This window comes from Hevea brasiliensis, chromosome 8 (genome assembly GCF_030052815.1).
Source record: "Hevea brasiliensis isolate MT/VB/25A 57/8 chromosome 8, ASM3005281v1, whole genome shotgun sequence".
NCBI classification, from domain to species: domain Eukaryota; kingdom Viridiplantae; phylum Streptophyta; class Magnoliopsida; order Malpighiales; family Euphorbiaceae; genus Hevea; species Hevea brasiliensis.
In genome coordinates this window covers 96,299,563-96,443,185 of record NC_079500.1, presented here as the reverse complement: position 1 = coordinate 96,443,185, position 143,623 = coordinate 96,299,563, and the positions used below count along the sequence as shown (strand labels likewise).

General features: G+C 32.0%; 14 protein-coding genes and 4 non-coding genes across 23 annotated transcripts; 7 read left to right on the top strand and 11 right to left on the bottom strand.

Annotated features, from left to right (window-relative positions):
* Window positions 1-3,053: 3,053 nt before the first annotated feature.
* LOC110649025 (dof zinc finger protein DOF3.6) lies at window positions 3,054-4,952 on the bottom strand. 3 transcript variants are annotated; one of them, XM_021803422.2, is made up of 3 exons: window positions 4,628-4,952; window positions 4,096-4,426; window positions 3,054-4,011 (listed from the first exon to the last, which is right to left on the bottom strand). In XM_021803422.2, the coding sequence occupies exons 1-3, from the start codon at window positions 4,676-4,678 to the stop codon at window positions 3,503-3,505; spliced, it is 891 nt and encodes a 296-aa protein (XP_021659114.2). In that variant the 5' UTR covers window positions 4,679-4,952; the 3' UTR covers window positions 3,054-3,502. The 3 variants fall into 3 exon arrangements, with proteins under 3 accessions (XP_021659114.2, XP_021659112.2, XP_021659113.2); XM_021803420.2 differs by having other exon boundaries at window positions 3,054-4,426; window positions 4,628-4,951; XM_021803421.2 differs by having other exon boundaries at window positions 3,054-4,423; window positions 4,628-4,951.
* A 14,362-nt stretch (window positions 4,953-19,314) lies between these two features.
* LOC110649033 (B3 domain-containing transcription factor VRN1) lies at window positions 19,315-22,667 on the top strand. The gene is made up of 7 exons (XM_058150834.1): window positions 19,315-19,738; window positions 19,910-20,396; window positions 20,474-20,652; window positions 20,766-21,045; window positions 21,158-21,333; window positions 21,479-21,718; window positions 22,596-22,667. The coding sequence occupies exons 1-7, from the start codon at window positions 19,634-19,636 to the stop codon at window positions 22,665-22,667; spliced, it is 1,539 nt and encodes a 512-aa protein (XP_058006817.1). The 5' UTR covers window positions 19,315-19,633.
* A 4,782-nt stretch (window positions 22,668-27,449) lies between these two features.
* On the top strand, window positions 27,450-29,744 carry LOC110649029 (B3 domain-containing transcription factor VRN1-like). Its single transcript, XM_058152085.1, has 6 exons — window positions 27,450-27,581; window positions 27,763-28,246; window positions 28,352-28,530; window positions 28,641-28,905; window positions 28,975-29,105; window positions 29,259-29,744. Exons 1-6 carry the CDS (start codon window positions 27,489-27,491, stop codon window positions 29,502-29,504), a joined length of 1,398 nt encoding a protein of 465 aa, XP_058008068.1. The 5' UTR covers window positions 27,450-27,488; the 3' UTR covers window positions 29,505-29,744.
* A 3,872-nt stretch (window positions 29,745-33,616) lies between these two features.
* Window positions 33,617-41,028, bottom strand: LOC110649028 (uncharacterized). The gene is made up of 9 exons (XM_058151752.1): window positions 40,824-41,028; window positions 40,690-40,751; window positions 40,285-40,375; window positions 39,609-39,695; window positions 39,359-39,412; window positions 38,619-38,803; window positions 37,916-37,998; window positions 37,661-37,761; window positions 33,617-34,153 (listed from the first exon to the last, which is right to left on the bottom strand). Exons 1-9 carry the CDS (start codon window positions 40,869-40,871, stop codon window positions 33,938-33,940), a joined length of 927 nt encoding a protein of 308 aa, XP_058007735.1. The 5' UTR covers window positions 40,872-41,028; the 3' UTR covers window positions 33,617-33,937.
* A 150-nt stretch (window positions 41,029-41,178) lies between these two features.
* On the top strand, window positions 41,179-44,152 carry LOC110649027 (heat shock cognate 70 kDa protein 2). Its single transcript, XM_058151751.1, has 2 exons — window positions 41,179-41,509; window positions 42,183-44,152. The coding sequence occupies exons 1-2, from the start codon at window positions 41,296-41,298 to the stop codon at window positions 43,913-43,915; spliced, it is 1,947 nt and encodes a 648-aa protein (XP_058007734.1). The 5' UTR covers window positions 41,179-41,295; the 3' UTR covers window positions 43,916-44,152.
* A 21,430-nt stretch (window positions 44,153-65,582) lies between these two features.
* LOC110649026 (uncharacterized) lies at window positions 65,583-68,134 on the bottom strand. 2 transcript variants are annotated; one of them, XM_058151750.1, is made up of 2 exons: window positions 66,574-68,134; window positions 65,583-65,966 (listed from the first exon to the last, which is right to left on the bottom strand). In XM_058151750.1, the coding sequence occupies exons 1-2, from the start codon at window positions 67,432-67,434 to the stop codon at window positions 65,946-65,948; spliced, it is 882 nt and encodes a 293-aa protein (XP_058007733.1). In that variant the 5' UTR covers window positions 67,435-68,134; the 3' UTR covers window positions 65,583-65,945. The 2 variants fall into 2 exon arrangements, with proteins under 2 accessions (XP_058007733.1, XP_021659115.2); XM_021803423.2 differs by having other exon boundaries at window positions 65,583-65,924; window positions 66,574-68,132.
* Window positions 68,135-70,537: 2,403 nt separating this feature from the next.
* TRNAN-GUU (transfer RNA asparagine (anticodon GUU)) lies at window positions 70,538-70,611 on the top strand. The gene has a single exon. It is a non-coding gene; the product is annotated as a tRNA-Asn (tRNA).
* A 2,008-nt stretch (window positions 70,612-72,619) lies between these two features.
* LOC110649024 (ethylene-responsive transcription factor 3) lies at window positions 72,620-73,931 on the bottom strand. Its single transcript, XM_021803418.2, has one exon. It carries the CDS (start codon window positions 73,558-73,560, stop codon window positions 72,853-72,855), a length of 708 nt encoding a protein of 235 aa, XP_021659110.2. The 5' UTR covers window positions 73,561-73,931; the 3' UTR covers window positions 72,620-72,852.
* Window positions 73,932-86,497: 12,566 nt separating this feature from the next.
* LOC110649347 (uncharacterized) lies at window positions 86,498-89,123 on the top strand. Its single transcript, XM_021803879.2, has 2 exons — window positions 86,498-86,680; window positions 87,222-89,123. The coding sequence occupies exon 2, from the start codon at window positions 87,501-87,503 to the stop codon at window positions 89,001-89,003; it is 1,503 nt and encodes a 500-aa protein (XP_021659571.2). The 5' UTR covers window positions 86,498-86,680; window positions 87,222-87,500; the 3' UTR covers window positions 89,004-89,123.
* Window positions 89,124-91,656: 2,533 nt separating this feature from the next.
* Window positions 91,657-94,681, bottom strand: LOC110649355 (heat shock cognate 70 kDa protein 2). The gene is made up of 2 exons (XM_021803893.2): window positions 94,288-94,681; window positions 91,657-93,648 (listed from the first exon to the last, which is right to left on the bottom strand). Exons 1-2 carry the CDS (start codon window positions 94,499-94,501, stop codon window positions 91,913-91,915), a joined length of 1,950 nt encoding a protein of 649 aa, XP_021659585.1. The 5' UTR covers window positions 94,502-94,681; the 3' UTR covers window positions 91,657-91,912.
* A 6,945-nt stretch (window positions 94,682-101,626) lies between these two features.
* Window positions 101,627-106,154, top strand: LOC110649348 (ubiquitin-conjugating enzyme E2 14). The gene is made up of 6 exons (XM_021803880.2): window positions 101,627-102,431; window positions 102,558-102,660; window positions 103,393-103,490; window positions 103,615-103,715; window positions 104,973-105,050; window positions 105,817-106,154. Exons 1-6 carry the CDS (start codon window positions 102,386-102,388, stop codon window positions 105,892-105,894), a joined length of 504 nt encoding a protein of 167 aa, XP_021659572.2. The 5' UTR covers window positions 101,627-102,385; the 3' UTR covers window positions 105,895-106,154.
* Window positions 106,155-109,037: 2,883 nt separating this feature from the next.
* LOC110649350 (CASP-like protein 4C1) lies at window positions 109,038-110,591 on the top strand. Its single transcript, XM_021803881.2, has 3 exons — window positions 109,038-109,517; window positions 109,831-109,966; window positions 110,064-110,591. The coding sequence occupies exons 1-3, from the start codon at window positions 109,288-109,290 to the stop codon at window positions 110,283-110,285; spliced, it is 588 nt and encodes a 195-aa protein (XP_021659573.2). The 5' UTR covers window positions 109,038-109,287; the 3' UTR covers window positions 110,286-110,591.
* A 2,777-nt stretch (window positions 110,592-113,368) lies between these two features.
* On the bottom strand, window positions 113,369-118,415 carry LOC110649353 (uncharacterized). The gene is made up of 2 exons (XM_058151748.1): window positions 115,454-118,415; window positions 113,369-113,864 (listed from the first exon to the last, which is right to left on the bottom strand). Exons 1-2 carry the CDS (start codon window positions 115,688-115,690, stop codon window positions 113,751-113,753), a joined length of 351 nt encoding a protein of 116 aa, XP_058007731.1. The 5' UTR covers window positions 115,691-118,415; the 3' UTR covers window positions 113,369-113,750.
* On the bottom strand, window positions 113,369-131,571 carry LOC110649352 (dolichyl-diphosphooligosaccharide--protein glycosyltransferase subunit 4A-like). 2 transcript variants are annotated; one of them, XM_021803882.2, is made up of 3 exons: window positions 131,458-131,571; window positions 130,032-130,150; window positions 113,369-113,864 (listed from the first exon to the last, which is right to left on the bottom strand). In XM_021803882.2, exon 2 carries the CDS (start codon window positions 130,148-130,150, stop codon window positions 130,037-130,039), a length of 114 nt encoding a protein of 37 aa, XP_021659574.2. In that variant the 5' UTR covers window positions 131,458-131,571; the 3' UTR covers window positions 113,369-113,864; window positions 130,032-130,036. The 2 variants fall into 2 exon arrangements, with proteins under 2 accessions (XP_021659574.2, XP_021659575.2); XM_021803883.2 differs by lacking the exon at window positions 113,369-113,864 and having other exon boundaries at window positions 129,869-130,150.
* TRNAR-CCG (transfer RNA arginine (anticodon CCG)) lies at window positions 114,818-114,890 on the bottom strand. The gene has a single exon. It is a non-coding gene; the product is annotated as a tRNA-Arg (tRNA).
* Window positions 131,105-131,177, bottom strand: TRNAR-CCG (transfer RNA arginine (anticodon CCG)). Its single transcript has one exon. It is a non-coding gene; the product is annotated as a tRNA-Arg (tRNA).
* Window positions 131,572-132,968: 1,397 nt separating the features above from the next.
* TRNAH-GUG (transfer RNA histidin (anticodon GUG)) lies at window positions 132,969-133,040 on the bottom strand. Its single transcript has one exon. It is a non-coding gene; the product is annotated as a tRNA-His (tRNA).
* A 413-nt stretch (window positions 133,041-133,453) lies between these two features.
* On the bottom strand, window positions 133,454-141,604 carry LOC110649354 (methionine--tRNA ligase, chloroplastic/mitochondrial). 2 transcript variants are annotated; one of them, XM_058151746.1, is made up of 12 exons: window positions 141,118-141,604; window positions 140,639-140,782; window positions 140,391-140,540; window positions 139,859-140,026; window positions 138,624-138,748; window positions 138,127-138,220; window positions 137,052-137,150; window positions 135,469-135,649; window positions 135,241-135,356; window positions 134,659-134,814; window positions 134,261-134,389; window positions 133,454-134,098 (listed from the first exon to the last, which is right to left on the bottom strand). In XM_058151746.1, exons 1-12 carry the CDS (start codon window positions 141,436-141,438, stop codon window positions 133,928-133,930), a joined length of 1,854 nt encoding a protein of 617 aa, XP_058007729.1. In that variant the 5' UTR covers window positions 141,439-141,604; the 3' UTR covers window positions 133,454-133,927. The 2 variants fall into 2 exon arrangements, with proteins under 2 accessions (XP_058007729.1, XP_058007730.1); XM_058151747.1 differs by lacking the exon at window positions 134,261-134,389 and having other exon boundaries at window positions 141,118-141,586.
* Window positions 141,605-143,623: the final 2,019 nt, after the last annotated feature.

The window sequence follows — 143,623 nt, the reverse complement described above, 5'->3', positions numbered from 1 at the left end:
AGTTGTTTTAGACTTTTTTTAATAAAATATGTTCGCTTATTAAAAAATATATATATACCTTCAACCATTAGAATAATCTAGATGAAAGCAGATTCTTTTCTACTTAATTTTGTAGATTCAACAACCTAATGAAGTAAATATATAATATATAGTTGGAAAAGGTTAGACTGTAATTACCCTTCTTTGTTATCACCATGAGGAAGAAAAATTAAAGATTGTATTAGTAGTTAATTACTTAATTAAGGGAATGATGAATTGGTGATGTTGATGAATGAAATTGTAGCTAGCTAGGGCTGTGATAGAAGATTCGAGATCTTAGAGGTAGATCTCACTTTTGGGTTGTCTTGCCTTTGGTCATTCTCCTCAAAGGTATGCTTCACATGTAGGGTTTGCTTCATTCAAAATTGTTGCATGTTCGTAGGCTTCACATTCCATATTACCTTTTTTTTAATGTTTTAATTTTTAATTTTTTTTACAAAGTAACCATATGAGATTAATTCTGTTATATCATATTTAACTAATTCAAATATATTAAAAAAATAATTCATATACACCAAATTTAAACTTTAACAACATGTCTTATATGCTATTAAAAATTTTAAATATATTGTTAATAAGAATTATTCGCAACTAATTAATAATGTCTACAAATTCCATAACTTAAAGTTTTTAACAACACTTTCACATTAATTTCTAACACTATTATGCTTGATATTATACATATTATTTATTATTGTATATGCTTTTTTGATGTTTAAAAATATGTTATTTTGATATTATTCATTACCTTAATATCATATATAAAATAACGTAAAACAGTTATTGTAGTTTAATTAATCTCAAGTTTGAATTTCCCTACTAGAAATATCCCATTAGCAAAATGCATACTACAATTAACATGTTCTTTTTATTATTTTTTTTTTCAAAAAATTAGGGAGTACAAGAAGTTATTAATTCCAAGAAAAAGGAAGAAAGAAACCATGGATCTAATTGGAATGTAGTATACAAATTTGAGGTCAATGATATTTATAGTCTTTTTGTTTGAAAAGAAATATGTATCACAAGTTATGCTTTCCTAAACAGGCATCTATAAATGACCAAGAATCTAACACAATACATGATTGAGCACATGTGGTAGAACGTGAGGACTGAGAGAGCAAGGCAAAAACAAGAGCATAGATTGGAATCTCAGTCTCAGAGAAAAAAGAAAGGAGATAAAGAGAGGTAATAACAACAATGACCTCTCAAAAGCGAAAGCTGCCATAGAAACAGAGAGAACATACTCACGCCTAAACTATTACATATGCATGTGGGCATCAACTATAAACATTATAAACCATTATTAATTGCATGGATTTCCGAGCTCTCTTCTTCAAATCTTCTTCTTCTTCTTCTTCTTTCTTTTTGGCTTTTTTTTAGATGCCCATTTCTATCTATGAACCCATTTGGGATCACTATCTCATCTGTACCTTACAAACCTACCGACTAAAAAATACTATATCCTCAGTCACTGTTTCACTACTCCCACGTATAAAGAGAGTAAGAAAGAGAGAGGGATTTTGCTTTTTTGACAGTTTAGGAATAACTTTATTCCTTGTTGGTAGAACAGTCTTGGTTACTGCAAAAGCAGATCCAAAGCCCAGATTCCATTCTCTTATATAATGCAAACCCAAAAAAGATTAACACTATAATGACGTCATAATCTTGAATAAAAAAAGGGTTTAGCGATAAGACTTTAGATGTTGTTTTACATGCATGTGTATGCAGGCTACGAAAAAGTAGGGAACTCAAAATAAAAACAAAAGGGTATAATGAGGTAAGGTGCTGGGGATGAATTTTTTTTTTTTTTTCCTTCATTTCTTTTACCATTTCTTTGGGCACGTTCTTGGAGAACTTTTGACCATGAGCAGAGGCAGAGTCTTACGTTGGTTTTTGCTAACAAAATTCGAGAACCTATGCTAGGAGCAGGGCCAGTGAGAGAGGATGTGTGAGTGGGTGAGTGAGTGAGTGGGGGTTTCTTTGCATGGATTTGAGTGGGATTTTGGCCTTATTTTAGCCTCTCTTGGCCATATATTTCTACTAAGTGGTTGAAACTGGCATATACAACAAACAAGTACTTCTCATTTTGGTCAATCTCCCATAATAATTGTATAATCATTTTTAGCCCCCAAACAAAACAAACAAATAAGTAGGCCCATAATGATGCTCCCAAAGCCAAGTTTTAGCCCTCTCTCTCCCTCTTTCTAGTGTCAAAATCTAAAGAAAAAAAAAGGCACAAACTTAGATATGTGTTCAACGGTTTTTCTTGGGTGAGTGAAAAATAACTAACCATAGGAAAAAAAAATTCTAAGAGATTCCAGACCAAGCAAGAAACATCTGGGAATTTGAAATTTTCTAAATAGATGATTATGGGAACTGAGATTGGCAAAGACTCGGTTCAAGTTTGATTGTGATAAAACAAGCCATGATGCAATAGAAACTCTCTTTTCACTACCATGAAAGATCCGACAAATTAATGAAACAGGAGTAGTACAGAACCATTGAGAGCTCATCCAGAAAAGGAATTAACTTGCTCTTGCTGTATTGACCTAAAAAGAGAATGGTAAATTCATGAGTAGACGTGTGGTTCTACTCTTTCTTTGGGTTCTACAATTGCTTGATATATTAGGAAAGAGAGAGAGTTGCAGGGGATGGATCGTCCTACATTTCATGAAATTAGTGAAGCTAGTCAATTCTGGAGCTAGCTTTACTTAAGCATATGAGACTGAACTCCCACTGCAACTCTAGCATTAAATGGAGACAGATTTCACTTAGAAAAAAGGGAAAAAGAACCAAAAAAAAAAAGGAAATTAAAACTCTCGATGAAGTAACCGTCTGTTAGCCAATTTAGATTAATGAATGTAGACATAATGTACACATTGTTCTGCCAATAAATGGCAATGAGGATGATTAATTAATTAATTAACTTTATTCCAGCAAGAAGCTTTTTTTTTGGTTCTCCTTTTTTTGTGAAGCAACAACTTGTTGGCAATTTTCACATATAGATAATCATCTCAAGGAAAATCACTTAGTGCAGTGCATGATTTGATCAAATTATAACAATATAAACCCTTCATGTCAGATATATATATCCAACTCCATGAACACATATAGACGCTACTTCTGTAAACATACCCATAGAATACAAGATAAACAAAAAAATAACAAGCAAATAAATTTCAAGACTAGAAGCCTACCATTTCTAACTTCTTTTGGTAGATCATGGAGAGAGAGGGAGAGAGGGAGAGCTAGAGAAGTTCTTTGATCCATCCATCCTTCCTATTGATCACCATCTTCTTGATTAGACTCTTGGGTTCGATTGGAAGCTTGCAAAGTTAGGGTCATGGGGGTGGTATCTGTGTCTTTGGTGAGTCGATTTAATCTTTTAGTGGAACCTGTATTAATTCAGTGAAAAAACACCAAGATTTTGGTTGGGAGAGCTTTGAAGAGATTATAAGAACCATCACAAGAGATGGCTTGTGGAAGAGGAAGTGAAACCAGGAAGATCAGTCCATGCATTGCCACCCCAATATTGATCACTTCCTGTAATACCCAAAAAATTCTTTGACAAATTCAATCCTTGATTTTCTTCCATTTTTACGGGGGCTTGCTGAGTTACTCCACTGTCCAACGGCTTAGACCGAAGCTGACCAACGTAATTTGGAGGCTCAACCCCTTCACCTTCAAATGGATACAACCCAGTTGGTGGTTCTAAATTAGCCAAGAAAGGGAATTGCTGAACTTGTTGAAATCTCCACTGATCAACAAGTCCAGTAGATAATAAAGAACCACCAGCACCACCTGAACTGGTACTTCCAATCTGAAACTCCATACCACCACCTCCACCAGCTGTCGCCGCCACCGGAGGCTGAATTCCACCAAAATTTAACCCGATGTCTGTGGAATTGTAGTCACCAAGATGATGTAAAGGTGGCAAGATTGGCAATTGTGGTGGTGGAGGGGCCATGTGCCCTATAACATCAGTGGTGCAACTATTAGAAACAAGTCCACTACTGGAGCTAGACCCAGCTTTACTCGGAGATTTCGATCTACTACCTTTACTCCTTTTATTTCTTCGACATCCGCCACCAACCGGTACGTTCCTTAGTGCACCTCCTCTCGTCCAGTACCGCCTGCAGGTCTTGCAAAAGTGGCGAGGCTGAGAAAGGCTATAATTATTGAAGTAACAAAATTTAGTATTTGTTGATTCACATCTCGGACATTTAAGGGCTGCTTCGGGCTGGGGAATCTTTGCCAGTCTAGCTCGTTCAGACATCGAGCCAGGCCTGATTGCTCCAGAGCTACTACCCCCACCACCTCCAGAGGGCGGAGGCGGCGATGGAAGTTGAGGGTTTTCTCCTCCAGCTCCCGGTTGCTGATTAGGCTGCTGCAAAATGGAAAAAGAAAATAAAAAAAAATAAAAAGAAAGATCAAATACATAGTATATTCAAGAGAACATAAAAATAAAAGTATAGGAATATTATTTATCTTTTTCTTGGCTTTTTTGGCGAGGACGCTATGTAGCTAATACAAAGAAAATAGAGAGAAACCAAGAAAAAAAAAAAGGAAAGAAAGAAAGAAAAATTACCTGCTGCCAGTTGGGTGGATCTAGATAGACTGGAATGGAAGAGAAGACCATGGTGCTTGAGCTTTAATCCTCTCTTTCTTTAGTAAAGGTCGATGGGTTTTTTCCTTTTTAATTTTTTCTTTGAGAGATATGGTGGAGAATCACATCAAGAAGAGAGAGTTGCAGAGAGGCCAGTGGAGAAGGAAAGATAAAGGAGGGTCTCTGTATGTATATGTGTGTTTTAATTTATTCTGTTCTTTGGTCTTTCTCTCCCTCTTCAACTCTCTCTCTCTCTCTCTCTCTCTTTTCTTTTTGTTTTATTAAATTTTTAGGGTTTGAAAGGAATGAACTGAAACAATTTTCTTAACCAGTAAGCTTCTTTTTATACTATTTTACGGTGCCCATCAAAAAGTGATTAGTGGCCATGCATGTAAAGAGAAAGAGGAGAGAGGAACCCTAAGTTTAATTACAATAATTTAGTATAATTACTTAAATAAAATTGTACATAATAACAGAATTAAAAAGGAAAAAGTGGGTCTTGGTGGGGCAGTCATGGGTGGGAGTGTCCCTATCGAATGTACCTTTGTTTCATGGGCTGGTCTCCTGGCGGAATTTTTTTTCAAATTTCTATTTGGATAGAAATTAAATATATAATTTCTTTTTTCTTAATATTTTTTATGGGATTTTTCCTTTGATTAGATTATTGAAAGGAAAAGCTTTATATTCCCCTTTATGGATTGTAAATTGCAAATTCAGACTCGCCTACCATTAGAAACGAAATTGTTGGCCACGAAGCTCATCCAAATCCCAATGCTGTTACTGTTTAATTATATAATTAATTAATTAATTAATTAGACGAAAGTGTGAAAAGATAAAGAATATTATGGTTAAGAGGTATTAAGCAAATCCTACTTACTCTTTAGTGATATATTCTCTCAACATATTCTCTTTGACATTTCGATATATGGTGGAAATTCTTTGGATGAATGTGATTATTACATATTAATTAATTAATTAGTCAATGTTGTTATATGTGAAAGGAAGTATATCAAGAACTAGATAATTCAGGTGAAAAGAGGGTGCATGATACCCTAAATTAAACAAGATTACATGTAGAAAGTATAAACAAGGTGTACTCTTTCTAATACCAAATTATAAATTATGCAACAAATGTAAAAATAAAAAGGAAAAAATACAAAAAGGACTGTGATTTAATTTATCAATTTGATATTCTATATTTTCTTTCGTTGACAAATATGGTCCAAATCGTTAATTAACATTAAATGACATTGATATAGTGACACGTGATAAATGTAGTGCTTACATGGCATTTAGGTGATGTTTATGTGGCGAACACATAGCGTTTATGTGTCGCCACATTAAGACCACGTGTTCGCCACATAAGTATTATTTAATGGTAATTAATAGTTTAGACCATATTTTCTAACAGAGAAAATACAGATATCAAATTAACAAAAATTAAACCACCATCTCTTATATGTCAAAATATAAAACCATATATATATTTTTTTATTCTTTTCCCAAATAAAAATGTACTCATTTTTTTTTATAAAATATGAGATATTTATAGAATTCACTCACAAAGTTTATTTATTAATTAATTGATGCATTATATGAGTTTAAATATTAAAGTTAAAAATTAATAATTTTTTACTTAGTGATATTAAAGTTATTTTTAAAATTTTTTAAAATTATATAATTATAAATTTTAATTTTAATTAAGCCTAATAATAATAATAATAATAATAATAATAATAATAAATTTAAACAAAATTTTGTACAACTTAAAGTAATATTTAAATAATTTTAAAAAGTAAATTACTATCAATATAATAAAAATATTATTGTATTTTTTCGTATACTTTCTATAAAATTAATTAATGAATTAATCAAATAAAAATATTGATGCATTTTTTGAGAAAAAAAATGTAAACCAAAAATAAAAACAAGGAGTGATCTTTAACAAGCAAATGCCATTTTTCAATAAGTAAATTTCTAATAGATCATAAACATATGGGAATCAAACCAAATTAAGGCCATTTTTTTTTATTCTGTGCCTCTTTAGATCCCTTTTATAAATAAATAAAGAAGGGAAATTATTTATTTTTATTGGTATTATATTGTATATATATTAAATATTCATTTATTTCATAAATTTTTGAAATTAAGACCACATTGATAAATTTTAAATAATTTATTTACTAATTTTCTTCCCTTTTTTTTCTTTTCCATTCCATAGAGTATAAATAGGATAATGGATTAATTTAAATTTATTTATAATATATTAATTTTTTTATCAATCAAGTGTGTCTAATTAGATTTTTCCTCCTTTTAAGGTGTAAGAAGTGGTGAGGTTTTGAATTCAAGTAATTTTATCAATCTATTTTAAGATTATTCATCTTTATGGTGAGAAAAGAAAAGGAGTTACCTTTTATTGTGTAGTCTATCAATTATACTCAAATAGAAATGGTAATGGGTAGGGCATTCACAAAAATTACCGTACTTGAATCTGAATCCAATAAATATTTTTAAAATTCGAACATATCTCAAACCTGATTATTATTATCCGAAAAATACCTGAACTCATTTAATTTTATATATTTTAATTAAAAATCTACATAAAAATTATTTTTATTAACAATTTATATTTTTGAAATTTAATAATTCTAGAAAATATTTTAATTTTATTTATATAAAATATATAAAAATTTAGAAATATTATTATAAAATCCATATATTATATTTTATTAAATATTTACGTAAACGGATTCGGATGACGAATATCCAATATATAAAACTTGAATTCGACCCGAACCCATTACGGATATTAAATTTCAAACCTAAATTTATATCAAACTTAATTATATACTACTCAAATTTATCTTATTAAAATTCGATCAAATCGAATATTCATTAAAAAAAACTCTACGGTCGCCATCTCTACACCCAACCTATAATGCCTACATTGAATCGATTTGGTCTCCAAGTGCGTCACTAATTAGTAGGGTAATTGAAGTAATAATTTGAACAAAATGGATGTATGCTTGCTGGTCAATTGCTTTCACTTAAATTAAGCAGCAAATTCAAAACCAAAGAGCAAAGTGATTTTAATACTGAAAACGTAGTTCTTTGTTATTTTCTTTTTTAAAAAAAGTTGACTAGTCTTTTTTTTTTTTTAAATGAAAACTAGAATTCTTCTTTTGCTTTTCTAAAAAAAAATAGATTTTTTTATTTAAAATGAAGTTTAATGAACTAGACAATAATTAATATAGTAAACAATGTAATGAAATATATATATATATATATATATATATATATATATATATATATATATATTCCTTTAATATTTTTATTAAAAAATAATAAATTTAACAATTAAAATTTATAAAGATTTCAACTTAAAATATTCTCAATTAAGATATTATTCAATATATTCGTGCATATGCTCCCTCACTCACAGAAAAATAATGTTCACTCTCCTTATCTCACCAGTGAATGAGAGAGTAGTAAATTAAATTTATATGTGCTTGATGCATATTAAAATTTTCCATGCCTTACACCCTTTATACCTATAAATATGAACCAAGACTATTACATAATCTCTCCATTTTCTTTTATTTGTCGTGTATGATTTTTATATGATAATTAAAAAAATAATTAAATCACTTAAATTATAACAAAATATTCTTTAATTTATACTCTTTAATTTAACTAAACTATTTTATCTCACTTAATTAAGAGAAAAAGAAGGAGGTCATAAGATAGATTATAAAAAATTATATAAATAATTATTATATTTATTAAAGATAAAAATAAAATTAAAAAAATTAATTAATATTTTTTAATATTCTAAAAAATAATAAATAATTATAAACAAAATACCTTTTAAAAAGCAAATGGAGGAAATAGTTCGCCGTTCTGAGAACTAATTTGATTATGTACAATTGCTTTGCATATTATTAATAGCTTATGTTTGATAAATTAGAGACATAAATTTAATTATATATATATATATATATATGCATGGAAGGGCTGCCTACAGGCTAGTCTGGAGTTCGCATGATAATCCTGATTTAAAATTTAGAGGATCAAAATTAATTTATTTTTAGGGGTTTTTTTTCCTAAATTTTAATTTTAATTTTAATTAAATTATTATTGAATTTTTTAAATTTTTTATTTCTTAAAAAAAAAAAGTTTAATTTGGTCGGTATCAAATCAACTGATTTAATTTTATTTTAATCTAATTTAATATTAATTTTAATTCTATTTTAATTTCAATTTTAAATTAATCTGCAACCGGATTTAAATATTTGGTAATGATGGTGGCGGCTAAGCAGCCGGATATGGAGTGGAAAGACTAGTCGTCATCAGATGCTCGCGGTCGAGGCATCACTGCTTTTTCAGCGTGCCACGTCTGATGCTGTTGGGTCCCCCAAAAGCCTACTTGCCTGTCCAGCCTAGCCACCAAGAATGTACATGTAATACATATGTATATGCACCCAGCCTCCATCTCCATCGGGGTCGGTGAAAAAAGTTGGTCTCAAAGGTCCCCACGTCAACACACATGGCCCACATTAATTTTTTTTTATTATTAGATATATTTTTATATTCATTTTATAATTTATAAAAAATTAATAAAAACTCTCTTTGCATTTATCTAATGCTAATAATAAAAACAATTAACCGTAATTAATTTGTCTGTAATTAATTATACTAATCTAATAAATCTCAAATCCCAAGTGGCAATTATTCAACTAATAACCCAAAGACTTAGGTTGGTTGCCCTATTTTGGATGGATGGGGTCGTCACCCTTGCTTTTCTCTTGCATCGTGGGCAATATGTTTTCTTGCAATTCACCAATATCATACATGGCTTATGGTCCTTAAGATATATGACACTTCACCCAATACAGAGATCCTTTTATGTAATATTATATATATATGCATGTTATATATATATATATATATATATATATATATATATATATATATATATATGCTATGCATATGTGCAGAGAATGCCCACAAATCACTTTCATATAGTAAAAAAGGAGGAAGATCATGCACTTAATTAGGCCATAAGGGTGCTAAAGTGTGTATTATAGCTGGAAATAGTGTAACCTCAACTAAATTTTGATGGGTATTGAGCTACAAGACATATTTATGAGCAACATTTATTGATGAATTCAGTGTATACAGATTTTGATTACTGTTAGATGATGACACATTTGATGAGATGCGCTTATAGCTAGTGGCATATTTTCTTTTACGTGTTTATCTCATGTATATATAAATATTTTCATATTTTAATAATTTTTTCTTTCAAAAAAAAGAAAGTCAATTTTTTTAAAATTAATTTAAATTTTTTTTAATTAAAAAAATATTTTTATCGATTTATTTTTTTGAGTATTTCAAATATTAAAAAATATATAAAAAACAAACGGAATTTAAATTAGAAAAAAATAAATATCAATCTAATCAATTTTTTCTTATTTCTCTCATTTAGTGAATTAAAAAAAAATAATAACAATTGATGAATTGATAAATCACAATCATCACATCGATCACACCAACCTAGGTATCAATCAGACATATGTTAACAATAAGCTTTTGCTTATAATTGATTTTTGCCTTGTACCAATCCACCATCTCTAGCTAAAGTTTGGTCACCTTTTATACTATTTTAAGGTTTCTGTTGCATTAAAAAAAGTAGAAATCATGCACTCAACTCTCCCAGCAAACTAATAACTAGTTCAATTCTTATGCACTAATTAATTGCTTATGTTATATTTATTAGTGATTCATCAGTTTTCAGGGCTGTGAGATTTCGAATTCGAGTTTAAAGATATTTAATTTTTAAATTAAACTTATGGGACAAACGTGAAACCTTTGAATAAGGATTGGTGAATTAGAGTTGCTTAATTCTTATATGAAATTTAAGTAAGCAATTGAATAAGAGTGTGATTGTCCTAGACTTGTGTATGACTTACGCTAACTATGATAGTTTGGTGGAAGTTCAAATCATGTTCCCAAAAGGTTGACATTTCTCATTCTATTTGAAGACTCATTAGATAATAATCATCATGTGCTCTTCTTGTTTAATTCTCAAATTTGACCTATATAATTCATGACAATAATTACCTCATAATTAAATACAACTTTATTTGAAGGACTCATTACATATTAATCATTATCCTTCTTGTTTGTTAATTTCAGTTACTATTCTTGATAATTAACTCATTATAATTAGAACTATCCTATATAAATCCCTATCCCTAATATAGAAGAAGCAACTTCATTGCACCATCTTCCTTAATTTCTCAAAGTTATAACTTGGGAAATGATCACCATCTACTTGTTCCTTTTGAATTTCCAAACACATGTGTTTTCCTAATACAAATTAATTAAGAAATAAATGTTATGTTTAAAATGTTTTTTCTTTAATAAGGAATTAGGTCAATAAATACTCGAACTTGACTCTGTCAGATGATTAATGTAGCTTTAACCACTGGATCAAGCCAGACTAAACGTTACATTTTAAATGTTAGCCATAGAAATTCACAGACAAAATTAATATAGAAAAAGGAATAGACAAACTAGGTCATACGATCCCGTAGTTTAAGTGTATAAAGAAGGTGAAAGCATATTCCTTTAGATTTTCTATGCTTTACAATTACACTTTAATTAATAGCTATTTATTTATTTATTTTTTATTGAGACTCGGATTTAAAATTTTACAGTCTTAAAAATAATTTTGACACCATTGAATTAAAATTGATTTAGAGAAAGATACAATAAATTACTTATGATTTTTTTAATTTTAATTATAGTCGAATAATATTCGAATTAATTTTATGTACATCTTACATTTAAAAAGGGCGAATAAATAATTTTTCAGTATAAATAATTTTAATTGAAATTTAAACTCGAAACTTTATATCTTTAAAGACATTTCGATATCACATAAAATTAGTAAAAACTTGAACCTAAGTAAGATTAATAATATATATATATATATATATATTACTTTCCAAAGCAGAAAAAAAAAGAAGCAAATTTAAACATTCTTCCTGATCTTTTTATCATTCTAGGAGGAAGATATGAACTTTCCCCATTGATTAAGCAGATTCTGTCCCTATTAGTGTTTATCTAGTGAGGTCAGTCTCACTTTTCAATCAAGGCCCACTTTTGCTCTCTCATTTTGAATCCTGATTGCAATGTTGATTAAACAATAATGCCGCGTTTTGATCAATTAATCACCATGAATAATAACAATAATATAGTTGTAAAGTGTTCCAAGCATCCAATTTTGATTTGATGTAAAGATGATGCTCACCAACTAATATCACCTATTAATTATAAAGAGAAAGAGTCTTTGAAGCTTTCATTAATCTAATTCCCAGTAGATGTAGATGATCAATTATATGTATTATAAGACTCTTATGTTTTAAATAATCAGTATATGTTACTATTAATGAATTTTGATTTAGCATTGAAATTATTTTTAAAATTATAAGAGATTATGAATTTAAATTCTTATCGAAACTTTTGGAGTTACTAAAAACTCAAAACATTTGAAAAAAATTTTTTTAATGAATTTTATGAAAAATTATGCTCATGAACTTAATATTATATTTAACATAAAACCTTAATCCCAGTTTAAAAATTAAAATTTTATAAAAATTTAATTCAATTGATTTTTTTTTGCCAATTCTTATATTTACTAACTCAATTCACACTCTATATTTTCTAACAACTTACTCAAACACACATTTAATATTTTTTTTTTTTTAAAAATCTAATAAATAAATTATATATGTAGTAGCACAATTTGCTATAATTTTTTTAATAAAATTTGTCAATTGAATTTTTTTAAAAAATATTCCATGTATTTTATTAAGAGATAAATTTTACTTTTTTTCATTAATTTAATAGAATTTTAGTTATTAATTATTTTATAAAAAAAGGGTATCGATCAGTTTAAAAAATCTCATGAGATAAATGATATAATTTCGTTAAGTCACCTTATTTTTTGTGTTAAAATAGAATAATTTCCTATAATATGCCTAATTAATTGGAATTTTGGGTTTTTTTTTTTTTTAATAAGAGGAATATTAATTAGAAAAGGGATTTTGTATATATGTGTATGCCAAGCAAAAATATCATTGCCTTGTCCAAGATATTGTGAAAATGATTGGCATTTTTAAAACTTAATTTGAGATGTAGTTTTCACTTGGAACTCAAATTATAAGTACACATTTGCTTCAATTCAATTGGGTTGCTTCTTCTCATTGCATTGAATTAATTTCAAAAATGATGTAACTCTTGTTGAATTTTTTCTTAGTTTCTTCACTTTTACGGCTAATTCAAGCTTGAAAATATTGTCTCTTTCACTGTCAAAATTTACTATCTATAACAGTATTAATTAATTAATTAATTCTTCACAAATAGCAACAATTATTGCAATGCCACAAATTCAAAACTTCAATCCAGAACTTAAATTAATTCTTATATATCAATAATACATTATTTAGTTACAATAAAAATTTTATTGATATATATATTTATGTATATATATATATGTATAAATATTTTTATATTTTAATAAGATTATTAAAAAGATTTAAAAAATAAAAAATAACTTTTTCTTTTAAAAAAAATCATATTTTTAAAAAATGACTTAGTTTCTACTTTGATCAGAAAAATATTTTCCGTTAACTTATTTCTTGAGTGTTCTTAAATCTGAGCATTCGGCTCAAATTAAACTGAACCGAACAATTAAAACCGAATTAACTAAATTATCATATTTTAGAAATCAAATTGAAATGTATAAAAAATCGAATCTTTCTAATTTGGTTTGGTTTGGTTCAAACTAATTGGTTTTTAGGCTTTGATTTTTTTTATTTAGACTTAATTTTCAAGTTATTTGATCTGATTTTAACTTTGATTTGAACCTAATAATTATTAATCAATGAAATTAAATAATTTATATATATATATATATATATATATATATATATATATATATATATATATATATATAAACTCCCTATAAAAATAAAGCAATTTAAAAATCAATAAAGCAATTGATTCGATTCGGTTCAACTGATTTTTTTCTTCAAATTCAAACTGAAATAACCGAAATTCTTAAAATTTAAAGCATAACTGAACCAAATTTCCTTAAAAAATGAGCCAAATTAAGGTGGTTTAATCTATTAGGTTCAAACCGAATAGTACTTACTTTTAAGTGCTTCAAACAAAAAAAAAATCAAAAAAATATTTTTCATAAAATAAATAGAGCCTAATAGAAAAAATTTATCCACCGCTAATTTATCATATAATTATTAATCTTTGATCATCTACTTGCTTAGCCTCCAATTTAGCTATGAAATGTGCACAAATTGAAGTCCTCTTTGTTCCTTTTTCAATTATAGAGAAAATCTTGTGAGATATATATATATAAACACTTGTAATTTTTTTAGAGATATTTTAGGATTAATTTTTACTCATTAAAATTAAATTTATTTTAAACAATTTTAAGGATATATTTCTTTATATCAATTTAGTATATTCAAAATAAATAATTTTAAAATTTTTTCTAACATAGTTAAATCTTAATTAATAAAGAAGGAAGTTCCTATTTTATTACTAACTCAACTCAATTCAACTAATTATGTCGAATGAAATACATGTAATTGAAGTAGTAAGAAAACATAAATAATAAAATAAAGCAATTTCTTGAGGTTGGGTGGTGTCGGAATCTAATTCCCCTTAGCTATCTAATCAATGTTTGGCAGAATATCATCTTTAACTCATTTTCATGCAAAAAGTACTCCACCTTCTATATATACATATACAGATATCATCCACACATATATATTTATACTTAGGAAAGGAAGCTTGTTTTGCAGCTTTTGCTTCCCATTATTTTGTTCACTCTTGCTGTCACCTCTCTTCCCCACATCTCTCTAAATTAATTAACATAATTAAGATTAATCACTTAATCATACCATTAATTAATTACTACCCCATGAATATAATCACGTGAAAGGATGAGATAGAGCTGTAAAATAGAGACAAATCTCTCTCAAAATCGTGCTCACGTGCTCAAGTCTTTATGAAGATTCTTAACTTGGATTCCAAATTAATTTTTTAAGACTCATAAAAGTGACATTAATCTGCTAATTAAGGTGTTTAATTTGTGATATAAAAAGATGGTGGTCCATATTCCTTCTGAAATTTTAATTATTACTGTTTTTCACTCCATGCATGGAACATCCCATGGGATATGTATACAATATTCAAGTATATTATTATTTCTTTTTCGTTATTTTCTTGTTGGGCCTGTCCCAGGCCCAATAAAACTTGGATTTTGTACATTATATGGGCTAATATTTTGGGTTGAAATTGTCAGTTCAGTCGGTCTCATTATTCGAATTAATTTTAATTTGAAATGATTTGGAAACAATTTTAGTTCAGTTTTAATTTGGTCTTAAGTACTATTAAGTTATAATAAATTTTTAAACATCATTTATTTAGTTTCTAATGTGAAAAAAATATCTAAATATAAATTATATAAATTAAAAAAAATTATTTAAATTGAACCGATTTTGATTTGGAATCATCAATTTGAACCGGCTGATTCTGATCTTGATTCAACGAAAAGCGTACATAACCAGCCCCCAACCAGTCCCCTATAGGATAGTCTTGGATTAGTTTATGAACCAAAATCATTAACGTGGATCGATCCTGGTCTAATTCACAGTTCAAACCAGCTCATGATTGAGTTTACTCATTCTATGCATTTCAAAATTCTTTTTTAATATTCGATCATTTTTCTTGCTATAAAAAAATTGATAGTTTTTAAATTTTAAATTTCCAAAAAATCTTCAAAAGTTTAGAATTTGAATTATTTTTAATTTAATTTTTTATTTATGATATTGAGTAATGTTAAAATCAATTTTATATGTTTGTTGATAAATTTATTTTTTAAATAAATTTAAAGAAGTATTTTTGTTTTTAACTTATATTATATATTTTTTAAATATTAATGATGAGAATCAAATTCAAAATAATAAAAAAATGGGCATTCCATGATAAGTTACTAAATCAATATTAAACTAATATTGAATTTGCTATAATACAATATTCTCTACAATAAGATAAAATATATTAATATATTTTTTAAAAATAAATAATTGAGTTAATTTTGAATTGATTTATTTTTCATTTATGAAGAACATTTTTAATTTTATTTTTTTGCAGAGAGTCAGAATTTTTCTTGCGATTTATTATGGATACAAAATATAAAATGTATGATGAGACTCACCTATTAAATATATAAATTTCACATAATTATATTTTGGATTCATAATGAATCGAGTTTAGATAAGAATTTCCTATAAGAGCTATAACCAAAATGAGTTGCACACAAATATTGGGTCCTCATGGGCAGGTTTAAACAACAAATAATCATACTTCACCACGTCTGTCGTTTGGTTTGATCATTTTTATATGACAGGAACGACAGACCAGCTGTGGAAATTATCTGCTCATCTCATTTATGATAAATTATTAGGTGCAACTCTCACAATCACGGCATATATTATCTATATTATAAGAAAAATTTATTTTTTTGTAAGAGAGAAATACTATTTTTTAGTATTCCGATTTATTTAATAATTAGCCCTCTTTCCTGGCTAGGTGGCATTTTTCCCTGTAGTTAATCGACAGGTCGTCTATAAGTTTCCAGCTTTTTAGAAAGTGCAGGTAGCAGGAGTTCAGAAAAATTGTAACTTAACAAGAAGATAGCAAAAAAGAGAAAATCTTTCCTCTCAGACAGCAAGTACAGAGGTCTGCAGAATATCTTAACTGAAAGTTTGAAACTTCGAACACAATTTCTGCATGCTTTGTGATCTCTGAGTTTGGTATTTTTATGTGATTCTTCCTTTGCTTTTCATATTTGCTTTTATTCAATATCAAAAACTCTAAATTGTTGATGGGGTTCTATATCTGTTTACACTAACTTGGAGAAAAGAAAACTATCAGGTTCAAGTTCTTTGGTGTTAAACAATGGCTTCTGCTCCTAGGAGAGACGATCAACGCTGCTTGTTTAAGCCACCAACACCCCAGTTTTTCACTATACTTCTCGATGATAATATTCGTGATAGGAAGCTTGTAAGTCTTCTCTTTTCTTGTATATATGTTATGTGTTTCTATAATTCCATGCCATGGATAGATTGTCTGGGTTTAATTCTTTCTTTTCGTTCTGATTTGATGCTTATATATGCGTAACAGGGGATTCCTAAGAAATTTGTGCGAAAGTATGGAAATAATTTGCCGAGTTCTATAGTCCTTAAGGTCGCTAGTGGTGAAATATGGCTAGTAGAGTTGGTAAAGTGTAATGGTGAGATTTGGTTGCAAAAGGGCTGGCAAGAATTTGTGGAGTGTTACTCCTTAGTCTATGGATCTTTCCTAGTTTTTGAATATGATCAGAGCAACTGTCATTTCAATGTCATCATATTTGACAAGAGCGCTTCAGAGATTGAATATCCATACAGAAGCAAAGGCGAGATTATTGAGGACCCCAATGATCTTCAGGAAGCCGAAAGTTATGTCCCTGTTCAAATCATAAACGATACCTTGCTGATCCAGAATACAAAAGAGCATTCACCATTACCATTACCATTGCCTCAGCCTCCTAAGAAGATCAAGCTAGAGACTCCCACAACTCAATTTGAAGGCATGTAGTTTCCACTTGCAGAGCTTTTGATGTACTCTATGCTTGTCTATTGTTAGTTTTTATTCTTACCCGGAGGGCTTAAATTATGCAGCAAAAACAGGCAATGGAGGCATGTCTAGTCTGAAGAAAAAGTTCAAAAGAGTAGTTGCAAGGACAACCATAGACAGATGATGAAAAGATTAATGTGCTTCGTAAAGCAAGTAATGCTTTCAAATCTAACAATCCATTTTTCATGGTCGCAATACAGCCATCTTATGTTAATCCAGGACAGATATGTAAGCATTTAAGTCAAATTTTCAAGTCTTCCACTTATTTTTTTGCGCCTTTCTGATTCTTTTTCCCTCCCTTTTTCTTTGTAAATGTTTCTGTATCATCTACCAGCAAGCTTTGCCAAGAAATATTACAAGAAGCAGCGTGGCTGCCTGGGAATGACATCCTTACTGCTACAGATGGGAGGACTTGGTCTGTCAGCTACTATAGCGAAACGTGCAATGGAAAATCAAAAGCAAAAATCAAATGTGCTTGGAGAAAATTCGCAAAAGGGAAATTTTTTAAACTGGGTGATGTTTGTATTTTTGAACTGATTAATCCCATAAAAACTATAGTGAAAGTCGTCATTTTCCGATAGACAAAGGATGTAAATAGCTGCCTATCAGTAGGTCAGTTTTGATTTATCAGAGTCCCCTGTTGGACTAGGATTCGTACTCAGAATCTCAGTCGGCTTAGGATTCTTACTTGGTTATGTGAGTATCTAGCCAAATGGACCTTCACGGTGTCCTAGTGACCTACCTACATTGTCTCTGCTATTTTGGGCGAGTAGTATAAGTTTAATTTGTCTTACGAAAGACTACAATCTTTCTACCTAGTTTGGAAGTTCAAAAATCTTATGCAGAAGGCATAAGACTTGCAAATTGTGAAGGCAATCAATATTATTGCAGCCATTGGCACCACAAGAGAATACCCAAAATGATTTTCTCTATATGACACAATTGTAGGATCAGGTGCAACCCCAGGAGCTTTAATGGTGCCTTTGACATGTTATTGGGAAACAAGAATCTAACAGTATCAGACCCACGGCTTGGGAAGACTCCGAATTCTGAAAAAAAATGGTAATGAAATTGTGTTAAATTAATTGTTAAATGATAAGAAGGCAGCAAGAAAAATAATACTGGTCTTGGGATAAAAACGCAAGAGGGAAAGATTGAAGAGTGCATAGAATATAACTACTTCCTGGTTCTGAAAGAGGAAATCAGTAATCACTCTACAGTATGTAGAGGTAACCAGAAAGAACTTGGTCGTTATCGGTACCACCGATGATCAAGTTTGTATAAAAGTATACTGAAATAGCTCAAATGCATATCTATCATTGAAGTCTGTATGCCTTTAGATACATGTACAGGTGATTAGAGTTGTACAGAAATAAAATTAGTTGGTTAGAACAAGACAGCTCTTATCCTGGTGAGACACTTTAGTTTGTTACAACACAATAGCTATTATCCTCATCAGTTTGAAGATGAATAAGAATGATTAAACTCTACAAACAGGTCTCTGATGCGACACCGGTTGGTTGGGTTGACTTTAGGGAGCTAATAAACTTGACTACTAGTTCCTTTTATAAGCATTGGTTAGACTCCTGTTGGATAGGAGGGTAGTTAGATTAGGACTCGGAGTCTGACAATCATGGGATTCATATTTGCTTTTAGAGTTCTCTAACATTAGGACTCTCAATCGGTAGTTGAATGTCCGTCCGGACCTTGCGTTGGGTCAGACATCATGGGTCCTTCATCCGGTGAACAACCTATCTTACTTGAGTAATTTGAGGGCGTAGCATCAGTCTCAATTCAGGAGGAGAGGGGCAGACGCCAAATTCCTTTGATGGGCCAAAAAGTTATAACCAAAGCGGCAAAGTGCTGTGGCTGTTTAGTTAACCGATGTTTTAAGAACCCAAAAACTGAAGGATGCATCTAATAGAAGCTCTATATAAGGAGCCTAACAACCCTTATATATCAAAACTGAATTAAAGATTAATTATAGGCTCAATAAATATTATGATAACTTTTACATTTCTCTGCCTGTTCAGATTCTCCATCATTCAAAATAACATCCATCCGGCCAATATTTTTATTCTAAAGCTTATACCCTTCTCATTATTAATAATCTTTTGGCCTTCCGATGACAAAAACAGAGCAGCAGTCAGCTACTTGTCATATAAAATGCGAATAGCGTTCACTAGAAAGCTATAAGATCAACAGTGCAATTCAGCGATGGATTCTTGCCCCAAGAAAGGCGATGGACGTTTGATGTTTAAGGCAACCAAGCCCCATTTTTTCAAGATAATTCTTGATGATACCATTCGTAGTAGGAAGCTTGTAAGTGTTCTTTTTTCTCCAACTATTTTTTATGTTACTATATAATGCAAAGGCATGGATTTTAGATATTCAGGGTTACTCTTTCTTGTTGGGTTAGATTTCTTGGTCCATTTTCATTTTGGATTATTTTCTTTCTCAGAGGACTTATTCTGGAGATTTTCTGTGTATCAGGGCATTCCAAGAAGGTTTGTGAGGAGATATGGAAGTGAACTGTCAAGTCCTGTATTCCTGAAGGTCCCTAGTGGTGCAAAATGGCAGGTACAGCTTGTGAAGTGTAATGGTGAGATTTGGTTAGAAAATGGCTGGCAGGAATTTGTGGAGTATTACTCTTTAGTTTTTGGATACTTCCTAATTTTTGAATTTGAGCAAAACTGTCATTTCAATGTATTCGTATTTGACAAGAGTGCCTCAGAGATAGACTATCCATTCAACATCACCAATGCATATGATGAGGAGCCTAATCTTGAGGAAGAATGCCCAGACCCAGAGATTGAAGAAACTGAAAATGATGTTGGTGTTGAAATATTGGGTTACTCTTTGCGGTCCCCAAAAACAAAAGCGAAATCACCATTACCATTCCCTCAGCCTCATAAGAAGATTAAGCTAGAGAATCCCACAGAAAACACAAAATCACACTGGCCCACTGGGCAATCTGAAGGTATACAATTTCTGCTTAACAAATAATCAAGAGCTTGTTCTTGTATTTTTAGCCAACTGGGGGACTTGATTTTGCAGCAAAGAGGAGCAAGGAAGGCATGTCTAATGAGAAAAGGTCCTTGGATGGGGTTGCAGGGAGGAAACAACCATTGACAGCTGAGGAAAAAGCTAATGCACTCCATAATGCAGGAACTAAATTTAAATCTGGAAATCCTTACTTCATGATTGCAATGCAACCATCATATCTTCATAGATTGGTAAGCACTGGATTAAAATTGGGAACTTCACTGCTGTTAAAATCATATTCATATTTTAAACTTTCTTTCGAGCTTTCATTCGTTTCTTATTTTCTTTTTAATTGTTTCCGTAGCGTATACCAGCAAGCTTTATGAGGGATTATTTCAACAAGAATAGCGGGTCTGTCGCCCTCATTACAGAGGATGGGGAAACTTGGTCTGTTGATTTCAGTTATACTCTGTGCAATGGAAGAGCATCAGCTACACTACGTCATGGTTGGAAGAAATTTGTAGAAGAAAATCACTTGGAAGTTGGTGATGTTTGTGTCTTTGAACTGATTAATCGCATTGCAATTAGATTCAAAGTAGGCATTTTCCGACACATCAAAGATGCAAATAGCAGCCTATCACTTGGTCAGTTACAATTCTTGAATCCAAATTGTTAATTTATGGTTACTATTTAGTCCAAATCCAATATGCCTCAGGAAGCAGAACTTTAACTCAGGTTTTATTTGGTGCCATGCAGATGCAGGAACCAGCAAGCAATTGAAAGATGAAGAAAGTAGCTGCTGCAGGCAGTTTAATCCAGGAAATTCATGCTCAAAGGCTTTTGGAGCTATCGAAGCTGCAAAGAAATTTACCTCTGTGAATCCCTTCTTCAAAGTGATCATTAATTCATGCTATCTGGAGAATTCCTTAGTGGTAAGCTCTTGAGCGACACTCATAGCGAAATAGCCTTACAGTGAGTGAAAATTTATATGCAATGGATTTTCTTGTATGATAGAAATGTCAATAAAAATTGGACTAGTAAGCCTATTTATAAATCTTGCAAACTTGGCTTGTGCAGTATGTACCGCTAAATCTTGTTGCGAAAAGTACAAAGCAAGGCACAAACAAAGTAATGTTACAGGTTGAAAACAGGCGATGGTCTGTGAAATTATTCAGGTATCCTGCTAAAGCTATGATCTCAGATGGATGGCGTTCATTTGCAAGGGAGAATTCTCTAAAAGTGGGAGATGTTTGCATCTTTGAGCTGATTACTAATGAAGCTGAGCTGCTAAAGGTTACCATTTTCAGAAATGTTAATGTTAGCATAATTACAGCAATCAGCATGATTATAGGAGATTTGTGTAGCATAATTATAGCAATTATTATTGTTGTCCAAATTAGTTCATATTCTCATGTATAAATAGATGTAATATCTCTAAAAATGAGATAAATACAATACACAATCCTTTCCTTTTTTTTTTTTTTTCTTTCTCTTCTAACATATTATCAGCCATTTTTTTTTTTTTTTTTTTTTTTTTTTTCTCTCTCTTCTCTCTCTCTCATTCTTTCATTCTTCTTTCTTCATTTATTTTTTTTTTTTTTTTTTTTTTTTTCATCTTGTTATCAATGGAAATAAAAATAAAAAAAAATATTACCTATTATAATAAATCTAATCTATAAACTCTTATGAAAGGAATGAAAAAGGTTTTACATCTTCTTCTTTTACATCTTCTCTGATTTGTGTTGTATCCTCCTATTCCCCTAATTCATTCTTGGCATCATCTTCTTCTTTCTTCTTCATGCTTCTTCAAAAAATTCATTTTTTTTTTTCTCGTATTTATTTAGTTTAAGTTTTTTTTTTTTTTTTATTGTATTAATTGTTGCATTGCAAAAAAACATTTTTCTTTTCTTTTTTTTAATAATAACTTACTTTTTTTTTTTTTTTTTTTTTTCTTCTTTATTTTTTCCTTTCCCTCTTTTTTTTTTTTTTTTTTTTTTTTTTTTTTATTTATTTTTATTTTTATTTTTTTATTTTTTTTTTTATATTTTTTTTTTTTTTTTTTCATCATTTCACATTTAACAAACAAATTAAAAAAAAAAAAAAAAAAAAAATTAAAACTCGACATTAAAATAATATGGAATAATGTATGATGCTTTTATGGATTCTCTTCTTCTCTTCTTTCAACGTTTTTCAGTTTTTTTTGTGTTCCACCTTCCTCTCAACTCTCATCTCATCTCGCAGCATGCGAGCATCGCCATATTCTTGATTCTCTCTTCTCTTCTCTTCTTCTTTTTTCTTCTTTAAAAATTTAAATTTTTTTTTTTTTTTTTTTTTTTCTTTTTTATTTTCATTATTTCTATTTCCTACTCCTTTTTTTTTCTTTTTTTTTTTTTTCTTTTTTTTTTGATCTTGAACTATTCCATCCTTAAACCTTTTTTTTTTTTGTTTTTTTTTCTTTACAACTTTTACCACATACCAACCATAGAAATGTTTCTACCTTATGTTTTTGTTTTTTTTGTTTATGGTTTTGTGTTGTTAACAATTGGTTTGTTTGGATCCTCTTCTTTCTATAACTCTTCATCTCTCCTTTCATAAATCTCTCTTTTTCTCTCTTTCTCTCTTTCTTTCTCTCTCTTCTCTCTTCTTTTCTTTCTTCTCTTTTTTTCACTCCTCTTTCTTGACCCCTCTTGTTTCAAGTCCATCCAAATGATTGTGATGTGTGATTGTTTTGTACTACACTGTTTGACTGTTGAATGACTGATGATGTGTTGATCTGCACTCCTCCTCCTCCTCCTCTTCTCTCCTCTCTTCTCCTACTTTACTGAGAAACTCATTATTATTACATTATTTTTTTTTTTTTCTACTATTTATTATCATTTTTCATTTTACATCCATCATTCTTTATCGTCATGAGCAGGCTTTCTTTTTTTAGAAGAGCTAGCTTAAAAAACTTGAACTTAAGATAGAAAAACTAACTGATTGAATTAGTTGAAAAAAAAACAAACAAATTTTTTATGGGTAAGAAAAAAATTTACAAAATCATGGAAAGAGGACAAAAAACTAAGCTAAGCTAAAAGCTAGCTTAGTAGCCAAAGGGTAGAGTATAGATTTAGATATGAAAAAATTTTTTTTATCTTTTCAATTATTAACATTCTCGCAGCTATTGTTATAAATTCTTTTTTTGATGGAAAAACTTTTTTTGATGGATGTTAAAAATTTTTCTTTTTGATGTATTTAATGAGGTTTATATATATCCTCCTTATTATCATTCTCCTCCATCTCCTTCATTCCTTTTTTTTTCTATGGATTCAACAAAGAATAAAACAAGCTCTAAAACAATTTTTTCCAATTTTAGTTCTCTCCTTCATCTTTCTCTCACTCTCTTCTTCATTCTTTTTCTCTTTTTATTTTTTATTCATTTGATTGTATTTCTTTCTGTTGATTGTTGTTGATATGATTGTATGATAGATGATGATATATGATTTTATTTTTATGATTATTATTATCTTTTTTTTTTTTTTTTGAAATGAAATTTCTCTTCTCTTTTTTTTTTTTTTCCTTGTTATTTTTTTTTTCTTTTTTGATCTCTATCCTCTCTCAAGTATGCATCCATCTTCTATCTCATCATCAAGCAAGATCAAACTTAAAATTGAACCTCAAGCTCAAATTCAAATGCAATTATTCTTGATCACTCTTGATTATTGATCCTGATTGATCCTCTCCTCTTGATCCTCATTTTTCTCGAGTCTCTTTTATCTCATGACTATCTCTCTTTCATATTTCATCACTTTATATTTATTTCTCTCTTATTCAATCACTCTCTTTTATGCTCTCTCCTTTTCGCTATATCACTTTCTTTCTTTTTTTTTTGCTTTTTTTCAACTTCCTCTTTTTTTCCTTTTTTTCCTTTCTCTACCTCCTCGCTCTATTCATTATTCTCTCTATCTGATATTGGGGTGGTCGGTCTTTCTTCTTCTTCTTGTCTCTTCTTCTTATCTTCTTTCTTCTTTTCTCTTTTAGCTCATTGTTATCTCTGCATTGCGTTCTATATCGTGCTATTCTTTGATTACTTTGTACTGCATTCTCTTTAACGGTACTTATTATTCACTACTGTGTCACTCACAATACTTCCATTTATATACTTTCATTATAATAATGTCATAATGATAATATTCATTTTGATCTCATTTTCATGCATTGTGATTTCATATATTTTGAAATGTCATTTTTTGTCATTTCATGTTGCTCATGATTCCATGTGTGTCCAACCATATGTTTCCAAAACGCATCCTCATCTCTATATATACTCTCTCCAACCTCCCCTTGTCACTCTGCTTTCTTTCCATTCTCTCAAGTTGCTGCATATTTCTTTGAATTTGACCAGATTTTATTTAGCATAATGTATAGCATAATTTAATTATAATTATTATTGTTTATTAAATTATTATATATTTAATATTATAATTAGATGTAATATTTCTAATAATTAAATTATTGTAATAAATGACATAATATCTTCAATCTTATACATTTTCTTCTTTCTCATCTTTCTCTTTCATTAACTAAACTTGTTCACATTCTTGATACTGCTACTTTGACAGGTTGAGATTTGAGAAGTTTGATTGCTGTTGAGAAACTGTCACAAGTTCTTTTGTTCTTGGATGGCTTGGTAGAAGTAACTTGATTGCCATTTTAGGGATTAATGGGCAATGAACTAGCTTTGGAAATCTGCTGAAATTGTAGTAGTGGCATTTGATATTATCTTTTGCTTCTTGTAGATATGGTGTTTGTCAGGATTTTATATGAACAGAATCTAAATTTTAATGCAGTCTCAACACTAAAGTTGTATTTCTTAAGCCTTGTTAGTAGTTAGCTATTCGATAAAAATTGCTGCTTTTGCAAATATTGCTACTATCCAATTTTGATTAAGAAATAGTAAAATTAAATATGTGATGGAAAATTTTATTTTAATTTAATTATACAATCAAAATTAAAATAAAAAAATTAATTTATTTTATTAATAAATTTTAATTTAGTAACATTAAAATAGTTTTTAAATTTGTGAATTCAAGTTTTAATTAGATTCAATTATATATATATATATATATATATATATATATATATATATATATATATATATATATATATAATTATTTTGTTCGGTGGATTGATCAAATTTAACATAAATTTTATCATAATAATTTTATTTAAATTCATATTTCTAAAATACATTGAAAATACAATATTGGAAAATAAGAAATAAGTGGAATAAATTCCTAAACTCTACTTCAACACATATGGATGCACTGTAGAACGCGAAAAGCCATATGAATAGAATCAAAACAAAGGGAAAATTCTTGGCCTTTTGAAAGAGAAAATTGAGATTGAGGAAACATAGAAAGGAGGAAAGAGATATTAATAGCGATGACAACAGATATGGTACTTACAAAAATTATCCTATCTGAATTCGAACTTTATTAATATTTTTAAAACTCAAATTAATCACAAATTCAATTATTATTATCTAAAAATACCCAAACCCATTTAATTTTATATATTTTAATAAAAAATCTATATAAAAAATCATTTTTGTTAATAATTTATATTTTAAAATTTAATAATTTCATAAAATATTTTAATTTAATTTTATATAAAATAAAATATATAAAAATCTATAAATATTATTATAAAAAAATATATTTTATATTAATTAAATATTTATATAAACGAGTTTGTTAACGGATACCTAATATTGACTTGAAGATCATAGGTATTAAATTTCAAATCCGAACCCATTCCAAACCCAATTATATACTACCCAAATCTATCCTATTAAGGTCCGATCGGATCAGTACCCATAAAACTCGACACGTTGTCATCTCTAGTTATTAGAGCAGAAGGCATTCTTTTAAAGAATCCGATTTATCGTGAATTTAAAATATAAATATGTAAAACTTATATATTTCATAAGTACGTTTCATTATACATCTTATATCCATAATTAATCTCTCTCTCTATATATATAATTTTTATTAGTTTGTCATTCTATGTATGATTGTATACATGGAATTACAGTTCTATAATATTGCCTTCATCTATTCTTATCTATGACTTTTTAAAAGTTGTTTTCTCCACAACTATCTTGTCATTTTAAGAAAATTAAGGTGTATTAATTGATTTTTTTTATAATTTTACTCTTATTTTTACTAAACACAATAATTATTTTTACAATTTATTATAACTCATTTTATCACTCCCATCTATTTTTCTCTTAATTAGGTGAGACAAAAGATAATTTAATCAAATTAAAGAGAATTTTATTATAATTTAGGTGATTTAATTTTTTTTAACCCCTGCATAATAGATAAAAGTTAACGGTGTAATTTTCAATATAAAGAGGCCTCATTTGGAAAGCTTTGTGCATTAATTGATTTTTTTTTATAATTATATCATTATCTTTACTAAGCACAATAATTATTTCTACAATTTATTATTACTCTTTTTATTATTCCCCTATCTCTTTCTCTTAGTTAGGTGAGATAAAAGATGATTTAATCAAATTAAAGAGAATCTTATTATAATTTAGATGATTTAATTTTGTTTAACCATTGTGCAATAGATCAAAGTTGACGGTAGAATTTTTCTTATAAAGAGGCCTCATCTAGAAAGCTTTTTCATATTAGGGCATTCCGATATTCAAGGAGATTTGTAAGGACTTGTAAAGACGAAAGTGATATGCCTTTAGCTATGGAATATGTATGAAGATTTGTTTGCAGAATGGTTGGCAAAATTTGTGGAGTATTGCTCCATAACAAATTTTGTAATCCTACAAACTTCAAAATTTAAAAGTAAAACCTGCGTTACATATTATTGCTCTGTATTTAATTAACAGCAAAACCAAAGCAGTGGCTGTTTAGCTAATCGGTAATAATCAAGAAATCTCAACCGCCATAATGATCACTGAGTTACCTGATTTAAATGAGATTGGAGAACTTTAAATTCACCATCAGAAAGCCAACTACCGAACAGTGATGAAAGAAGAAGAAGAAGAAGAAGAAGAAGCAGAAGAAGCAGCTAACTTTCAACAATGACTTCTTGGTTCAAAAGAGACATGATCGAGCCTTACAGGCCTCATTTTTTCAAGATAATTCTAGACGACACCATTCATGAGAAGAAGCTTGTAAGGATCTCTCTCTTTTAATCTGTCAAGCTCTCTTATGTTACTGTTACGTACTGTGATGCCAAAGCATGGGTTCGCTACAAATTTCTTTTTGGGTTTTATTTATTTGGTTTCTCCATTTAGATCTCTATAATTCTGGTATAGGTATATGCTGTTCACTTATTTTAGAAGTTTTTGCCAGTGTATTCCAAGGAAGTTTGTAAGAAAGTATGGAAAAGATCTGTCAAGTCCTGTACTTCTTGAAGTCCCTTGTGGTAGAATATGGCAAGTGGAGCTGACCAAATGTGATGGTGAGATTTGGTTACAAAATGGCTGGCAAGAATTTATGGAATATTACTCCCTAGCACATGGATCCTTCATAGTTTTTGAATACAATAAGAGAAATTGTCATTTCAATGCGATCATATTTGACAAGAGCGCATCTGAAATAGACTATCCTATCAGTGTCACTAATGGAGATGATAAGGAGCCTAATAATATCCAGGAAGAAATCCAGGAGCCAAAGATTATTAAAGAAACTGAAAATGATGCATCTGCTGACTTTGTGCTGTGCCGGAAAACAAAAGAGAAATCACCATTATCATCCCCTCGGCCTGAAAAGATGACGAAGGTTGAGAATCCCACAGAAAACACAAGTTTGCATTGTCCTGGAAAACAAGTTGAAGGTATGCAATTTCCTGTTACAGTTACACAGAAGACTATGGGAGGCGACAAATAGCTCAAGCTTTATTTTTGGCTTGCAATAACTTGTTGAGAAGTTGATTTTGCAGGAGAAAGTGGCTATGGCGGCATTTCTGGTCAGAAACAAACATCATATAAGATTGTTGCAAGATTGAATGTTAAGGAAAAAAGGAAAGCTCTTAATAGAGCTAGGACTAACTTCAAATCTAAAAATCCTTTCTTCCTGGTTGCAATGCAACCATCATATGTTCGTCCAGGAGAGAAACTGGTAAGCAATAATTCAATTGTAATTTTATTTTTTTCCATGTTTTTACATTCATGCATTTTCACTTTTTGATTATTTTCCTTTTGTTTTCTTTTTCATATATGCTTGTTTAGACTATTCCAAGAAGCTTTGCCATGAAATATTTCCCCAAGAAGCATGATGGTGATGCCACTCTAAATGGTTTGAATGGGAGGGCATGGTCTGTTAAGTACTATGTACATACTGCAGCTCGCAATGGTGAAACAACAGCAAAAATCACTAAAGGTTGGAGGGTCTTTGCACAGGACAACCATCTGGAAGTTGGTGATGTTTGTGCCTTTGAACTTATTAAGAGCACTAAAACTACATTTAAAGTTGCCATTTTTCCACACATCAAAGGTACATTTCTTAGTTCATTGCTGCATTCAATCTGTGACTGCAGAATTTACTCTGCTTCCTATCTTGCAGTTAACAGTAAGTCACGGATAGATGAAGAAAGTAATCCTCCTGGAGCTATTGAAGCTGCCAAAAGTTTTACTTCAGTGCATCCATTTTTCAAATTGGTTATCTCATCCGGACATCTGAGGCTTTCCATCGTGGTATGATCTCTAACGTTAATACTCCAAAATTCAAATGACTACAGATACTCCAAAATTCAAATGACTACAGATGAGAATCATTTTTTTTTGTTTGCCCTTACCATTATTTATTGGTGGATTTAGATAGTATTCAAAAATTTTAATTTTATGCAGCATGTACCACACAACTTTATCAGCAACATCAAGCAAAATACAAAGAAAGCAAAGTTGCAGGTTGAAAATAGATGGTGGCCTGTGAAGCTGACTCTATATCCACATTATGCCAAAGGTCTGTTTCTTAGTGGATGGAGTGTATTTGCACGGGAAAATTCTTTGCAAATGGGAGATGTTTGCATCTTTGAGCTAATTGATTGTGAAACTGTACTCGTAAAAGTCACCATTTTCAGAAATGTCAAGTAACTTGTTCCCATTGCTATATATGTTGGATAGGGGCAGATTGCATTTTGAGCTACTGCTTGGACAGGTTTAGGAGTGTATTTTATTGTGAAAAATGACTTTTTTCGCTCTTCTTGGAAGGTTTGGTTGCAGTTAGCTAGTAACTTCATTGTGATAATTAAGGGCAATGATCCTCTTTGGAACTCTTTTTTGTACTAGCAACTTAAATAGCTTAACTACTTTGACACTTATTCGCAATGTACAGTACCGAACTAGATTTGTTACGAATTGGGCAATTTCCAATTGAACTGTGTATTATCATTTCCATAAAAAGGACTAAGAATATCACTGGAATACTGAAACATTCACATGCATAGTTGAAAATAGTCTATCAGCAACCAGAATTGTCATGGAGAGAAATGCCACCTTCAGATAAAAAAAAAGTCATTCATCAAGCAGATAAGTAAAATTAATGAATTTTTTTTTCTTTTCTGTAACGCCTGCTAATGAATTCTGAATGGCAGATTATTGCTCTTGGGCTAATTAATTGCAGAACCAAAGCTGTGGCTATAAAGCTAATGGATAATAATAAAGAAATCTCAACTACGGATTTTTCTTGCATAGACCGGGTCTACCATGGATCCAAGACAATTCAATGTGTCTTGGGTCATCTTGAGTCCATGATAGACTGTCTTAGGTCCATAGTAGACCGGGTCTAGGTAAGAGTTTCTCATCAACTACTATAATCATTAATGGGTTAAGCCTAATTTAAATGAGATTGGACAACTTGAACTTCATCTGTAGAAAGCCAACTTTCAACAACCTGGCTAATGCTGAAGAAGAAGAAGAAGAAGAAGAAGAAGAAGAAGAAGAAGAAGAAGAAGAAGAAGCTGCTAACTTTCAACAATGGCTTCTTGGCCCAAAAGAGACATGTTCGAGGCAGACAGGCCCTTTTTTTTCAAGATAATTATTGATGAGACCACTGATGATAAGAAGCTTGTACGTATCTCTCTCTCTCTCTAACTGCTAAAGACTGTAATATCAAGCAGTTCTTTTTTTATGTTATACATTTCCACTAATTAGGTAGCAAATTCAATTTCCTCTCAGATAGAAACATCTTTATGGGCTTTATTTATCTCTTTTTTTTTTTTTTTCTGTTTGATTATGCGTGTGTATGCTGTTAACTTATTTTAAAAGTTTTTGCCATGGCATTCCAACAAGGCTTGTAAGAAAGTATGGAAAAGTTCTGTCAAGTCCTGTGCTCCTTAAAATCCCTTGTGGTAGAATATGGCAAGTGGAAGTGACCAAATTTGATGTTAAGATTGAGATATGGTTACAGAATGGCTGGCAAGAATTTCTGGAGTATTAATCTGCTTTCCATCTTGTAGGTGACAAGGAGAAATTGAAAGAAGAAGAAGAAGAAGAAGAAGAAAATAATCAACCTGGAGCTATTGAAGCTGCCAAAAATTTTACCTTATTGTATCCATTTTTCAAAACAGTTATTTCGTCCAGCTATCTGAAGAATTCCACCATGGTAGGTTCTACAGATGAGAATCAATTTTTGCTTTGCCCTCACTATCATATTATTCAAAAATTCTATTAGCATGTACCACAGAACTTCATCAGCAACATCAAGCAAAGCACAGAGAAAGCAAAGTTGCCGGTGGGAAATAGATGGTGGAAGCTGAATGTACATCCACAGTATGGCAAAGGTACGTTTTCTGCTGGAAGGATTGTATTTGCAAGGGCAAATTCTCTAAAAGTGGGAGATTTTTGCATATTTGAGCTAATTAACCGTAAGACAGAGCTGCTAAAAGTCACCATTTTCAGAAATCTCAAGTAACTCAGTGTTCCCATAAATATATTGGATAGAGGCAATATATAATGTTCATCTTGAGCTGCTGCATGGACAGGTTCAGTAGAGTGTTTCTGTATTGTGAACATGTTTTATTTAATCTCATTATTAAATTTGAGAATACACTTTTATTTGTTTTTCACTGTAAACCAAACATTTCCAAAGGGTTATTTGCAAACCCATTTATTCATATTTCAATTGAAATGGTCTTAATACAATCTGATGGTAAAGAACTAATGACTAATTCTTTTCTTTGTAGCGCTTGCTAATGAATTCTGAAGGAATAAGTGTGAAAAGAAAATCCCTTCAGCTGAATCAATTAAGTCCTTCGTACTCAAAAGTAAAATTTGGGGTCAAATTTGGAATGTGAGGCACACGCAAGTCGCAGTCTAAATTTGACATTTTAGTGTTTTTAATTTAAAAAAAAATAAATTTCAAAAAAAGAAAGAGAGAAAAAATTAAAATATTTACTACCCAAATTATTAATTAGATTAATATTATAAATAGAATAATGAAAATGTTATTTGATTATACCTATAGAGAGTGAATTTGTTAGGGTGACTTTACCCAAATTATTAATTGGATCAATGAGGAGCTCTTGCTTATTACTGTCTTATGAGGGAAGGAAGCTAAAGTGGAGAAATGAAATAATCTAAGAGGAAGAGATTATTATCCATTATAGTTAAAGTTACCCTTTTGTTGTGTAATAATTATAATAGTAAATATATTGAGTTACATTTTAAAAAAAAAATTATACATCAACGGTTATCATAAAATCGTTATATGTTCATCGGTTTCACCATATAAAAATAAGTTTAGAGGAAATTAAAGGGATTAGCTAATATATTTATACGTAATTTTTTTAAAGATTTTCTTGAGTGTAATTAGGTTGATGGATAGTATATTTTAAACTTGTAAATGATGATTTATTATTATTATTATTATTGATAATAGAAGATGACATGCCCGTGAATTTAACATATATAAAGAGGGTGAACCACGAAAATAGTAGTATTTTATGTGTTTATTTTATTTTTTTATAGTTTCTATACTTCCGTAATACACAATAAAATCAAAACAATGATAATGGCTAAGATAGTTGTTTCTATTAGAGGGTGTCAAACTTTAAAAATAAGTTTATCTATTTGTTTATAACATTTTTTATTTATAATCTAAAAAATTATAAATTGTGAGGGAATTAGCTTTTTTATTTTGGTGTTTACCGAACTTATAAGGTAATTTGACTAAATATTTTATCATATTACATTTATTTAATTTTAAAATTTCATTACAAATTTCATTTCATATCCTTTGTAGTTATTTTCATAATAAATGTAATTATAAATTATTTTTTATTAAATAAATTTATATATTTATTATATATATTTTAATTAATTTTACATTAATATTAATATAAATATTTGATATAATGGTTATTAAGCTCGCTCTTGACTTATTAGACACGAATTTCTTTGGCTGTTCTTTAAGTATTTTTTATTTGTTTAGTTAGGCATGTGTTCATTTAGTGATGGAAAAAATTATTGAATAATGAGACCAAAAGAGAACTGTTATACAATATGATCTCTTTCCTCTGGTGAAGTGAAGGGAAAGATAATAAGCGCTTGTTAGTTACACCAAGTTCTTTACATCTTATTAAGTGCTAATTTAGATTGAGACCAATTTTCATAGATTTTAGAAAAATTTTGTGAAATAAACTTAATGCAACCATCCAATTATGTCATATTTATTAAGGATAAGGCTTCTATATGTTCATAGCTGCCTGAAAGTATTCTCATTGATTTGGCTTGCTTGTTGTGTTTGTTAATTGTCATTGCTTGAGTTCAGAATTACATCAAGTTCTGGCCGTTCAAGATCATTTGATTTGCTGCCAGGGAAATCTCTTCCACAATCCTCGTTAAATGCGTGAGATTGCTGAGGCATGCCTTGGCGTCACTGTGAAGAATGCTATGGTCATTGTCCCTCTACCTACCTCAATGGCTCTCAGAGGCAGGCCACAAAGGATGCTGGTTGCATCGCTGGTCTCAATGTCATTCTATCATCAATGAGACCACTTCTGTTGCCATTGTTTATGGTCTTGATAAGAAGGCAACCAGTGCTCAATGGCAGATTGTTGTTGAGTTTCTAGTGTTTTCAGCTTCTGTTTCCTTTCAAGCAACAAACAAGAAATATTCTGCCATTATTACCGTGGAGCCTTCCTTTCTCCAAAGGATTTTCTTTTTCTAGATGCAGAGTAAGAAAGCCCAAAAAAAAAAGAGAGCAATTTAGGAATAAGAATGGAGTGTTGTGTTTGCATAAAACACATTATCAGCAGTTAACTTCAGAAACCAGAGTTTGACAATTACTATTATTTTCTAACAATTTTTGGCAACCATTTGATCAGCAAAAACATCATATCTTATATCACACAATGGTGGATAGTGGTTGCTATAGTTCTCATATAAAACACCCTTGAAATTCGCATCCATAGCTGTGTTTAAGATTAAAAAATAATAATAATAAATAAATAAATAAAAGGTTGCAGGATCATAACTAGTTTGTTTCTTAAAAGTGAACTGAATCTTTCCACTGGTTGTATATACTCTCATGTTAAACCGCTGTAGCTTGAAACCTTCTTCACAGCTTCCTCCTCCATTTCTACAAGTTGATGACAAAAAGTTTCAATATCACTTGCCTCTTCCTTGAATGTAAACCTGAATTCCTTCCACTGGTATTCACTTTGGCCATCCTTTATGACTGGACTACGAACCTTCCCCAGCACATAAAATCCCTTGCGATCAATAGAAAACATAATTGCATCCTAGATAATAGGAAACAGTTAGTTTTGGGGCTCTGAGGTCGCCCTGGTGGAAAGTTATTACATTACATTTGGTAAGATATAAAGCAATACAATGTAATTAATCATGTAATAAAATAAATGATTTAATGTGATATGATGTAATGCAATTACCATTCTATTCCATCTTTGGTTAGAAAATAAAAATGCAATTTATGTAATGTAATAATAATTTTTACTTTAATATCTAGTTTATTTGTGGTGGTAATAACAAGAAAGCGAAAATGAATACATCGACTAGTAGCCGAGTGGTAGTGGTGGTGACTAGCTGATGGTGGATGGTAGTGATGGTGGCAGTGGCAATAGCATTGGTTGTTGGCCAATGGTGGTGGTGTTGACAATGACCAGATAATGGTGATACAATAAAAGAATAAACCAAAATAAATAATCAATGATTATATGCATTTTTGCACATAATTATCATTACATTAATTAAAATGTAATAATATTATGATCAATTATATGATGTAATTGTCATTTCATTACATTAAAATTTTCTTGTATAACCAAATAAAATAATGAAGCATGCAATGTAATCACAATTTCATTTCACATTTGATTATGTCCTCCCAAACATAGTCTTAAAGAATAACATATAATTGATGATCTGGAAATGTAAAAGCTCATGACAGGGCTAATTACAACTCAACTCAACTCAACTCAACTCAATTAAACTTTTATCTCAAAAATTTGGAGTCGGCTATATAAATTCTCTTTCTCCACTCTAAACGATTTTGGATTAAATCCTCGGAAATATGTAATGCTTCTAGATCATGTTGTATTACTTTCCTCCAAGTCAGTTTAGGTCTACCTCTTCTTTTCTTTCTATCCTCTAACCTAATGTGCTCTACTTGTTTAACTGGAACCTCTATATATCTACGCTTCACATGACCAAACCACCTCAATCCCCCTTTTCTCAACTTATCCTCAATTGGCACCACTCCTACCTTTTCTCTAATACTCTCATTACGAACTTTATCTAGTCTAGTATGGCTACTCATCCACCTTAACATTCTCATCTCGACAACTCTTATCTTAAACACATACGACTCCTTCAATGCCTAACACTCACTACCATATAACATGGCCGGTTGTATAGCTGAAAAGTAAAATTTTCCTTTCAACTTATTGAAAATCTTGCGACCACATAAAACTCCAATGGCATGTTTCCACTTCAACCATCCGGCTTTAATCCTATGACTAAATACTCCTCACATCCCCCATCTACTTAAAGGACTAAGCCTATATATTTAAAGTGATTACTTTGGGATAGTATCACTCCATCCAAACTAACTTCTTCCTTATCACTAGTTCGGCTTTCACTGAACTTGCAATGCATGTATTCTGTCTTCGTTCTACTTAACTTAAAGCCCTTTGACTCTAGAGTATTTCTCCAAAGCTCTAGCTTTCTATTGACTCCTTCTTGCATCTCATCTATCAGAACTATATCATCCACAAACATCACGCACCAAGCGATACTCTCTTGTATATGTTTCGTTAATTCATCTAAAACTAATGTAAAAAGGTAAGGGCTTACAGCTGAACCTTGGTGTAATCCAACTGAGATAGGAAAATCTCTTGTCCCCTCCCACTATGCGCACAATAGTAGATGTTCCTTCATACATGTCTTTCAACACTTGTATGTACCTAATAGATACTCCTTTTGTTCTAACACTCTCCATAAGATATCTCTTGGAACACTATCATAAACCTTCACCAAATCGATAAAACCAGGTGTAAATCTTTCCTCACATCTCTATATTTCTCCATGAAGCTTCTAATGAGAAAGATCGCTTCCATAGTTGAACGACGGACATGAAGCCAAATTGATTGGGAGAGATAGAAGTATCATGACGTAGTCGATGTTCCACAACTCTCTCCCACAACTTCATAGTATGGCTCACGAGTTTAATTCTCCTATAGTTTGAGCATCTCTGTATATCACACTTATTTTTAAAAATATGTATTAAAATACTCCTCTTCCATTATTCAGGCATTTTCTTTGAATTTAGAATCTTATTAAACAATTTAGTTAACCATGTCACTCACATATCTCCCAAACACTTTCACACTTCAATTGGTATTCCATCGGGTCCACAGGCTTTACCCACTTTCATTCTCTTAAGTGCTTCCTTTACTTCTAAAGATCTAATCTTTCTAGTATAATTCACATTCTTTTCTATTATTCTGTAATCTATATTCACGCTATTACCATTTTGACTATTATTAAAGAGATCATCAAAATAATTTCTCCATCTTTCTTTAATATCCTCATTTTTCACCAATACTTTTTCTTCTTTATCCTTAATGCACCTAACTTGATTGAGATCTTGACATTTCTTTTCTCTCCTCCTTGCTAATCTATAAATATCTTTCTCCCCTTCTTTAGTTCCAAGTTTCTCATATAACTTTTCAAAGGCCTGCGCTCTTGCTTGACTAACTGCCTTTTTTGCTTCTTTCTTTGCTATCTTGTACTATTAATATCCTCATTATTATCACACTTAGGTAATTTCTTATACCATTCTCTCTTTCTCTTCACTGCCTTTTGTTCTTCCTCATTCCACCACCATCTTTCTTTTGAGGGTAGTCCATGTCTTCTAAACTCTCCAAGTACTTTTCTAGCTACTTCTCTAATCTTTGATGCTATCTGTATCAACATACCATTGGCCACAGGGCTAATTACAATGATCTTATATTTCCAATTGTAATATTATTATTAGCTAATTATCAGTTAAAGGTTTCTAAAAGTACTCAACTAAACTATATGAGCAACTTATCAACCTGTGTTGTAACCTCCAGCATCCATGGGGTAATTCACCTCCCTCTTATTTACTTCCTCGTTTCTCCCCGATGTCTCAGCATAGATTGTACCAGGTAAGGGGCAGAACCAAAAGGGTCCTTCCTACCAAGGCATTTCTCATTATTTGCCTCCTGGATAGCAAAATTTAAGTTAGGGTGGTGAGAAACTTCAACCTCGGAGTTATGTTAGTAAATAGGCTTTTTTTTTTTTGGAAACTTATGATGGTGGGCCACAAATCTTTTACCAAGCCTAAGTGGGCAGCATCTATGAAGGAAATATCTTATAGAATTGAATAAACTCTACATCATAATTAATGATCTCTTGTTGATATGATATAATTCCTAAAAGTTGTTTGACAACTTAAAATCAGTAGGACACATCTTACAAGGAGGAACGTTCAACTACAACAGGTTCGTGCATTTGATGCTTTGTTCCAAAACTTGAAGATGCAGCAAAAGCAGCAAGGCAAAGCGCCTCAAGTGAATCCTTGTGTTTTCTTCTATTCCCCGGTTTTCCACCAAAAAAAAAAACCATTGAATAATATAATATCATCCAGCTATCATAATTGACAAAAATAACCTATGTAATTATGTAGTAGATGACAATTGTTTTCATGTAATATTCAAAATCAATTATTCTCTATTAAAGCACGATAAAGATGGGTATCTTACTCTTGCATTTGCATTCAGGTATATCAAACAAAAAAGTATAAGGGCTCTACGCCTCGCCTCACTTCGATTAACGCCATCAATTAGCTTCGCAGAAAATGGTGCTACACATGAAAGATATTATATCAATGACCAAGAATAGAGAGAACAACACACCCCCGCCGCCGCCACCCGCCCCCCACCCCCCCCCCCCCCTGCTCCTCTCTCTTCCCCTTCGTCCTTTTAAGAAATCATCCTTGCCTGTGATAAGAGTCTTACCCAAGGGGTCTACTTTAGACATCTCCAAATCTTCCAATTCCACTTCATGAGTGCGTCCATAGCCATCAACAAACGTACACGACCTGGAGATATGTTGATGAATTAGGTTTCTCTGTATGTCATAAGATACATGGTACTTTAGTCCTTAACAAGTGAAAATATGCAGATTCTCCTTGAGAGACCATTGACCAAAAAAGACCTTTAAAAAAAAAAAAAACCATTTCTGAAATGATCCTATTTACTACCCTGATAAACAGAATGTAGAGCACTTAGCTCAGTGCAAAAAAAAAATGCTAAATATATAAGCACAACAGTTTCTCTGAGATGTGAACCACAGTTGCAGGTGCTATCCCTGGCAAGTGCATTACTTGAACTAGAAATGAAGAGCACTCTCTATTTTTTTTCCTTGTTTTCTGTGCAGGAGGTGATGTTGTTTGCTGATGCTAGTAAATGATAAATTTGCCTCTTAAGGAAAAGAATACAAGGGGGAAAAAAAGAGAGAAACTTCTCTTTGTGCATGGTCTAAATATGCAGTCATTACATTCAAGATTTAAGATTGGACTTTCAAGAATTTTCAGAATGCCAAACCAGAATAATTAGTCAGATTCAGTGATGGGGACAAATTTACATTCAATACTCAGAACTCTCACTAATACTACTAGTGCAAGATGATTAGGATATAATTCAACTAAAAGATTAATACCTTATATTAAACCTATAAACACAATATTTTTCACCTCCATCAAGTAGCTCCTTAAGGCTTTCACATCGAGATGTACTAATAATATTAGAAGAATTTAATACTCCGGAAACTGTATAAGTGGACTCATTCATCACTCTCTGTTCAGACTGTATGACTTCTTTAACACTTTCCATAGCCAACTGAGCCTATAACAAGAACAATAAATAAACAGTCAATGCCAATATTGCTCTTTTTTATATATCCTTTTGCTAGACTCAATAACAATATTCTATAAAAACAGAACAGTGCACAAAATCAAGTCTGAGCTGTTATTAGATAGTGTCCAGATAGTGAAGAAGACAAACCCTTTATCAGGTGTGGTAACATGAGCATGTCAAAAATAGAGTTAGATCAGATTATTATTTACAGATATATTTTGATTTACAGCAGACTTCCTAGGCTTACAAATTGTTTATTCAGATGAATTCTTCTTGTACTGTTGAACATAAGGCAAAACAGGGTTATGTCATACAAACTACAATGCAGAAAGGATTGCCTATCTATTTTGATTGAAACATACCCCAAGCCATCTTTGTCACTTTAACATTAAATATCATATTTCTATCGAATCACCCATGTATGAATTTATTCCCAAATGGTTATGATGAACATCAAACCTCACAATCAAATGTTACACTTTAAAACTTGTTTACAAGTCCAAATTTTCATCATCATTGAAATATGTGCAAGAAAGGCCTGACCTTTTCATCTTTAAGAGGGCAGACATCCCCAGTTAGAGCAGTTTGTGCTGGTAACTGCAGCATGTAATTGAAGCAGTCAAGTTTGGCTCTTTCACCCTTTCATGTCACATCATACCAAGCAACACCAATCTAACAGTAACTTACTAAAGGGGCACCATAAAGAACTGAAATGATGGGCAGAGGAGAATGGAGGCAGTACATTAAGCAACTGAAAAAATAAAAGGAGTACAAGTCAAATACAGCTACAAACCTTCTTTATTGATCTGAATAAATTTGCTAGGGGGCCAGGAAAGGGACATGCGACAGCCAACGAACCACGTTCATCAATGATTGTGTTCTATATGAAAAAAGAAAAGAAATTGAAAGGTGTCAGGCATAATCACTAGAGAACTTGTCAGACTAATTTTGTTTGAAGCAAATATCCAATTTATCTCCATCTCACGCCTCAGTGGTCTACAAAAACTGCTCCAACATCTGTTACCTCTACCAATGGCGGATCCGGCTTTAAAAATGAGGAGTCAATTGACCCTTCTTTTTATTAAAAAAAAAAAATATATATATATGATTTAGATGAATCTAGTAGCTCTTTTTTTACATTAAAATGTTGGTTAGATTGGCTCAATTTTATCTTACTAAATTTTTATATGCTAAAATCTTAATACTGGATAATTAACTTGAAAACTTTATTTTTGATATAAATATTTATTTAAATATTGACCCCAGAAAAATTATTTTCTAAATCCGCCACTGACCTCTACCATGGGAGTGTAAAATTGTCACAAACTACAAATAAGGAACGTAAACAACACCTCTTCATTTGTTGATTCAATTAATAGGTGTTAGTTAATACACAAACATAATGAATATGATGATCATTGCAAAGGAGAAAGTGAGGGGAAAAAAACTAAAAAGAGTGAGAAGCATACCACATTATGCATATCCTTTTCAGGTACCCAGATATATGGCTTCCCCTTCTTAAGTATGTATTTAACTTTTGAAGTGTGTATTTCCTTCTTGCTAATAAGAAAGCACACAAAAAATCCATCAAATGTATTAGCTTAATTTCTTCTTCTTTATCATACTCTACAGACTACACAGATTTAAAAAAAAAAAAAAAAAAAAAAAAAAAGTGGGAGAAACCACACGTGAAGTTTAATTCTGTATAGTTCCATTTCAATATTTATGTTGAACTTGGTTAAAGGACAATTTATTAACATTTATGACAAGTGAAACTCAAAATAGCTTTTTTTCCCTTTTCATTTTCCTCCGTTTTCTCACCAACCAAACACAAGTAATGCTTAATAGTATTGAGGTGAGCTTAAAAACAATACCTTCCCTGGGCGTCAGCTTTGATGGTATTGAGGTAAGCTTGCCAATTTGAAGCCAGTATATTCTGAAACGGACCTCCATTAAACTTTGGTTTCGTTGAGAGAGAGAGAGAGAGAGGAGGAAGGAAGAGGTTTACCTTGCATCTTTCGGCTAGAGTTAAGACTGTAGCTTTGCTGCCTTTCATGATTCCTTCAATTCTAGATTTCTGCACGCTAAATGCTCGATGAAATTACTCCTTCAGAGACTCAGCGCGGGATGCCCAGGTGGGAAATGAAATAATCCGGGTTTGGGCCCTGACTCGGATTCGGATCGCACTCCAAATCTAAGTCGACTTGGTCAAAAAACCTAACGTTCTACGAAAGTTTCCATTTAAAAAAGCACGAGCAAAAAACCAACCAATCGTAACGGTTGACGATATCTTAAATCAACGACCCAGATTCACCTACAGTACCCACAGAACATTCTAGAACCAAAAGCCTATATAACCCCCGCTCTCTGGTAAAGGACAACTCATTTCTAGGCAAGCGTTACAGAAAACCCTATCTTGCTTGCTTTTCTTCTCTAAGCCTCCATTCTTTCAAGCATCGTCGTTTTTGTGATCTGTGAGAATGGCCGGCAAAGGTGAAGGACCAGCGATCGGAATCGATCTTGGTACCACTTATTCTTGCGTAGGTGTTTGGCAACACGATAGAGTGGAGATCATAGCTAACGATCAAGGCAACAGAACAACTCCGTCTTATGTTGCTTTTACCGATACTGAGCGCTTGATTGGTGATGCTGCCAAGAACCAGGTTGCCATGAACCCCATCAACACCGTCTTTGGTTAGTATTTCTTGGCTGAGCAAAAATATAGTTTCTTTTTAATTGTTTTTATATCGTTTATTTTGTGGTTCAATGAGTTTTCAATTAGATCTAAGGATTTGAATTCTAATGGCTGAGATGTGGGATCTCTTGGATGAGATCTGAACTTCTGATTACTTTTGAGTTGTGATTTGTATGGAATGGGGGCAGATCTTAATGGGTTTTCATTCAAATCTAAGGATTTGATACCAATGGCTAAGATTTGGGTTCTCTTGGAATAGATCTGAACTTCAGGTTACTTTAGAGTGGGGATTTGAATGGGATGGAGGGATGTGGCAGATCTTCTTCGATCTGCAATCCTCTAGTCAGTTAATATCTTGTTTCTATTATTGTTATTGGATTATATAGTATGATTTATGCTCCTATGCGTTAAGAATAGGGTTGTTTTCCTATGCATTAGGAATCTTAGTTATGTTAATTACGTTCTGTTTTGTTAAACATACCAAAAGAAATCTTTCATTTATGCCAAATGTCAAATTTGTTTGCATTTATCGACTCTGTAAGATCGTAGCGTTCTGAAAGATTCCAATAGGTTGAGCTAACCAACCTTAATATTTGACCTTGTATGCTGTTCATTTTCGCATTGGCTTTGTTTGGTGATTCGTGTTTAATAACCTGCATTCATTTGTTGCAGATGCAAAGCGGTTGATTGGTAGGAGATTTACTGATGCGTCAGTTCAGAGTGACATCAAGCTCTGGCCTTTCAAGGTTGTTTCAGGACCTGGAGATAAGCCCATGATTATTGTCAACTACAAGGGTGAGGAGAAGCAGTTTGCTGCTGAGGAAATATCTTCCATGGTTCTCATTAAAATGCGTGAGATTGCTGAGGCTTACCTTGGCACCACTGTGAAGAATGCTGTGGTCACTGTACCTGCCTACTTCAATGACTCTCAGAGGCAGGCTACCAAGGATGCTGGTGTCATTGCGGGTCTCAATGTCATGCGAATCATTAATGAGCCCACTGCTGCTGCCATTGCTTATGGTCTTGATAAGAAGGCAACCAGTGTAGGTGAGAAGAATGTCTTGATTTTTGACTTAGGTGGTGGCACTTTTGATGTGTCACTCCTCACAATTGAGGAGGGTATCTTTGAGGTCAAGGCCACTGCTGGAGACACCCACCTTGGAGGCGAGGACTTTGACAACAGAATGGTGAACCATTTTGTTCAGGAATTTAAGAGGAAGAACAAGAAAGACATTAGTGGAAATCCAAGAGCTCTTAGGAGGTTGAGGACAGCTTGTGAGAGGGCAAAGAGGACCCTTTCATCCACTGCTCAGACAACTATTGAAATTGATTCTTTGTATGAGGGTATTGATTTCTACTCAACCATCACCCGAGCCAGATTTGAAGAGCTTAATATGGATCTTTTCAGAAAGTGTATGGAGCCTGTGGAGAAGTGTTTGAGGGATGCTAAGATGGATAAGAGCACCGTACATGATGTTGTCCTTGTTGGTGGCTCCACTAGGATTCCAAAGGTGCAGCAGCTATTGCAAGATTTCTTCAATGGAAAGGAGCTTTGCAAGAGTATCAACCCAGATGAAGCCGTTGCTTATGGTGCTGCTGTCCAGGCTGCCATCTTGAGCGGTGAAGGCAATGAGAAGGTGCAGGATCTACTGCTCTTGGATGTTACTCCCCTGTCCCTTGGTCTCGAAACTGCTGGTGGGGTCATGACAGTTTTGATCCCAAGGAACACTACCATTCCAACCAAGAAGGAGCAAGTTTTCTCTACCTACTCTGACAATCAACCTGGTGTGTTGATCCAGGTTTATGAGGGTGAGAGAACGAGAACTAGGGACAACAATTTGCTGGGTAAATTTGAGCTCTCAGGCATTCCCCCGGCACCAAGGGGTGTGCCCCAGATCACTGTGTGCTTTGATATTGATGCCAATGGTATCTTAAATGTTTCTGCTGAGGACAAGACCACTGGCCAGAAGAATAAGATTACAATCACCAATGACAAGGGAAGGTTGTCCAAGGAAGAGATTGAGAAAATGGTACAGGAAGCTGAAAAGTACAAATCTGAAGATGAAGAGCATAAGAAGAAGGTTGAGGCAAAGAATGCTTTGGAGAATTATTCCTACAATATGAGGAACACAGTGAAGGATGAGAAGATCAGTTCCAAGTTGGCTGCTGCTGACAAGAAGAAGATCGAGGATGCCATCGATCAGGCCATTCAGTGGCTAGACAGCAACCAACTTGCAGAGGCAGATGAATTTGAGGACAAGATGAAAGAGCTCGAGAGCATCTGCAATCCCATAATTGCCAAGATGTACCAAGGTGCTGGTGCTGACATGGGTGGTGGCATGGATGATGATGCTCCTCCAGCAGGTGGCAGCGGTGCAGGTCCCAAGATTGAGGAAGTTGACTAAGGAATCTATTCGATGTTGTAGTAGGGTGATGAAAAAAATCATTTGGCCGATCTATATTGATCGGCATGATTTTGTTGCTTTAGTTTCTATTTTTAATTAGTTTGCTAGACATTATCATCTTTTCAGTCATCCATTTTTATTTTCGATTTTATGCCATTAGCGGGACAAATTTTCTGATGCTACATTGGCGGCTTAATGCTGCATTATTTATAAAACATTGGCAGGAATTTATTCCAACGAAGTTTTGTTTTGTGGTAGAAGTTCAAATAGGGGTTTAATATACAAACGTTGGGGCGATTTTTTTATATTAGTTTTAGATAAAGTGGCAAAATATATGCTGATAAATGAGACATGAGAACGAGTGAATAGAAAGATAGCGTTTAGTTTTGGAGAATTACGCTATAGATATAGAAAGGTAAAATTTTGGAGAAGTACTATATATGTAAAGAGTTTTAAGTTAAGTAAAATGAAGATAAAATAAATGTATTTCAAGTTTGGTGAATATCAAACTGATAATAGAGAATGAATTAGTTTTAAAGGTGTAGTGTTGTTTTAAAAAACTATTCAATTTTTTCTTTAATTTTTATAGTTTTTATAACTAAGTAATCAAGAACAACAAAGATCAGATTTTTAATAGCTTTAATTTAAATAATTTTAAAATATTATTAAATCCGTAGACAAAGCAATTTGAAAAAATATTCAATTTTTTCTTTAATTTTTTTGATTAAAATTTATCAACTGTAGCACAGAATTCTCTATTAAACTATAGCATAGAATTAATTTCTAATAATCCTTAAAAATTATTTTTTTTAACGGTTGCTCACAGTTAATAATTTTCGTTATGTTATTTTATATCATTAATATTTTAAAAATATTATAATAAGTCCTATTAATAAAATTTAATAAAAAAACTAAATATTTTACTTTTGTAGACAATTAATTAAAATATTTAAAATTTTAGTTCTCTATTTGAAATTTTGAATGAAATTAATAATATTATATAACTTTAAGAATCAATTTATTTTTTTTATAAAAAAGTATTTTATTGAAATTAAAAGAAATAAGGATAATTGTATTTAAGTCTCTAAAATTTAATAAAACTCAAAAATTAGTCCTCAATGAAAGTTTATAACCATTTGATTCTTTAAATTTTATTTTTATTAATAATTTAATTTTTACATTTTATTTTTATTAATAATTTAATTTTTACATTTTATTTGTTAAAATTAATTTATTAATAAAAATAAAACATAATCATCAGAGAAATAAAATTTAAGAATGAAAAGGGTATTTGTCCAATCAAGGTTCAGAATTGCCCTTATATCTCTTAATCACGTGTGCATGGTTAAGCTGCCGACTCCCTTCCCCTCCCCAAACCGAGTACAGGGTGTAAGGGAGACAGCCCGTTATCCCTCGAGGATTGGCCAAACCTAGCCAAGCCGTAGGCTTATGAAATGGTGTAAGGGCACAATTGATGAGAATGAGAAGTTTGGCGGACACTGTTATAAATATGAAAAAATTCAGGGGGATGTGACCACTGAGACATACTGATGTTTCCTCCTGCCAGAGGTCACTATGTTCCTAATGCTCTTTAGGGGGGTGTGACTAGTTGGCCACTGGTGAGCACGGTCGGGCCCAGCTAGTTGCCAAACTTGGTGTCAAGCTCTCCACCATCCCCGGGGTCACTGGCGCAAGGGCGTGACTCTAAGTGAGCTCCCTATGTACTCATTGTACTAGGCCGCGGGCATCGAGCTCTCGAGGGATAGGAGCTCGGTGTCTCCATGAAGAAGGAGCTTCATGGACACTACAAGGCCGAGGGGCTTGTAGTGTGCGTCTCTCCTAGGCCCGAGGTTTCCATATAAGGATGACGATGTTGTTCGATATACGGACCAATGATGCTACTCGGTATAGGGGAACAAATATTATAGATTGGCGTTGGGTTTAGCCATACGGTCGGACGATGCTTATTGCCTTGCTTTCGGATGATGCTTGTGGATGTACACGATGAAGGGCGACATCGTGCTACAAGGTATATCAATGCTCAATGATCGGGCTAGATACGTGAGAGACCCTCGAAAAGGATATTGGAAATCCTCTTTAAGGGGAAAGACCCTTGAATAAGAGTAGGCTGGCCTAGATTGGGTGGAAGTCTAGGCGCCGCACGAGACTACTGTCCGAGCTAGGAAGTGGCCCCGTGACAGTTGGTATCAGAGCCAGGTTAGTGCTCGCGATGGATAATAATCCATACCTCCCTTGAGAAACCTTCGATTGTGTGATGCACACGAGATACAAAAGTAATGAGAGACGATGGAAAGCGATGGTTGTTAAATAAAGCGATGAAAGCCAATCGTGTGTTCACCTTTAGAAAGGGTGAGCGGAGTATACAACCCCAAAATGGGGGAGGGGCATGATGTCCTTATAAGAAACATATTGTGGCATGCACAACGTATAAGTGATATGTTGGGCAAATGAGTATTCTTGATGTTGGTGAGTCCTGAAGAGGTGGTATGTGAGTGTAGTACACCAATTGGGGATCATCAATGCAAAGGATGCTAACGTGGGCAAAACGGGATGTGAAATTGGCAAACGACATTTGCCAAGCAAGTAACATTATTTGAAACTTTGGCCGGACAAAAATGAGACGATCGATATTGAGAAAACACTAGAAAATATGGGGCAAATGGTAGCCCTAAAGCCATTGAGATGGTGAATGACCCTTGTCGGGTGATGAGATATAATACTCGGGATTGCTTAAAAGACTATGAAAGTCTTCGAGATGTGTGGGGACGAGTAAGCCCCAAGGATTGATAAGACGACTGCGAATTATTAATAGACTGTGGAAGTCTTTCGAGATATGGGGTGTGCTATCCCAAGAGATTATGAAACCGATGGCTTATCTCACTGAGATGTTGTCTTACCCCAGTTGGGTTAAGAGTTGGAATTCGGGAGCTACTTATTGGCTATAAAAGCCTTCAAAATACCTCAACGTATTTTGTGCGGGTAAAGAGATGGAAAATTTGAGATAGCTTAACGGTTGTGAGAACCTTCGAAATGATGGGTTGAAATACCCTAATCGGTATGGAGACGGTTGTTTTCTCCTTGGAGAATGCCCATTGCGGTTGGCTGCTATAACCTTCAAATGAAGGATGAAACATGTATAGAGTCCCTTGAGATAAGAATGTTGCTATCCTATGGATAACATAGAAAATGAGACTGTTGCTAGAGTGCAACTTGAAACGAGACGGTCGTTGCGTGCCATTGATGGCAAGTTCGGCTTACGTGTGGATTATATCGAATCCCACTTAATTACGAGGCGATAGATGCTAAGAACGGCTGAAGTAAAATCAGCTACGAGATAAATTCGGAAAAGGGACAGGTGGACCCCGAATCCTGTTGCATAAAAATTGAGTTGGCTTACGATAAGCCTAGAAAGGGTATAAGACACAAGGACCAATCTCGACGGTAACGAGTTGGCTTGTGGTAACACGAGAAAGGGCGGAGGCCCAATTGTGCGTGTAAGCACTATGAAGTTGCGTTGGCAAACAGTAGCCCAAATGTTCCCATGAAACTCAAAGTTTCGGATGCCTAGTACTGGTAACTAGGTCATAATGCTGATGGTGGTAGCTTATATGAGAAAAAGCTTGCTAAAACAATCGTAAAATATGAGATGGTGGTGATGAGAGCCACATTGTGACAAAGTGGTGATACCATATATGGGAGGGCTGCACGCCTCATTAGATATAGTCTTTTGAGGAGAGGGTAATGACTCCCCGATGAATTGGGTGTGCCAATAGAGCTTGAGGCCACCTTGAATACCTATGAAGTGAGAATACATAGAGATGATGAAGCACTTGTCAAGTGACATTGAGTTATGGGCAAACGAATGATCTTGGGATCACAATTGTGATGATAGTGGTGTCGAATAGAGTTCCGGACATCTGTGGGAAATCTAAGCAATTGTGATGGCCAAGCATTTAGATTGCGATAACGAGATGAGCTTGATGACTGTGACAGTCGTGTATATGTGTTTTTCACCGAGGAAACTAAAATGAGAAACATGCGGGATAAGAGAAGTCCCTCGAGGCAATCTTGTGGAAATTTTGCAGGTGGAGAGTGCAATCATGAGCAATATGATATCCCGTCGAGATGTCAACCACATTCCAAGTGGAAGATGAGAAGTAGCAAAAGGTGGAGACCTCAAGAGAACATGAATACCAAAATCACTTTGTGGTGCCCAAGATGAATTAAAACCAAACAGGAAGAAAATGGAGCGAACATAAGCGATTGGTAGCTGAGAACTATTGATCATCGATAAACAATAGCATCAAGAGATGGGTGTGCAGTAAGAAAGGAGGGCAAAACTAGCATGAGCAATAAGTCCCACGAGCATAATATGAGTTTCCGAGAGGAACGTGATGATACACGAAATCGGTAATGTGTAAGTTTCTTTATTCATTTACATGATGACTGTTATTCCTTATTGGCAACTATAATATTATAACATAACTCCGAAATGGAATACTATTACTTCCTTATGCTTGAGTTTAGGTATAACACAACTATTTTTGATGTCCCAAAATATGTCCAAGAGGGGGGGTGAATTGGACTTTAAAAACAATTTTCGGTTCTTGCTCAAAACCTTTGAAAATTGCAGCTAGGTTCAACTAAATTAACTAATGTGAAAAATGAACAATATAGCTCTATTGACAAGTTGACTCAAGGTTAAGCTATATGCAATCAGTATACTGATATAACATACTATATTAGCATTCAGTAAATATATCAGTAATCTGAATACGTTTTTAACACGAGAACTGAGCGATATACGGATATACTAGCGGCAGATTAAACAATAAGCAAATTAAATCATATATCAGCAGATTCAACAGTACAAGCAAATTTAGCAGTAAACTGATTTTATCTGATTGCAGCAAGATTACCAGCAAATGATATCAACTTTTATATCAGCAAAAACATATTAATCATAAAGTTAAATTGCATAAATGTAAAGAGCAAGGGTTGAGAAAATGAACACTGAAATTTTTATAGTGGTTCGGCTTTAACTAGCCTACATCCACTCTCTCAAAGATCCCACTTTGAGTCTTCACTCCACTATTCTTCTCTTTTCAAGGCAAGAGACAAAGCCCTTTACAAATCTTCACAACAAAGCTTTTACAAGTAGCTTCACACTTCTACCAAGTGTTATCCCAAACACTTTTCACAACCAAGCTTCAATAGGTGCTTGAATGACCTCTCACAAATGATAATAATGTGTTTAAAACTCACTCTAACTCAATACAACAGAATCTATAAAGAAGAGTTGAGTAAATAAGCCAATGATGAGCAATAAATCACTTTGAGCACTTTGAATGAAAGCTTTAAAGATTTTGAACAGTAGAGGGACTTTCATTAAGTGCAAAATGGCCAAAGGAAGGTGTATTTATAGCTTTGGAACGTTTTTTACCGTTGCAGAACTCATTTGAACGTTACAGATACGAATTTCAAGAAAATAGCCGTTATTTTGTCGTTTTCTGTGATGTTGTGCAGAGTTGAGACAGTTAGCATACTTGAGAAAATAGCAAACCAGTTAGCATACTAAAATAAGTAGCAAACCAATTAGCATACCAGGAAAATTTTTCTGCATAACTTTCAAAACTATAAAACTTTACACCAAATCATAGTCAAATACTTTTAGGCCAATAATAATGATGTTTAAAAGAAAAATCATTTGAGGGATTGAAAATAAGGATCATTGACTTTTACTTCTCAATTCTTTTCACAAGAAATCCTAAAAGATAAAACTAACTCTAATACTATATGTACCTTCAATTCTGATTTTCAATGTAGCCTAGGAAGGTAACATTTTCTTCTTTGATCTCCTTTGATTCGTCCTGTGTTATCCTTGAAATCCTTTTGTCCTTTTTCTTTAAGATACACAACACTTAAAACAATGTTAGTTTGATTCTAGTTGAGTTTTGGTATCATCAAAATCTATGCTCCTTTGAGCTTGTGGGGTCAACAATCTCCCCCTTTTTGATGATGACAAAACTCAATTGAATCACCATGTAAGTATTGATAAGTGAGAGTATGTGTATGAATGTGTATGTGAGAATAACTCCCCCTATGTATGTGCTTATATCAACAATTTCAATGAAATATTCATAAGCATTTTCAATTAAATATTCATAAGCATTTTCTTAAGGAGTCAAGTGTGAGTAAAGATACTAACTAAATATGCACAATATACACACTAATCACAAACTGTATATCATTCACAAGTTATATCGACAATATGCACACTATAAAGTTATATCAACAATATGCACAAACTATATCATCCATAAGTAATCACAACCTATGTCACATATCAAGATTACCATTCATTACTTTTCTCCCCCTTTTTGTCAGCATCAAAAGAATACGGGAGAAAGCATGCACAAGTGAATAAATCAAAATTCAGTTTAAGTGCAGTGAATAAACAGTCAAAACAGTAACTTATATAGCAGATTAATTTAAAGTTCAGAAAAACCAAAAGTAGCAGACTAAGTAGCAAACTAACAGACAGACTGTTAGACAAAATTTAATCAGAATTCAGTTTATCCTTTCAGCCTAGAACTTCTCCTGATTGGTTTTGGAGCAGCCATTTTCAGCTTTTTAGGCTTGACAAGTTTGTCACTCAAGGTTTGAAGAATTGCAGCAGCCAATTCAGTTCCGGGTGTCAAAGGAACAATAGGCCCAGCTGCTAACTCGATGGCAATGATAGTACGGACTTCACCGCAGACTTTTTGCCAGTTTTAGTCTTTTTGCCAGAGGGTTTACCAGTTTCCTCTTTCTGTTTGCTTCTTTGTTCCTTTTGAGCTGTTTTTCCCTTTCCTTTTGCAGGAGCAGCAGGAGCAGGGGTCTCTGGTTCTGCCTCAGACTCTGAGTCACTCATATCTTTCCCACTACCTTCTTTGCTGCCTCCATTACCATTCTCATCATCAGAATCATCATCATCTTTTTCTGCTTCAGCTTCTTCCTCTTCTTCCTTTTCTTCCTCTTTCTCTTCTTCTTCTTCTGTCTCTTTCTCTTCCTCTTCTTCTGTTTCTTCTTCTTCTTCCTCTTCTGTTTCTTCTTCTTCCTCTTTTTCTTTCTCTTCCTCCTTTTCTTTTTCTTTCTCGGTTTGAGGAACAGAACCGATGCATGACCTTCTTGGTTTCTCCAGCCTCAGTGGTTGAAATACCCAAATGAACTTTGATTTTAAACAATTCTTCCACAATCTTGTACATTAACATCAAAGCCCCATCAACTTTAGAATCAAGAGCATTCATAAGAACAGTTTGAAAGCTTCTAAATTTTTGTAGCTCTCCAAGTTCCATTTCAATAAATTCTCTCAAATTGTTTACTTCCTCCAAAATACCTTCAACATTAATAGTGCCGCTTGCACTATCTTTGGAACTAGCACCTTGTTCAAACCGAAGCTTTCTACCATCATCATCTTTTTGCAAACTTGTAATTGGGATCATATTGGTCCTAAGTTTCTCGGTTTCCAAAGGTATCCCAAAGTCTCTAAATAGACCATTTAGAAGATGGGCATAGGGTAGCTTGTAAGGTGGTTTCCATTTCATGATTTGCTTTAGCATAAAATAGGCAAGATTAAATTCAATTTGGTTCACTATATGCCAAATGATGCAGAGGTCAAGGGTACTCAAATAGTTGGGACTGCCAGTTCTAGGATTCAACACATAAATGATAAAACTATGAAGAATTTTGATGTGTTGATGAGCATGAGTAATGCTAGTTTTATCCTTCACTTCCCCTTTAAACACTTCACCCTCAAAATCTCTTTTGTTAAATCCACCAACAGCAAAAACATCTTTGTGGGAGTAGATTTTGTTCCCACAGTTTGGAATTCCTAGGGCTTTAGCTAATCTAGCTACTGTCACTTCATAAATTGTCCCTTTCATTTGCACCTTAAAAGACTCATCTTTGTCAGAATCATCAACCCTCAAATTTTTATAGAATTCTTGCACTAAATCCACATACACTCCTTCAGTGTCAGAACACAGTTTATCCCATTTTTGATACTCAAACAAGGATTGCAAAGGAACAGAAACTTCAATAAAAGCAGGCTAGTGAATATACCTTGGCTCATGAATAGCCCTCTCCATATGTACAACTGGAGCTTTTGAAGTCTTTTTCTTTTTCGTTCCCTTTTCTTGAACTGGCTCACTGGTTCTTTTCTTGGGTGTTTCTTTTGGTTTACCAATTACCAGAGGAGCATCTTTTTGTGGAGGAGGTGACGCAGGAACACTTGCGTCAGTGGAGTCCGATGATGAATATGTGAGGATTTTGGCTTTCCCTTTTCCTTTGTCTCGCGCCATAACCAATCTCAGAAGCAAATTAGGCCGTAAGGAGAGTGAGGACTGAGATTATAAATTCAGTGATGTGAGCAGCCAATATATATTCATATATATAATCAATCGAAACATATCAATCATTCATTTATCACAACAGAGCGCAATGGCATAAAAAAAAAAAGAACAGACAGCAAAAAATATTCGGGTTCTTATGAATCCATGGCAATCGATTTATTATTATATACTACATTTTACGAAATGTTAATGCCCAAAAAAAAATAGACAACTGAGTGCGAAAACAAAGCAAACAATCGAAAGCAGATCGAACAAAAAAATATTAGCATATTGCGAAAACAAATAAAACAGGCATAGATAAAATGTAAAACACGATTCCATTAAAGGTTTAGATTTTATACCTGAAATATACTGAAACAGAGAGTGCGAATCGACTTAGGCAAAAGAAGAATATCCAACAGCAAATGATTTCTTTCAGCAGATAAATGAAACGAAAAATTTTGGGGATTTTCTTTCTGCAAACAATCGATTTAATCGATTCACTATCAACAGATTTCGGAAATATTTAAGAATGGTGAAGAGAGACGATGGTTTGGAAGGGTGCGACCGAAATGGGTTTGCAGGTGAAAAGGAAATACGCAGCCGTTCGGGTTCTGGGAGACGGAGCGACGGAAGGAAATGAAGTTTTGAATTTTAAAACTTGAAAAGACACAACTGTAGGTTTTTGCAGGGAATAGGTAGCGTGTAGCAGAGGAGAGACGGCGAGAAGACTGATGGTTCAGAAAAAAAATTGAATCCCGCGCAAATTAATGTGTTAAAAATCCATTTTGCCCTTAAATACATAAAGATGCAATACTCTAAGTAGAGGGGTATTTAAGTAAAATGGGCTTTAAACATGCAGAATAGGCGCTCGAAAATAATTTTAGAGTTTTAGTGCAATCAGTCCTGATTCCCAGTTTGCCAACGAAAAAGTAGGAGCAGTGGTAAAGCATTTAGCAAACAAGAAAATTAGCAAACGGATTAGTATGCCACTGCAATCAAATTCTGCAGATTACTGTTCATATCTGATAAGATCCAGAATTTTTCAAATTGCACCAAAAATATCAGAATGCATCTTTAACACTGTAGACCAACATATATCACTTCATTTTCATATAGAGACATGAGAATGCATCAAAACTTAATCAAAAGCATCAATCATACCAAGTTCTCTTCTTATTTTGCAGGAAATTTCCTCATTAAGTGGCTTTGTGAAAATATCAGCAAGCTGTTTTTCAGAAGGGACAAATTCGATTTGAATATCACCATTTTGAACATGATCCCTAATAAAATGATGTCTAATTTCAATATGCTTGCTTCTAGAGTGTTGAACAGGATTTTTTGATAGGTTTATAGCACTAGTATTGTCACATCTTATGGGAATGTGATCAAATTTAATTTCAAAGTCTTCAAGCAGTTGTTTCATCCACAAAATCTGTGCAACACAACTTCCAGCTGCAATATATTCAACCTGCAGAGAAAGTGCAATGAAGTTTGCTTTTACTGTGCCATGAAACTAATGCATGACCTAGAAATTGATAAGTTCCAGAAGTGCTTTTTCTGTCCAGTCTACTACCAGCAAAATCTGAATCACTATAACCAATAAGATCAAATGATTCACATTTTGGATACCACAAGCCAATGTTGTGAGTGCCAATGAGGTATTTAAAAATTCTCTTAACTGCTACAAGATGAGATTCTTTTGGACATGACTGAAATCTTGCACATAAACATACACTGAAATGAATATCTGGTCTAGATGCTGTCAAGTAGAGTAAAGAACCAATCATACCTCTATAAAATTTGTTATCTACCTCTTTACCTTTTTCATCTTTCTCCAATTTAATTGTTGAGCTCATGGGAGTTCCAACACTTTTCATATCCTCCATTTTGAACTTCTTCAACATATCCTTTATGTACTTGGACTGATTTATAAAAATTCCATCTCTCATTTGTTTAATTTGCAATCCAAGGAAGAAAGTAAGTTCACCCATCATACTCATTTCAAATTCACTTTTCATCATGTTGAAAAATTTCTTACAAAGTGAATGGTTAGTAGCACCAAAAATAATATCATCTACATAAATTTGCACAATAAGCATGTCTTTTCCCATTTTCTTAATGAAAAGAGTAGTGTCCACTTTTCCTCTTTTAAAATCATTTTGAAGCAAGAATTTACTAAGTCTCTCATACCATGCTCTAGGAGCTTGCTTTAAACCATAGAGAGCTTTAGTAAGCTTGTAAACATGATTTGGAAAGTGAGGGTCTTCAAAACCAGGAGGTTGAGCTACATAAACTTCTTCATCAATGTATCCATTTAAAAATGCACTTTTAACATCCATTTGATAAAGCATGAAATTCTTAAAACATGCAAATGCACACAACATTCTAATAGCTTCAATTCTAGCAACCGGGGCAAAGGTTTCATCAAAATCAATACCTTCCTCTTGGTTGTATCCTTGAGCTACTAGTCTAGCTTTATTTCTAACTACATGTCCTTTTTCATCCATCTTATTCCTAAATACCCATTTAGTTCCAATGACAGAGTGCTTTTTAGGTTTAGGAACAAGTGTCCAAACTTTATTTCTTTCAAATTGATTTAATTCCTCTTGCATAGCAAAAAGCCAATTTTCATCATTTTGAGCATCATCATATGTTTTGGGTTCAAATTGAGAAACAAAAGCAACATTACCGAAGTATCTTCTAAGTTGAGCTCTTGTCATCATTCTTTGTGATGGACTATCAAGAATATCATCTTTGGAATGATTTCTATGGTACCTCCATTCTTGTGGAATATCTTGATGTTGAGGTTCCTCAATTTGTAGTTCTTCCACATTTGGTTGGGAGTCATCTTGAATTTCAATATTTGTGGAGCAAGGGAGTTCTTCTTCTTTGTCATTTTGATCATCCTCCACTGGTTCTTTTGATTCAAGCTCATCATTATTCGAATTCTTTGAATTTAGAATCTGCTCAATTTCATCATCACAAGAATCTTTCCTTTGCAAGGAAGTGTTAGCATCATCAAAAAGTATATGCATTGATTCTTCCATGGTTAATGTTTTTCTATTGAAAATCCTATATGCTTTGCTATTTGTTGAATAGCCTAGAAATATTCCTTCACAAGATTTAGCATCAAATTTTTTGAGATTGCTGTCTTTGTTATTCAAAATGTAACATTTGCAACCAAAGACATGAAAATATGCAATATTGGGTTTTCTTCCTTTCCAAAGTTCATAAGGAGTTTTTTTTAAAATAGCTCTAATAGAAACTCTGTTCAAAATGTAGCATCTTTGTATTCTGACACACTTGAAATATTTTGGTAAACTGTTTTCATTGAGATTGTTCTTGCCATTTCTTGCAAAGATCTATTTTTCCTTTCAACAACTCCATTTTGTTGTGGAGTTCTAGGAGCTGAAAATGTATGATAAATACCATTTTGAGAGCAGAAATTTTCAAACAAATTATTTTCAAATTCTTTTCCATGATCACTCCTCAAGGATGTAATGCAATATCCTTTTTCATTTTGAGTTCTTTTGCAAAAAGCTTCAAATATATCAAAGGTTTCATCTTTATGAGCAAGAAAGAAAGTCCATGTGAATCTTGAAAAATCATCAACAATTACAAATGCATATGCCTTGCCTCCTAGACTTCTAGGTGTGATTGGACCAAAAAGATCAAGATGTAATAATTCCAATGGTCTAGACGTAGTTACAACATTTTTTGATTTAAAAGATGATTTTGTATGCTTACCAAGTGCACAAGCTTTGCATTGAAATTCTTTTTCAAATCTTAGCTTTGGAAGTCCTCTAACAAGGTTCTTTCTAGAAAGTTTAGCAAGTGTACTCATGCTAGCATGTCCTAATTTCTATGCCATAACCATGCACTATCATCTGATGTCATAAAACATGTTTCACAATTTTCTTCAAGACTTGTTAAATCAAGTAAGTAAATATTATCTATTCTAGCACCAGCAAACATAACATTATTTCCATGAATCTCACAATGTGAAGAAGTAAAAATGACTTTAAAACCATTGTCACACAATTGACTAACACATAGAAGATTATACTTTAATCCTTGAACTAATGCAACATTCTCAATGCAAGGATTTTTACCAATAGTTCCACATCCAACAATTTTAGCTTTGCTTTTATCACCAAATTTCACATACCCTTCTTCTTTCAAGGTAAGAGAGGAAAACTTGCCTTTATTTCCTGTCATGTGCCTAGAGCAGCCACTATCAATGTACCAAAGTTCTGTTTCCAGCATACTCCTTAGCGGACACAAATCGATTAACTGTTCTTAGGTACCCAAGCAACTTTGGGTCCTTGAATGTTAGTAACATTAGGTAGGGTTCCTTTAGGCACCCATACTTTCTTTGCCTTAAAGGTTCCTTTCCTAATAGGACAAGCATTAATCATATGACCATTGTGATTGCAATAAAAGCATGTAATACTCGGTTGAGAAAAGGACGTAGCTTTAACAAAAAATTGTTTGTATTTTTCATACTTCATAAATCCATCATATCCAATTCCAGATTTTTCATTTGTGGATCTTTGATTCCCAAGAAGTATATCAAGTGTTTCTTTACCTTTTGTAAATTTAGATAAATCTCTTATCAAAGATTCAACTTTTTCTTCAAGAATTCTGTTTTTCTCAAGAAGTTGTTCACACACTTCTTTTGATCTTTGAAGCTCATCATTAACTTCCTTAAATAATTTCATTTGAGATTTATAAAATTCATTTTCCTTTGAAACCATACTTAATGAAATATTTTCTGATCTTAAAGCACAATTTTCATGAACTAAAATTTTGCATTTCTTTTTAAAAGTTCTATACTTATCATATGTCTTCACAAATGCAAGTTCTAATTCATCAACATTTGAAAGTTCAAGATTTACCTCATTTTCACTATCTTCGATGTGTGAGCTTTCACCTTTTTCTTCAATTGCCATCATGCAAGTATTTGCAGCCTCTTTGTCACTTGTTTCATCATTTGATGAAGAATCACTATCACTCCATGTTGCCGCCATTGCCTTTTTGCTTTTGTCCTTTCTAAACTTATTTTTCTTCTTCAAAGTAGGACATTTTGGCTTAATGTGGCCTGGTTTGTTACACTCATAACAAACTATTTCACTTGAATGATTTGGAGTCTTTGGAGCATATTTCTTTGTGAACTTCTTGTATTTGCTTCCACCTTTTCTAAATGCTCTTTTGAATCTTTTGACTATCATAGCCATATCTTCATCATCATCACTTGAAGCACTTGAATCATCACTTGAACTAGCTTTAAGAACAACATTTTTCTTTTTCTCGTCTACTTTTTCGGATATGAAAGCTATCCCTTTCTTTTTCTTTTGATCACCTTCATTCTCATCTTTCTTATAAATCATCTCATGTGCAATGAGAGAACCAATTAGCTCATCATAGGTGTATTTTCTGAAATCCTTGGTGTCTTGAATAACAGTAGTCTTTGCTTCCCACGTCTTTGGAAGAGATCTCAGAATTTTCTTTACAAGTTCTTGTTCTTCAAATCTCTTTCCAAGAGCTTTAAGTAGATTTACAAGGTCTGTAAATCTGGTACTCATCTCAGCAATAGTTTCACCAGGTTTCATCTCAAATAATTCATAATCACGGATGAGGAGGTTTGCCTTTGACTCTTTTACCACATCAGTTCCTTCATATGTGACTTCTAGTTTGTCCCATATCTCTTTAGCAGTTTGACATCCTGAAACACGATTATACTCATTAATATCAAGAGCACAATGAAGAATATTAATAGCCTTGGCATTTGTAGAAATTTTCTTCCAATCATTATCATCAAATTCAACTTCAGCTTTAGGAATTTGTACAGTTCCTTCACTGGTTTTATAAGGAATATAAGGACCATCTTTAACTATTCTCCAAGCATCAATGTCAACAGATTGTATAAAGTTTCTCATTCTAGTTTTCCAAAAGGAGTAATTTGTGCCATTAAAAAGTGGTGGTCTAGTGATGGAATAACCTTCACTAAGAAGGTGTATACCAGTAGAATTTCTAGATGAACTAGCCATGTGTGTGGATCACTCTAAGGGGTTTAATCCTCAAGCAAGAGAGACAAGCTCTGATACCAAATTAATGTCCCAAAATATGTCCAAGAGGGGGGGTGAATTGGACTTTAAAAACAATTTTCGGTTCTTACTCAAAACCTTTGAAAATTGCAGCTAGGTTCAATTAAATTAACTAATGTGAAAAATGAACAATATAGCTCTATTGACAAGTTGACTCAAGGTTAAGCTATATGCAATCAGTAAACTGATATAACAGACTATATTAGCATTCAGTAAATATATCGATGTCAATACGTTTTTAACACAAGATAACGAGCAAGATACCGGATATACTAACCGACGTGAGATTAAACAATAAGCAAATTAAATCATATATCAGCAGATTCAACAGTACAAGCAAATTTAGCAAGATGGCGATTTTATCTGATTGCAGCAAGATTACCAGCAAATGATATCAACTTTTATATCAGCAAAAACATATTAATCATAAAGTTAAATTGCATAAATGTAAAGAGCAAGGGTTGAGAAAATGAACACTGAAATTTTTATAGTGGTTCGGCTTTAACTAGCCTACATCCACTCTCTCAAAGACCCCACTTTGAGTCTTCACTCCACTATTCTTCTCTTTTCAAGGCAAGAGACAAAGCCCTTTACAAATCTTCACAACAAAGCTTTTACAAGTAGCTTCACACTTCTACCAAGTGTTATCCCAAACACTTTTCACAACCAAGCTTCAATAGGTGCTTGAATGACCTCTCACAAATGATAATAATGTGTTTAAAACTCACTCTAACTCAATACAACAGAATCTATAAAGAAGAGTTGAGTAAATAAGCCAATGATGAGCAATAAATCACTTTGAGCACTTTGAATGAAAGCTTTAAAGATTTTGAACAGTAGAGGGACTTTCATTAAGTGCAAAATGGCCAAAGGAAGGTGTATTTATAGCTTTGGAACGTTTTTTACCGTTGCAGAACTCATTTGAAAGTTACAGATACGAATTTCAAGAAAATAGCCGTTATTTTGTCGTTTTCTGCGATGTTGTGCAGAGTTGAGACAGTTAGCATACTTGAGAAAATAGCAAACCAGTTAGCATACTAAAATAAGTAACAAACCAGTTAGCATACCAGGAAAACTTTTCTGCATAACTTTCAAAACTATAAAACTTTACACCAAATCATAGTCAAATACTTTTAGGCCAATAATAATGATGTTTAAAAGAAAAATCATTTGAGGGATTGAAAATAAGGATCATTGACTTTTACTCCTCAATTCTTTTCACAAGAAATCCTAAAAGATAAAACTAACTCTAATACTATATGTACCTTCAATTCTGATTTTCAATGTAGCCTGGGAAGGTAACATTTTCTTCTTTGATCTCCTTTGATTCGTCCTGTGTTATCCTTGAAATCCTTTTGTCCTTTTTCTTTAAGATACACAACACTTAAAACAATGTTAGTTTGATTCTAGTTGAGTTTTGGTATCATCAAAATCTATGCTCCTTTGAGCTTGTGGGGTCAACAATTTTGTATTGTGATTGTTTTGCGAGGTACTTACGATGGCGCAACTATAAGGTAAAGCCACGAGAATAACTTAGTGAAGGCCAAGGATATTCATGCGGAGGCGGGTTAATCACAATACGGAGAAATGAAGCATCGGTGGAACCATCACAAAATGAGATTTGAAGAATTAAGTGGGGGAGTATGCAGATGATTGAACATATCCATCAAAGTGAGAACTCGCTAGAATGCAATGCCACGGCAACAACAGCGGTAGTCGATAGGGTCATCGACTGTCTAAGCGAAGGAGAATGTCACAAGGAAGAAAATGGTAATGTCATTATTAATCAAGTGGGGCAACCATGCCACAATCCTAACATGAGGATGATATGAAGAAGGTGTATGAAGACACACACAAGTTCATATGAAGATACATAAGGGAATCATGAGATCAATATGTGAGAACTAAGACATGATGAAAGATTTGAAGAGGCACAAGATGTGTGGGAGAGCTTTGTCCTACTTGGTGAATAACATGGAGAGGCACATGATGATCAGGAGAGCTTTGTTCAATAAGAGGTGTTCGGGGCAAATCGATAAGGACATCGATTGTTTAAGTGGGGGAGAATGTAAGGGGGACAGCCCATTATCCCTCGAGGATTGGCCAAACCCAGCCAAGCCGTAGGCCTATGAAATGGTGTAAGGGCACAATTGATGAGAATGAAAAGTTTGGCGGACACTTTTATAAATATGGAAAAGTCCAGGGGGGTGTGACCACTGAGACATACTGATGTTTCCTCCTACCAGAGGTCACTATGTTCCTAATGCTCTTTAGAGGGGTGTGACTAGTTGGCCACTGGTGAGTACGGTCGGGCCCAGCTAGTTGCCAAACTTGGTGTCAAGCTCTCCACCATCCCCGGGGTCACTGGCGCAAGGGCGTGACTCTAAGTGAGCTCCCTATGTACTCATTGTACTAGGCGGCGGGCGTCGGGCTCTCGAGGGATAGGAGCTCGGTATCTCCATGAAGAAGGAGCTTCATGGACACTACAAGGCCGAGGGGCTTATAGTGCGCGTCCCTCCTAGGCCCGAGGTTTCCATATGAGGATGACGATGCTGTTCGATATACGGGCCAATGATGCTACTCGGTATAGGGGAACAAATATTATAGATTGGCGTTGGGTTCAGCCATACGGTCGGACGATGCTTATTGCCTTGCTTTCGGATGATGCTTGTGGATGTACACGATGAAGGGCGACATCGTGCTACAAGGTATATCAATGCTCAATGATCGGGCTAGATACGTGGGAGACCCCTCGAAAAGGATATTGGAAATCCTCTTTAAGGAGAAAGACCCTTGAATAAGAGTAGGCTGACCTAGATTGGGTGGAAGTCTAGGTGCCGCACGGGACTACTGTCCGAGCTAAGAAGTGGCCCCGTGACACAGGGGACCCTTAGCTAGTGAGACCCGCGCACTTGGGCTCACAGTACCTGGCCAATCCTTGCTGGAAATTCACGCAGGCTTCTAGAGCTTCCAACGTCTCAAACCCGCAATCTTGAGGTGATAAAGGTTAGTTCTAATACCATTTAAACTGAAAAGTATATCCTGTCTAATCAAAACTCAGAATTACCCTTTTACTTTGTACCTTTTGGAACTTAATTGTAATTTACCAAAAAAAAAATTGCTCGAGTAACAGCAAGTGGGAACTTATAGGCCAACAATAGTTAAGCTGAAGTGAGAAATCAGAAACGCCATACATTCACTTACAGCTTCTCTCAATGCTGTTCCGCTAAAGTCACAGCCATCAGCCATGGGTACATCGGCGGATGAATCTCTACCACCGCCGCTACATTGGGACCAATCGTCATCAGAAGGAGAAGAGCCATCTCCATCACCTTTTTTTTTTTTTTGAAAACACCATTTTTAGATGAAAAGACCAATTTGGAAAATTTATTTAGTTGTTTTGGAAATGACTAAAGAGTGTCAAATTTAATCTCATGGTTAGTCCAATAAAAAATGCTGTGCATTCTCTCAAATTTGGGGAAATTTGAGTCATTTTCTAACTTCATTAGAACTGTTGGTTTGAGGAAATTTACTCATGAAGCTCATTGTTAACTGATGTTCTCTTCCTTATCTTAGCTCTCTGCCTTCAATTTTTCTTCCAATATTTAATTATGCTCCTGCAATTGCTATTTGAGATTATCTTATTGTTATGATTTCTATGTGATAATTAGTGAAATTTTTAGATAAATCATTTTCATTCCTGTCTTCCATGATTTTATGAGCTTATTATTATAATATTATTTACCAACAATATTCATCTTTGTGGACAGGTGGTGGAAGTTACTGTGCAGTTGCATCACTTTGATTAACGGGTTTTATTGAAGATGACCTTCTCTGATTCTCTTACAAAGTGGAGCATCTTCCATCATAGACCTTCCATTGTTGTTGGAATGGTGCTTGCAAGTGTATTTTCTTCATTTGATTTTTGGAATCATTTCATAACATCAATAACATACTACAGCTTTTAGAATTTAAAACAATGGACTGACATGGACATAAGAGCTAGAAGAACTACCAAATGACTAAATGCTAATTAGATGATAGCCTCCATTGTTCTCTATTGTCTTTCAAGTTTTTCCTTATATCCCACTTGTGATTTCCTTGTTACTTTTCTCTGCTTCAGAGGCATGCTGCTGATGGTGGTTTTCAAGGTAGACCAAACAAGTGTAGTGACAGTGTTATGCATTTTGGTAGGTGCCTTAAGAAGTGTCATGCAATAAAAGTTGCAGTTTTTCCTTGCTTTCATAATGGTACGCACTTGTGCAGGGTTGGAGCAGTTCTCAGGATTTTAGGAGGCTGCAAGTTGATTGATGGGAAAGCTTTGCACAAATTTTTGATAACTTGTCAATCCAAGGTGCTGTCCTTTCTTTCCAAAATTTCAGCTCTTCAGACCTTTAGCCACTGAAATCTAAATGTGTCTATAGCTTATTATTTCCTAAGCACAAGCATAAGAATTGGCCTTTTCATCATACTCTGAAAAATAGGAGCCACACAAGTGCTGTTAAAAGCTTTCCCATTTGACTGACATTTACAGTTCCTATAATGGATATGGTGCTCATCCAGATTCCAGACCGCCAAAGGAATGACTAAGGGATGTGCAATCAGCCGGTTTGGTTCAAAAACAAATCAAATAAATCAAACCCTTCAGAAAATAAAACAGACGGAAACCGATTTAATAAGAAACTGAATCAAACTGAATTAATTCAATTTAGTTTAGTAATTTGGTTTTGAAGATTAGGAGCAGAATCTGGCAAAATCAATCTTTCCCCTTTTTCCTTCAAACATCAAACCTAGAATAGCATCCATCAAATTAAATGGAGACAGAGGGAATATAAGAGGGAAAAACCCACTATTGCAACCCAACAATTTCAATTAACAATTTAAATGGAGATTGGAGATAGCGAGGGAATAGAAGAGCGGGGCGGGGGAGCAGCAGTATGATGGACGATGGTGGCAACTGGTGTGGCTTGCTGCTCTGTTTATAGGCCTTAGTGACACTGGTGATGAGATCCTCATCATGATTGAAGGCAGTACAAATCACAGCACTGGTCTTCCTGGAGTAGAACCAAGCTTCATTTTTGAGCTTGCGTTTTCCAGTAGCCCTAGCTTCATCCTTGATGGGATGGAAATCAAGGTTCAAATGTGAACAAGCTCGCATCGAGGACCCTTCACCTCTATGGCTCTGGCGTTGATCTTGATCTTAACCGCATCGGGGATGTCCATAGTCATATGAGAGTGTAGTCTTCATTTCCTCAATCCTTCTACAACCCTAGAGGAAGCAGCGTCCGTGTTCCTCCATCTCTCTTTGCAAATGTGATAAGATAGGGGTTTAACTTTTGAAAGAATGAGATGGGGACTGAGTGAGTGTGAGAATGACTGAAGGAGGGTGGTGGCATATTTTTAGGTTTTGGGGTTGCAGATGAGAGCCCAAAACACAGCATTTAAGTTTAACAACTTCAGTTTAGCTCGGTTTTATGTTTTTTTGAACTTAAAAACTGAAATAGCCGAAAATTTCATAAATCAAATCCGGTTGGCTAATAATATGACCATCTAATTCTTACTTGCTGATGTTGTTCCTGCACAGTATGGTGGTTTCGGTAAATTTCCAGGTGAGCTGCCAGATATATCATTCCTGCTATGGATGCACAGCATTCAATCTTTTGGAAGAACCTGGCCTTAATCCACTCTCCTTCGAATTGGGAATAAGAGATGTTACTGCCTTAGGAATCTGGCTTTATTTTTATTCTTCTCTCTATGGCTGTGTTATACATGAAGAATCTTTTTGTTGACACTTGACATGATGATAGGTCTAACATTATGTATCCATGTATTTTAGTAAAGTGAAGATTATTATTTAGTTTATGTTTTTTAATAAAATTAATTATTTAATTTTTATATTTTAAAAAATATATTATTTAGTTTATAAAATTTTTTATTAGTCAATAATTTAGTCTCTCTATTTTAATAAAATTAATTAATTAGTCTCTATATTTTAAAAAAATATATTAGTTTGTTCCTGTAATTTAATTATGTTAACTATTTAATTTTATAATTATTTTTTATACCTAAATTACTCTAATTCTCTTCCTCATATTTCTTTCTTATCCTTTATTATCTTTCTTCATGTTTCTTTTTTTTCTATACCGACACCTCTCTCTTCCTTATTCTCTCTTTGTTTTAATCTATCAATAAAAATGGTATAAATTATCTACATAAAAAAATTAATCAGTTTTTTTAAATTTCTAAATAATTAAAAAAAATTATCTAGAAAAAATAAAAATGATATTCAAAGAATTAGAAATTTTTTTACAAAAGAAATAAATTAAGATTTAATTTTCACATAGCAAAATTTTTGTTTTTATCTAAATATATTTTTTAAAATGCATGTATTAATTAATTAGTTTCACTGAAATAAAAAAGATTAAATAGTAATATTTTTTAAAATACAAATTTCAATTAATTAATTTCTTTAAAATAGAGGGATTAAATAGTAGTGTGAATAACATGAGTAATGAAAAATTTAACAGAGGAACTAAATAATTTAATAAAAATATTTATAAAGACTAAATAGTATATTTAATTTTATTAAAATATAAAGAGTAAATAGTAATTTTCCCTTTAATAAATTTCAAACTTGTAATTGTAAACTTATAGCAGAGAGTGGAATTGTATTTAATGGCTTCGACCCTTAATCTGCTATCTTTAATTACGCTACTCATTATTAACCAGCTTTTCCTAATCCCAGTTAAGTTACAGCCTCCTTGAATCCTGGTGTTGATCACAGTACAAAGTAGATGTTCGTAAAGTCATATAGCATTATAGTGATTGTATTGCTGTACTGGTTTTTCCAGGATTACTTCTCCGTGGTTATCCACTGATCGGATGATTACATGAATTAATATTTATGAGCAAAACTTGTAAGTTAGAAGATTTAATTGACAGCTAACAGCAGGCATTGGTGTTGCAATGTTTGGCTCTTGTGGAAGAAAGGGGGAGGGGGTGTGGTGATGAATTTCCATATTGTGTCGTTTAATTGATTCTTAGTCATGGCTTGCTTCCTGCACTAACAAATGATTCTCAACTACTAAAAGGCTAAAGCTAAAAATGATTCTCAACTTTGGTCTTGCTAAACCTGTTCTTTGTAAGATAATATGAAGCTAATCATGTTAAACAAGGCTTGATTCCTTTGCTTAAATACAGTTTTGAGTATATTAATCTAAAGCCTAATGATTCAAGCATGTACATCTCTGCATTAAATACATAAAGAACAGAGAAAAGGTCATGACTGTAATGATTCTCCAAGCTGGGGGGCACCTTTCGGCCTCTACCCCCACGAGACATTTTCACGGGCAATTGCATCTCTTTGTTGTTTACGAAAAAGCCCAAACAGGCATCTCACCATCACAGGTGACTACCCCTTTCTTTTCCAATTTTGTCGCTTTCTTGGATTGTACCTTCCCTCTTCTTTTTCTTCTTCAGCTAAAGATTGTCAAAACCCTCTTCCAACTAGGCCATGAGAATTGTTGATTAGAAGGTCAGAATCATTTTCTAGCAAAAATGTTTGGTGGGGTATACACAATTACCATACAACAAAAGAATAAAAGATTAGGACATGGCAATAATGTTTGTTTGTGTGGGTGTGTCATAAGCATGGAGAGAGAAAGAAATAAAGAATTGAAGGAGGGAAAAAAGTTGCTTTTGGTCTTGAAATTTTTTTTTTTTTTTTTACAGTGCTTCTGTGGACAAAATCAGCAGTAGTACCATCACTCACCAGAATGATTACATGTATAAGACAGCTCAAGGAGACATGGAGATTGAATAAAACAAGTAACCCCACAAGTCCACTACTTGCACTTGCTCACATTTCAACATTATATTGCAGAACTTGTTCTCCCTCTCCCCTTGAAAATTTTTGACAAAACATTTCAAGAGGGTTTTGCAGGATTAACCTTTTAACACCATCCCCAAACACCCCAGCAGAGGGAAAATCCTAAATCAAAACTAATATCTAATATAATTGAAAGTAAGAAAATGAAAAATGGAAACAACTCTTGATTACATGTTAATTGATCATGATACGTAAGCCCTAATGGAATATGGGACTTTTCTTGGCTGCTGATGTGAATCTTGAAGGCGAAGAAGCAAGAGGAAGTACCTGTGAAGTGGATGAATGGTACTGTGGAAGGTGGTGATTTTGATGATTAAGTTCTATTTCTCGGTTCTTATCAACATTGATGGTGATAAAGGATCCATCTTCCTCATCTTTCAGAAATTTTGAGGTAGCAACCTTTTTCGCATGAGCTTGAGCAAACCCATCATTCTTCTGGACCTTTTCCTCCACTTCTTCCCTCAGTTTTCTTCTGTATAGTTTCTCCTCTGCATCCTGCAAGAACTTGAATTTTGGAGGTGGTGATGACCTTATCTTGTTAAATTCTGCATCTGCTGCTGATTCAAAGAGATGGTCCATAGGAGTAAGAGGAGGTGTGAAAAATGGTGGGGAAGCAAGAGGGGTTAGATATGGAGTTTCTATATTGAGAAGCAAATCACTCAAGCTTCTACTTCTTGAACCTTTTGCACTCTTGTTGTCACCTCTAGACTTGCCATCTTCAGACTCTAAATCCTCCTTTGTTTCTTCAATAATTGTGAAGAGAAATCTTGGTGGACCTGAGAGACTATTTAGCCTCATAAGCTGTGTCTCCATGGGATCATCACCTAAGGGCTTGAGCAATAAATCTTTGCTTGTATTATGAAGCCGAGAATCTTGCTCATGGTGGACAAGAGTATCTGTGATTCTTACTGAAGAGCATAGTTCTTGAGAGTGCCTTAAAGAAGATGGCTTTTTCAAACAAAACATGTAAAAAAGCTCTCTTGCTGGGTTACTATACTCATCTCCAATCTCTCTATTGGTAAATCTTCTCTTCCACCATAGCAAGTAGTAAAGCTCAGCAACAAGAGCCAATAGCAGGCAACCAAAAACTACACTCAAACCAAGTCCTACACTACTCAAAGATTTCATCTTTTGTTACCTAATCAAATCAATGCTGCTTAATATGCACAAAGCTATCTGTCAAAACTAGCTACAAACCAATGCAGTTACCATAAATAACTTGGAAAATCAATCTCAGAAACTGCAATAAGAGAAGCCAATAAAGAGAGGGACAAGCTTACTGTGAGATGCTGACTAGTCCCAATCTTGCTAAACCCAAGAACCCAGATCATAAACTTTGACTGCAACCCAAAGAAACAACAAACTCACTGCTTCTTTTTAGCAAATGCTTTGCAAACATAAACATTTCCAACTTTATCTGCCAAATACAAAGCTCAGAAACATAAGCACATACATGCCCACCTGCTAATACCTATCCAAAAAAGCTCTCTCTCTGAAAATCACATTCTGAAATCATGAAGCATGATCATAAAAGCTTTTTTCTACGATAAGCCCACATGATACTAAGCCACATACTTGTGGATGATTACATTATTTTGGCATATTATCTATCATTTTAGCCAAAACCCACAAAGCTATCACATGCATTAGTAAAGATTAAAGGACATTAACAGCAATTAAAACCACTGTGAGTTTGCCAAACTGCACACAAAAACAAGGAGCTTCTAGCTAATAAAAACACATACCAATGGATTGAGGAGGCAAAAGGGTCGGCAAATTTTCTCACTTTTATGGTTTGACAGGTCACATTCTTCGAGGGATACTCACATGGGATCACAAACAAAAGGACAGTGCTGTGTCACTGGTCTGTATTTTCTCCACTTTTATTTACTCAATTGCCCCCTTGGCCCCTGGTACCCAAAAGGCTCATAGCTTGGGAACTTTAGATACTCAATAAACTATTCCTTTGGGCAATTTGGGACAAATTTTTGGGCTGAAACTTTTAGCCAAATGTCCTCAACTTTGTTTCTGCTATATAATATTTAATTTTAAGCTTATAAAATATTTAATATTTAATGACATTTGTGTATTATATTATGCTATATAATAAAATATCCTGATGAACTCAAGATCAAAACTTCAAATAAATCCTAAGTTTAAATGATTAGGTTGTTTACTTCAGCCAATGAAGAGGAAGGAAAAATTTTTAAAAAAAAATTAAAAATAAAAAGGCTTAGTTGCTTCAAGAGGATATTATGAGCTCTAAATCAAGGGAGCCTTTCATTTTGTTGGCCCAACAACTAATAATAAAATATATTTTCTAACGGATGAATAAACGTTTTACCTTATGGATAAGGTTTAAGATATATTTTTTATCTTATAAAAACTTCATTTTTAAGTCAATTTCTCCACTTGGATTAATATGATAATTTAAGTGGAGAGTAAAAAATATTTTATTTACCATTATCCCTTTAATATCTATTTCAAATTAAACAATTTATAAGAAAAAAAAATATAATGTTTTGAGTTTGAATTTATAATATAAGAGAGTTAATAATTGAAACTAAGCAAATTATAAAATTGAATAAAGAGAACATCGTATCTGAATATGAAGGCTTAAAGTTAAGTAATAAAATGAGATATTTATTCTTAGTGACTAATATTTATATCAGCTTAAAATTACATATATTTTAGTTATTTTGGGTGTTTTTGAAAATTATTTCAATTCTATTGAATTAAAATTCACTGATTAATAATTTTTTTATTAAAGAGATTGAAGGAGTGAAAATTTGAACTTACACTTATTATGTAAATGATATATTTTTAATCACTGAATCAAGTGAAGATAGTATAGTAAATAATTTATTTTTAATTAAATTGAAAAGATAATATTTAATATTACTTTAAAAAATTAAAGCATGGTATAATTTAAAAAAAAATGGCAAGAAGCTTATGGCACTATTGAATATGGGATGAGCATCATCATGGCATAGACTTGAGTAATTTTGAGCCATTATGAAGACTTGATACATTATTTCACTAAAAAGTTATGCAAGATATTACTTTAACCACATGGGATTTGTGAATCTATTTGGGAAATAAAACTTGAACATCATTTCAAATCTTAATCATATTGTTTGTTGACCCATAAAATTCTATATGGTTTAGCAAAAAGTTATGGGTAATTAAATTTACACATTTTGCTTTGGTTATAAACAATCCCACCAAAACCCATTTGCTTAAGTTTAAAACAACAATCCTATTCATCTTTATTTGTCAAATTACATTTCACTTTTACTTGCACTCGCAGATAAATTATTAGTATTATTAATTTCATATAATTAATAAATTATAAGATATATTCGGTATATTAAAAAATAGTACATTTATCACTTATAAAATATTAGTTTCTTCTTTGAATATAATAATACGAGACCAACTACTTTATAAGTTGAGGTGTGCATATACTAAGAGCATTCAATAATTTGCCCATATAATCTTAATTAAGCTAGTAAGGATATAAACTATTTTTGCTTACCAATTGGTATTCAACTATAATTAAAAAATTATTTTAAAAATATTTCAAAAATTTTAAATATATTAATAGAATATGAAAAAATATATCTTTAAAATTACACAAATGAAACTCAATAATATTTAAAAAACTAATAAAAAAAATCCTAATGAATGAATAATTACATCCTTGCAAAAGGCTTTTAATTTTTTTTTTTATTGTTATTGAGGGAAATAATTTAGTAGACCAATATCATATTTAAATATCTTTAATTTATAATATTTAAATTATTATATTATACAAATTAAAGTTATACCTTATGCTTTCCTTTCAAGGAGTTGTTGGGGATCTCAAAATAAACATCCCAGATGATTAGCAAGTAGCAATGGGACACATGATTGAAAGGTAGAAAATATGTGCATCAAAAGGGACACCTGTTTGACAATTGGTGTATGCCTTCAAAAGAGAAACCCTGGATCCCACTACATTGGATCATTTACTAAAATTGTGAAATTTTGTATATTTTATATTTCTGTTCTTTTTAAATTTTGCTTGTAAAATTTTGTATTACATTTTAATTTGAGCAATAAAAATTAAATTAAATTTTGATTATCAAAATTTTAGAATCTAATCTAATTACAATCTATTTTAAAAAAAAATTTTTTTTTTTGTAATACATAGCTCTATATATATAAAACGATGAACTCAGAATGACAAGCTGGAGTAGCTCAGTCGGTTAGAGCGTGTGGCTGTTAACCACAAGGTCGAAGGTTCAACCCCTTCCTCTAGCGATATTCCTTTTCCCTCACCCACAGAAAATGTTTTTTATTTTATTTTATTTTATTTAATGGCCGAAATTTCTGGATTTCCCTATACCTTCAGGTTTTCACGGGTTCTGGAAGTTTGGCCCGATCACTGATACAGGCTTTGGACAAAACCATTTCTATCTAGGCCCAGCCCATTTAAATCCTCCTATTACTTTTGCCTATGATGGCCATTGAAGCGTGGAATAGGTAATTTTCTTTTCTTATGAGAAAATTTATTAATCAAGATGAAGAAACTTGAATGAATTTTCTTTACTAAGAAAGAACAACACTGATGCGTTTTCTCTGTAAAAATTTGCCAAACTTGTCTGAGTCTTTCCATGCTTTGTGAGGAATTGCAATGTAATGCATATGCAATAAATTGGTCTGCAATTGAATTTCAATAAAAAGTTTGATTGCAAACATAGCATAAGATCTCAACTCCATTCAATAACGAGTTTCCTTGCTTCTAAAAGATATTTCCTGTAAATAAATTTAATCCTCTTCTCAGTTCTCATTTGAGAAACTTGACATATACTGCCTGTTCCAACCTATATTTTTCATTTGATTCCATTTATAGTCTACAAAAACAGTGAGGGCAGCATAAAAACAATTTAGTTCTAAATGAATTAAATCGGCCAAGATTTTGGAACTAAATTACCATAACTAATCACTAGCAATTCATGGAAGAAACTCATTTCCATTGCAGGCCACATCAACCAAAAGTAGTACTACGAGGGCAGTTAACGTTTTCCATTTGAAAAATGAATACAAGTAACCATGAATCAATAGATTTAGGGATCCCACCAATAACAAAATAGACCGGCCTAACTCACCCTAAAAGCTATCTCAAGACGAAAGATGCATCCAAATCTTTATAGAAGGCACATACCCACATACCCCTCACACCAAGGACTAACACCTGAAGCATGAAACACTTGTAGGCCAATTTGAGAGGCTTTGATACCATGACAAGAAAATAGATTAAAACTCACCCCAAAAGTTTGCTCAAGGAAGGAAGATTGTCCAAGTTTTAGTGAGTGTTAGATCAAAATAAGTACAGACACAAATCAAAATTCACGAGTATACAAACTGCTCCAGACATTTATTTATTGGTCTACATTTTCATAATCGATAACCGAGTTTCAGCTTTAATTTGCCAGCACTTGGTTCCTAATATGCTTTTCTTTCCTTTCTTCTTTAAGAAAAAGAGGCTGCTAACATCATCTAAAACCAGGGGTAAATTGTACCAGCTGAGCCAACTCTTTAACTATAGCAAAATCACACGTGAAACAAGGGTTTCCCAAGAAGTAAAGTTACCAGTGTCACAACTAAAGTGATCTGTGCTATTTCTGCAGCTTTCAGAGTTGTGTGATGATGATTCTTGTTATTTGTTAATGAGAGAAAGAAACATTTAATTACCAAAAGATTCGAAAAGGAGATAGGTACTTTCCAAGTGAGGTGAGAGTGTGGAATTTAGGGTTTCAACTAAAATTTCTCCTAAGCTTCAACAAGAAATGTAAACTAGTTTAGCAACATTACAGGAAACGGAAGGTAAGAGGTAAATGCTACATGCTTCCCCAATAAGAACTTATTATGGATTTATAGTTATAATCATTTACCAGAGAATCAGAAAAAATTGCAGAATCAAATGTTAAACAAAAGCTACCATAAGGATTATCTATGTAGCCAGAAATCCCATTTTCAACTAAATCCACTATAGCCTAATGAACCCTAAAACCAAAGCTAACTTCTTTCCCAGAAATGCTTGAAAACAAACAAGCAATCATCACCAAGTTTACAAACAATAAAGGAATGGTTTCCTTGCTGCATTTCCCCCTTACCCATCTCATCTCTTCTTTGTCAAAATTAAACAAACCCAGTTAACAATAATATAAAATACAAAAACAGTGATCATGTTCTTAAATACTGCAAACTACAATACAAGCAAGCAAATAACAAAGCAGTGGCAGAAATAGTAAACAGCACAGATGTATTAGCAGTCGAAGTCTTTCTATTAAAGGAAGAAAAAAATTTACAAAGATGGATCTGAAACAAGTAGCTTAATAATCCATCATAATCTGACCAATAAGATCATCAAGAAAACATAATACATGCATACTCATACAGATTAAGATAGTTTATCTTAACCTAATCTGATTTCTTTTTTTTTTCATCAATCCGCATAATAATGTCAAAAAATTTGTTTTTTTTTTTTTCTAATCATCATCAAAGGCATAGAGCAGTACAGTGGAGATCGTCAACAACAAAGTCAACCTGATCCGACGGTGGAAAATTCAGATCAAAAGGTAAAGGCTTTCGGGAGCACAAGGAAGAGGACGATGCAATATCTCCATCATCAACCACCGACGACGACGAATCACAATCGCTCTGACAATCGTCCGGCACTATCTGTGGAGTCCGACGATGGATTTTCTTCGGAGCCGTCGCCGCCAACAAAAGCCCCGATCTTTTTGTTCCTGTTGCTGTCGCCGGCAGCCTAGGACCGCTGAAAGACTCCACCGTACTGCTCTGGCTGCTAGATGTGGGTCTCTGAGGATTTACGTGATGCTCATCAAACCCATTTGCTGAATATACCCTGTAATCCATCAAAGGGTCCGTGGGAATTTGGTAGGTGAAAGGAGATAAATGGGGGGAAGAAATAACAAAGTTGGTTTTGGCCTTGGGTCCACGGAGTGAAAGGGCAGCCGCGTCGTAGGCTCGGGCCGCATCCTCCGCGGTGTCGAACGTGCCAAGCCAGACCCTAGTTTTTTTCCAGGGATCTCTGATCTCGGCAGCGAATCTGCCCCATGGTCTTCTCCGGACTCCCCTGTATCTGGGTTCTGTCCCGTTTTGAGGTGCAGATCCGTTTGTTTCCACTACTTGTTTGGTTGCGGCAGCGGTGGCGGCGGCGGCGGCGGCTCTACCTCTCCTCATACCGATTTTTAAAGAAGAAAGAAGGAAAACAAAAAGCAGAGGTGGATTGTGAGGAAAAGGGAAAGAAAGCCCACAATCAACACCAAATCAGCTAATCAGAATCAATAACTCATACTTGAAAGAACCCTTTGCAAGAAGTATTAAAGATTGCAAACAAGAGAGGGAGAAGCGAAATTGGTATAGAAATAGAGGCAGAGAAGAGGGGAGAGAACAGAACTTTTGGGTTTGAGGTAGAGAGGAGGGAACAGGTGGGTGAGGAACTCCTCTTCTCCTACACAATATTTATTTGTTAATTATTGGTTGTTTTCAAAGCATTTTGATTTTGCTTCATAGAAGGAACATGGAAGAAATTTCGAATGTGAGAAGCTCTAATATATGAAAATCATTTTTCTTTTCCTTTTATAACCACATTTTCAATAGTTAAATAATTTGAAAATTAAAGTAATTAAATATTATTAAAATGTGCAATTAAATACTATTTATAATATTATTATTTTTTAATTTAAAAATTTTAATATAATTATTTTTTTTTCTTTTGCCAATTGTTATGGTTATATAATTGCTTTATTTCAAATGGCTCACTCTCTTCAAGTACCAATAAAATTATAATTCTATCCCAAAATATTCAAAAGAATTAAAAAAATATTTTCATATTTTTATAATTTAAACATTTTCTTTTATTTTTTTTAATTTAAGAGAAAATGGAAATAAAATTTAATATTTATTTTTGTTTTAAAATTTTATTTCTTTTTAATTTTCTTGTTAACCAAACATAAATTTGAGTGTGGATCCAAACACAATGATAAATGGGCAGCCTCTCTACTTGTTCTTGTTTTTGTTATGGTTGTGGGTTTTTTTTTTTTATATTAAGGCTGAGTGTACCTTAATTATTTTTTATTTACTATGGTTAGAATTGTGCACAATTCTTGAGTTTCGAATAAAATTAAAAATTATATTAAACCAATAGAAATTATATTAAATTAAAATTATTTTAATATTTTAGTTGAATTTTAATTTTTCTCTAATAATTAAATTACAATCGTATCGAAATTAAATAAAAATTGAATTGATAACTAAATTTATAAATATATTTTTTAAATATATTACATACTTTTAATATAATTATTTATATTTATAAATATATATTTAATTATGAATTAAACATAATTTAATATTATATTTTATTTTTTATTTTTAGTTATAAATATATTAAAATAACTTATAATTTTTAATTATAAATATGCTATTATACTATATATTTATATCTTTTAGTTAAATTTTATATAATTAATAAATAATTAAAATATATATAATTATGCTATTATATTATATAATATATTTAATTCTAAATTATATATAATTTTTATATTTGAGGATTATATAATTTAAAAATAAATAAAAAATATATTATATAATATATTATATATTAATAACTCAATTTAAAATTTAAATACTAATTTAAATATAATATTTTTAATAAAATAATTAAATAAAATTATTTTAAAAATCAATCAAACTGTAATCATATCAAATCTAATTAGAATTAAAGAATCGAGAACTATATCGAATTGAAATTAAAAAAATAAATAATCAAATTAAAATTATATTGAAATATCAATTTAATTTTAGTTTGTATGTAAATTTCAAACCAAATCTAAATCATATACCATTAATTATGATTTTTTAATATTTATTTTACAATATATAAAAAATTAATTTTTTCCAAAATTCATATCCATTCTTTTAATAATTTTTTTTTTTAATCTGAATATATCAATAATTTCACCTGAGAAGTTTGAAGACGGCCGAAAACAACTGGCCAGGCCTTGAAATTGAAGGCAAGAAGCATCCACGAAGCTCAGGCTTTCCGAGGTAAGACGTTCAAATGTGGCCGACGTAGCTACTGAAAGTGACAGATGGCCCACTACTCCACGCACTACCTTCCTTCTTAGAAATGCAACAATGCCTTACAGAAACGAAGGAAAAGGTTACTTCCTTATCCTTCCTTCCTTTTTTAACCTTACCTAAAGAGAAAATTAGTATTTAACTCTTTTATTTTAATAAATTAATTATTTAATTTATCTATTTTATAAATTACATTATCTAAATGTAAATTAACAAAGGAAGAAAATACAGATAGACATAATTAAATAATTGATGAATTTAAAATTATAAATATTAATATTAATTTGAATGTAATTATATAAAAAGATAAAAAAAATTTTGGAGTATTCAAATTTTTTTATATGTTTGGATAGAAAGAAAATTTGATAGGAAAATAATTTTATTTTTTTATTATTTTGTGTTTGGATTAATAGAAAACAATGAGGGAAGGAAAATTTGATAAAAAAATAAAATTTTTTTGTCCACTTCTACTTTCTTTCCAAAATGAGAGAAGAGTAGGAGAAAATTACAAGTATATTTCTATATTTTATAAATTTTTATTTCTTAATTTAAGGGTAAAATTATAATTTTATTATTTATAAAATAACTTTACCTCTAATATTTTCCTTCCTCTATTTAAATATGAAAGGAAAAATATATTTTTCTCTTATTATTATTATTTTCCTTAAAAATAATTTAAATTTTTCTTTAATAAAAAAAATATTTTCTCTTTATTAATTTTTTTGAGTATTTTAAATATTAAAAAATATGAAAAATATTTTTTTTAAAATAAACGGAGACTAAATACTAATCAAATATCTAAGAATGAAGTAAAACTGGCTTCAAAATTTAGTTATTACTTCAGAATTTATATATTATACATAATGGAGATATTATGTTAATTATTAATTTAATCAAATTAATAGAACTATTTCAAAATTTTACTAATAAAATTATTTTTTTTTTTAATTCATCATGAATATAAAAATAAAAGACATTAAAAAGAAAAACTAATAATTTAGATAAAACATATTAATATACTCCACCAGCTTTTAATGGATATGCTTGAATTCCTTCTCCCTTTCTGAATGAAACCCATTAATGCTACGTTGGATCAGTCGAGAATTCCATGAAAGCATTAGTTGCAGCTTTGATCCACCACAGCCAATTTTTTTTTTTAATAATCTATTTAATAGGGGATAGAAGGATACCATCCTTTTGTTTTTTTTTTTTAAATTAGGTTGGACAATCTTAGACGATTAACTCACATATCAAGTAGAGATTATGAGTAAGCATTATTTAATTTAAATCGAATAAAGATCAAATTGAATTGCTCTAATTTAGTAATTTAATTTGATTTTTAAAATAATTCGGTTCTGTTTGGTTTGATTCAATTTTAAATTTTAATAATTTCGGTCATTTTGATTCGATTTAGTTTTAGAGAAAAAAATTAGTTAAATCAAATCGAACTAAATTTATTAATTTTTAAATTACTCTATTTTTTTAGAAAATTTATATATTATATGCATTTTTATACAGACAAATTATTTAATTTCATTGATAAATGATTATTAAGTTCAAACTAAGGTTTAAATCAAACCAAATAACTTGAAAATAAAGTCTAAATAAATAAATAAATAAATAAAGCTCAAAAATCGAAATGTTTGAATCGAACCTAACTAAATTATGACAGTTTGATTTAATTTATAAAATATGATAATTTAATTTTTAACGGATTGATTCAATTCGATTCAATTTAAATTGAATGCTTAGTCATAGTAAAGATAATATTTAGTCTATATATATTGATGCAAAGGGTTCTTAACACTAAAAACTTATCACTAAGCCAAAAAAATTCATAGGATTAATATTATTTCTATATAGCATTGCTCTTCACAATTCATATGGTATTTATTTAATTAATTTGAAATATTTAATAAATATAATAATTAACAATTTAAAATTATAATCAAAACATTAAAAATTAAAATTGCTAGTTTTATTTTTTTTTCCATCCCTAATTATCTCTAACTATTAATATTTCATTTTATTGTGTTCACTAATAATCAACTCTCATTATTAAATTCAATAAATTATTAATCCTCTTTTAAAAAAAATTATTTTTTTTAATTTTATCATCATATTTTCAATTTATTGGGAGGCTCTAGTGTTCTAGATAAAATTATTTTTTTTTTATATTTATTATTAATTTAATATATTCCAGACAAATAACTTTGTATTGCTCTTCTCCTTTTAATTTAATATAAATTTAATAGGTTCGATTTAATCTAATTTTAAACTAAAATCAAAATTTTGTCTTTTGAAAAAAATAACCATTAAATTTAATTAAAATCAAATCAAAATAAAATAGAAATCAGACCAAATCATAAACCAGAGACCTTAAAATTTTGGTTTCAATTTTCAACAACGTCTCCATTGCACCACCTTATAGTGAAAGATGACTATTTTGTGTTATTGGTTGTGTGAATTGAAGAAGGGCAAAATCCAAAATCAAATGAAGTTTACAGCTCAAGAAACTGGACTGGGTTAGCTGGGGTTCCCATCTCAGCCTGAGTTTGTGTTCATTTGTGAACTTGCTGGCCTACCTCACCAAAGAGAATTTGGTCAGGCTTGTGAGCCCAATTAATTCTAGCCCAAAGATGGTTTCTTCTTGACATGCTCTTGTTATGAGAAATGGTATTTGTTCCCTTATATGATTTTATGTTAAATAATAACTTTAATAATAATATCAAACAAAAGTTTTCATTTTTTAAGAATATTAAATTATTAAATTTATAATATGTATTTCTAACTTTTTATAAAGGTCATTTTAGTTAAATTAATTTTAATTAATAATTTTTTCATTGCAAGTGTATGAAATTTTAAAAGGAAAAAAGTCTAAATAAGTCTCTATAGGATCAGATAAATTTAAAATTAAGTTTTGAGTTAAATAAGTTCATGTACTTCCGAATAAGTCTAAATAAGTCCAAACTTAATAAAAATTATTTTTTAATAACAAAATATTATTTTCCCCTAATTTTAAATATTAAAATTATTTATTACTTTTGACTAAAATAAAATTAAAAAAATAAATTAAATAACATGGTTAACAAAAAAAATTAATATTATAATTATTATTTTAAATATTTATTATTTAAAAACTAAAAAAAATAATATTTTATTAGATATTAACTTATTTTATTTTAATTAAAAAGTTCATAAGTTTATTTTGTCCAAAACTTAATTTTGAACTTATTCCGCTCTTGACTGAAAGTATAAAAATTTATTTAATATTTTTTTTATTTTAAAATGTCAATATTTTTTAATTTAAAAATATAAAAATAATTCAATAATATTATAATCATCTCTAGAATTAGAATTATGAAATGTTGAAGGAAGTCAAATGAACAAGAAAAAAAAGAAAAAAATATCATATATATATTTTTTTTTCAAAGTGATAAGGGGATGAACAAAAAGGGGGTGGGAGGCAGTATCTAGACAGAAATGGGCGAGATAAGGAAACCCAGCATCAAGCATGTGGGTTGACAATTATAGCACACCTACTTTTGAGATATATAGAAGTGGAAATTTTAGAACCATTGAATTCCAATATATCTTTTTTTAACAAAGTTCAATCATACACTTCAATTATTCATTTTAAATTATTCTTAACAACCCCTTCATCAATTGTCCATGTTTTCTTCTATCATAATTTTTTCTTTTTAATTCAATTTTTCTGTTATTATTATTATTATTATTTAATTTTTTAATTATAATTCAAATTTGACTCTCAATTAAATTTACCTTTCAAATCCAAATAATAATAAGATTATTTATAAAACAAAATCTTAAGCCTGTAACTGAGATTAGGCCTCTAACTGAGATTCTTTATATCTAGAGGAGTCGGTGGGATTAGGCATTATCCTCTTGCTTTTCCAATTAGTTAAGCACTGGTTCACAAAGTGAAGGATGGAATCTTATTCAACGATGCAAGTTGCCGTTAGTTTTAGTTCTGCTCATCTGATCAGTACCAATAACCTATCACTTCCATGCTCCAACGGTGATGGAGTTGGCCAACAGCCACCTGTACCTCTAGCAACCATGTCCAAAGGTGCCATCTGGGACAGTACTTATCACATTACCTCTGCTTAACCCACATCCTTCTGTCTCCTTCCCTGTTTTCACATTCTAATAAAATTATTAAAATATAAAAAATAAAATAAATTTTTTATTTTTTTAATTAAAAAAATATTTTTTATTAATTATTTTAATTTTAAAATTAAAAAATAAATAAATAAATAAATAAATATATATATATATATATATATATATATATATATATATATATATATATATATATATATATATATATGTTGCAGAGTCATCTTTTACAATTCCAAGGTCATAGTTATCCTCCAAATGACTAACCCATGAAGTCAGGCCTTCTTCTATGACAAGAATAATATAAAACAAAAGAAAATTCAAACTCCTCCAACTTATTTTGTATTTTAGTTTTTGGCCAAACATTAAAAAAAATAAATAAATAAATAAATAATAAAAAGAGAGAAAATAAGAAGTAGGGGTAGTAGGTGGCTGGCTGTTTTTAAGATGGAACCTTGACAATTGTGATGATAACCTTATCACCATTAGGAAAGAATAAAGGGCAGGAACTTATCAGTTCAAGGGAAGAGGACATCCTTGGATAAGGTCGCAATTACACAACGCCTGCTACCAAACAAATCACTTTACATCCTGCCACCAATTCTGATCAGCCCACGTTTGAGCCTTTTTGACATTGGTTTCTGAAAGTTAAGATTATTTTTTTAAATAAAAATATTATTAAAAAAATAATTAAAATTTTTATTTTATTATTTTAATATTTTTATAATTAAATTTATTTTTTAATATTTTTAAATTAATATATTTTAAAAAATAAATTTTAAACAGAAATTTTAATAATAATATAAAACAGATTTATTATTTTTTATTTATTTATATAATATTTCCTTCTGCCACAAGCAAATTATTATTATTATTATTATTATTATTATTATTTTAAGATTTTGCCGCTGCGGTTGTCGCCGGCCTGATGAGGTTTGACGAACACAGCCGAGTTAAATTTTGCGCGTGGTTTTCTGCTTGTCTTTTGAACGATCTCAAGAGTTGCCTGCCTCCTCTCTTCTTCTTGCGTCTTTTCTCAATTTTTTTAAAAAAAGAAAAATAAATTCTTGTATTTTTAAAACGAAGGTTAAATAAGTTAAAATATAATGAATAAATTTTATTTAATATTAAAATTATTATTTTTTATATTTTATTATTAAAAATAAAAAATTAACAATAATATTTTATTATATGATGATAATTATAAATAGAGAAACATATTTAATCCAAATTTTGATTTTGATCTTATTTGATTTTTAACTGAAAATATAAAAGTTTATTTGATTTTTTTCTCCTAATTTTTATCATAAAAAGTTTAAATGCCTTCTTTATTTAATAAAAATTTAATATATGATAGAACAACAATAGCATTTAAATTTTATTCAGAATTAATTGAGATGAATTATATAAATTATTTTTTATCACTAACTTTTTAATACTAATTCTCTGTTATTTTTTTTAATTTTTTTACTATTATTTTATTATATTTTCTTATAAAAATATTTAATTTTCTATGTTAAATATGACAAAAATATCTTAATCACCACCCTTTTATTTTTAATTATATCAATTATCATAATTAATATACGATATCTTATTAATATTTAAATATGTATCACACTCGTCTTATAAATACATTGTACCTTAATTAAATGATCAATATTCACTCATATATGATATAAGTAATCTGATTATAATTTTGTAAAACTTATTTTTCATGTTATTAAAATTTTACAGTCACATAACACACTCACTGCATTCCTTCATTTTGTCTATCATATTTTGATTATATATATATATATAGAGAGAGAGAGAGAGAGAGAGAGAGAGAGAAGGGGAGGGAGGGGGTGGTGGTGAGGTGGGTCCATATAATTAAATTACTTTTTCTTTGGTGTATTGTAATTGGAGAATCTTCATTTTTTATTTGCAAAAGTGGATTTTATAGTTCTTGCCTTTCAACTTTCACACTCAAGCTTTTTATATTTAATTATGCATATGCTTAGTAATCAATAACTTATCACTTTCATAGAATCCAATGGCCAATTAAGGCAGAGCCTTGCAGGGAAAAAACCTGAGCTAAGCAACCAGGTACTATCTAGGACGGCACTTATAAGGACCCCTTAATTATTTAGAACAAAAAAAAATAGGACTTTAAGCTAGACCAATCTAGCATACCATAATTTGAAAATTTGATATTTATATATAATGATACTTGAAGCAATTTGACAATGAATGCCAACTTATAAAAATGATAAATTGCATTATATTGGCAGCATATTGAATTACAATATGTGACATGTTGATGCTAGAAATAATTTATCTATAGTACCTAAAAATGTTAACATATGCATTGACTTATGAATTACATAATAGCTAGTAAAGTCTAAAAAATTGATGAATTAAATAATTAATTTATAATGTGCCCTAGTTTGCCTAGTTGACTAGTTTGGATAGATTGGCAGGCTAATAGGATTCTGACAGCTGTTCTGTAAATGGCTTCATGCCATACTGTGTTTTTACGGCTTATTATACAGCACTGTGTCTTTAATAGCCTACGGCTATACATATTATGTATTTATTCTTGGCTTATCACCAGATTGACTATATGGCTTTTTAGCTATACTATTTGCACACGGGAGACACTTTGTGACAGATGGTGTGATGGCCTGAGGTACAAGTACCCAGTGTCAATATATCTGTTTATCCAGTCTGGTCAGTATATAGGCTACACGGGCAGTAATTCAAGTTCTATTAAATTCAAATAGCTAAATCCAGTCTACTGACATACAACACTACCAAAAATTAGCAAATATTGAAATGTTAGCAAATAAAAGTAGAATCAGCAACTGAAAAGTATATTGATGTTATAAATTCGTAAACAATTCATTTATCTATCAGTAACTACATTAGTATATATATATTTTAATTTTTGGTTGTTAAGAGGCTTTTTTATTTTTATTTTTAAATTGAATAATAAGATATATATATATATATATTAATTTTAATACAAATAATTTTGCATTTAATTAAATAATAAAGATAGATTTAAAATAATAAAACAAAATAATTTATACTATCATCACAAATCATCATATTGTTTTCTTAGTTAAATGCAACAGCATATGATTCTGTATTTTTTTATGTATTATTTTTATATTAAACAATCCTAAATCCTGCTTATAGTATGTTTTCCTTTTCACATGAACAATTTTCATGCCCTTAATTATAATATTTATGTCCTAACTAATAGTAAGGTGACAAATTGCTAATAATGTTTTGATCAATGATCACTAGAAAAAATAAAGCATATAATTATTATTATTATTTTTTTTTTTACAAAGAATGGGACTCAAATTTGGTTTACCAAATGAGTGATATATGCCTTTAGCTATTGGATTAAACTAGATTAAGCATAAGGCATATAATTACTTTAAGGATAAGCTACGATTTAGTTCCTGTAATTTCGAAACTAAGTAATATAATTTTTAATATTTAACAAAATCTGCAAATTAATTTCTCTTATTATAATTTCAATTAAATTACTATTAATTTTAATAAAAATATCAAAATATCATTAACTTTGTTTTTAATATGAAAATAATTCAGTTATTAAAGTTTTTTTTAATAATATTTTGAATTCATATTTAATTTTTTTTATATATAACAATATAATATAATATATAAAAATATTATACATTGTTAAATAAATAAATATATAATTATCTATATATTATTAAAATAATAATGATACAAATAAAATTTTATAAAATTATGATGGCTGATTTATAAATAGTTATAATATTTAAAGATTTATTTGTAAAATATATGGATGATTTTATAATTAATCAAAATTTTTAAAGACCTTGCATAATTAATCCACGTGTTAATAATTTAAATTTAAAATTTTTTAATTTAATAGGCTCACATTTTAAAAATACATGACTAAATTATTAATAAAATAAAATATCAAAAACTAAATTATTAAAAAAATAAAATTTAAAACCAATTTTTTTTCATATTAAAAATAAAGATAATCGCATTTTTATTATTTTTACTAAAATTAACAGTAATTTAATGAAATTTTATCGATATGAATTAAGTTAAAAGTTTTGTTAAATATCAAATGTTAAATTACTTAATTTTAAAAATATAATAATTAAATTATAAATTTTATTAAATCCCAGTTATTAAATTATAGTTTAATTGTGAGATCATCAATAATATAACTATGTGACATGATCTTGAATTTATTATTATTCAACTATATATTGAGTTTACACCTTGTTTTTAATATTCAACTATATTATTATTCAACTATATAATATAATAATTTAGTTATATATATATATATATATCAAGTAAACTCATACACAAGTCAATATATAGTTTATATAATTTATGGAAAAAAAATATTTTTAATTTTCATATTGCCCAACAAAATAAATGATCAAACTTGCTGCCTAACCTTATCAACTATATGGGTTTTGTATTGAATTTTTGTATGCTTATAAACATGTTGAAATGCTGACTTTAGTGATACAAAGCTTTCACTTTTGAATATTCAAAGACATTCATTCCTATTACTTTTTATGTAATGCAAAACAACTATGCACTTTGATTTCCTAGCCATGAAATTTTGGTTTGCTTAAACAATAATAGAAGTCTTTTGCTCTTTTTCTATAATCAAAACATAAAAAATTAAGATAATAATTTTGAACTACATAGCATAAAGATAATATATTTTATAGTAATACGTTATTCCTCTTAAACTTCGATTATTTCGTAGAAAATAATTTATATATATAAAAATAAAATAATAAAACATATATATAAAAATATATATTTTTTATTATTTAATTCTATATATATTTATATCATATGTGTATAAATTTTTTCACATTATAATAAAAATATAAAGTAAATGATTTAATTTTTTCTTTAACTATAAAAAATATTTTTCGTTAATTAATTTCTTACATAACCCAAATACTAAAAAATACAAAAAAATGTTTTCTAAGAAAATTTTTGTCATAAAATAAATAGAGCCTTATTTTCTTATTATAAAGACAATAAATTTAAAAATAGGTAAATGATAGATACTTAAATTTGAAATTTTCTATGCTTTTTATATCTTAAAAATGAAAAAAAAAAAAACTGAACAAATTACCATTGATCAGTTAAAAGTATTTTTCTTTAATTTATGCAAATGAAAACTTATGTCAATATAAATTACTTTCTAAGATTTTTACAAAAAAATTAAGAAAATAGTTGAATAGTATTATTTTTATAAAGTAATATTATTAATTACTTAAAATAGATAATATCATTGAAATATTTAAAAAAATGTTAAAAATAGATAAATAAATAAATTCTTAAAGTATCATTGGAACAAGATTCTAATTGAAAAACTAGTTATTTGTTTAATTTGATTATCTCTATAATTATATATTTTTTTTATTAAAATCAACCTTACAATGATTAAATGGAGAATTAAACAGTTAGGAAATAAATTTATTAGAGAACAAGATAAAAGCATAGACTCCCCAAAATTAAAAATAATAATTAAAATTTTATTTTTATTAGAATAAATAATTATTTTATCCTTTAAAATTAAGTCATAATTAATAAACTCTATTAGTATTTGAAATTTGAACTACTCTATTAGTCATAATTAATATATTTTAGTTTAAAAATTAAAAGTAAGCCGTCAAACTAAATACCCTTTTAATTTAATGGCTATTTAATTCATTTTTCATTTTTTCATTCACCAGCTGTCAAAAAGCAGTCAAAGATTAATTTAATTCCTTATCCAATTAGATTATTTTTAAATATTTTTTAATTAAATATTTAAATTATTTAAAAGTTAATTTAAAATAATTTTATCAAATAATTAATTATTTATTTTTAAATTAATATATAAATTAAAAAATATATTTTAATTTAAAATTTAAAAATAAACAACCAAACTAAAATCCCTTTTAATTTAATAGCTATTCAATTCCTTTTCCATTTTTTCGTTCACCAGCTATCTAAAAAGCAGTCAAAGATTAATTTGAAAGGAATGTATGGTTTCAAAAATTGTTTCTCCAATGTATGCAATATTATATTTATTAAAGTTCATTAAATATAATTATTTATCATTAAATTTGTATAAAAAATTATTAATATTATATAAAAATGTGTAATATTATATTGAAAATAATGCATTCATATAAAAATATATTTTTTATATTATTGATATAAAATTAATAATAAATAACTATATTTAATGAAAAAAATCGTTTCAAAAATATAAAAAAATAAAGAAAAAAATTATTTAATGAACATTTAAAACAATTTTTTTTTAATTTTTTTAAATAATTTCAAAATTAATTTTTTTATACCTATCGTGTAGCAATTTAAAAAAAAATTATTAAATTAAATATTTATATTAAAATTCAAGATATATATAATTAAAATAATAATTATACAAATATCAATGTGAATATTTAATTTAATAATTAATAATATTACTTTTACATAAAATCGAATTTATAATATTTATCTTTATATATATTTCCAGTTAGAGTAATTTCATTTGATTTACATAGTTTAATAAATTCCCATGAAATCTTATATTATAAATCATATTAATGACAAAATTAAAAGAAAAAAAAAATATATATATATATAATCATTATAAAATAAAATAAAATTTCTATGATATTATATTTATAATAATGTCTTTGGGGGCCAGCAGAGAGGGAGAGAGTCTCGGAGCAGTTGCAGTTGGGAATTTCCTTTTATAATTTTTTTTACTTTTTTTTTTTTTTATAAATTATTATAAGATAAAAACACTACGCCGATTAGCTTCATGAGACAACAAGTTTGACCCTATCTCCTTCACCGTTAGTTAACGTCGTTCTTCTGCAGCAATCTCCGTTAACTGCTTCGGAGGCTCTCTCCTATTTAACTCCGTCTTTTTTAACAACCTCCGTTACTTTGTTTCTGTCTCTGCCTTCCTATCTCTCAAAATGGAGGATCGAATGAATGTGCAAGCCTCTGTTTTGGGTGGATTTGAAGCCTCTCCTTTTAGGTAAGCGTCGAATCTCTTTGATTTTATTCATTTTGATATTTTTTACTTTTTTAGGTTTTAGGGTTCCATTTTTGGCTCTGATTTGATTACTTTCAATCTGTACTTTTTCTACTATTATCAGATTCTTGGGATTGTCCAACTCATTGTTTCTTTCCGGTATATACTCTGTTGGGTAACTAAGAAAGTGTGGGAAAAATCAATTTGGAAAATTTCAATTCTGGGGGTTTAATCTTATGGGGATCTGTAAAATCGGCAGCTTTCATTTCATATTATCATTTGGGAGTCTTGTGATGCCTGAAGATTTCACTTGAGTTTTGCTTTAATTCAATTACTTGGCTTTTTCCCAGAGTAAAAATTTTATCTTTTTGGGAAATCCAAATTTCTAAACAGAAGAGATTGGAATGTTGCTTTCTTTATTTTTTTGACTCTGGATAGGTTTGTTTTGTAACGAATAATTATTAATCTGTAAAGTGTAATACAAGCCCGTTGTTTTGATTTGTTTAGTTGATCTCTCTCTGTTTCCGTTAATTTTTTTTGGCAGGTCAGTGACATACCAATGATATTGATGCCATCATTTGCTGCTCTCTGGATTCACTAATGAGTATTTGTCGATTATTGTGGGGTGAAGTTTTGAGCCTTTAAAAATGAAGAGGCTTATGAGTTGCTTGTTTGGTTTTGTTGATTGATTGGGGGCTTTTCTGATTTTTGTGGGTTTCTATTTGATTCATGATGCTGTTGATGAGCTTCTAGTGACTGTGGTGGGGCTTCAAGTCACAAACCAGAAGCAAGAAGAATAATAGAGGAGGAACAGAAAAAAAATATGGGGGAAGCACTCCTCACATCCTTGTCAATGGAGAACTATCATCCATCTACACTTTTGTCCATGGATTCAGGTTCTCTAACACATGATGAATTGGATAGAGAGATGAATCGATCAGTCATTCTTTCACGGCCCCCTGATATCAATCTCCCATTGTCATCTGAGCCAAGCCCACCTCCTTCCCTGGCATGGAATGAACCATGTGACATCTTAGATGTTGGTCTTGCACCTCAAACTTATGAGGTTGAGACATTCGTTAATGTCCCAAAAGCAGCAAAGAAATGCACAAAACGGCTTGATAGCATTTGGGGTGCCTGGTTTTTCTTCAGTTTCTATTTCAAGCCTGTTCTGCATGAGAAATCAAAGAGCAAGGTAATTAGGGACAATAATGGTGTGTCTGGGTATGAGAAATCAGATTTGCAGCTTGATGCTTTCTTGGTTCAGCATGACATGGAGAACATGTATATGTGGGTTTTCAAGGAAAGGCCTGAAAATGCCTTGGGTAAGATGCAGTTGAGGAGTTACATGAATGGGCACTCTCGTCAAGGGGAGCGCCCATTTCCATTCATTGTTGATAAGGGTTTTGTTCGGTCTCACAGGATGCAGAGGAAGCATTACAGGGGTCTCTCTAATCCTCAATGTATTCATGGTATAGAAATTGTGAGGTCACCCAATCTCATGAATCTTGACGAAGAAGAGAGGAAGAGGTGGGTGGATCTTACAGGCCGAGACATAAATTTCACAATTCCTCCTGAAGCAAGTGATTTTGTTTCGTGGAGGAACCTTCCAAACACAGACTTTGAGCTTGAGCGCCCCCTTCATCCATTAAAGAGTAATGGAAATTCTCACCCAAGAAAATTGCTTAATGGTACTGGTTTAAATCTGTCTACTCAGTCATCAGACCATAGCAATGGTGATAGCATGGACCTTTCACCTGTCTGCCACAAGCGGAAAAAAGATTATTTGCCACGTGGAAATCATGATGAATGTTTGGGTAACAATTCACATGGTGACAGAGTTGACATGAATATCCATCCAGTTGAGCCAGCATGGACAAATGAATTCAGCGGGGTAATGAAGAATGTATATGGGCCTGTTACAGCAGCAAAAACAATATATGAAGATGATGAAGCATTCTTAATCATCATCAGCCTGCCCTTTGCAGATCTTCAAAGGGTGAAAGTCACTTGGAGGAACACTAATTTACAAGGAATTGTGAAGATATCTTGTGTAAGTACAGCATGCATGCCATTTATTAAGAGACATGATAGGACATTTAAGCTAACGGATCCAACACCAGAGCACTGCCCTCCAGGGGAATTTATTAGGGAAATTCCCCTTCCAAACCGCATTCCTGAAGATGCTGAACTGGAAGCATACCGCGATGAGACAGGCACAATGCTTGAAATTATTGTCCCCAAATATCGTGTAGGACCAGAAGAACATGAAGTCCGTGTATGCCTTCGCCCCCTCCTCGGAGGGAATGGGCATTTGTCGACCTGAAAGGGTAATTTATTTGAAGATGTAAGGACGGTTAGAGTGGTTAGTGTTTCATTGTTTACTAACCTCATTCCATAAAGGAAATCTATGAAATGATGATATTTGCATTTTTTTTTTGGATTACATTGTTTTTGTCCATACATTTATCCGTAGGTTATGTGTTTGTAAATCATCTTTAGTCTTCTTTAGGTGAATTATTCTTGCCAAGGGAAAACAATAATTTTTTTTTTTCTAGAGAAAAAGGAATATAAATTTGCATTGACTTGAATGTGCACTGGATATCTGAAGGCATGTTTAATCATTCAGTTATGTGGAGTTATGTAAATGATGGGGTATTGACTTGTTAAATTAAATTTTGCCTTTGATGAAGATGCCATTTGCTAGTGGTATCAACTAGTATTTTAGACAATGTAGATATAATTGTTGTACAAGTAAAGCTGCATGTTTTATTGATCACCTACCCTTATTTTTGGTTAAATCATGTATGATTAGGAGTGATTTCTCTCCTTGAAGTGGCATTTGCGGTCTTGTTATATATAGAGCAAGCATGATGACTTGGTGATTGACAGTTTTCACATCTCACAACAGAAATGACCTCATATGGTTATGATATGCAGAATTGGATTGAGACTTTTTGCTGATTATGTAGTATGTATTGTATAAGCAACAAGCATCAGAAACTAATCTAATATCCTTGCTGATGGCAAGTTTTAAGTATCTTGGTGAAACTCTTACTTCAACACGTCGATGATATGGTATTCCTGAGCAAATCATCTTTGTATCACTTACCGGTTGTTGATCTGTGTGTCAAAATTGCAGATATTAGGATAAATCAGTATTTACAGTAGTTGGTGGAATTCGGAAGGCCATCATTATCAAATGGTATTTTGCTTATCTAATCTTCTTTTGCTTTTCACTTTGGCACTCAATCAAACAGCCATATGTCCCTAAAAACCACTGATTGTTGAAGGTGGGTAGATGGACTATAAAGGTAGATTGACTTGATGACCCTTTTTTTTCCTTAATATCTTTAAAGAATGCCTGGTGGGACAAGGACAGTCACCATGATCCCCCCTTTCTCCCTCGCATCAACTATTCTGGATTTAGTTGAATATCATATTTGATATGAAAATCCCATGTCAGTACTTGTTGAGTGAGACAATGGGACCCTGCAGATAAATAGGAAATAAGATTATCCAAGTGAATTTCAAGGGTATACTGGTTTTAGCTAAAAGTTGTTGATAGGATATACAAAAGGGTTTGCAGTTGTTGAGCAGCCCAGCAAGGCACGCACGCCACTTTCTTCTATGAGGCTAATGGACTACACGTTTGACGATTACCCCCGTCAATAATACAGCCGACCAAGGAAAGAAAAAGGGAGCCAATCTAGTTATGGGGCGACTAGTAGTCCAACCATGTTAATTTCACATGGACTCTCAACTCATGCCAATCATTGATGTGACGAGATACTTGTAAATGCATGGTTGGGTAGGCCACAAATGAACACTAAAAAAAATTCCTAATTTCCACTTCATTGAATTGCAATTGATATCCAATCAACAAGAATTTTTGACCTGTATGTCGAACTATTGTTTATAATAAGAAGATATTACAACAAAATTTATTCTAAATGCATAAAATTTGACTAATAAAGATAATAAAAATAATCATCGTGAATAAGAATAGGTTTATTTTATTTTTCTATATGATGGTGAATCGGCAGTTCTGATAGTTGGTGGGATATGGAAGTTCATCATAATCAAATGGTCTTTTGCTTTTCAGTTTGGCACTAAATCAAACATCCATAAGTCCTCAGAAAAAAAAAATAATTGTAGAAAGTGGGCACATGTACTACAAAGGTAGATTGACTTGGTGACCTCTTCTTTTTGCTTTTTCCATTTTGATATCTTTAAAGAATGCCTGGTGGTGGGACACGGGAGTCGCCATGATCCAGCTTTTCCCCCGTGCAACTATTCTTGATTTAGTTGGATATCATATTTGATACGAAAATACTATACTAAACCAGTTGTTGAGTGAGACAAGGGAGCCTGCAGATCAAAAAGCAAAGGACAAGGGAGCCTGCCTCTCCTCTACGCCAGAAACAAGGATAATTTTTTTATTTAGTCCTAAGTTTTAAATTTATATTTTTAAAATTAAATGATTTTATTTTTCATTTATATTAAACATTTTTTATTCAATATTTTTACTTATACCCTCCATTTAATTTTGCAATTTGATTTTAAAATTTTAATTAATATTATAATTTAATTTTTATATTTTAAAAATTAAATAATTTTATGTTATATTTAATATTTGCTGAAGTTATTATAATTTGTTTTTTTATTAACTTTAATTTTCTTATAATTTTTTTCTTAAATCATTTTATAAAATAAAAAAAATAATTTATTTAAAAGTAATTAATTTTAATAATTTTTAAATTATAAAAATAAAATCATAATAACAATCAAAATAGTAAATTTCAACAATAATGTGCAAAAGAGTAAATAAAAAAATTAAATCGTTTAATTTTTTAAATATAAAAATTGTTATAATATTGATTAAACCATAAAAATTAAAACAGTAATTTTCTTTTTTTTTTTTTCAAAAAAATTCCAATTTCTGCTGTATTTATTTGCGAACTTCAAAATTGGTGAGCACTCAAAGAAGAATCTCAACTATTAGATGATTCAATTAACACATCACTTCATGTAAAGAGTGCCAGTAAGAAAAAGAAAATACTGCACACTAGCATAAAACTGAGAGAGGAACTTCATATCTAGAGGGATGGGCAAAATAGAACCGTCTTCCACTCCGAAAGCCCCATCCAAACCACACACAGAAAAGGGAAAAAACAAACACCCATCAAAACTACAAACAGAAAATCCAACGCGACTTCTTGCTCAAACTGCAGCTTAATCAACTTCTTCAATTTTAGGGCCAGCACCACTGCCACCAGCTGATGGGACATCCTCATCCATGCCGCCACCCATGTCAGGACCAGCACCACCCTGGTACATCTTGGCGATAATAGGGTTGCAGATGCTCTCTAGTTCCTTCATCTTGTCCTCAAATTCGTCTGCCTCAGCAAGTTGGTTAGCATCCAACCACTGGATAGCCTGTTCAATAACATCCTCGATCTTCTTTTTGTCATCTGGGGCCAGTTTGGAACTGATTTTTTCATCTCTCACAGTGTTCCTCATGTTGTAGGCATAGTTCTCCAAAGCGTTCTTGGCCTCAACTTTCTTTTTATGTTCCTCATCCTCGGCCTTGTACTTCTCAGCCTCCTGTACCAACTTCTCAATCTCGTCCTTAGACAACCTGCCCTTATCATTAGTAATTGTAATCTTGTTCTTCTGGCCAGTAGTCTTATCCTCAGCAGTAACATTTAAGATACCGTTAGCATCAATATCAAAGCAAACGGTGATCTGAGGAACACCCCTGGGAGCTGGAGGAATGCCAGATAACTCAAATTTTCCGAGCAAATTGTTGTCCCTTGTTCTTGTTCTCTCACCCTCGAAGACCTGGATCAAAACCCCAGGCTGGTTATCAGAGTAGGTCGAGAACACCTGCTCTTTCTTGGTGGGAATGGTGGTGTTCCTTGGTATCAGAACAGTCATAACACCTCCAGCAGTTTCCAGTCCAAGAGACAGAGGGGTAACGTCCAAGAGCAGCAGATCTTGCACCTTCTCATTACCCTCACCACTTAAGATTGCAGCCTGCACAGCAGCCCCATAAGCAACAGCCTCATCAGGGTTTATGCTTTTGCAAAGCTCCTTCCCATTGAATAAGTCCTGCAACAATTGCTGCACTTTAGGAATTCTAGTAGAACCACCAACAAGGACAACATCATGTACGCTGCTCTTGTCTATCTTAGCATCCCTCAAACACTTCTCAACAGGCTCCATACACTTCCTGAAAAGATCCATATTAAGCTCCTCAAATCTGGCACGGGTGATAGTTGTGTAGAAATCAATACCCTCATACAATGAATCAATCTCAATGGTTGTCTGAGCAGTAGATGAGAGAGTTCTCTTCGCCCTTTCACAAGCTGTCCTCAACCTCCTGAGGGCTCTAGGGTTTCCAGAGATATCCTTCTTATGCTTTCTCCTAAATTCTTGAACAAAGTGGTTCACCATTCTGTTATCGAAGTCTTCACCTCCAAGGTGAGTGTCGCCAGCCGTGGCCTTAACTTCAAAGATACCCTCTTCAATGGTAAGCAGCGAGACATCAAAAGTACCACCACCTAAATCAAAGATCAACACATTTTTCTCACCAGCACTTCCCGCCTTCTTGTCAAGCCCATAAGCAATAGCTGCAGCAGTGGGCTCATTGATAATTCGCATAACATTGAGGCCAGCAATCACTCCAGCATCCTTAGTTGCCTGGCGCTGAGAGTCATTGAAATAAGCAGGGACGGTAACAACTGCGTTTTTTATTGTTATTCCAAGATAGGCTTCGGCAATCTCACGCATCTTAACGAGCACCATAGAAGAAATCTCCTCCGCAGCAAATTGTTTCTCCTCACCCTTGTATGTAACCACAATCATGGGCTTGTCACCAGGGCCCGCAACAACCTTGAATGGCCAAAGTTTCATGTCACTCTGTACAGAGGCATCACTGAATCGCCTACCAATCAAACGCTTTGCATCTATAAATCATAGAAAAGATGACTGTAAGTGACCCAACAACGTACATCTTCAACACATAACTTGAGCACATCTCAAATTACAAATTAGTTCAAATAGGAAAATATTCAAAACATCCACAAATCTTGGTTTGAAAAAGGACAATTTGAAACTATCTTATTCAACAATTACAGAATTCGCTATCAATCTATGTATACTATTGTTTTACCCCAGGAGAAATTTTCAGTCATCCATTAGATTCTGTTCTAATAATGATATTTACTTGTAACATTTCACAAAGAACTTACCAATTAATTTGTAATTGTAAATTACTAGCTAAATCATTGCTGTTAATTAGCATGAAAATTCAAAGAACAATTGAGCACTCTTTTGATTCCTATTATTCAAATTTCAAGTACATGCTTTGGCCCTTACTCTGGCAAACACGACCACGAGCAAGTTTCAGGCTTCTAAACAGATCATTTGTCTAATATGCTGCTGCTGAATTATAAATTTTCTTCCGCAATAACAATATTAACTTGAGAATTCGAAATTTAGTATATCTTTCAACATACTTCACACAGCAACCATCACAAAAACAGAAAATTCGTATAAAGTGACAAATAATTATGGAAAAAAAAATTTAACTACAAAGTACTCACCAAAGACGGTGTTGATAGGGTTCATGGCGACCTGGTTCTTAGCAGCATCACCGATCAAACGCTCAGTATCAGTAAAAGCAACATAAGATGGCGTCGTCCTGTTCCCCTGATCATTGGCTATGATCTCCACTCTGTCGTGTTGCCAAACGCCGACGCATGAGTACGTCGTCCCGAGATCTATCCCGATCGCTGGACCCTCTCCTTTTCCGGCCATCGTAGAAGTCGTCTCTTATGATCAAATCAAAAACAGCAATAACAAGCAATTCTAATTTCTTTATCTTCTTGTTTAAAGCAGAAAAAAAGCGTATCAAAGCAGGTAAAGAAATGGAGGTGGTGTAATTTATAGGTGATTTGGTGAGAGCTTCGGGAAGGTTCGAGTGAAATCTCAGCCGCTAGATTGAGAGTATAACGGGTGGTAATTCAGTGTTAGTTGTACATGATAATTGATGTTCTGGTTGGTTCGTGAATATTCTTATGCCGGTATTTGACTGCTGTAAGCAAAATATGTTCCGCCGCGTTTTGGGATACGGATACGAAACGAACTTCACGTGTCGGTTCCTTGCTTGTCGACCGCCCGCGATTGAATAGTTTTGCTCCATTTTGGGCCTCATATTTTATGCTAGGCCCATCTTAATTTATAGCCATTTTTTATTTATATATATATATATATATATATATATAAAGTAAGAGTTATAAAAATAATTTTATATTTAATACATCTGTATGCAGGTACGCCTAGCACATAAAGTCTCTATTCCACAATAACTTTTATTCTATGTTTCGATTTTTAATTATGTAAGAGAATTAAAAAAAAAATTAAATAAAAAAATAAAAAAGAGAAAAAATTTAATTTATTTTCTATTGTTTGAATAAATTATTAAAATCAAAGGGAAATACAATTTCTTTCTTAAAAAAAAAAAAGAAAATAACTATTATATTATTTTCTTTCTTATATCTATTATGTTGTAAAAAGACATTTTAGAATATTATTATAAATTTCTTTCCAAAATAATGTGAGTTAATTACAAAGAAGAGGAGAAATTCTCTATTTCTCTGCATTTCTTCTTATTTTCTTCATTTCTTTCTTTTACTTGATGTTCAAACAGGAGAATAAAGAAAAATTAAATTTCTTTTCTTTTCTCTCCTCTCCATTTCCTTCAATCCAAACAAAGCATTAAGATAGGATTTAATATTTTTATCCTAAATAAAATATTATATTTCCTATTTATATTATTCAATTGTATAATATTTATATTAGTATTTTAAAATTGAGGCAACGATTTATGAAAAGTTACCATTCCTAACTTTTAATCCAACAGTTATTTTTACCGAACACTTTTAATTTAAAATCACTACATAAACAGTTAATATTTAGTAAAATAATTAATAGCTATTAAAAGAGCTAGCAATTATTAAAACAACTAATATTACCAAACAAGGCTAAAGTGTAAATTAGCTCAAACTCACCTTGTCTTGTCTGAGAGCATTTAATTGATAAATGATGGGAGTCAAAATTCAAACTCTGAACTTTTTGATACTATGACAAAACATAGTTTAATTTTATAGGTGATACCCAATAATAATTTTATATCTCTAACATGTTACAATCTTTTCTAGCTTGCCACAAGGATTTCATCCCTCATATTAAAATTCCTAGCAGAACAACACAAGAAAAGGAACTCAAACAAAAACTTGCATTTAATTGCCTGCTTCTTGTTGCTGGAAATGAAATAGAAGTAGACATATATAGAAGATAACTAAGTGTTTGATCACCAACACCTATTCTACTCCTAGAGTATGAGAAGAGTCTCTTCATGCATTCTCAAACATGGATAGATGTACGTGGGTGCCGATTTCCAATGGGGTTGGGTCCTGAAGGAACCTTCTGAATTGTTTCTTTGACCTGTGCTCCAGATTTCTTCAATCCCAAGCATGCATAAAGAAAAGAAAATAAATTACAATATGAGCAATTTCACCATATATAAAATACAAAACAACTAGTACTAAATAATGTTATATCACTCACCCTAGAAGCTAACATATATCTGGTAGAGGAGCTTGTTTTTTGTTGTGTACTTCTATGCCTGTAATCAACTGCAGGAAGCATGAAAATGGTGAGTTCCCTTTTGGCTTGAATTTTAAATATATTTTTATGAATCAGAATTATACTCTGATTTGAAAAATTAGTGGCGTGACCCAAATGAAATATTTTATAAAGCACGTTGTGGTAGCGGAGGGCACAAGCCTATTTCTATCTATTTCGACAGATTGAGAGAATTGTGAGTAAATGGGATTAGGGTCTTGGAATGATACCAGCTGATCACGATATGGGAAAATAAAATTTGCAGAAATATTTATATATATAATATGCACAAAGTTGGCTTGCCTGAATATGCAGCATGAACCATTATCGCAGAAGAGCAATGACAGTGAGAAGCTATGAAGAGTGCAAAGAGGAAGTATGCTATAATCTGCTGCTTTCTCTTCATTTCAGGCATGAGTGAGGTAGCTAGTTAGGTTGTGGAGAGTGAGCGAATTACAGAGAACATTTATAACAGATTCATTTGAAAATTAATCATTGCTTAATTTGAATGCTTGAAACATCATTACAATGACTGTCTGGGAATCCTAAGCCACATGGAAAGTGTCGATATCTTGTCATTATGGGCTGACTTTTGTTTGGTTAATTATCATGTGGTAATCTTATAATAAATCCATCAATTCCATTCCAAAACTTTTCTCAATAGAGAGTAAATATTATAGTGGTCATTTAATTTTATAAATATTTTTATAAAAATTATTAAATTTTATTTATTTTTATAAAATTTACTAAACTTTAATTTAATTCCATAAAAGTTATGATTAAAAATCAAATATTTCTAAATTAACATATTGACAAATTAATTATTTTATAAATAAAATTATCTTATTTTATTAATTTTTTTTAAAAAATAAAATGCATAAAAATACATCCGGTTATCCTCTCGCCATACTCCTCCCCTTTCTCTATTTTTTCTTCACTAGCAACCACTGGTTAGATAATTTTATTTATAAAATGATTGAAAGGTAAGCAGGTTAATATGAAAACCCTTAATTTCAGATTACAATAATTTTTATAAAATCAAATTAAAATTCAGTAAGTTTTATGAAAGAAATTAAAATTTTTTAATTTTTATAAAAATACTCATAAAATTGAGTGACAATGTATGATAATTACCTATTAATAAAATAACTAAACACAAACTAGAGATTTAAAAAAAAAAAATTTATAGTGAAAGATTTAGAATTTAGAATTTAAAATTTACAATTCATTTTATGGAGCAAAAGATTTTCTCTTGAAATTTTCCAATTCGTTGAATATTGGTGAAATTATATAGTAAAGATTAAAGAAGAGAGTTGAATTATTTTTATTAGTATTTCTCATATATTAATTATTTTATTTTATTTATTTATAAATAAATAAAGAATCAAATCTAAGCAAGATTGAGTCATAATTATTTAGACCCATTAAACCTCCAACACAAAATAAAATAAAATGATCAGAACAAGGGAATTCCTATTCATCTATCCACCATTCATCATCTATCCACCAACTTGTTCTTTACTTTCCCTTAGTAAAGAGTCTTATGGGACAGTTTTTTCTGCCGACAAGGCGGCATGTTCTTTATTATTCGATTATGAGCACAAAAAAAAGAAATATTAGGATGGGGCACCACTTATCAAAGAGAATACCTTATCAAGGTAATAATGGTGCTGCATGCATTTGCCTTATTGGCCTCCTAATGAGACAACTTATAATGATATAATTGATAAAGATTTTGTGTTTGTGTCTGGATTTTTTGTAGGTTCATTGGGTAATTATAACATTTTCTTTATAGGGTTGTCAATTAAATGTAGTTTTTCTGCTTTGGATTCCTATTATGCCTGTGGTTTTGGTTACTCTTAGCTTTGGATTTTTGCATCTTTTATGTTCATGAAGAGAATAGGAAAGTTGACTTAAAATTTTCATTAATATACAATTTAGTCAATCCAATCATAAGCATGTCTATCTTATCTGGAATTCTAAATCTCAATTTTATCAAATTTCCTTCAAGATAGGAATTTTCTAGCATCATATTTTTAATCCCAATAAGATTTTATCCAATATCTTATATAGAAACTTTAAATCTAAATGGTTAAGTATATATTTTTTTTCTAGATAATTATATATATATATTTTTTTCACTAGTAAAGCAAGAAGTATCAAGGGACTCTAGTTTCGTTGCATGGTTATAGTGCTTCAACAAGCCAATTAAGAGTTTATATTCTCAAGAAGGAGGTATTGCTGGTTGCTAGTGATTTTTGGGTTTCCTCTTGATTTTATTTTCTGTTACTGTTGATTCTTCTCTACCTGTTAAAAATTGGTTAAATTGCTGCTCTGGGTGTCCTCATACTTTCTTGGTTACTGGTAGTGTCATCTTGGATGCTAGTTATGTTCTTCTAGTTTTGGCAATAATTTCTGTTCACTGCTATAATTGGGCTGCTGCTATTTTTGGGTGCTACATTTCCCCTTTGCTCATTGACAAGAGGAAAGTTGACTAAAATCTTCACTATTGTTTTTAGTTTAAAGTATTGAATTTATAGCTCATATTTGAGAAAAAGTGAAGTCATTTTATACAAGCTCATCTTCTTGCCAACAATATCCAATTTTTGGACCAAGGTTTGGATGCTAAACCTTTTGTATTGTTGAAATCTTACCTCAAAGAAATTGAGACATGAGGTTTGAATTTAATAAAATTATATATTTTATTGAATTATTAGAGTCATGAATATATATTAGGCTAAAATGTTTTATTTTGATTTTAAGAAGTTCTTAATGAATAAAATAATAATGTTTGAAATTCATAATTTATCAATAATTTAAATTAAAATTAAATCTATATATCTTATTTCAAATTTTAGTAGTCAAACATAATATTAATTTATTTATTTTCTTTTTTTATTCTTCATCATCGTTTCCGTTGGCTAAGGTTTGTTTGAATTTCAAATCATATTAAAATCAATTAACTGTAGATTAATTGAAGCTAAATTTGAATCCAATCAATTTGGTTTTCTATTAAAATTGAAAATTCTTTTTCTTTTGAATAAAAAAAAAATAGATTTATAATTGGATTTAATAAGAATCAATGAACTCCTAAACCCGATTCCAATCCTCCGAACACTCAATCCATCGATTTTGATTTCAATTCTAGCCCAGAACAAGATCATGATCAGCCCAAATTTTGGGCATTTTGCAATAGTTGTTGTCCCATTATAAACTTTCGCCCAATCCAACTCATTTTTTGGTCTAATTTATATTTTTAACGCATAAAGAGTGTTTGTTTTGGCTTATAAATCGGCCAAACCTACTTATAAATAAAAAATTATAAGTAAATTAATGTTTAGTTTAACTTATAAATTAAAAAAAATTACTTAAAATAAGTAAGAAGTCACAAATAAAGTATAATTTATTTATTTATTTTAAAATTATATTTTGATCAAGTAAAATACTATATTATCTTAATAATCTTTTAAAATATTAATACTATCCTAATTTTAATAAATCACAACACTTAATGATATATATATATTATTTTAATAAATTAAGTTACTTTTAAATACCTTTTAATCAAGTATTTAAATTATTTAAAAGTTAATTTTAAATAATTTTACTAAATAATTAATTATATATTTTTAAATTAACTTATAGATTAAAAAAAACATTTTAAAATAAAAATTAAAAATAAATAATTAAACTAAACACCCTCCCAAAGTACTTTTTTAGGGGGTGGGGGGAGAGAGTGTTTGGTTGGGGGGAGGAAGACGGTTGAAAGTTTGGGCAAGTAATTAACAAATTGGTCACAAGCTATAATCTATTGCCGATTATAGGAGCCCAAAATTGACGCGAAGTTGGCCTTTATACCCAATAGTTATTTTTGAAATAAAAGAAAGAAAATGTTAGAATCGGTTACTCACAATTCCTGGATAATGAAATACGGGAAAGTCATAGAATATTTGATTTAATTTATAAATTAGTTAAATATATTTATAAATAGAAAGTTATAAATAAATTTATATTTAATTTAATTTATAAATTAAAAAAAATATATTTAAAATAAATTAAAAGTTAAAAATAAGAAAAACTTTACTTATAATTTATGTATTTATTTTAAAATTATTTTTTAATCAAATAAAAAAATTATATCATCTTAATAATTTTTAAAAATATCAATATTATTTTCATTTTAAATACTTTTTAATTAAACACTTAAATTATTTAAAATTTATTTTTAAATAATTTTATTGAATAATTAATTATTTATTTTTTATTTAACTCATAAATTAAAAAAATATATTTTTAAATTAAAAATAAATAATTAAACCAAATATCTCTTAATTTAATAATATTAATTTAATGATATTAGAGTTATTTTCAGTAGGATGAGATTTTGAATTCCATATATGATCAGAATTAATTAAAAAAAAAAAAGAAGAAGAAGAAGAAAAGTGCGTAGATGTCCTCTTTCCCATCTTTTATTTAGGTGTCTCCCATGTGACTTGAGCCTTCAAAATTAAGCTAGCTAGGAATAAAGTGAATTAAAATGGTGTATACAACAAGTAATATCAAATCTTCCCATTTTGAAGTAATATAATGTTTTACTCTTAGGGTATGTTTGGGAAGGGAGGAAAGTGAGAGGGGAAAGAAAAGTGAGAGGGGAAAATAAATTTATTTTTCATTTTTTTGTTTTGATTGAGTAAAAAATAAAGGGGGAGGGAAAATATTGAAGGAAAAATAAAATTATTTTGTCTTTTTCTCATTTCTCTCCAAAATGAGGAGAAAGTAAGAGAAAAATATTAAAAAATATAAAAATATCCTTATACTTAATAATTTTTTTTAATTTAAGGGTAAAGTTGTAATTTTACTATTCATAAAACAACTTTCTCTCTAATATTTTCCTCTCCCAATCCAAACAAGGGAAAGAAAAATAATTTTTATTTTCATTCCTTATTTTCTCTCTTTTATTTTCCTTCCCCCCTTCCCAAACATAGTGTTATATTCTAATTTCACAATGGATAAGATGGAATTTCAATCCGCTAAAACACCCTTTACAATTACTTCTATGAATGGAAACCCTATGAATTCACTGAAGATCATCATTAAATATCTAATACATATATAAATTTGCCTCTGGATTAATTAGAATAAATTCATCGCACTTCTAATATTTTATTGTAATTTTGTACACATATTTGACGGGACATTCTGACCAGTTAATGATGGAAGGTGAGTTAAAACCTGGTGGTGGCCATTACAGCAACTCTACCACCTTGATCTGCTACTACGACGAGATGGTATTTTTTGGGGGACTTCAAAATCAGGCTACTTCTCCATTAAATCTGCCATGTGATTTTGTCGTATGGGTGAGTTTTGAATGATGCACATACAATGTGGAAATTAATTTGGCATTGGCAGTCAAGGCCTCCAAAGGATCTGAGCCGGTCTCTGGATTACTGTTCGCGATTGGCTGCTAACAAATTGTCAACGAGTGTGATGTCAAATTAAGGTGTACAGTTATTGCGAGCCATGCAAGGGCCATGAAGAGAACGCATTGCATGCTTTGCTGGACTGCCACTTGCTCGACACGTTTGGCAAGGATTGATTTCCTCTTCCATTAATTTAGAATAATGGTTTTTATCGAATTATGCTCGTGTGTGATAATTTCAATGGGGTAGCTCTGATTATAAAGAATCAGAATTCAACTAATAATCTTGTTTGCTTGTGGGTTTTGTTCAATATTTACCTTTGTTTTGTTGGATTCGAAGATTCCAGTTAATTATATTTATCTTGAAGTGAATTTTGCTTACAAATTTTGCGAGCTCTTTTTATTTTTCTATGGATATCCATTTCTTCGACACTTTTCCTCGCGACCCTTTTCGTGGCTCCTCGTTGGAGAATTTGCTCCTCTCTGAAACCAAAATAAACCCATTTCCAAATCGCTGAGCTGAAGGCCTTCTCCTACATTAATCTTTCCCTCCCTCTTTTTGCGCTTCTTCTCTCTCTGTAATCATTGGCTAATCAATGGCCGCATCTCAAGCCAGTCTCCTCCTCCAGAAGCAGCTCAAAGGTCAACCTCCTACCCCCAAACCAAACCAAACCAAACCAACCAAAATTCGCTTTTTTTCTCTTTCTTTTTCGAATTGGGTTTTTCTTTCTTTGTAAAAAGTTTTAATTTTTAACTATTGTTATGCAGATCTCTGTAAGAAACCAGTTGATGGATTCTCCGCGGGTTTGGTCGATGAGAATAATGTATTTGAATGGAGTGTTTCAATTATGGGACCCCCTGATACCTTATAGTGAGAATCAATTATTTTATACATGTTATGTGAATTTAAAGTTTGGGTTTTTTCAATTTCCTATGAATTTTTCCTTTTGCCTTTGATTCTGTTTAAGAGTGTTGGATTTTCTGATTTTGATGCAGTGGTCTAGCCTCTTTTATGCACATGTGTGTTGGATATTCTTGTTATTTGTTATATGAAGGAATTCTAATGTAGCTTATTGATTTTGTTATCAGGGTTTATGGGTTTTTGTTTTGGGGGCGATTAGATTGAAATCAGGCTGGCTTTGGCGTTATCATTGTTAAATGTTACAATTTTCTTGTTAAAATGATCAAAGTTTCATATCTTTGAAGTTTGAACTCTAGTGATTATTGACTGTGATTATGATATTGACTCCCTGCTTGAGAAGCTACCTAGAGGTGCTGAATGAAGACCTTTTGGTGAGCCAAGACCATAATATTACACGCGTGGATTATTTGATCATCTAACGAAACAATCTATATATTTATTTGATTTTGAGTTTTGTTGCTTTCACATGTTTTGGGAAAATCTAGTCACAAGGATGATATAATGGTGCATGACTGTTATACAAATATATAAAATACATCTGACCTTCCGGAAATGTAATTATTATTTTGATTTATGGGTAACCATATGCAAAGCTTTTATAACAAGCAAATCTATTGTATTTGTTTTGGCTTATGAAGGGTGAAATATGTTTTTGGCTGACAATCAATCCTCTTTTTACAGCGAAGGGGGCTTCTTCAGTGCCATCATGAGCTTTCCACAGAACTATCCCATCAGTCCTCCAACTGTGAGGTTCACTACAGAGGTGTGGCATCCAAATGGTGAGTAAATCTGGCCCTTAACTTTCCTATTTTAGTTGCATGCTAACAATTTATATGTGTGCATGCCTACAAGTATGCATATTTGAGATGGGCAAACTGCTAAAATGTTGCCACCCCATAACAGTTTACCCTGATGGAAAGGTTTGCATATCAATTCTTCATCCACCTGGTGATGACCCAAATGGCTATGAGCTTGCAACTGAGCGTTGGAGTCCAGTCCACACTGTATGTGATGCTATTATGTTTTTCTCTTGTTGCGTTTATCATTGACATCTACAGTTGTGTAAATCTGATTTTGCTTATTAACTATAGGGTGGAATATTTTCTTTGCTTATAATTGTTTGTTCTCTTTGTTTGTATTTGTTGAGAATGCTAAAAGCTGCACAGTTATAGCATCATGGAATTCATGAAATTTGTTTTTGTTTTCCACTCGTTTCTAACATCTAACCATTGGAAGGCTGCAATTATTTGGAAAAGCCATCTTGCAATTCTGAATTACTTCTTCTTTCATTCATGAGGATGAGTGCCAGAAGAGATATGCATATGGTAACTCTTTGCCTTAATGCATGTTTTTAATCAACTTTCTGGCATGATCATCTGATGGCCATTCTGATTGGCAGTGCATCTTGTTGATGGGCAATTGTAAGGACAGAAAACTTGAAATCACTGCAGGACTGAATTGCATATCAACTCTTAGGGGTTTAACTGTAGCCCAGATTGAGGTGCATTTTCCTGAGCCCCGGCATAACTCTAGTTTACAAGAGATCACATGGGTTGGGGTTACTAAATATTGTGTACCCATCTCATGCATGGAAAACTGAAGCAGCCAATTTATTAAGGAAATGAAAAATGGTGGTGACTTTGATCTCGTAAATGACAAAATGAAGGTGAATTTTTTGACTTGATCATCTTTATGTCTTCGACCAAAGGGAGAAGCTAATGAAAGTCAGAAAATCGGAAAAGTACTTTGTCAAGCAGCATGGGTGGAGAGTCATATTTTTCTGTTGTGCCAGACATGTTGATTGTGTGTATCTTCCTGTGCTATTACGTGATTTCACCACTAAACTAGAAAACTCACTACAAAGGAAGGTCCCAACAAGTTGTAATTTTATGAAGTAGTGATATATATATATATATATATATATATATATATATATAAAAGGAGTAACTGGCGAAGGAATACATTGCGTGCTGTCTGCATGGGAGGAAATTCAAGAAGGGTTGAAATTTTTCATACAATGGGTTAGATTAATATCGCGTGTTCCATGTTATTTTGTTGATGTATGACCCTGACCTGATCCTGATAAGTAATTAACTGTCAAGTATTTCTTAGTATGCTAATTTTCTATTTTTATTAAATCAGCATACATGTTTTCTCTAAATATTTTTGTAATGCTTGTTTGCCCAATTGACCTCATTACCTATTGCTATTCACTGTCCTGTTATTAAATACAATTAATTTTATGTGATTCTCATTTGCAGGTTGAAAGCATTGTTTTGAGCATTATATCAATGCTTTCTAGTCCTAATGATGAGTCTCCTGCCAATATCGATGCTGCGGTAAGTAAGATATTATTTATTTTGGTTAAGGTGCCTTTCCACAATTGCTTTTGAGGCATGTTCCTTTGCTAGGACTTCATGGGGTGAATATACAAGAAAATATGGTGTTTATGATTCTACTGGATTATTGATACAAGAAAATATGGGATTTATGATTAATCCTCAAGATGGGTTGTAGATCATCTCATTAACATTAGACTGAAATTTTAATTCTAATAGCTACCATTGCTGTCATTGCTCCTTCTGAGCCTCCAATGTTGTTACCATTGATCTAACCATCACTCTGACCAATGAACCACTACTGCTTCATCCCTACCAGAAACTTCACTAATACCATCTAGCCATCATCATCAATGGTTCACCACCAATAGGGTGAAACATCAGTACCACAACGGCACAACCTATAAACATCCACCACATCGCCAATTCTTGCCTTAGTGAAAAACAACATATTTTGAGATGTTTAAAATTTAAGGCCGAAACTTTAGGAGTCATAGCATTTAAAAAATTCTTATGATCCCAAACTCTGGTATTTTCGTGAGAATTCCTAGAATATGGTCAAGTTATTTTAAAGAGTAGATATAATTGCAATTGTATTATACATGACATTGCATGTTGCACGTATCCGTGCTTCCAATGGCACTAATTGTCCACATTAATCCGTTTCTTAGTGATTGCATGTACAATGATCAATTTTTCCACTTATATCTTTTTCTTGTTTATTCCAATGCCACATTTTTAACACTTCTGGATTGTATGTCTGTAGAAACAATGGAGAGATAGTAGGGAAGAGTTCAGGAAGAGAGTGAGTCGATGCGTGAGAAAATCGCAAGAACTGTTGTGATCCGAGGAACTGCTGCATTGCTTGCTGCTGAACGTTTTCAATCAAGAAAGGATGTGGTGGCTATCAGACCATATACTGAATCATGTAACATTCCATTTACTTTCTGTTACCAATCCATTATAACCTTAAAACTTTTTGCTCGTCTTTGAGCAATAAGTGTTTAGTATGAACTTGAATGAACCTGAATTGGCTTCTTCAAATGTTAGAGGTTTAATTTGATTGAAATGAGTTACAATAATAGTATTCTTCAATTTTGCTTACTTAGACTACAGGATGCTCATATGTATCGTGTACTTTGTTGCCTTTGTTGTTCACCAAGAACAAAAATTTTCATCAATCTTCAACTAGAATATCATACTAGGATCAGGATGAATCAAAGAAGGGTGTGGCTATTAGAAGTTCGGCCTCATATTAGAATGAGCCTAACAACCATTGGATCTAATATTTGCACATAAATTTAAGCACTTGTTATACACATTTTTTTTTAATTCTGTACAAATCTCAATATAAATATTTAATCTAACAGTAATAAAATTTGCTCTCATATAAGGTCGAGTTTATATTAGATGCACTCATTAAAGAATTGAGTCATCATTGGCAACAATGGTGACAATAATCATCTTCTATTCATTTATTTACTTTCCGCGTATTTTCAATAATAGATTTGTGTTGATCTCTCAAAATGGCTACTGTGTTTAATCTTGTAAATGTATGGCATCAAGCATATATTCTATCAGTTTATGAAACACATTACACATGGATAATGAATAGATAAAAATTAAAAGTGGCACACTTGGAAAGTAAAAGTTAAAGTTATGCAGAAGCAGATTGCTGCTGCCACAGCAATCACTGCCGTGTCTGGTGGAAACATGGCAGGATTATGAGAAGCATTATGTTGATGTTGATGACTCTCAAAATGAAGAAAGATTTTTGGGTTAAATTGTACCCATGTTTTTATTATGAGGGTTATGAAATTGAATAGGTGTTGGGAATTGGTTGAGATAATGGTAGATTGTCAACACCTATTGAATTTGGATTTTGTTTTCAGATGAGGAAAGAATTGAAAAGTTTGCAATAATCTTGATCCATCAATTGAAGTCCTGTTCTACCCTGCTAGCAGGAGCCTGGAGAATAATTGCGTATTTTATTGACTGATGACTACCGCCATCTAAAGCCCAATTCACCAGTCAATCTTTACTACATATCATTCATCAAAATAAACATGATCTATAATCTAATTTCACACTTCCATAGTTACTAACAAACCAGACAACACCACAACACAAACCTTCCAGCTGCAACCAGATCTTCTAACCCCACTCGCATGCCATAGCGCGTCACTTTTAATACCAAAGTTATTTTTTAAAAAGAAAATTAATGAAAAACTCTATAATTATTATATTTTAATATTTTTATAATGTTATTTTAACCATTTTTTTAAAGGTAGTGTTTATTGGTTTCAAAATTTAGAATTACTTATTAATTTTTTTAATTTTTCATTATAATTTGAGGCATTTGATAAACATAAAATATGGAATTTATAATGGTTTTTTAAAATTTTTAATCAATTATTTAAAATTATGATTATAATGTTAAAATTAATAAAAATTTAAATAAAAAATATTAATAAATAAAAATTAAAAAATATATAATTTTAAATTTTTTCTCTCTCCCCTCTATTTCTCCATCCCCCTCTTCTCTCATCTCCATCCCCATTCTGCCTCTCTATCTCCATCCTTAACCTCTCTCTCTCTCTCTCTCTCTCTCTCTCTCCACTGACCAAAACCCAATTGCAATCATGATAGACAAAGGTTCAGAGGACAAAAATGATTGTGTGGGATTGAAAGTCGAGAGCTTGAAAGAGTTTTGTTTTGTTAGTACCATTCATGGCGCCATCATATTGGCCCCCGTGATCCTTGTGAGGAAAGTATATTCGCGTAAGAATACAAAAGCCTTAGAATATGAAAATAGGGTAATTTAAGTTTATAAATATTTAAAATTTAATTATTTATATATTTATAAATAATTAATAAGTAATTGATGAGTTTAAAAAAAAAAAAAAAATAAAAGAGACCAGACCAGACCCAAGTCACATTCTTACCATGATGAGATTTCAGAATAGGAAAGATAGTTTAATAGTTAAACCCCACCACTGCTGCTTGCTGACTGGCTGATGCTTCTATTTTCTCAGTAAACAAATACAAACATACTCTCTAATCATCTAATTCCTGCAAAAATTATAGAGTACAATAATCTTCTCTTATAAAGTAAATTTTTCTTATAATATAAAAAAAGTGTTTAGTTTATCTGTTAAATATAGCTGATGACTGATTGACATTAAAATAAATGAATTAAAATATTAATAAACTTAAAAAAAATAAAATTAATAGTTGATTAATAATTTATATGATAATCATCGGTTGCAGTTTGTATCAATTTTATTTTATCTTTTTTATTTTGATTATATTATTTTTTTCATTTAATTAAAAAACTAATATTATTAATATTTTTTTTCATTTATAATTTTAACATCTTTTTAATTTTATTAATTTTTATTAATGATATAAAATATTTATTTACATTTAAAAATTTAAAATTAATTATAAATTTTTTCTTTATTAATCATAATAATTACTTTATTATTTTATTTATATTTTTAAAATAATTTAATTATTTTTTAAAATGATTTAATTATTTTTTAAAATGATTTAATTATTTTTTTATTTTAATAATAAAATAAATAATATAATATAATAAATTAATAATTATATATTTATTTTAATAATATAATAAATATTATATTATATTAATTTAATAATTATATATTTAATTTAATAATATAATAAAAATATAATATAATAAATTTATAATATTATATTTATTTTAATAATAAAATAAATTATATAATATATATTTTTATTAATCATCTTCAGATATCACAATAATTAAATATAATTTTATTAAATATTTAATATAAATCAATTATTATTAACTATTAATCATTAATTATCAGTGATAATTATTTAATTATTAATTATATTTAATAATTAAATTAAATAAATAAAAAAATAAATATTATATAATTACGAGAAATAATAGGATATAAAGTACATTTAATAATTTCTACTGATCCCTCCCAGCACCATACACTTTCTGTTATTTTCTTGTCATTCTCTTTCTTTTCCCACCTTCGTTCACATTTCCTTCCACCTTTTCCCTTTCTTTCTTTCTTTCCTTTCTCACAAATCCCATATAAAACTCTTGCTATGTCCTCTGTCTCAATCTCCACTCTCTCTCTCTCTACCCTTTCAACTCTTCTCCTCTCATGAGTACTTCTTTTCATTCCTTTTCCTCTTTTCTACTTCAAAATTACTATCACCACCATCAAGGATCATGCGGTCTACACAGTCCCTCCGTAACGGCGATACTCCTTCGCCCCACCCGCGGATCGAGGATCCACACTTCCACTCCACTGTATCCCTACAGAAGCTGAAAAGATTCAACTCACTGATTCTCGTGTTCCGACTCGCTACGTTTTGCTTTTCTCTCGCCTCCGTTGTTTTCACTCTCACTAACTCCAGAGGATACGGTTCCCTTCATTGGTACGATTTCGACGCCTTCAGGTATCAAAATCTATACTTAATCCTTTTCGTTTGTATAATTCCTATCGTCTTCTTGTTTGGTTGCCCAGAAAGTTGTTTCCTTTCTTTTCAGACCCTTCAGGTTTCGATATTTTAAAATTTTCCATAAATTCTAACTCTTTTGCTTCCCGCAACTGACATTGTCATTTTAGATCACCTTAATAATCCATGATGTCTTTTTTTTTCTTTTAAATCTCATTATCTTTCCAATTCCTTCATTTTCTCAGCAACCAAACTAAGCTACTGCTATTCAGTTTTTTTTTCTAAGCTAATTAAAAAAAAAATGATTCTGCAGATACGTTTTCGCTGCAAATGCAATCGTCAGTCTTTACTCTCTCTTCGAAATGGCCGCCTCCGTCTGGGAAATTTCCAGAGGCGCCACTTTGTTCCCCGAAGTCCTCCAAGTCTGGTTCGACTTCGGCCATGACCAGGTAAAACTTAAATTACACACATCATCAAAACCTACATATTTCTCCTAGGGATTTTGAAGTCCATGAGAGATTTAACGGCGTATTTTTGTGCGTGTAGGTGTTCGCATACCTTCTTTTGTCGGCGGACTCGGCGGGGACGGCGCTGGCAAGGACGCTGAACGGCGGTGACACGTGTAGGGTAAGCAATGCGTTCTGCGTGCAATCATACACCGCTATCGCCTTGGGATTTGCCGGGTTTCTGTTTTTAGGGTTATCGTCCTTGCTGTCGGGTTTTCGTGTCGTCTGTTTTATCATCAACGGTTCTCGGTTTCATTTTTAAATAAACTGGACAGAATATTTCGAGTGTTTGCCAGAGAGGTGATTATTATTATTATTATTATTATTTTAAGCGTAGGAGTGTACTGATTGCGGGGGTGATGACTGATACGGTGTGTCGTGTTGCTTTTTTGTTCTTGTTCTTTGCGTATTGTATTGTTTTTGCTAGCTAATCAATTAGCTCGAGGTTCTTAAGGGCTCTATTCTACATTCCAAGCTTGAGGTTCTTACGATCTCAAAAGATTCAATTCATGTTTACAAATTTCTTATTCTTTTTGAAGAAAGTGAATTTTCTATGATTATTTTGTTATAGTAGGTAGTTAAGAGAATATGCTTAAATTCTTGATTGAAATGTTTTTCCTATTTTTTTATTTCACAGATTTCACCTTACCTTTTGCTCAATTGATAGGGATGATAAAAAAGTTTTCAAACTCATCTCTTGAATTCAAGCAATTTTCTCTAATTTTGTACTGACCTTGATATTATGCAAAATGGAAAAGAGAAATCCTTGTTTCTACCTCAAATTCTCGTAACTCACTTTGTAAAATACATATTATTATTTTTTATTAAAAAATAATTTATTTCTATATATTTATATATTTAAATATTATCATTTAAATATATATATATATATATTATCAAAATTATGATTAAAAATTATATTTTTAATTTATATTTTATTTTTTAATAAATAAGTTTATATTATATAATAATAAATACAAATGAAAAATAAAAAAAAAAAAAAAAAACTCCCTGGAGAAATTTGTGCCGCCCCATCCCACCTTGTCCGTTTTCCCAGCGAAAAAGTCTCTGCCACAATCCAATCATAAACTCCTGCAAGACGAGAATGGGGAGCATACCCGTCTCACTGCGATTCCTAACGATGGTGGATTACTGAATTATTATTATTATTATTATTATTATTATTGTTCATAATAGGCTGAGAATCTAAGAGTATGATTGATTGAGAAGCATAATCACACCAACAACAACATATTAACTTCTGAAGGCCAAATAATCCATTTAGGTATTTGACAGGTTCCCCAAATCCCTTCAAAAAGTGGAATTTTCATAAGAGACCTACTCTTATAAATAAAGCTTGGGTTTCAAAGCTCGTGAAGACACTTCATTAATAAAAATTGGTTGAACTGAATTATTAGGGTCAAGTGAAGAGGAGAATTTTGATCCGTGATAATTTAGTGATTATCTCTAGACTGTGTGGTTATGGTTAGGGCTGAGCACAATACGGTTCAAACCGAAAAACCGAACCGAACCAATTCAATTCGGTTCAATCAGTTCGATTTTAAAAGTTAATCGGTTCGGTTCGATTTTAATTTATAAAAATTTTGGTTATTTCGGTTTGGTTCGGTTTTGAAGAGAAAAAACCGAACCGAACCGAATAGTGATTTATATAGTCAAATCGAACTAAATCGAACCGAATTGATTTTTGAATTAATTTATTTTTATGGAAAATTTATGAATTATATTTAATTTTATATATATTAATTATTTAATTTCATTGATTAATGGTTATTAGGTTCAAACCAAAGTTAAAATTAGACCAAATAACTTGAAAATCAAGTCTAAATTAAAAAATTAATCAAAAATCAAACTGATCGGTTTAAACCGAACCCAACCGAATTAAAGCGGTTCGGTTTGATTCGGTTTTTCACTAATTTCGGTTCGGTTCGGTTTCTAAAATTGGCGATTCGGTTTTGATAATTTAATTCGGTTCGGTTCGGTTCGATTCGGTTTGAACCGATTGCTCACCCCTAGTTATGGTTTCGGTTTGAATTTACTTAAAGATTAGAATGAATTATAATTTTGACATAATTTTAATTTAATTTTTCATTATTTAGTATATTTTTTTATTCTTCAATTCTTATTGGATTTTGGCATAGTTTCAATTCTTAAAAATGCAATTATTTTCATAAAGTATCATACATCAACGATTATCATTTAAGTTTTAAAGTAAGTTATTAATACATAATATATCATATAATATATATTTTTTAACTATTTTTAAATTATATAATTTTTAATTATAAAATTTATATATATATAATTTAGAATTAAACATATTTTATATGATATAATACTACATTTTTTAGTTATTTATTAATTATATAACTTTAATTATGAGATATAAATATAATTATGTATTAAACGTACAAATTATAAAATAATTTAATAAAATTATTAAAAAAATAAAATATAATATCATGCTTTATTTATATATATATATATATATATATATATATATATATATTTAATACTCGATTCGATTTTGATTTTGATTTAATATAATTTCAGTTTGATTCCTTTAGAACCGAATCAAAATTATTAGCCCAGAACAACCTTAATTATCTCATAGGAAAGGGTGGATTTTTTATTTTTATTTATTTATTTTTTTTTTTGGTGTTAGTTAATCTGGCAACAGCCAGTTTGGAATCAAAATTGAATTGAAACTATATCGGTTCAAATCAAAATCAAATTGATTAAAATTGACATTGAACTAGATTGAAACCAAACTAAAACCAATTAATTTGAATTTGGGCACAACCAATTTTTTTCCTTTAAAAAAAAAAAGAAGAATTTGATCAAACTGAAACCAAATTGAAGTGGACTAAAATAAAAACTGAAACAAAATCAGAATAACCCTTAAAAGCTGATTCTTGTCCCCTAAACCACTGGTTCAGGCTCAAAACCGGATCGATACCAGCCCTCGCCCACTCGTATCCTTTGAAATTTTCAACACTAGGTGAGGCTGAACATTAAACATGAAAATGTAGATGGACTATTTTTTTAAAAGATGTCTTAAGTGGAATTCTATTTCAGCCATTTCTCTTTCCTCTTGATGCCACTTGTACTGTAAATGCACATTAGAGGGAAACTAATTATATTTCAGCCATTTATCTCTCCTCTTGATGCTGCTCTTTTCTCTGTAAATGCATATTGGAAGTGTCGTGAATATGATAATGATGATAACAATTCACTGCGAAATTAACAAATCACTTGCAAAAGTAGCCAATTAATCACCTGAACATTGAAGCATCCCAACCTTCGAAAAAGGAAAAAGAAATCCGATTATAACAGAGTGCACACCTTCTTTCGTAATCATTTACAATTTTCAAAAATATAATGCAAGACCGTAATTAATAACTACTATCAGTACATTTTATTGACCAAGTCTTGATGTTTATCCTATGATAAAATATTTATTATCAGGATAACAATGGCAAAGCTTTTGGAATGTCTCGCACAATATGATGCCACCATTCTTGCCACAGAAAAATCTTAGTAGGCTAAGTACTTCAACAAATTTTGATTTCCATGATGATGATTATAGAACATTCAAAATGATGATAACTAGGCAATATATTGAAGATCAAAATTTCCACTACAACACAGCTACCAAAATTGACATGGTGCAAGTATCATTCAGACTGCTATTTAAAACGCACCAGTTTCAATTGCCTTCATATCTTGGATCAGCCATCACATAATGATATGCTATCACCAGGAAAAATATAAAAATGCCAAGAAAATTGGCAAAAAATCCCAGGCCTTGATCATCAAACATCTAAATAAACATAAACAAAATCCAAATTTATCAGTACCAGAGCCCATATAATCTGTAATTTGATATTTGTCACCCTAAAAGTAAGAGTGGCAGTAAACTTGCTTATGCTTATAAAAGATTGTGAACTATTTAAGTATTCCATTCCATTCTTATAATATGAGAATGTGAACTCTTTAGGTATTCCATTCAATTCTTCCTAAGCTGTAATGTTTTACATCACAGGAGAACAGTAAAAAGGTCAATCTATTGATGCAGAATTCATTTATTTATTACTGCAGTCTTTAAGATAATTGTCGTTCATGCACATATATAATGAACAAGAAAGATAGGCATTACTATAATAAACAAGAATTCATAAAATGAAACCACTGAAATAAGCCATGCAATATCAACACTGTAGACACCACTTGCTAGTACTGTCTACGAAACCAAATGCAATTCCTCCACAATCCACCCCTCCATGGGGATCCAAACACAGTGAGGCAAAAGGTGCAAGCATCACAGAATGTCTGAGAACCTCTTTCTAAAATAACCCCTTCACCCTACACCCAACCCCACTGAGCTCAACTGTCTTTCTAAAATAACCCCTTCATCCCACACCCGTTTAGGATGCTAGACAAACATAATGAAATTCAAAGGATCCCACTGAGCTCAACTAAAGAGCAAAATGCAATGCCTTCGACAACTGAAAAACCAATGTGTGAGCATTAGTGAATCACACTTGAGACCGATTTGCTATTTCCAACAAATACATATCCCGTTAAATGAGGAAATGAGCATTCATCAGCAAGTTCCTGAAACTGAACAGTGCTGAAATCAACAAATTCCAAGCTGAAAATGTCACTATTACATAAATCCAGAGCTATGTTCTCTATGTTCAAATCAAGGAAAGCCAAAAGAGGGACAAATGGTAAAAATAAGAAAATAAAATAAAATAAATGACAGAAGGGAAGCGATCGCAGTGGGATTCGAACCCACGACCTTTAGATCCGGAGTCTAACGCGATATCCACTCCGCTATGCGATCGCGTGTGTTCATATCATTTACTCTCTAAAATTTAACTGGCACTTGAAAATCACGAAAACCCACAGAAGAAACACCGCAACAAATTCTTACTCCAACCACAAATAACACAGAAAATATAATGCAATTCAATTCGAAAGGAGCAGAAAAAAAACTTACAGAAGGAGATGACAGACATGATGAGAAACGTAATATGAAAAAGAATATATATTTAAAAATTATTATTTCTTAACCAACTATCTAATAAACCAATTATAACTTTAAACAATACTAATAGTCTTTCGTGCTCCCTACAATCACAGAATTCATCATGAGATTCTAGATGTTGATTACACAAACCATTACCATTTTCTATTAAGGCGGCTCTTAATAACTCTACTTCTCTTCTATTAGTTAAATCAAGATAACGTAAATAAATTAAAAGACGATTAATATAAGTAGACATAAACAGTTTCTGATGCACAGGATCCCTTTAAGGGCAACTGCAGAGCATACTTAAATAGTACTACTTACAGTGCTTCAAATAAACAGTAATATTAAACAGTATTAAGAATAGTGATACTTACAGAGCTACAGTCTTCTTCCCAACCAGTAGGTTTGATAGAAGCTACAGGAATATTAGCAGAAGGCGGAGGTGAATAGTAAACCCAATAATCGTACTTACTAGAGGGTTGTCCAAGAAGATCCACAGTGCTTAGTGACAGTGTTTCAAGTTCTTGGTTCAACTCCTTAGCTTGATTAATTAAAACATCTAATTCTTTTTCTAACTTTGGAAAAGAAGATTGGAATGATGAAAATACCATATATTTTATTGATTTGAAAATAGTACACTCTTAGAACATTCAAACGAAAACAGTACACTCAAAGAAAAGCTTTAAAGAAAAAACACAACTTACTATTCTTCTCTCTCACTCTTCTCTGCTTCTTGAGCAAGTCGGGAGGCCTTCTTATAGAAGTTAGAAGGAATCTTCAGATGGCATGGCATGCGTCACTTTTAGTGGCAGCCAAAGGATAGTGGATGTCTAGTCTTTTAGACTGAGAGGAATCTGATACTCTTTACAGGTCATAAGGGTCTTGGCTGTCTTCCCAATATTGTCCTTCCATGTCAGTGTCACTATCACTTTTGTCTTCTTGACGTGACTTGGAGCACTCCGCAGCATCTTTAGCTTTTGAGCTGGCATCTTTGTCGTCTTCTGATAATGCGCTAAAAAGCTGTCGGCGAAGTTCATCTTTTGGCACTGATTTGAGTAGATCTTTGAATAATTCTGATAAATTTGATGAGACTGAAGGACTGGGCACTATTGGCTTTTTAGCCAGAGTAATTAATCCTTTGGAGGAATAAACAGAGGGTGACTCAAAGAAGTCACACTTATCCTACCATTTGATTAGGACTCTCCGAGTTAACCATGGCACATGATCTGTGGAAAACTAGCCAAATTTTTTCATTTTCTTTTTTGAGATTATATCAAACTATCCATGGAGCTTTATACAGGATAGTGAACATCAATCTGGTATCCTTTGAGGATTTGTTTGAGTCAGAGAACTGCTCATAAGCCTCTCTTACCTTATTAGGTAGGGCTATGGGAAATATTCCCCAATTAAAGAACCAGTCGTAAAACCAAGATGGAAATTCAAATAGTTCTTTATTCAACTGGAATTGTATAAACCAGCTGAATTTTCTCTGCCTATTTCCATAAATTAAGGCACCAGTCCAGGCTTGCATATAATCAAAGTAATTAAAATACCTGGACTTTCCGAAATTTAATTCTTTCTGTTTGAAGAGTGAATCTCCCCATTCATCAAAGGATATTATACTTTTAATGATAAACTTACTGAATGCCCACTCATTAGCAGACCTTTCTGTTGGAGAAAAGACCACTGAATTGGTCTCTGCTAAGATAGCTTGATGGTAAGTGTAGTCCTTTGGTAAATAAGCATTCACTGTATGATGTTCTGTGTAGAAATTTACTACCTCATAAGGCCTCAGTTCCTTGTGTTTTTTATCCATTGGCATAAGGAAACAGTAGCTTATTGAAATATAGGGGTAATTAACCTCTTTGGCGTTAAATAAAACCTTTAAATAAAGCTCTTAGATGGATAAGATATCCATTACCTAATAAAAGAGATCTGTTAAACATATTCTACGAGCCCCAAATCTTTTCTAAATTTGATATGAAATCTGGATACTGGCAAATCCAGATAGCTAAAGAAGATAGGTATAAAACTGCCTTTACAGTATCATTTGGGCATTACAAATGGAATGTGATGCCATTTGGGCTTAAAAATGCCCCGTCAGAATTTCAAAAAATTATGAATGAAATATTCAATGCTTATTCAGCATTCTCAATTGTTTATATTGATGGTGTCCTTTTTTTCTCCAGAACAATAGATCAACACTTCAAACACTTAAATGTGTTCATGAAAATTATAAAGAAAAATGGTTTAATTGTCTCAGCCAAGAAGATAAAACTCTTCCAGGCTAAAATTAGATTTTTAGGTCATAACATTGAACAAGGATCTATTATTCCCATAGATCGAGCCATCGAATTTGCTAGTAAATTATTTGATGAAATAAAAGATAAAACCCAGTTACAGAGATTCCTAGGCAGTCTTAATTATGTCGCTGGCTTTTATAAAAATTTAGCACAAGACGCCAAACCATCTTTGCTAGATGGCAAGCCATCTTATCAGTATTTGATTTTGATATTAAATTTATAAAAGGAGAAACTAACTCGTTGCCTGATTTCCTAACCCGTGAATTTCTTACAGGACATGTGTTCAAAGGCATCGATGACTCTTTCAAAGTGGACCCATGAGGTTTCACCACTTCCGCCTAAAAAGGTGGATAAATTTCGAGAAGATGCTTATTCTATCAGCATTGAGGCTAATAACGCCAAAGAGGTTAATTACCCCTATATTCCAATAAGCTACTGTTTGCTTATGCCAATGGATAAAAAACACAAGGAACTGAGGCCTTATGAGATAGCAAATTTCTACACAGAACATCATACAGTGAATCTTTATTTACTAAAGGACTACACTTACTATCAAGCTATCTTAGCAGAGATCGATTCAGTGGTCTTTTCTCCAACAGAAAGGTCTGCTAATGAGTGGGCATTCAGTTAGTTTATCATTAAAAGGATAATATCCTTTAATGAATGAGGAGATTCACTCTTCAAACAGAAAGAATTAAATTTCGGAAAGCCCAGGTATTTTAATTACTTTGATTATATGCAAGCCTGGACTGGTGCCTTACTTTATGAAAATAGGCAAAGAAAATTCAGCTGGTTTATACAATTCCAGTTGGATAAAGAATTATTTGAATTTCCATCTTGGTTTTACGAATGGTTCTTTAATTGGAGAATATTTCCCATAGCCCTACCTAATAAGGTAAGAGAGGTTTATGAGCAGTTCTCTGACTCAAACAAATCCTTAAAGGATACCAGATTCATGTTCACTATCTTGTATAAAGTTCCATGGATAGTTTGATGGGATTATATTATCTCAAAAAAAAAAATGAAAAAATTTGGCGAGTTTTCCACAAATCATGTGCCATGGTTAACTCAGACAGTCCTAATCAAATGGTGGGATAAGTGTGACTTCTTTGAGTCACCCTCTGTTTATTCCTCCAAAGGATTAATTACTCTGGCTAAAAAGCCAACAATGCCCAGTCCTTCAGTCTCATCAAATTTATCAGAATTATTCAAAGATCTACTCAAATTAGTGTCAAAAGATGAACTTTGCCGACAGCTTTTTAGCGTACTATCAGAAGACGACAAAGATGCCAGCTCAAAAGTTGCCAGCTCAAAAGCTAAAGATGCTGCGGAGTGCTCCAAGTCACGTCAAGAAGACAAAAGTGATAGTGACACTGACATGGAAGGACAATATTGGGAAGACAGCCAAGACCCTTATGACCTGTAAAGGGTATCAGATTCCTCACAGTCTAAAAGACTAGACATCCACTATCCTTTACCTGTCACTAAAAGTGACGCATGCCATGACATTCGAAGATTCCTTCTAACTTCTATAAGAAGGCCTCCCGACTTGCTCAAGAAGCAGAGAAGAGAGAGAGAGAAGAATAATAAGTTGTGTATTTTCTTTAAAGCTTTTCTTTGAGTGTACTGTTTTCGTTTGAATGTTCTAAGAGTGTACTATTTTCAAATCAATAAAATATATGGTATTTTCATCATCCCAATCTTCTTTTCCAAAGTTAGAAAAAGAATTAGATGTTTTAATTAATCAAGCTAAGGAGTTGAACCAAGAACTTGAAGCACTGTCCCTAAGCACTGTGAATCTTCTTGGACAACCCTCTGGTAAGTACGATTATTGGGTTTACTATTCACCTCCGCCTTCTGCTAATATTCCTGTAGCTTCTATCAAAACTACTGGTTGGGAAGAAGACTGTAGCTCTGTAAATATCACTATTCTTAATACTGTTTAATATTACTGTTTATTTGAAGCAATGTAAGTAGTACTATTTAAGTATGCTCTGCACTTGCCCTTAAAGGGATCTTGTGCATCGTAAACGCTTATGTCTACTTATATTAATCGTCTTTTGTTTTATTTACGTTGTCTTGATTTAACTAATAGAAGAGAAGTAAAGTTATTAAGAGCCGCCTTAGTAGAAAATGGTAATGATTTATGTAATCAACATCTAGAATCTCATGATAAATTCTGTGATTGTAGGGAGCACGAAAGACTATTAGTATTGTTTAGAGTTATAATTGATTTATTAGGTAGTTGGTTAAGAAATAATAATTTTTAAATATATATTCTTCTTCATATTACGTTTCTCATCATGTCTGTCATCCCCTTCTATAAGTAGTATATCGGCTGGAAACTAGTAACCGCTTGAGCCCTTCATTGCTGGAAGGTAGAGCAAACTCTGGACACAACGCCACGTACTATTACTCCCTTTTTTCGATCCTGCACAATTTCCTGATATCAGAGCCAAGTTAGAGAATAGTTTAGTCAAAAAGGTTTAGTGAAACCCCAAGTTGCGCATCCTTCAGCCGTTGAAGCCGCAAGAAAGGCGTTTAGGCATCAGGAGTAACATCGTTGACAGTGATCTAGATCTAATGGATAGACTATTTTCTAGTTTGTCTGGTAGCTCTAAAAGTGCTAGGTTTGAAGAAAAGGATAACAAAAAATTGAAAAACAAAAATAAAGTACTTTTGCTAGCCAATATAGAAAATAATTTAAATAATTGGAAGTTACCCCCTATATCGTCAAATCTAATATATAAGTCAAATAATAGTTTTAAATTTAGGTCAGACTATGTGATAAAAACAGTTGAACAAGCCACTCCCATCCATGAAGGATTAAGCTCAAGGAGTCTATTCTCAGAAGAACTTCTAAAGAAACATCAAAAGGAATATTCTTTCTTACATATAGGAATGATTCAAGTTGTTCTAAAACCTGCAACTAGACTAGGGTTAAATACCTCAGCCTTGATTTGTGTCAGAGATAAACGACACAATAACTTTAATGATTCCTTATTAGGAATAGTAGAATCACCTCTTTGTGATGGTCCAATTTATTTTTCATGTTACCCGAATTTTACCATCTCAGTTCGAGACCCACATGTCATGAAAGCTTTGTCTCTAGATATAAAAACATCAGGATATGACATGTTACCAGGATCTGAAAATATTATCCTTATTTATAGGATTCATTACAAAGCACTGAACACGGTAGTACCTAATCTTAGGGAAGAAACCACTAAACTCATATCTCCAAAAGGAACCACAACTTTCTTTGTCACAGACTTAGAAAAGGAAAACCTAGTAGTTCCTAAGTCCATTGAATGGGAACAGGTTAAATTACCTGAAAACTGGATATTAGAAGAAGCAATTCCTCCTAAAAAGGAAGAATCAACAGATCGAAAAAAGGGAGAGACCTCAAAGACAACAGTTGAGAAGAAAGTTCTGTTTAAACCCATAGAAACAGAAAAATTGAGCCTTAAACTGGCAAAAGAAGATCATTCAGAAATGATTGAAGAGTTAACTAAAAGGTTAACAGAGTTAGGCTTAGAACCAAAAGATTCTAAAAAGAAAGCAATAGCTCCTTTAACTAAGGAACTAACTTTCAAAGAAGAATTAGAAAATAGATTAAAAAATCTAAGTATAGCTCCTTTGAATAAATATTCAGATAATTCAGAATCTGAATCCGAGTCCGAATCATCTAATATTAGAGATGAAATTGATCAAATCCAAACCAGTTTTAAGAAAATTGAACCATTAGAAGTTAATAGGATAATGCATCCTAAACCAAGAGCCACTATTGAAATGAAGCCTTATTACCCTAGGCCTTCACCAGTAAATCTACAATATGAAGACACGAATTATAATTATGTACAATACGATGGAACTTCAATTGTAGAATGGAACATAGATGGACTTTCTGATTATCAAATCAAGAATGTCATCCAATTTATGACTATGTATGCCATAGCCTCACGAGTTAAAGGAAATAACACAGATCAATCCATAGCTAAAGCCATTATAGCTGGCTTTACTTGCCAACTTAGAGGTTGGTGGGACTTTTCCTTATCTGAGGAAGGAAAAGCACAGGTCCTAAATGCTGTTAAAACAGAAGCAAGAACCGAAGGTCCAACAGTAGTGTCAGATAGTGTAAATACATTATTGTACACTATAGGAATGCATTTCATAGGATCGGAAAGCCTGTACATAGACAGATCTCAAGAACAGTTGATGAATTTAAGATGTCCTGATTTGTCTCATTTTAAATGGTATAAAGATACCTTCTTTTCCCTTATTTTTACTAGGGAAGATAACCAATTTGATTTCAAAAAAGAAAAATTTCTTTCTGGATTACCCTCGTTATTTTCTGAACGAGTTAATAAACAAATTAGGGATAAAAATGAAGGAGGCCTACCATATAGTCACTATAACTACGGAGAATTAGCTTCTGAAGTAGTCTCAGCAGCTATAGCGCTCTGCAACGAATTAAAAATTCATAGGCAGTTACAAAAGGAAAAACTCACCGGTAAAAGAATACTCGGTGATTACTGTGAACAAATAGGTTTACCTCCAGTAACTTTTCCTCATAAAAGGAAAGTTAAAGGGGGGAGGAGAGTAGGCAAAAGTAAGAAATGGTTCAAAAAAATCCTAAAAAGGACAAAGGAGAATCCTCATATAAGAAAACTCCAAAAAAGAAAACAGTATCATCTTCTAAAAGGAAGAAAAAGGAAACTAATGTAGTTTGCTATAAATGTGGAAAAACTGGTCACTACGCTAATAAGTGTAGAGTTAAACAACAGATACAAGCATTATCAATTGATGAAAATCTTAAAGAATCATTAATTAAAATTCTCTTAAATGAGTCTGAGCCGGAAGATTTAGAAGTAAACGCCATAGATTTCACTTCAGAAGAATCTTCTATTGAGTCTGATAAACAATCATAATGTGATGGAAAATGTGATTATTACAAATCACTGTGTCCCTTAAATGGTCTCTGTGTGTTAACAAAAGAACAAAATATGTTGTTGGATCTAATAGACAAAATTGAAGATCAAGAAGAAAGAAGACAAAGATTAGAAGAATACTTAAACGTATTCAAGGAAAAGGGTCCTTTAGAAAAAAGAATTGAAGAAAAACAAACCCCCTATGATGTTAAAGAAATAATGGAAAGAATTAAAACAGCTAAAATGCCAAGAGAATCAACTATAAAAGAATTAAGACAGGAAATAAATTCAGTTAAAACTGAATTACAATTTCTTAAAGAAAGAGTAATTTTATTAGAAGTAAAAAATGAATCTCCATTAATAATGGAAGAAGCTGAAAAGGAAGAAGAACCAGTAGAGATAAACAGTCTCCAGTATGTCAATAGAATAGATCGGGTTATAACTCACAAGTGGCATACGAAGGTTACTATAATTGTCCAAAAGGAGTACTTATTTAGTACTATAGCCTTGATAGACTCAGGAGCAGATTTATGTTGTATAAACGAAGGATTAGTACCTTCAAAATACTTCTCTAAAACAGTGGAAGAATTGCATATAGCTGACAGTACTAAAATGTCTATAAAATATAAATTATCTGATACAGTTGTCTGTAACTAAGGTATATGTTTTGAAATTCCATTTATCTTGGTGAAAGGATTATCTCATCCTGTTACCTTAGGAAACCCATTCCTGCATATGTTATACCCAATAAAATCCATAACAGAAAAAGGAATTGTTTCTGAAGTAGAAGGGAAAGAGATTATTTTTGAATTTATCTCTTTACCAATAGAAAGAGAGATTGATGTACTTAAAAGTAACATCAAAAATAAAGAAAAATTTATAAATTCTCTTAAAAGAGAAATAGAATACAAAACTATACAAGAAAAGGTTAATGAACCTTTTATACAAAGAAAAATAAAGGAATTACAAGATGAGATGACTAATAGCATCTGTGCAGAAGTACTAAATGCCTTTTGGGCTAGAAAAAGCCATGTGGTTAAATTACCATATGAGCCCAACTTTGATGAAAAAATGATACCAACTAAAGCCCGGCCCATTGCCATGGGTCCAAGACATTTAGAAATCTGCAAAAGGGAAATTGCTGACCTTAAGTCAAAAGGGCTTATTAGAAAAAGTCAAAGCCCATGGAGCTGTCCAGTCTTTTATGTAGAAAATGAGGCTGAATTAGAAAGAGGAGTCCCAAGACTAGTTATCAACTATAAGCCTTTAAATAAAGCTCTTAGATGGATAAGATATCCATTACCTAATAAAAGAGATCTGTTAAACAGACTCTACGAGGCCCAAATCTTTTCTAAATTTGATATGAAATCTAGATACTCGCAAATCCAGATAGCTGAAGAAGATAGGTATAAAACTGCCTTTACAGTACCATTTGGGCATTACGAATGGAATGTGATGCCATTTGGGCTTAAAAATGCCCCGTCAGAATTTCAAAAAATTATGAATGAAATATTCAATGCTTATTCAGCATTCTCAATTGTTTATATTAATGATGTCCTTATTTTCTCCAGGACAATAGACCAACACTTCAAACACTTAAATGTGTTCATGAAAATTATAAAGAAAAATGGTTTAGTTGTCTCAGCAAGAAGATAAAACTCTTCCAGGCTAAAATTAGATTTTTAGGTCATAACATTGAACAAGGATCTATTATTCCCATAGATCGAGCCATCGAATTTGCTACTAAATTTCCTGATGAAATAAAAGATAAAACCCAGTTACAGAGATTCCTAGGCAGTCTTAATTATGTCGCTGACTTTTATAAAAGTTTAGCACAAGACGCCAAACCACTATTCGAGAGACTAAAAAGGAATCCAGTACCTTGGACCCCAGAACACACCTTATCTGTTAAACGGATAAAACAAAAAGTCAAATCACTTCCCTGTCTGGCAATTCCTCATCCACAAGCCTTAAAGGTAGTGGAAACTGACGCATCTGACATAGGATACGGTGGCATCCTAAAACAAAGGATAGCTGACAAAGAATTACTAGTCAGATTTACCAGTGAAATTTGGACAGGACCTAGAGTTAATTACTCTACGGTTAAAAAAGAGATCTTATCTATAGTTCTCTGTGTACAAAAGTTCAAATCTGATTTATTGAATCAGAAATTCCTTATAGGTGTTGATTGTAAAAGTGCAAAAGAAATATTACTGAAAGATGTTAAAAACATCGCATCTAAACAGATCTTTGCTAGATGGCAAGCCATCTTATCAGTATTTGATTTTGATATTGAATTTATAAAAGGAGAAACTAACTCGTTGCCTGATTTCCTAACCCGTGAATTTCTTACAAGACATGTGTTCAAAGGCATCGATGACTCCTTCAAAGCGGACCCATGAGGTTTCGCCACCTCCGCCTAAAATGGTGGATAAATTTCTAGAATATGCTTATTCTATTAGCATTGAGGCTAATAACGCCAAAGAGGTTAATTACCCCTATATTTCAATAAGCTACTGTTTCCTTATGCCAATGGATAAAAAACACAAGGAACTGAGGCCTTATGAGGTAGCAAATTTCTATACAGAACATCATACAGTGAATCCTTATTTACCAAAGGACTACACTTACTATCAAGCTATCTTAGCAGAGACCGATTCAGTGGTCTTTTCTCCAACAGAAAGATCTGCTAATGAGTGGTCATTCAGTAAGTTTATCATTAAAAGGATAATATCCTTTGATGAATGGGGAGATTCACTCTTCAAACAGAAAGAATTAAATTTTGGAAAGCCCAGGTATTTTAATTACTTTGATTATATGCAAGCCTGGACGGGTGCCTTAATTTATGAAAATAGGCAAAGAAAATTCAGCTGGTTTATACAATTCCAGTTGAATAAAGAACTATTTGAATTTTCATCTTGGTTTTACGAATGGTTCTTTAATTGGGGAATATTTCCCATAGCCCTACCTAATAAGGTAAGAGAGGTTTATAAGCAGTTCTCTGACTCAAACAAATCCTTAAAGGATACCAGATTGATGTTCACTATCTTCTATAAAGTTCCATGGATAGTTCGATGGGATTATATTATCTCAAAAAAAAAAATGAAAAAATTTGACGAGTTTTCCATAGATCATGTGCCATGGTTAACTCGGAGAGTCCTAATCAAATGGTGGGATAAGTGTGACTTCTTTGAGTCACCCTCTGTTTATTCCTCCAAAGGATTAATTACTCTGGCTAAAAAGCCAACAATGCCCAGTCCTTCAGTCTCATCAAATTTATCAAAATTATTCAAAGATCTACTCAAATTAGTGCCAAAAGATGAACTTCGCCGACAGCTTTTTAGCGCACTATCAGAAGACGACAAAGATGCCAGCTCAAAAGTTGCCAGCTCAAAAGCTAAAGATGCTGCGGAGTGCTCCAAGTCACGTCAAGAAGACAAAAGTGATAGTGACACTGACATGGAAGGACAATATTGGGAAGACAGCCAAGACCCTTATGACCTGTAAAGGGTATCAGATTCCTCACAGTCTAAAAGACTAGACATCCACTATCCTTTGCCTGCCACTAAAAGTGACGCATGCCATGACATCTGAAGATTCCTTCTAACTTCTATAGGAAGGCCTCCCGACTTGCTCAAGAAGCAGAGAAGAGTGAGAGAGAAGAATAATAAGTTGTGTATTTTCTTTAAAGCATTTCTTTGAGTGTACTGTTTTCGTTTGAATGTTCTAAGAGTGTACTATTTTCAAATCAATAAAATATATGGTATTTTCATCATCCCAATCTTCTTTTCCAAAGTTAGAAAAAGAATTAGATGTTTTAATTAATCAAGCTAAGGAGTTGAACCAAGAACTTGAAACACTGTCCCTAAGCACTGTGGATCTTATTGGACAACCCTCTGGTAAGTACGATTATTGGGTTTACTATTCACCTCCGCCTTCTGCTAATATTCCTGTAGCTTCTATCAAACCTACTGGTTGGGAAGAAGACTGTAGCTCTGTGAATATCACTATTCTTAATACTGTTTAATATTACTGTTTATTTGAAGCAATGTAAGTAGTACTATTTAAGTATGCTCTGCACTTGCCCTTAAAGGGATCTTGTGCATCAGAAACTGTTTATGTCTACTTATATTAATCGTCTTTTGTTTTATTTACGTTGTCTTGATTTAACTAATAGAAGAGAAGTAAAGTTATTAAGAGCCGCCTTAGTAGAAAATGGTAATGATTTATGTAATCAACATCTAGAATCTCATGATGAATTCTGTGATTGTAGGGAGCACAAAAGACTATTAGTATTGTTTAGAGTTATAATTGGTTTATTAGATAGTTGGTTAAGAAATAATAATTTTTAAATATATATTCTTCTTTATATTACGTTTCTCATCATGTCTATCATCTGTAAGTAGTATATCGGCTGGAAACCAGTAACCGCTTGAGCCCTTCATTGCTGGAAGGTAGAGCAAACTCTGGACACAACGCCACGTACTATTACTCCCTTTTTTCGATCCTGCACAATTTCCTGGTATCAGAGCCAAGTTAGAGAATAGTTTAGTCAAAAAGGTCTAGTGAAACCCCAAGTCGCATATCCTTCAGCCGTTGAAGCCGCAAGAAAGGCGTTTAGGCATCAGGAGTAACATCGTTGACAGTGATCTAGATCTAATGGATAGACTATTTTCTAGTTTGTCTGGTAGCTCTAAAAGTGCTAGGTTTGAAGAAAAGGATAACAAAAAATTAAAAAACAAAAATAAAGAAGTACTTTTGCTAGCCAATATAGAAAATAATTTAATTAATTGGAAGTCACCCCTATATCGTCAAATCTAATATATAAGTCAAATAATAATTTTAAATTTAGGTCAGTGTATGTGATAAAAATAGTTGAACAAGCCACTCCCATCCATGAAGGATTAAGCTCAAGGAGTCTATTCTCAGAAGAACTTCTAAAGAAACATCAAAAGGAATATTCTTTCTTACATATATGAATGATTCAAGTTGCTCTAAAACCTGCACCTAGACTAGGGTTAAATACCTTAGCCTTGATTTGTGTCAGAGATAAACGACACAATAACTTTAATGATTTCTTATTAGGAATAGTAGAATCATCTCTCTGTGATGGTCCAATTTATTTTTCATGTTACCCGAATTTTACCATCTCAGTTCGAGACCCACATGTCATGAAAGCTTTGTCTCTAGATATAAAAACATCAGGATATGACATGTTACCAGGATCTGAAAATATCATCCTTATTTATAGGATTCATTACAAAGCAATGAACACGGTAGTACCTAATCTTAGGGAAGAAACCACTAAACTCATATCTCCAAAAGGAACCACAACTTTCTTTGTCACAGACTTAGAAAAGGGAAACCTAGTAGTTCCTAAGTCCATTGAATGGGAACAGGTTAAATTACCTGAAAACTGGATATTAGAAGAAGCAATTCCTCCTAAAAAGGAAGAATCAACAGATCTTGAATCCATTATAGAAACTAATAATGGAACTGTAGTAATATCTTTTGCAAGAACAAGATCTAAAAATTCGTTCTCGGGTAGATCGGTATGTTCTGAACCTATCCTACCTAGGTCATCCTTATCAGGAATAGAACCATTAGAACGAATGAATTCAACGAGCAGGTTAAGTTCTATAGGAACTCAAAGAACAGAGAAACAGGTAGCCCAGCCCATATATGGTCTAGATAGTACCTATTCAAGCCCAAAAGAAACAGTAAGCCTTAAAAGGCCTGAAAGCCCAACTCCATCGGATATGGGTTATGATAAAGAAAGTCTTAGACAACCAAGAAAGATCATGGCCTTAACCAAAGAAGAAACTCCATTTGAAAAATGGTTTCAAATGACTTTCAGCCTAGAAAAGCAAAACTCTTATCTTAGAGAATATGCTTGGTATCAAGAGAGGGGAGGAAATAAAAAACTTCCTGAATTCCTTAAATACATGATGGCCTGTAGAAAGAAGCCATTCCCGAACTTTGAAGATCGGACGTTCTTAACAACTTTAGAATCGTCTTATAGAAATTTCATTACCTCAAAAGGTAAACTCCTAAAAGGAGTACACCCACCATTAACTGAGTTATCTTACAAGGTAACAGAAAATCAAGAAGTTGAGTGTTCACCTTTTTCCAGAACAGACAAACAAGGCAATTTTGCCAATCTCAGTCTGTACACCATAGGTCAACAATTAAATAGGGTAGAAACACAAATTTAGAACTTCAAGTCCAGAGATTATAGACCCGAAAAGGGAGAGACCTCAAAGACAACAATTGAGAAGAAAGTTCTGTTTAAACCCATAGAAACAGAAAAATTGAGCCTTAAACTGGCAAAAGAAGATCATTCAGAAATGATTGAAGAGTTAACTAAAAGGTTAACAGAGTTAGGCTTAGAACCAAAAGATTCTAAAAAGAAAGCAATAGCTCCTTTAACTAAGGAACTAACTTTCAAAGAAGAATTAGAAAATAGATTAAAAAATCTAAGTATAGCTCCTTTGAATAAATATTCAGATAATTCAGAATCTGAATCCGAGTCCGAATCATCTAATATTAGAGATGAAATTGATCAAATCGAAACCAATTTTAAGAAAATTGAACCATTAGAAGTTAATAGGATAATGCTACCTAAACCAAGAGCCACTATTGAAATGAAGCCTTATTACCCTAGGCCTTCACCAGTAAATATTGGTTATCTTCCCTAGTAAAAATAAAGGAAAAGAATGTATCTTTATACCATTTAAAATGAGACAAATCAGGACATCTTAAATTCATCAACTGTTCTTGAGATCTGTCCATGTACAGGCTTGCCGATCCTATGAAATGCATTCCTATAGTGTACAATAATGTATTTACACTATCTGACACTACTGTTGGACCTTCGGTTCTTGCTTCTGTTTTAACAGCATTTAGGACCTGTGCTTTTCCTTCCTCAGATAAGGAAAAGTCCCACCAACCTCTAAGTTGGCCAGTAAAGCCAGCTATAATGGCTTTAGCTATGTATTGATCTGTGTTATATCCTTTAACTCGTGAGGCTATGGCATACATAGTCATAAATTGGATGACATTCTTGATTTGATAATCAGAAAGTCCATCTATGTTCCATTCTACAATTAAAGTTCCATCGTATTGTACATAATTATAATTCGTGTCTTCATATTGTAGATTTACTGGTGAAGGCCTAGGGTAATAAGGCTTCATTTCAATAGTGGCTCTTGGTTTAGGATACATTATCCTATTAACTTCTAATGGTTCAATTTTCTTAAAACTGATTTCGATTTGATCAATTTCATCTCTAATATTAAAAAGAAATCCGATTATAAGAGAGTGCACACCTTCTCTCATAATCATTTACAATTTTCAAAAATATAATGCAAGACCGTAATTAATAACTACTATCAGTACATTTTATTGACCAAGTCTTGATGTTTATCCTCTCACACAATACGATGAAGAATTTGTTAAATATGATAAAATATTTATTATCAGGATAACAATGGCAAAGCTTTTGGAATGTCTCGCACAATATGATGCCACCATTCTTGCCACAGAAAAATCTTAGTAGGCTAAATACTTCAACAAATTTTGATTTCCATGATGATGACTATAGAACATTCAAAATGATGATAACTAGGCAATATATTGAAGATCAAAATTTCCACTACAACACAGCTACCAAAATTGACATGGTGCAAGTATCATTCAGCCTGCTATTTAAAACGCACCAGTTTCAATTGCCTTCATATCTTGGATCAGCCATCACATAATGATATGCTATCACCAGGAAAAATATAAAAATGCCAAGAAAATTGGCAAAAAATCCCAGGCCTTGATCATCAAACATCTAAATAAACATAAACAAAATCCAAATTTATCAGTACCAGAGCCCATATAATCTGTAATTTGATATTTGTCACCCTAAAAGTAAGAGTGGCAGTAAACTTGCTTATGCTTATAAAAGATTGTGAACTATTTAAGTATTCCATTCCATTCTTATAATATGAGAATGTGAACTCTTTAGGTATTCCATTCAATTCTTCCTAAGCTGTAATGTTTTACATCACAGGAGAACAGTAAAAAGGTCAATCTATTGATGCAGAATTCATTTATTTATTACTGCAGTCTTTAAGATAATTGTCGTTCATGCACATATATAATGAACAAGAAAGATAGGCATTACTATAATAAACAAGAATTCATAAAATGAAACCACTGAAATAAGCCATGCAATATCAACACTGTAGACACCACTTGCTAGTACTGTCTACGAAACCAAATGCAATTCCTCCACAATCCACCCCTCCATGGGGATCCAAACACAGTGAGGCAAAAGGTGCAAGCATCACAGAATGTCTGAGAACCTCTTTCTAAAATAACCCCTTCACCCTACACCCAACCCCACTGAGCTCAACTGTCTTTCTAAAATAACCCCTTCATCCCACACCCGTTTAGGATTCTAGACAAACATAATGAAATTCAAAGGATCCCACTGAGCTCAACTAAAGAGCAAAATGCAATGCCTTCGACAACTGAAAAACCAATGTGTGAGCATTAGTGAATCACACTTGAGACCGATTTGCTATTTCCAACAAATACATATCCCGTTAAATGAGGAAATGAGCATTCATCAGCAAGTTCCTGAAACTGAACAGTGCTGAAATCAACAAATTCCAAGCTGAAAATGTCACTATTACATAAATCCAGAGCTATGTTCTCTATGTTCAAATCAAGGAAAGCCAATAGAGGGACAAATGGTAAAAAATAAGAAAATAAAATAAAATAAATGACAGAAGGGAAGCGATCGCAGTGGGATTCGAACCCACGACCTTTAGATCCGGAGTCTAACGCGATATCCACTCCGCTATGCGATCGCGTGTGTTCATATCATTTACTCTCTAAAATTTAACTGGCACTTGAAAATCACGAAAACCCACAGAAGAAAAACCGCAACAAATTCTTACTCCAACCACAAATAACACAGAAAATATAATGCAATTCAATTCGAAAGGAGCAGAAAAAAGAATCCAAAAAGAAAAGATTAAATGCAATTGCTCCAAACGCTACACAATTAGATCTCCGATCACTATGTCAGTTACTACGATCCCAGTAAGCACTAAGGAAGAGAAAAAACAGAGAGATCATGAAAGTTACCTTTAGCTGATTCTTCGAGAAAAGGCCAAACCAGTGAACAGATCTCAATAATCTGAGAGCAATAATCGTCTCCTCCCTCTCAGGGTCGCGATCTTGACATCGATGTTTTTGACCTTTTGGAGCGGTTATGAAAGAGCAGGCTGTTTAAAATCCTGGAGTGAAATGGACCGGTTCAGCTTGATGGATCAAACACTTGGACAGGCCCGTGATTTGGATTTTTCCTGGACTGGACCCAAAAAGACTAGCCCCTAAAAACTTGTTTTATTATTTAATTAGTCATATCTGTTTAATAAATTATATGTAATTTTTTTTAAACATTTTTAGCAAAGAAATGCATCTCATTCATAAATAGTCATATAAAATATATCTCTTAAATTTAAAATATTATAATAAAAATTTATAATTTTTTTTAGCGTTATCATATAATTTTGAGAATTTATATCTATATAAAAATGAATCTAAATAAATTCGATCTCATATAAAAATAAATTTAATAATTATTAACTGAAATATTTATATTGAATTGACTAAAATATATAAATTTAAATATAAATATTTAATTAAATATCCATTCTAAAGTTGTTTCTTCCAAACTCTAGTTTATTAATTATGTTATTCCTTCTGATGATATTATTTTAGATGCTTAGAAATGGCAAAATCTCCCGATCCCGTGGGACCAGCCTCGCCTTGTTCCTATCACAGTGGGTTTTTTAATGTTTGATCAGGTTTCGGGTACCTCAAAAAATATATTACTAGAGATGGTGTGAAATTAATATTTAAGCGCCCTGCCTCAAAACCCATATATATATATATATATGTGTGGCTTGGTGGGGCATGACGGGATGGAATGGGTAACATTTTTATTATCCTTGTGGGGTATGGAGCGAGGTAGAGACACATTTATTAGTAATGGAGTGGGGATGGAAATGGCATAAACCATTCCCGATCTGCCTCATTACCATTCCTATAGATGCTCTCTCAATCTCTCTACGTCATTTACCCTTTTTACGTTGTGAAAAAATTTTATTTAAACTTGATACATCATGAATCTAATATACAAATATGTTAAATTCATATATTAATAAGCAAGTCTTATTTTTTTGATTCATAATAAATCATGTCTAAATTTTTATTTCCTTCTTCGTACTAGATAAACTCCAAGAAATTGTAAAATTGGATAAACACCGCAATTGATCCAGCTCATACAATAAAATATTCACACAATTAGATCTCCGATCACTATATCAGCTGCTATGATCCCTTTGTGTAGCTCTAGATGAAGAGAAAAAGAGAGAGAGATCATGGAAGTTGCCTTTTGGCTGATTCAACGGGGAAAAGCCAAAGCAGAGAGTAAGCGTCTCCTCTCTCTCGCCATCCTTATTTTTCTTTGTAGCCGTTATGAAAGATCAAACACTTGGATAGCTGCCCATGATTTGGTTTTTCATTTTGTATATTTTTCCCTGGACTGTAAACAAGGAAGATCAGCAACAAGCCAAAAAAAAACCATCAGATGTGGCTGCTGGGATTCGAGCCCAGGTCTCCACGGCCACAACGTGGAATTCTTACCACTAAACTACAGCCACAAGATGAAATTTTTGTCATTGATTTACGTTATTATAGTGACCTCCAATATATACTAATAATTTAATGCAAATATGCTATAATTATCTTTTTACTTTTTTTTTATTTCACAATAAAAAAACTCCTTCAATTATAATCGAACTTATCACAAAAATTTCTGTAAAGAAAAAATATCTACCCATTATTTAAAAATTTTATAGCTTAGAGAGATTCTTTAATACGAAAACTTGCTATTATAAATTAGAGAAATTTTTTTGAAATAAAATTCAAGTTTAAAAATTTTTTAGCAACAAATCAAAATTAGGAAATAAAAGTAAACACAGGACAAAATTCAAAACTGACTATAAAAATTAACTTGGTATGTTAGGTAAGTAGCAAATTGTCCGTCCGTGCGTTGCTCAGGATGCTAAACCAATATCAAGAACCCTGCAATTTTTATCAACGAAATGATGGTCTTCCACTCATGGAGGATTTCAGACAGAGACTTGGAGTCCCCAGTATGAATTGAAATGTATACTACTTGCATATTTATACATTTGAGCAAATATTCTGTGCTGATAGTTTACAATACAACAAAGTAATTGATCTCATGATCTAAAGTAGGCGATCATATATGCTGTAGAACTTAGCCACGAGGAACCAACCAGGTGTCCATGGATTAATCATTGAAAGAAGGAGAGTTTGTTAACGAATCAAGCAATATTGGTCATGGTCCACTGCAGCTGCAACTTCAACTTGCCATTTTTAGAATTAAATAGAAAATGCAGGAATGATGAAGTTCATTGAGCTGTCTTCTATCAACGTCATTGATAATAATAATATTTCAAAGTAAAGGGGGTTGCAAAAGGGTGGTATGTTAAGGATAAAAATTTCATTTAAAATGGGATTTCTAAGCTTCTGCAACCACTTGAGATTTAGGCTTTTTCTCCTTGTTTTTAACAAACTTTTTACTTGCTGCTCCACCATCTTCCGTTTCTGTTCTGTTCTCAATCCTTGCAAAGACTGGTTTTGGCTGAGCCATGACCTGACCGCCCTTCAGGCCACCCCACTTCGTGTCACTCTACAATGCAAAATCCAATAAGAAATTAAAAGAAATAAGGAGGAAGGTGTGTTTATTGTATACATGCATAGATATAATGGACAGAAGTTTGTGTTCGTGTCTGCTGCACCCAAAGACACATGCAGCCACATGAGAGAGAGAGAGAGAGAGAGAGAGAGAGACCCATGTCGCAGTGTTAAAATGGTCCTTTGAGTAGCCAAGCTGGGAATATATTCTCCAACATAAACTTGGAGCGACAGGTGATAAAGCAATTGCTATAATCCTCATTGCTTCCAATATAATCACGAGATCCTGCTTAGCATCAACCAAAATGAGAATACCACTCCAATAACATCTCATGCTAGGTCAGTTCTAACACAAGGTTCAATGAAGTTCAATTTCTAACCATGCATACCATGCTCATAAAACATGTTTTATTATCTAAGCGGTTTACTCGATCGATTAGATTCAATGCTAGAATGTTTCCTTTCTCAAAAATTAAGCCATCAATATTCTTCATAGCAGTGAAATCAAATATTATTAAAGACATTCTTGAAGAAATAGAGGTAGATATGGGAAACCTTTGCCGCAGCTTCAGAAGCAGCACCGCCTTGCTTAAAAAGAGACCATGGAGCACATTCATCCATGTAGACATTTCCAGCATTACCAATCTCCAGAATAGCCTCACAAGCCAATGATAGTGAAAGATTTTCATAATGAACCCGAGCTTTTTCAACCTGTAAGTACAGTAAGCATTGGATGACATCAGGCCACAGATGGATAAAGCTGCTATGAACGCTAGCAATAGACAAATAGCTAATAGTACTGGAATTAAGTGACAGGAGAGAAATTTAGAAATATCATCTCAGCGATTAATTTTATTGGTGCCACCAGATTCACTAGAAGAAAAATCAAACTCTTCCAAGCATGAAAGGAACTTGATGAATAAGAATTATATGTAGGATTCAAAGAAAAATAAGTCATTCCACTGTTTTGTCATCAAAATTTTTGGATAGAAACAATGGATAAAATTTTCTCTACACACACATGATCTGAGTAACGATTCAGTACTTAATATCCCAGCCTTTGCACTACTCAATTAGAAATTGCAAGTATTCATAGCAGGAGTGTGACATTAATATCAATAAGTTTCAGAGGCCTACCAACTTCTCAACAGTGTCTTTCAATGCATTTCCTTCAGCAGCAATAAATGAATCAACAACCAAAGTTGATTGACAATTCCTTTTAAGGAGTCCAAGAGTACGGTTAAGGAGGTTTCCTGCATAGGATGAGTAAGGATCATGTTATCTTTTTGCTATGTAATTTGAAACATGTATGTACATCTCAATTTCGTGTTTCAATAATTGTAAAAATTCAATAACTATGAATACCTATGGTATTGGCAAGGTGTGCATTGACAATATTAACAAAACGGTCTTCTGAGTAGTCCCCATCATTGCCAAACTCCACCTCTCTAAGGAAGAAGTACCTGACTGCATCAGACCCAAATTTTTGAACCAACTCATTTGGTTCAAGTGTATTCCCTAATGACTTCCCCATCTTCGTGCCATCCTATCATTTTCAAAATAAAAAGCATTGCTGCATGATAGGTTTAAGAAAAAAAAAAGTTAAAAGGCTTGTTCATTCATACAATACTGCCACTAAAGCTAACAACATAATTTCATGTTTCACATAAATACATTTGTAGAATATAAATTCTTTGAAGAAACTAAAATCACAAATAAAAAATACACCATTAACCTTTTTCCTGTTTTTTGGATGGGTATGATCTTATGTAGAAGTAGAACCAACCCCATGGAGCTAAGGCACAATTGCTATCCCTCTTGCAGTCATGCTAAATGGCATTTAAAAAGATTCATAAATGGAGTCAACAGCTTGGTATGCAATGTACTTTCCGAATTTAAAACACTAGGAAGTTCCTTTTCTTCTCAGTCTGTATTCAGATTTTCAAATCTATGATCTATACTCTACCTTTGGGTCACAGTCATGATCTCCAACAACACCAACATTGTTCTAACAGCATCATTCAAATAACTCCTAAGGGCTTGCATTGATAAATCATCATTCACTCAAGTGCAATGCATAGAAGCAGATCCTACAACTAATTTAACCAATCAATATAGGACCCAAAAAAGAGAGAAGTACTCAGGCATGAGTCACGACTTAGTCCCTAAACCTACATAGATTACATTAGAGGCAGTGAGAATTACTACAAATAACCCTATGATTTGTGCTAACTACATCCTTATTGTTTCAAAAATATGCACTTGTGGTTTGCTAGGAGTATAATACTTTATCTTTGAGGTAAAATAATAAAAAAAAAAATTGTTCACTTTTAAAATTTTGTGCAGTTAAATCCATTAAGTTCAAAACTTGTTGCATTTTAGTCTCTAAATTTAATAGTATAGATCACTTTAGTACATCAAACTGTTAGCACAAAGACTAGAGTATTTAATAAACACAAGGACCTTGATGTTAACCAGTAGGGTTCTAGTAGTTTTCCCAATAAAACATTAAAAAAAAATAAAAGAAAAAACATATAGCCTTGCACTTTCTACTCAAGAAGCCATTATCTGTCTGGAACAGGACAGGCAAATGGTTTGATCTTAAGAATTCCAACTTACAGGTTGCCCATTTAAATTATACAAAAATGGGGTCATGGTTTGTGGGATGATGAGCATACCATCTTGAGTATCCAAAAAAACAATGGGCCTAACATTATCCAAAAAAGAATTAGAAGAAGAATGCTATCTAATCTTAGAGATAGTCCTATCCTTTAGCACGAAAAGACTATTCAAGCCTTGAGCCAGCAACCTCTTAGATGGTCAGTTTTCAGTCCAGAACTCTTACATTGCACTTGACATTGTCCCCTATGAAGATCTAGCATCCAAATTTAGAAATAACTAGTTTTAAAAGAAAAGAAGTGATGTACTAAGGTTAACAATATGAATACCTTTGTCAAGAACCCATGCCCAAACACCATCTTAGGAAGGCCTAGGCCAGCAGACATCAGCATAGCTGGCCAATAAACTGCATGAAAACGTAAAATATCCTGCAGAAGAATAAGAAAACATAAGAGACATATTATCAAATGAATTCTATGTAGAAATATATTTTTTTGTGGAAAAAGGGGCCAAATTCATAAACTAAGAAGCAGAAGTACAACAGGAAAACATTTTCAGATCTACATTTCACCTAAAAAAAAAAAAAACTTTAGTAGAATATAGAATCAGAACTTTTCACAAAAAGATTCACCACCAATAATAAACCATATAAAATAGCTAAAATTAGATTGCTAGTTAATACAAAGTCATTCATTTCTGCACTCCTTCTGCCACTAGTTTAAAAAATAAATAAATAAAATAAAAATCCATGATATTAACTTTTTTTTCTTTATAGTTACATGCTTACACATGACAGCTTAAAATAAAAATTTGAAATGATTCACAAGTAAAAGCCAATCAAACTAAGAACAGTTTTTTTTTTTTTGAGATAAACTAAGAACATTAGTTTTGCACAAAAGCGCAAGTTTTGTGGTTGGTAATACGCCTCATCCTAAGTCCAAAGTAAAAAATAATAACCAAAATCATAATGTAGTTAAAATTTCGGGTGACCAAAATAATCTGATCCTTTTGTTAAATTTGCAATTACTGCCAATTTTTCTAATTTTGTCAAATATATAAAAAATCTTTCAAATTGGCATCAATTGTAGTAGCAAATTCTAAAACTCAAAAATTGGTAACATGATATATATTTTATTCAAAAAAATTTTCCTATTAGCATCTAGTATGGTGTACCAAGTGTAAAATCCCCCCATAATTATTCCTTACTATTAACACTTTAAAGAAAAAGGGGAAAAAAAAAGTAAAATAATTTCACCATTTTTTTTTTTTTGCCCTGCATATCTAAAATGTCTGCCTCATAGACTTAAAAATTGAAGAAATATAATACAACATTATATAAAATTTTGTTAGCTCTAGTAATTGTCAAGGCAAAAAAGTGAAAAAAAGCAATAAAAATGGTTAAACCTTGCCAATCAAATGCAGCGAAGCAGGCCAGCCAGAAGAAACAGCACTCTGTAAATTAGGTTGCTCCTTGTCCTCTGATAAAGCTGAGATGTAACTGCACAACAAAAGCAAGAAGTAAGCCAAGTAATAAATGAGGCCAAAAGGCTGGTAATCTATTCTGTTCTAGATTTGCAGCGAGTTAAAGACAAAGAAGAGCCTGTTTAGCATTGAGGTTGAAACTCTTTTTTTCTTTCCTTTTTCTTTTTTTTTTGGGAATAGCACTAGCTTGAAACAATTCTTTAGATATTTTGAAGTTTTATGACAAGAACGCATCAAATTAAAATTAAAATTAAAATTTAAGGTTTCTAATAAACATTTTGACATAGAGTTTTTCTCAACAATAGCTCAAAGTCTCAAATAATAATGCCAAATAGACCCAAAGAAGATTTAACAAGTGTAATGAACAAGGAGGGGATAATATTAGAATATCATTCTGAACCACAGGAAAAGAATTATACCCCAGTAAAGCATCAAACCACACATATATAGTCTGCTTATTATCATTAGGAATAGGAATGCCCCAATCCACTGATGCACGGGAAATTGAAAAATCTTTCAAGCCACTTCTGATCCAGCTTTGCACCTAAAAGCATTGATAGTAGAAAATAGATATCAAATACAACTAGCATGTATGGGGAAAAAAAACTACAAGTAACTAACTGCTTGAGTTGTAGGTTCAAACTTCAAAAAGAAAGAGTAAAGCAAAAGGACTGTCAGACTCCAAAGAAACTATCAGATTCCTGGTGCTTCCAATGAACAAGAGAAGCACTAGGTATCCCAAGGCTGTTACCAAGCACATGCTGCAAGCCTGCAACTCACATTAATGCCAAACAAAGGCAAGTTTAAAATAAACAAAATAACTAATAACTTTCTATCCCGCATTCTCACTCCCTAAAATTACTGATGACCTTTTGCAATTGAATTTAAACCTCATCTCCTGATACATGGGAACCAGGAGCTAGAAGTAAGGGCACCTTAGAAGCCCTATCATCAAACAATCAAATTTCAGATTTAGAGGCCAACTTTACCAAGCAAAAACATGAAAGCTAAAACTAGCACCAGAGATTGAACTGTAACTTAGAGAATTTCCAGCTCATGTTTTGACAATATTCCTATTGATTATTCAGCTCATTTCTATCATATAGCATGCAAGAATTGATGCCATACCACCAAAACTTTCTACCTTTAAAGTAGAGCTTGATCCCTTGTCTTGGAAGAAACGGTAAGACTCCAATAAATGGACAATTAAATCTGTTTTCAAAAGCATGTCTAGAAGACATCAGCTCAAGAAATAGAGATACATAGACATGCTTTTGAAAACAAGACATCAGCTCAAGAAAGAGAGATACATAGACATGCTTTTGAAAACAGACTCCAATTAATTGTCAGTAAGACCACACAGCTCCTACGATAGTATTTATTGTAGATTAACTACAATAAGTATTAGAATTGTCATTTCATTCTCTTTTATTCTATATCAACATAAGTATAGGTCACTAGTAAATATGCAGGTAACACGTAACAAAAAACTTATATTTCTAACTTTGCATTCCTGAATCTTTAGCCAGAACATGATTATGTTCAACAGAACAGAATAAAAAGCTTCTAAGATAATGTTTACAAAATGACACAGAATGCAAAAGAATGCTTAAAATTAGCTGAGCAGAAGAAAAGAAAATTGTTTATTTCCTACCTCCTTCAAACGGAATGAAGGCTGCACAAAATTTGGATTATGCATCAAAGTTTCTTCTAATAGTTTTTGGTACTTTGACAAGGCAAAAAAATAATTATCCTCTTTCCGCTGAATACATGGCTTTAGATGCATGGGGCAGCAGTTGTTATCAAGTAGCTCCTTCTCATCCTGTAGAATTAGAAAGTTAATGTTGTTACTCACCAGAAAATCCTAACATTAATCTCAGTTAACAACATTTGCATCAACAAATAAAAAAGTAGAAAAAAAAAAAAAAGGGTTACCACATGCATTATATAAAACATAGCTGGGAGTGTCATCTCGTAACAACAATGCTTTTTTCGAATTAGAACTTGAAAAGAATGAAAAACAATAAACTTTGGAAATTTTTTATCGTTAAGTCTCAAAGGTTGTCCAAGAATATAATATACAGAATTAGCAGCATCAGAACCCTCTCAATCCCACTAATTGCAACAAAGGCTTTGAAAATGATATAGCATGAAGTACATGGAAATGCAAAGTGCGACGGTGCCACCTTATACTCCTCACAGTTGACACAGTATAGTCCCTCATAGTCAGCACGGTAAATGTCCCCATTGGCAAGAACCCTAGAATAAAATTCCTTAACAATTGCTTCGTGCTTGGGATCAGTTGTCCGAATGAATTTGTCATACGCAATTTCTAACTGCTCTCCAGAAAACATAAACAAGTTACAGCCAGTAACATTCGTAAAAATCAAACAAGTAGAAAGAGCAAAATTGTCAGATGGAGAGAAAATTTCACATCTTTCCAAAGTGTCTTGTAAGCTTGAGATACAACATCACAGTGCTCACTTGGGCTGGAGCCACGGGCAGCTGCAGCAGTTGCAATCTTCTCTCCATGCTCATCTGTGCCAGTGACGAATATAACCTTCTTTCCTAAAAGCCTCTGCCAATTGATACAAGCAGCAAGAATCAGCCCCTTTTACACAACACAGCAACCACAGAAACGGCCCAACTATATCAACATTCCATTAAAGCACACAACTTTATATGTGAAACCCACAAAGGAAAAATATATATCGAAAAATGCCAGTGATTAAAACAAGATAACAAAATGCAGATAAACTAAACTCTATGTCAATAAGCTAAAATTTGAACCAAAATAAATTCAATACATACATGCTGACCAGACAACATGACCAAAACGACTGTGCGTATAAACAACATAAACTTGTCCTAAACTATCAAGCTAAAAATTCTTCAACAAAACAACGAATTAACCTGAAATCGAGATATGGCATCAGCAGCAATGGTGGTATAGGCACTACCCATATGAGGAGGAGCATTCACGTAATAAAGCGGAGATGTGAGGACGAATGTTTCTGTTGCAACTGCTTCATCGTTTTGGGCACTATTGTGACTGCAATTGTTAATTGTGCAAAACGCAACCTTTCTTGATTTAGAAGAAGAAAAGAAGAGATTTGGAGGGAAACTGAGACGATTCTTGAAATGGGCAGTTGTCCTTGGTCTTGTACTGATGGAATAGAGAGGGTTTAAGAGGCAAAGAGCGTTTTGTATTGAGTAGTTTATTCTCGCAGCCATTTCTTCCTTTTATTAAACTCAAGATTGGGTTTCTCACTGTTCAAGGCAGACTGTTGCAGCTTGCAAGCAGATTCTGGTTCTTCTTTAAACGCAGAGGCCTATCGACAAAGCAGCAGCGCTCGGTTTTGGTTCTGTTAGCCCGAGTGACGACCGTATCGTCCGTCTAAAATTTACGTAATTACGATGTCGTTTTGGGCAACTCGACCTCTGCAACCGGTAGTGTTTTGCTCACCCCTATCGAATTTAAAACACTATTTTTTTAATCATTTATATAAATAATAAATTAAATATAAAGTATTTTTTTACAATAATTCTATAAATTTTTAATAAAATAAATAGAATTCAAATATTTTAAAAAATATTAATTATAAATTAATTATAAAATAAATAAAATTAAATATGAGTTTAATAGTTTGAATAATAAATTAAATCAAATTTAATCATTATAATACTCAATTTGAATAATTCGTGAGCTTTTAATATTCATTTTTATTTATATTATGTTTAAATGATAAATTACAATACATTTACGATCTTATCATATATGATGAAAATATAAATACACACTCCAACTCAATTTTATTTATTTTTAATTTAAAATAATAATTTTTATTTAAATTTGAAGAAATTTATAATTTAATTCCTAAATTTTCCCTAAAAATTAATTATTTAGTCATTTAATTTTGCGCTATATTATATTATAGTCCCTTAATTTTGAGAAATAAATTATTTAATCTCTTTAATTTTAATATATAGAGTAATTTAATTTCTAAAATTTTAATATTTATAATAATTTTATTCATTAATAGGATGACTAAATTATTCTAATTTATTAAAATTACAGGTACTAAAATATGATATAATATAAATTTAAGTGTTAAATAATTAATTTTTAAATATATATAAATTAAAGTGTAAAATAGTATAAAATTAAGGTACTAAATAATTAATTTTTCAAAATTTACAGATTAAATGTAATTTAAGGCAAAACTCATGAACTAAATTTTAAATTTTCCTTAAATTTACAATGATAATAAATTCAGGCTAATTCTGAATGGGTCTGAATATTTTTAAAAATTTAATCTAGTTAAGTTTAAATATGAGAAAAAATTCAATCCAGTTTATTTTAATTTTAGTTTTTAGAATAATTTTATATAATTATTATTATGAAAAATTATGCACAAATTATTATTTAAATTTTAAAGTTAATTGCTAATATACAATGTATTATATAATATATTTTTTAATTATTTCATAATTATATAATTTTTAATTATAAGATAAATGTAAAAAAATTATAAAATGATTTAATTCATTTATAAACAAAAAATTTGTAACACCTCTAATTTTTAAATTTATTATTTTTGGGTAAATATTGATATTTTATTTTAGTTAAATTTTAGGAAATTATTTGACATTTTTCTGATTTTAAAAATTGGGATTGATTTTTCGAAAATATAAAATGTTGATGATTTTTAAAAATTAATTTAAAGACCATGTGGCAAAACTAAAAATATATTTGGATTCTACGAATTTTTCTGAGTTTTCTAGAATTTTTTCAAAATTTTTGAGCCTCGTTTTCGGTCCCAAAATAAAGTAAAAATTTAAAATTTTGTATCCTAAATCGAACCGACTGAATCAAACCGGATCGAATCGAACCGGTCGAATCGGACCAACCATTTTCTTTTTCTTCTTCCTTCTCCCTCGCGCGCCTGACCTCTCCTCCTTCCCCTCTGATTTTCTCTCTCCTCCCTCACTCTCAAGCCGCGCCGCCGCCACCCAGCCTTCCCCACCTCGTCGGCGCACCGCCCCACTACCTCTCCTCGGCCGGCCGATGCTCCAGGCTGCCGGAAAACGCGCACGAAGATCACCCAATGCGTGCGCGCCATTTCAGCTTCCCGACCGAAATTCGGCCGATCCGACCAACGATTGGCTGGGTCTTGTGTCAAACAACATCTACACCTCTAGAGCTTTCCATATACACCAATAACACCAAAATCCATCGAGCGGTTTGTTCAATTTTTGTCTAGGAAGTTTTAACCCATTTTGACTTTTGGGCTAGATTTCTCGCAAACCGTGAACCCCACGAGAAAACCGAGAGTACCAGAGCGCTCCACTCGTCGAGAGCTTTGCGGCAATATAAATTCAAAATTTTTCGACACTGTTTTTCGGTGGGTCCCACAAA

Bases quoted from the DNA above. Each gene is read 5' to 3' on its own strand.
- LOC110649353 (XM_058151748.1), bottom strand. From the start codon at position 115,690: ATGGTATTTTCATCATTCCAATCTTCTTTTCCAAAGTTAGAAAAAGAA. The intron at 113,865-115,453 runs GTAAGTATCACT...ATGTTTATTTAG, and splicing joins GGGAAGAAGACTGTAGCTCT to ATGTTTGATGATCAAGGCCT.
- LOC110649026 (XM_021803423.2), bottom strand. From the start codon at position 67,434: ATGAAATCTTTGAGTAGTGTAGGACTTGGTTTGAGTGTAGTTTTTGGT. The intron at 65,925-66,573 runs GTACTTCCTCTT...CTCATGGCCTAG, and splicing joins ACCATTCATCCACTTCACAG to TTGGAAGAGGGTTTTGACAA.
- LOC110649033 (XM_058150834.1), top strand. From the start codon at position 19,634: ATGGATTCTTGCCCCAAGAAAGGCGATGGACGTTTGATGTTTAAGGCA. The intron at 20,653-20,765 runs GTAAGCACTGGA...TTGTTTCCGTAG, and splicing joins CATCATATCTTCATAGATTG to CGTATACCAGCAAGCTTTAT. The intron at 21,334-21,478 runs GTAAGCTCTTGA...TGGCTTGTGCAG, and splicing joins ATCTGGAGAATTCCTTAGTG to TATGTACCGCTAAATCTTGT.
- LOC110649348 (XM_021803880.2), top strand. From the start codon at position 102,386: ATGGCCGCATCTCAAGCCAGTCTCCTCCTCCAGAAGCAGCTCAAAG. The intron at 102,432-102,557 runs GTCAACCTCCTA...ATTGTTATGCAG, and splicing joins CCTCCAGAAGCAGCTCAAAG to ATCTCTGTAAGAAACCAGTT. The intron at 102,661-103,392 runs GTGAGAATCAAT...CTCTTTTTACAG, and splicing joins GGACCCCCTGATACCTTATA to CGAAGGGGGCTTCTTCAGTG.
- LOC110649350 (XM_021803881.2), top strand. From the start codon at position 109,288: ATGCGGTCTACACAGTCCCTCCGTAACGGCGATACTCCTTCGCCCCAC. The intron at 109,518-109,830 runs GTATCAAAATCT...ATGATTCTGCAG, and splicing joins TACGATTTCGACGCCTTCAG to ATACGTTTTCGCTGCAAATG. The intron at 109,967-110,063 runs GTAAAACTTAAA...TTGTGCGTGTAG, and splicing joins TCGACTTCGGCCATGACCAG to GTGTTCGCATACCTTCTTTT.
- LOC110649355 (XM_021803893.2), bottom strand. From the start codon at position 94,501: ATGGCCGGAAAAGGAGAGGGTCCAGCGATCGGGATAGATCTCGGGACG. The intron at 93,649-94,287 runs GTGAGTACTTTG...TATGATTTATAG, and splicing joins CCCTATCAACACCGTCTTTG to ATGCAAAGCGTTTGATTGGT.
- LOC110649027 (XM_058151751.1), top strand. From the start codon at position 41,296: ATGGCCGGCAAAGGTGAAGGACCAGCGATCGGAATCGATCTTGGTACC. The intron at 41,510-42,182 runs GTTAGTATTTCT...CATTTGTTGCAG, and splicing joins CCCCATCAACACCGTCTTTG to ATGCAAAGCGGTTGATTGGT.
- LOC110649352 (XM_021803882.2), bottom strand. From the start codon at position 130,150: ATGTTTGATGATCAAGGCCTGGGATTTTTTGCCAATTTTCTTGGCATT.
- LOC110649029 (XM_058152085.1), top strand. From the start codon at position 27,489: ATGACTTCTTGGTTCAAAAGAGACATGATCGAGCCTTACAGGCCTCAT. The intron at 28,531-28,640 runs GTAAGCAATAAT...ATGCTTGTTTAG, and splicing joins TTCGTCCAGGAGAGAAACTG to ACTATTCCAAGAAGCTTTGC. The intron at 29,106-29,258 runs GTATGATCTCTA...AATTTTATGCAG, and splicing joins ATCTGAGGCTTTCCATCGTG to CATGTACCACACAACTTTAT.
- LOC110649025 (XM_021803420.2), bottom strand. From the start codon at position 4,678: ATGGTCTTCTCTTCCATTCCAGTCTATCTAGATCCACCCAACTGGCAG. The intron at 4,427-4,627 runs GTAATTTTTCTT...TCCATTTTGCAG, and splicing joins ATCCACCCAACTGGCAGCAG to CAGCCTAATCAGCAACCGGG.
- LOC110649347 (XM_021803879.2), top strand. From the start codon at position 87,501: ATGGGGGAAGCACTCCTCACATCCTTGTCAATGGAGAACTATCATCCA.
- LOC110649024 (XM_021803418.2), bottom strand. From the start codon at position 73,560: ATGAGGAGAGGTAGAGCCGCCGCCGCCGCCGCCACCGCTGCCGCAACC.
- LOC110649354 (XM_058151746.1), bottom strand. From the start codon at position 141,438: ATGGCTGCGAGAATAAACTACTCAATACAAAACGCTCTTTGCCTCTTA. The intron at 138,221-138,623 runs GTATAATTCTTT...TTTGTTGTGCAG, and splicing joins TGGTTTGATGCTTTACTGGG to TTACATCTCAGCTTTATCAG. The intron at 135,357-135,468 runs GTATTCATAGTT...CATCCTATGCAG, and splicing joins ACACCTTGCCAATACCATAG to GAAACCTCCTTAACCGTACT.
- LOC110649028 (XM_058151752.1), bottom strand. From the start codon at position 40,871: ATGAAAGGCAGCAAAGCTACAGTCTTAACTCTAGCCGAAAGATGCAAG. The intron at 37,762-37,915 runs GTAAGACTCTTA...TTTCATGTGTAG, and splicing joins GTCTAAAGTAGACCCCTTGG to CACCATTTTCTGCGAAGCTA. The intron at 34,154-37,660 runs GTAAGATACCCA...CCTATTATCTAG, and splicing joins ACCTGAATGCAAATGCAAGA to GATGCAATTATGTTTTCTAT.